The 144,179-nt window shown below is 44.5% G+C and overlaps 1 protein-coding gene and 1 long non-coding RNA gene across 9 annotated transcripts; one reads left to right on the top strand and one right to left on the bottom strand.

Moving 5' to 3' along the window:
- Positions 1-57,115: 57,115 nt before the first annotated feature.
- On the bottom strand, positions 57,116-61,376 carry LOC140910843 (uncharacterized). Its single transcript, XR_012158769.1, has 2 exons — positions 60,878-61,376; positions 57,116-59,488 (listed from the first exon to the last, which is right to left on the bottom strand). It is a non-coding gene; the product is annotated as an uncharacterized lncRNA (long non-coding RNA).
- A 1,803-nt stretch (positions 61,377-63,179) lies between these two features.
- Positions 63,180-132,077, top strand: ST3GAL5 (ST3 beta-galactoside alpha-2,3-sialyltransferase 5). 8 transcript variants are annotated; one of them, XR_012158768.1, is made up of 10 exons: positions 63,301-63,493; positions 75,870-75,966; positions 82,248-82,362; positions 84,102-84,445; positions 91,816-92,002; positions 96,218-96,376; positions 124,262-124,431; positions 126,489-126,622; positions 131,340-131,452; positions 131,880-132,077. XR_012158768.1 is itself a non-coding variant. In XM_073342844.1 (8 exons), the coding sequence occupies exons 3-8, from the start codon at positions 75,872-75,874 to the stop codon at positions 99,020-99,022; spliced, it is 1,164 nt and encodes a 387-aa protein (XP_073198945.1). In that variant the 5' UTR covers positions 63,301-63,493; positions 75,612-75,738; positions 75,870-75,871; the 3' UTR covers positions 99,023-106,454. The 8 variants fall into 8 exon arrangements, 6 of the variants coding, with proteins under 6 accessions (XP_073198950.1, XP_073198946.1, XP_073198945.1 ...); XR_012158767.1 differs by lacking the exon at positions 131,340-131,452; XM_073342844.1 differs by lacking the exons at positions 124,262-124,431; positions 126,489-126,622; positions 131,340-131,452; positions 131,880-132,077 and adding exons at positions 75,612-75,738; positions 98,759-106,454.
- The last annotated feature ends 12,102 nt before the right edge of the window (positions 132,078-144,179 follow it).

Here is a 144,179-nt window from a genome sequence, read left to right as displayed (position 1 = left end):
TCTCGACTAAACATGCCCAGTTTTTTAAATCTTTCCTCAGAGGTCAGGTTTTCTAAACCTTTTCTCATTTTGTTGCTCTCCTCTGAACTCTCCAATTTGTCCACATCTTTCCTAAAGAGCGGTGCTCAGAATTGGACACAGTACTCCACCTGGGGCCTCACCAGAGCCGAGTAGAGAGGGACAATTACCTCCTGTGTTTTACATATGACACTCCTGTTAATAAACCCCAGAATGCTATTAGCCTTTTGAACAGCTGCATCACATTGTTGACTCATATTCAATTTGTGATCTACTATAAACCCCAGCTCCTTTTCAGCAGTACTACTGCCTAGCCAATTATATCCCAATTTGTAGTAGTGCTTTTATGTTTTCCTTCCTAAGTGAAGTACTTTGCACTTGTCTTTACTGAATTTCATCTTGTTGATTTCAGACCAATTCTCCAATTGGTCAAGGTCATTTTGAATTCTAATCCTGTCCTCCAAAGTGCTTGCAACCCCTCCCAGTTTAGTAATCCACAGATTTTATAAGCTTACTCTCCACTACATTATCCACATCATTTAATGAAAATATTGAATAGTACTGGACCCAGGACTGACACCTGCAACACCCCACTAGATATGCCCTCCTAGTTTGACAGCAAGCCATAGATAACTATTACTGGTCTTTCAACCAGTTATACACCCACCTGATAGCAATTCCATCTAGACCACATTTCCTTAGTTTGCTTATAAGAATGTCATCTAGGACTGTAACAAAAGCCTTACTAAAAATCAGGGTGTATCACATTCACTGCCTCCCCCCTATCCCTTAGGCCAGTAACCCGGTTCAAGAAGGAATTTAGGTTGGTTTACATAAGTTGTTCTTGACAAATCCACACTGTCTATTCCTTATAACCCTATTATCCTCCAGAGTGCTTACAAATTTTCCATTTGACAGGTTTCAGAGTAGCAGCCGTGTTCGTCTGTATCCGCAAAAAGAAAAGGAGGACTTGTGGCACCTTAGAGATTAACCAATGTATTTGAGCATGAGCTTTCGTGAGCGACAGCTCACTTCATTGGCTGCCCGCCATTGACGCTTGGGGTGAGTACGTGCAGCACCAATACAAGCATCCAAAAGTGCGTGTGCCCGAGCAATATCCAAACGTTAGTGGCTGCACGCAGACATAATTTGAGCCAACCCAACTTTTGTAGCGGAGACATGGCCTGAGTTCAACCTGGCAGAAGGGCCTTCATTTTGATTCAACATATAGACACGATCCTTTTGTTCAAGGGGGGATCCAACTCTGTTGAAGGGCTGGAAGACCTTCGACGTGCCAGACTTCCCCATGAGGAAGATAGGCAACATCTAGTATGTTTCAAGTGCCTTTAGCTCTTGTATTGTTTCATGTTTTCTCTGTATCCTTTTGTCTTTAAATAAATGCACTCTGCTTTAAAAGAGCTGCTTGGCTATTGGTCAGACACTGGTCAGAGCCTTTGGAGAGAAACCTAAGTGCAGGGGCTGGATGTTAGTCAGACCTGCTGGGGATAATCGCAGCGCAACTGCAGGTAACTGCTGCCTAAACTCCTGATCAGAAGGAGCGGGATGCTAAGGACTGTCTATAGAGAGGTGAACATAAGAACGACCATACTGGGTCAGACCAAAGGTCCATCTAGCCCAGTATCCTGTCTTCTGATAGTGGCCAATGCCAGGTGCCCCAGAGGCAATGAACAGAACAGGTAATCATCAAGTGATCCATCTCCTGTTGCCCATTCCCAGCTTCTGGCAAAAGGTGAGAGCTAGAGGCCTGAGAGGGCATTTTTGGAGCAGATCACAGAGAGGGGTTAAAGGTGCAGTTACCCCCAAAGTGTGACACACATAATAATTACACATACACACTGGCTTATTGACAGAGAAAAACACGTACTGAATTTTGTTCGCTCATTTTCTGGGTTGTACGTAGGTGTGGTGGGACAGGCTGTGGGCAACAGAAAATGAAAAGAAGCATTTGGGGTGTGGCAGTGCCTTTTGCCAGTCCTAGGGGAGACAAGCGCCACTGTGTGTGGGCTCGGGAGACATTAAATGGATTGTCTTAAAATCAGACAACGTGGTCTTGCCTCATTCATTCAGACACCCCGCTGTGACAGTATTTAGAAAGCTCCCCTCAGCACTGTAGTTGAGTGAAGTGTAGCAAATACCCATGCACGAGCTACTACACACCAGTCACTCAGTATTCAGGCTATTGTTGCATGAACAAACACTAAACCTGCATTACATCACATTGCATTGTTTTAGTTCATCTCTTACCCACCACAGATGCAGCAGCAGCCTTTCCATACTCCAAAATATTCCATCTGGGTAAATATACAGCTATGTCCATTCTCATGATTTTAACTCAAAGAGCAGTTTTTTGGCAGACCAGTTTGATTTACTCTGTGTTTGTCAGTCAAAGGAACAATTAGGAGAAAGTGCCTTTTTCCAATCATAGAATATCAGGGTTGGAAGGGACCTCAGGAGATCATCTAGTCCAACCCCCTGCTCAAAGCAGGACTAATCCCCAATTTTTTTTGCTCCAGATCCCTAAATGGCCCCCTCAAGGATTGAACTCCCTACTTTTGTTCTTCCCTCCTCCCTTTACACTCAGTTGAGCATAAAGAGGTGCACAACTCACCCACAAAGAGCTGGAAACAATATATGCACATTTAGGACAGTCTAAAATGAAGACTTACTATCTGTGGAAAAACCATGGAAGAAAGACATGCTGTACAGCTTTGGTCACTAGGCCAGTGATGCTGGAGCAACGAAACAGCTTCCTCTAAGCGTCTCATTTCCCTTTAGCCTTGGGTCAGCCTCCCCTTTCCTATGTGCCAAACATCCTGGCTTTCCTCCTTTAAATCTCTCCTTAAAACCCATGGCTTTCACCCAGCCCTCCTTCATCCGACTCTCTCTGCTCCAGCTCATGGCTCCTTAGTGACGGGATGATCTGGTGATCCCTTCTGGCCTTACACTCTATGACTCATTCGTTCATTCTCGGTATTAGACCCAGCCAAATTAGGGTATAAGTGCCTCGGAACAGGGACCTTGTCTAAATATGCGTTTGTAAAGTTGGATGTAAATAATAAATAAAGCGTGTGTGTGCACATATTGCTCTGTGTGTGTTGTGTGTGTGTGTGCATGTACGTCAATTCCCAGACTTTTCAGAATTGTGCACATGCGGTTGTTCAGACAAAGTGCATGTATATTTACACGTCTAATTTACATACAGAATCATAGCAGCTGTACATGCAAATGACCAAGTAAACTTGTAACTGGTTATTTGCATGAAGGCCACTTTTCCATGGTATTGCATGGATCACCGGGGACACTTCACTGATATCAGTGTGGGCCGGTCAGGGAACGTGCATGACACTTGCATCTTTAGGAACACAGGACTTTTTCAAAAGCTGCAAACTGGGACATTCTTCCCCGTCTGGTACATTCCCACTGGCAATGTTGAAATGCCAGTAGTGATTCTGGGGACCCAGCCTTCCCCTTGCTCACCTGGCTTATGAAGCCGTACTTTGGTCACCTCGACAGCACCAAAGAAATTCAGCTACTGGCTCAGCAGGTGCAGGATGATGGCTGAATGTGCTTTTGGTAGATTGCAGGGACACTGCTGCCTGATGTTTACTGACTAGATTGGATCTCAGCAGCACAGGACACTGATCTGAGGTGGGTTATGTGACTCAGACTGCCAGCCTACTTTCCTTGAATTTATTTTCATTGTCTAACACTTACAAGTGAAGTAAGCAGTCAGAAGTCACTGCCTTTGTTCCGTACACATACAGATGGGATGGGTGCCATTTTTCAGAGAGAAAAGAACGGGGAGGGACGGAGGAAGGGAGAAAAGGTTTCAGGCAACAAAAAGGTAAAAAATGTTTATGAGGAGTAATGCATGTGCACACTTACCTGCGCTCCCTTCCGCTTCATCAGAGGGCTCGTCAGTGCTCGGCTGGTGGGACGGGCTTGACTCCTGCAGACTTTGAACCAGTTCTCGGCTCACCATCCCCCTTCGTGTCCTCTCCCTCTTGTACCCCCTCCCGCCCCCACCGTGGGCCGCAGGGGTCTTTCTGTCATACTCCTGTGAAGTGTCCCCAGCCGGCTGCGGGGTGCTGGTGGGGTCAATGCCAAGGACAGCGCACAGTTTTAGTAGCGGCAGCTCTAAGTTTTAGGCCCAAAGCGGATCCATGCCCGCCCAAACTGTTGTCAGACCTGACTCTCCCCCTTGCTCCCGAACCTGAGTCAGTGCTGCGGCCACCTGCCACCTGTGCAGTCAGCTTCCCTCCTCCTGCCGGTGGGGTGGGCAGGCTTCCGCGTGCCGGCAGCTGCGTGACCCATGCCTGCTGCCGCTCTGCGGCGTGCACTGTGGAGCAAGAGGCACTGCCCCTCCTCAGCACGCTTGCTCCCCACAGCGCGCACACGGCAGCAAGGTGGCGGGAGGGTTGCCACCCTCCAGGATTGTCCTGGAGTCTCCAGGCATTAAAGTTTAATATTTAATTAAAGATTATGTCATGTGAGGACACCTCCAGGGATACGTCCAACCAAATTTGGCAACCCTAGTTGGTGAGGGCGGCCGGCGGGAGCAGGGCATGCAGCCTCCGCCGTGATGATCCCACGGGTAGGCAGAGGAAGCTGACCCGACCTTTGCCTGAGAGGGTTCGGTCATTTTCCCACTCAGCCCAGACCCAACGCTTGCATGGACAATAATTTCACAGGCAAGTGATGTTGGCAGACAGTTCACACCTAAGGGTGACAAAGGCCTAGAGATCCAACTGCCACTGACCTCCCGTAACCCGTCGGGTCCATATGCCGTTAGCCTGTTCACTGCAATGGTGCAGTGCAATGGTGCACTGCAATGGGCCTGCAGTGTGGCACCAGGTTTGTTGCTGGTCTCCTTCACCTGCCAACGGTCCTTTGCTCTCATGCAGCCCTGCTGCTCATCCCTGTCCCTAGAGCCCCGCGCTGATACAAATGTATACCCGCAGATGCGGATATCTGTGGATATAAATCGGCATCCACTGAACGGCAGGGCTTTCCCGGGAACTGCAGCGGCAAAAGGAGCCGAGCATGGGGCCGCTGCTCCCAGGAGCCAGGGCCCTGTGCTGGCAGCTCCTCCAGCATGGCTGTATTGCCCGCAGCCCTGTCCTCCGGCGTGGCTGTACAGACCCCAGACAGGGGATGCAGTCATGCAGGCAGCTGCATGGAAGGGATGGGGGCGGGGCAAGGGGTGGTACAGCCGCACGTGAGGAGCTGCCGGCACGGGGCGCTGGCTCCTGGGAGCAGCGGCCCCATGTTCGGCTCCTTTTGCCGCTGCAGTTCCCAGGAGAGCGCTGTGGTTCAGTGGATACCGATTTATATCCACAAACATCCACATCCACGGGGATAAATCTGTATCCACGCAGGGCTCTACCTGGCATGCCCCAGTTTCAGCATCTTTTATGTACCTTGAGCATAGGTGTCTATTTCTTTGCTGCTCCTGAGCTGGGCTTGCACAGACGTTTCTCCCCACAGACCAAGGAGATCCAAGTCTCCTTTCCTGCTAGTATGCCTAGGCACTTTCTGTCTGAACGGAGCTGTTATGGTTGGATGCTCACCAAGGTGGGCAATCAGGAAAAGGTATTTCCAAAACACGCTGGGGGTAGTGTGGGAGCACGCTTCCAGTCTCTGTGACTCCTGGGTACTGGAATTCAAACTTGTGACCAGAGTGGACACTGCCGCGGTGGCAGGGGCATTGTGGGACAGCTGCTGGAGGACTGTGAGGGTCAACACACATAATGCACTGTCTACACATGCACTGCATCAGCATAAGTATGTCAACCATGCCTCTGCGCTGTTCAGGGAGGTGGTGTTGTTGAGTCACCCTAACGAGGTGCTTACATTGGTGGGTGTTAAATCTAGCATTAGACACATGCACAGCTAGGTTGAAACAAATTAATTTTGTAGTGTAGAGCAGGTCTTAGTCTTGTATACCCAAAGCCCTTTCTTTGCTTCCTTGGTCTCTTGACTCCAGTCTGCATCAATACGTGCAAATCACCCCAGGAGATGGTACCTCTCTGGAGCTGTTTTCAGTCCCAAGGCCTCCAGGAATCACTCCCACAGTTTTTAGTTTCTGGAGGAGCTGCAGTAACCCTCCCCCATTGAGTAGAACATAGTCCTTATCTTAAACCATCCATATACCCTTCATAAATGTAATACAGTAGCCTCCCAAAGACACTGCACGTGGTTGCAATATCTGTCACAATATAGTGATAAGGTTTTCTTTTATTTGTTTCTGCTTCACTGCGAAGGAAAAATGCTCTCAAAAAGGGGAACAAAATAAGGCTTGAGTTCAGTCTGAACGCTAGCAAAGAAAGTTCCGTAAGCAGTGCCTTGCAGCTGAGAACACTCTGGTCTGATCTGCATTCTCCTTGCAACCCTCATCACAGTATTTGAATGTCTTAAAATTACTGGTGGAAACAAAGCAGCAGAATTTCCATTCCTTCTTCTGCCTCTTGGGAGGAACGATCTGTTTCACTTAGAAGACATTTCTTTTTATATTGATGGAATGCCAAGAGGAAGTGTAAAATCCTGTGGTCCACAGTCAATTTATCTCAGCAGCCACAGAATTCTGTTGTCTTGGTCTAGCTTTTAAGGAAGTTCTGTCTTTTTCTGCTGTCATGTGTTACCCTCTGGAGGGCAACAACTTCATGTTTCCAGTGCTCTGTTGCTGCTGTCATGGTGCTGGAGGGAGGTGTGATCTTTTTAGTAGCCTGGCAACCTCCCTCCAATTGGATATCATGAATAAGCCCTTGAAAATTATGCTAATCAAGGTATGTGTGGGCGGTGGGGGAGAGCTAGTGCAGAGAGTGGAGTGCTGGAATGGAGCCCTACTGCTGCATTCTCTGCAAGCTGGAGCCTGCCAAGGTAAATGGTTTTATTCCTCAGTGTAATAAGTTGTAATAATCAAGTCCAGAGGCCACATATATGTGAGTCACTATAGCCAGGTCTGTGCCCAATAGAATGGAGACCAGACTGCTGGCCAGCTGCAGATGGAAAAAGGAATTTTTCACAGCTGTAGCTCTTTGGGCAGTGAGGAGTCCAGAAGGACCACAAAGCTGTGGATTGATTTAACAGTCTGAGGGTGATGTTACAGAGAAGGCAACTTCCTCTAGGTGCTTCCCTTTTCCCACAAGCATCATGTCCATCTTGCCTGAGTTCAGCTTTAAGCTAGAGGTTCTTCATCCTGGTGCTGATTTCAGCATGGTAATGGGAAAGCTGGGAGATGCTGCTGCCTAGCTTTGGTGTGTCATAGGAATTGGAGAACTGAGTGTCATGTTTTCAGTATGTACTATCTCATAGCTCTCATTCCACTTGCCATGGCTTCAGGTAGCTGCTGAATAAGAGAGGGAGAGGCTAGAGGAACTTCACAGGTGAGGGTCTGGAGGTGCAACTGGCCACCATGACTCCCTAGGTGTTTAGTTCTGGAGCCAGGAGTGGAGGCATTGTGAACACTTTGGGAAATGGGCCAAGAGTTTGCCATCCCTGCTATACATTTGCAGCAATAAATCAGAGTAAAAAGTCTAGCAGTTCCTGGCTCCCAGCTGTTTTGGTCAGATTTTCAAAGCACAATTCAGACTTTATTCTTTCATCAAGAGTTTTCTTGTTTAAGAGGGAGCAGAGGAAGTAAACGTCTCTGACAGAATGTCTCATGACTGCAAAATGTGGCTGAACACAAAGGAGCCTGGAGAAAAGAAGCACTGTACACTTTGTGAGCAATATTACAACCATGTGGCAGCCTTGCCGCAAGGTTGTTCTGCCTAAATCCTGTGCTAAACAACAACACTCAAAATGCAAAAGCATGTGGGGCAGTGAATTGGAATTGCCAGCGTAGGAGTGGACGCTAGGAACTCCTGAACTCAAATCCCGTGTATGCCATTGACGCACTAGGCCCAGTTCAGCACAATAAGTGACCGCAATTTCAGTGACTCCAGTGGAGCTGCTCCCACTTACTTCACCTATGAATTTAGTCCTGGGAGGTTATGGGGCTTAGGTCAGATAATGGTGTACAGTAGAAAACATGCACTGATTTAACTAAATTGACTAAATTAATATGTACACTAGATCATTTGCACCTCGGATTCTATACCAAAGACAACACTTGTAGCCAATCCTGTGATAAATTAACTCAAGATTTATTAACTAAGAAAAAGAAATGAGAGGTTAAGGCAGGTAAACTTACACACACATGAGTTACAGTCAGGTTCCAAAAGGTAATAGGAGCTGCTGTAATATGTAAGCTGTATAAATCCTCTAGGGCTAATGCGGCCAAACAGCTGGGGATCTCTTGCTTATGTTCAGAAATCAGAATTCAAGCCGCATAGAGATAATTTCTTCTTGACAAGAATTTTTATTCCCTTCCCCCAGAGTTCAAGCTGATGGGACGAGTGCTTGTGCACAGCTCCTCTTCATGGGTGTTGTGGGAGCAATCAACAATCTTTTGTCCATGGATGTTCCCCAAGGGCGTGTCTGGTGTCTATGGGCCTTCTTGTGTTGGAGAGGAGATGACACCTCTTGTGGTAAACTTGTATTTCATACTGGTAATGCTTCTCTCAGGACTGGATTTACAGTTTCAGAGTAAATACGTTTACAGTTACCATGCAAACACTTAAATATTACCTTATAACATGGGATACAGATTTCATCTGTGAGATCAATGCATGCAGCAACTCACAAGCACGTCATAAAGTCTCTACACATTTTTATAAATCTAATACCTATTTTACCAATACTAACACACAGGTGAGTCAGAGTGGTTTCCAACGATGCATTTGTCAGTGTTCAATGAGGCCTAACGGTCTTGGCATTAGCAGACACTTAGTCTGTCAGCGTCACAGTAGCTAGATGGATTTTAATTAAACTAGTGCAAGTTTTTTAATGTAGACCAGTACCTAGCCAAGATCACACAGTAACACAATTAATATATTCATAAACTCATCGATTTTAAGGTCAGAAGGGCTCATTAGATCATCTAGTCAGACCCCATGTTTTTCAAGGGTGAAATTTAATGACCAGTTACCCCCGTACTGACCACAGTCACTTTTGTGTCTGGCTATAGCATATCTTCCAACCAGCCATCCAGTCTTTGAAGACACTAAGAGATGGGGAATCTACCACTTCTCTTAGTAGTTTGTTCCAATGGTTAGTCACAGTCACTGCTAAAATTGTGCGCATTATTTCTAATTTGAATGTGTCTGATTTCAGCTTCCAGACATTGGTTCTTGTTATGCCTTTCTCCCTTAGAATGGAGAACTTTTTAGTACCGGTATTTTCTCCCTGTGAACGTGGGCAGCGCGTGAACTGCTGGCTCCGGGAGGCTAGCCCCTGGCCCTTCTGCCCAAGGCCCCTCCCCCAAACCTCTGCTGGAGCCCAGAGACCCCCCACAGTTGCCGGCCGCCCAAACACCCCCAGCCTTGGAGCGCTGGGTGGCTGGGGGGCATGGTCCCCAGTGCAGGAGCACCAGCTGGGTGGGTGGTGTGGCCCCCCCAGCACTCCCAGCCCTGAAGTGCTGGTCGGGCAGGGAGCCCAGCCTCCAGCGCCCCCAGCCCCAGAGTACCGGTGGGGCAGGCAGCACGGCCCCAGCCGCTTGGAGTCCCAGGCTGCAAACCAGCCCCTCCAAGTCCCCCAGGCCTGGCCATGGGGGAAGAGTGCTGGTGAGAAGCAGGAGGGAGCTTGGGTGCGGGGCCACGAAGGGCTGTTTGGGGAGGTTTAGCCTTCCACGGCCTGCGATACCCACCATCCATGCCTGTGAAGGTACTTATTATACTTTTCTGCATCATTATTAACAATTTTAGCATCTCCATTTAGTAATTGTTAGGACAATGGTAGCCATAGATAAACTATCTAGGTAGTATACTGGGTGACTGGTAAAATAGGCAGCCTCAAAAGTGGGAAAGCTGGGAGGAGTAGGGATTTGATTACTTTACCGAGACTCTTAATTGTAATAGGCCAGGTGGAAGAGAGAAGACTTGAGATGGAAGTTGAGAAGAGTCAGGTGGCCAATTTGTTACAGAGAATCTGTTTAATTTGATGGACGCAGTGGATGCAATTCAAGGCAGAGGAAAACAGAAGTCTTATCATGTCACCTCCCCTGCCACCAACACTTCCAATCACCAGCAATGAAAAGTCTTCATCAAGCAGTCTCCTCCTTCTCCCAGTACATTTGCACTTTCCCCCATGCTGTCCAGTATGCACTGAATATCCTCCTTGAACTAGCCTGCAAAACCACTGTGATGCTGGCAGATCAGGTGCCAGCTCAGGTCAAAGTCCCTAGTCCGTAAGTGAACACTGTCAAAGGCATACTGGAATCCAGTCTGACTCAGCTCTGTTAGTATTGCTCAAAGAGGTGTTAGACTTGTGTTACGTTATCTGATTAAAATATGACTATTATAGATCATTGTTGCAACCACTGGTATATATTTGCAGCCAATCTTGCACAAAGGTTGTCAAGTGAGGTGTCTATGAAAAGGTTATGATTTGCTGGTTATGATTCTGCTCTCTGTATGCATGTATAATTTTTGTATTTAAAGTTATGAATATTGGCTCTATACCTCGATTTCAAATGTTTGCTCTGGGGGTAACGCCCGTGAAGTAGTTAGCCAGCACATTTTGGAGGGATTATTCAAATTGAGTGGCCCACCAAAAGGACACTTAACTGGCAACAGACCATGAGAGATGCCCATCTACATTGAGTGGACTGTCCTGCAACGTGCTGTCTGGAATACATGTAATGGCTTCCTGCAATGACTGAGTGAAATTGGGCATGAACATGTGACTTGCCCATGTGACTCCAAACATTATCTGGTCACCTGTGATTCTCCACTACCTGTGTTGAGGTCTTTGTTTGAAACAATGGGCTTCCCTCACATGGCAGAGGATATAGATGGCCCTGAAAACCCCTCCATTTTGCCTCTATCCTGCTCAAGCCTCTTTCCTGCCCAAGCCTCTGGACTATAAACTTATATTAATGGGAGCATTCTAACCAAAGGACTGAGGACCTTCCAGTGATTTGGACGCAGCCAGAGACTTATCAAGACAGAAGTTTATTCCATTACTGCTATGAGCCTGAACCAAAAGCTTTTAACCAATTTTAACTTTCTTTCTTTTTCTTTCTTTCTTTCTTTCTTTCTTTCTTTCTTTCTTTCTTTCTTTCTTTCTTTCTTTCTTTCTTTCTTTCTTTCTTTCTTTCTTTCTTTCTTTCTTTCTATGAATAAACCTTTAGATTTTAGATACTAAAGGATTGGCATCAGTGTGATTTTTGGATAAGATCTAAGTTATATATTGACCTGGGTGGGTGGGTGTGGCTGGTCCTTTGGGATCAGAAGAACCTATTATTTGATGAGACTGGTTGTAAAGAACCACTCATCTTTAAATCCAGTGTTTTTGGTGGTGACATAAGAACTGAAATGTCCAAGGAAACTGCTTTTGTGACTTCTTGTTAGCCAGTGTGGTGAAACAGAAGTTTACTTTTGTTGCTGATTTGATATATCCTATGGGGGATTAGCCACCAGTCTTGGGGTATATCTGACCTATTTCTCAGCAGTTCGTCCTGAATTTGGTATCCTCAGTTGTGACCCTCTGAAGCACGGTTAAAACTTGTAACAATATTTTTAGACTTTAAGAAATGCTTGTACATTGCTGCATGCATTATTTCACTTATAATATCTGTAACCCATGCTATAAAGATATCCTTATGTTTGTTCTGTAACTATAAAATATTTGCTTTGAAACTGTAAATCCAGTCATGAAAGAGATATCATCAAATGTGAAATACTGCTTTGTACCCATGAGAACAGGTTAGCTCCAGCTCATCAGGAAGGCCTAGTGACCCTAAACGGGCCATTGTAAACCATCAAACAAGGTACTTTGTTGATTGCTTTCGGCACACCCATGAAGAAGGAACTGTGCAGCCTGGACTCTAGGGATGTGGGGATAAAAATCCCTAACCAGAAGAAAGTAAGGTCTTTTTATGCTGTTGGGACTCTAAGCCCTGGTCTACACTAGGAGTTGAGGTCGAATTTAGAACTGTTAAATCTATTTAACCCTGCACCAATCCACACGACTAAGCCCTTTTTTTCGACTTAAAGGGCTCTTAAAATCGATTTCCTTACTCCACCCCCGACAAGGGGATTAGTGCTGAAATCGGCCTTGCTGGGTCGAATTTGGGGTACTGTGGATGCAATTAGACAGTATTGGCCTCCGGAAGCTATCCCAGAATGCTCCATTGTGACCGCTCTGGACAGCACTCTCAACTCAGATGCACTGGCCAGGTAGACAGGAAAAGGCCCGTGAACTTTTGAATTTAATTTCCTGTTTGGCCAGCGTGGCAAGCTGATCAGCAAGCTCATCAGCAGAGGTGACCATGATGGAGTCCCAGAATCGCCAAAGAGCTCCACCATGGACCGAACAGGAAGTACGGGATCTGATCGCTGTATTGGGAGAGGAATTTGTGCTATCAGAACTCTGTTCCAGCTTTTGAAATGCCAAAACATTTGTCAAAATCTCCCAGGGCATAAAGGACAGAAGCCATAACAGGGACCCCAAGCAGAGCCACGTGAAACTTAAGGAGCTGAGGCAAGCCTACCAGAAAACCAGAGAGGCAAACGGCCGCTCTGGGTCAGAGCCTCAAACATGCTGCTTCTATGATGAGCTGCATGCCATTTTAGGGGGTTCAGCCACCACTACCCCAGCCGTGTTGTTTGACTCCTTCAATGGAGATGGAGGCAACATGGAAGCAGGTTTTGGGGACAAGGAAGATGATGATGAAGTTGTAGCTAGCTCACAGCAAGCAAGCGGAGAAACCGGTTTTCCCAACAGCCAGGAACAGTTTCTCACCCTGGACCTGGAGCCAGTATCCCCCAAACCCACCCAAGGCTGCCTCCCAGACCCGCCAAGCCGAGAAGGGACCTCTGGTGAGTATACTTTTTAAAATAGTATACATGGTTTAAAAGCAAGCATGTTTAATGATTAATTTGCCCTGGCATTTGCAGCTCTTCTGGATGTACTCCCAAAGCCTTTGCAAAAGGTTTATGGGGAGGGCAGCCTTATTCCATCCACCATGGTAGGACTCTTTACCAGTCCAGGCCAGTAGCACGTACTCGGGAATTGTTGTAGAACAAAGCATTGCAGTGTATGTTTGCTGGTGTTCAAACAACATCCGTTCTTTATCTCTCTGTGTTATCCTCAGGAGAGTGATATCATTCATAGTCACCTCGTTGAAATAGGGTGATTTTCTTAAGGGGACATTCAGAGGAGCCCATTCCTGCTGGGATGTTTGCCTGTGGCTGAACAGAAATGTTTCCCACTGTTAGCCATGGGGATGGGGCAGGGAGGAGAAGCTAGCCACGTGGTGTGGGGAGGCAAAATGAGACCTTGGAACAAAAGCACATGTGCTATGTATGTAATTTTAACAGCAAGGTTTACCATGAAAGAGTGTACCCATTGTTCTATAAAATGTGTCTTTTTAAATACCACTGTCCCTTTATTTTTCTCCACCACCTGCATGTGTTTCAAGGATCACAGGATCTTCTCACTTCAGTCCCCGGAAAAATCATGGAGCAGGTCCTCAAAGAATCAATCCTGAAGCACTTACATGAGAGGAAAGTGATCAGGAACAGTCAGCATGGATTCACCAAGGGAAGGTCATGCCTGACTAATCTAATCGCCTTCTATGATGAGATTACTGGTTCTGAGGATGAAGGAAAAGCAGTGGATGTATTGTATCTTGACTTTAGCAAAGCTTTTGACACGGTCTCCCACAGTATTCTTGTCAGCAAGTTAAGGAAGTATGGGCTGGATGAATGCACTATAATGTGGGTAGAAAGTTGGCTAGATTGTCGGGCTCATCGGTTACTGATCAATGGCTCCATGTCTACTTGGCAGCCGGTGTCAAGTGGAGTGCCCCAGGGGTCGGTCCTGGAGCTGGTTTTGTTCAATATCTTCATAAATGATCTGGAGGATGGTGTGGATTGCACTCTCAGCAAATTTGCGGATGATACTAAACTGGGAGGAGTGGTAGATACGCTGGAGGGCAGGGATAGGATACAGAGGGACCTAGACAAATTGGAGGATTGGGCCAAAAGAAATCTGATGAGGTTCAATAAGGATAAGTGCAGGGTCCTGCACTTAGGACGGAAGAACCCAATGCACAGCTACAGACTAGGGACCGAATGGCTAGGCAGCAGTTCTGCGGAAAAGGACCTAGGGGTGACAGTGGACGAGAAGCTGGATATGAGTCAGCAGTGTGCCCTTGTTGCCAAGAAGGCCAATGGCATTTTGGGATGTATAAGTAGGAGCATAGCGAGCAGATCGAGGGACGTGATCGTCCCCCTCTATTCGACATTGGTGAGGCCTCATCTGGAGTACTGTGTCCAGTTTTGGGCCCCACACTACAAGAAGGATGTGGATAAATTGGAAAGAGTCCAGCGAAGGGCAACAAAAATGATTAGGGGTCTGGAACACATGACTTATGAGGAGAGGCTGAGGGAACTGGGATTGTTTAGTCTGCAGAAGAGAAGAATGAGGGGGGATTTGATAGCTGCTTTCAACTACCTGAGAGGTGGTTCCAGAGAGGATGGTTCTAGACTATTCTCAGTGGTGGAAGAGGACAGGACAAGGAGTAATGGTCTCAAGTTGCAGTGGGGGAGGTTTAGGTTGGATATTAGGAAAAACTTTTTCACTAGGAGGGTGGTGAAACACTGGAATGTGTTGCCTAGGGAGGTGGTGGAATCTCCTTCCTTAGAAGTTTTTAAGGTGAGGCTTGACAAAGCCCTGGCTGGGATGATTTAATTGGGGATGGGTCCTGCTTTTGAGCAGGGGGTTGGACTAGATGACCTCCTGAGGTCCCTTCCAACCCTGATATTCTATGATTCTATGATTCTCCTTCCCAGAGGCTAGCGAAGATTAGAAGGTGAAAAAAACGCACTTGCGATGAAATGTTCTCTGAGCTCATGCTGTCCTCCCACACTAACAGAGCACAGACGTACGTGTGGCGGCAGACAATCTCAGAGTGCAAGAAAGCACTAAATGACCAGGAGGATAGGTGGTGGGCTGAAGAGAGTAAGTGGTGGGCTGAAGAGAGGGCTGAAGCTGAAAGGCGGTGCTAGCGTGATGAGAGGAGGCAGGATTCAATGCTGAGGCTGCTGGAGGATCAAACTAATATGCTCCAGCGTATGGTTGAGCTGCAGGAAAGGCAGCAGGAGCACAGACCCCCGCCACAGCCACCGTGTAAACAAACACGCTCCTCCTGAAGTTCCATAGCCTCCTCACCCAGACACCCAAGAATGCGGTGGGGGGGCCTCCGGCCACCCAGCCACTCCACCCCAGAGGATTGCCCGAGCAACAGAAGGCTGGCATTTAATAAGTTTTAAAGTTTTAAACTTTTAAAGTGCTGTGTGGCCTTGTCCTTCCTCCTCCACCATCCCTCCCTGTGCTTCTCTCCTCCACCACCCCTCCGAGGCTACCTTGGCAGTTATCCCCCTATTTGTGTGATGAATTAATAAAGAATGCATGAATGTGAAGCAACAATGACTTTATTGCCTCTGCAAGCGGTGATCGAAGGGAGGAGGGGAGGGTGGTTAGCTTACAGGGAAGTAGAGTGAACCAAGGGGCGGGGGATTTCATCAAGGAGAAACAAACAGAACTTTCACACCATAGCCTGGCCAGTCATGAAACTGGTTGTCAAAGCTTCTCTGATGTGCACCGTGCCCTCCTGTGCTCTTCTAACCTCCCTGGTGTCTGGCTGCGCGTAACCAGTGGCCAGGCAATTTGCCTCAACCTCCCACCCTGCCATAAACGTCTCCCCCTTACTCTCACAGATATTGTGGAGTGCACAGCAAGCAGTAATAACAGTGGGAATATTGGTTTCGCTGAGGTCTAACTGAGTCAGTAAACTGCACCAGCATGCTTTTAAACGTCCAAATGGACATTCTACCACCATTCTGCACTTGCTTACCCTGTAGTTGAACAGCTCCTGACTACTGTCCAGGCTGCCTGTGTATGGCTTCTTGAGCCATGGCATTAAGGGGTAGGCTGGGTCCCCAAGGATAACTATAGGCATTTCAACATCCCCAACAGTTATTTTCTGGTCTGGGAATAAAGTCTTTTCCTGCAGCTTTTGAAACAGACCAGAGTTCCTGAAGATGCGAGCTTCATGTTCCTTTCCCTGCCATCCCACGTTGATGTTGGTGAAACGTCCCTTGTGATCCACCAGTGCTTGCAGCACCATTGAAAAGTATCCCTTGTGGTTTATGTACTCGCCGGCTTGGTGCTCCGGTCCCAAGGTAGGAATATGCATTCCATCTATAGCCCCACCACAGCTAGGGAATCCCATTGCAGCAAAGCCATCTAGTATGACCCGCACATTTCCCAGAGTCACTAACTTTGATAGCAGCAGCTCAATGATTGCGTTGGCTACTTGCATCACAGCAACCCCCACAGTAGATTTTCCCAATCATCCCAAACCTACAACACTATGCGGTCCCACCAGTCTGTGCTTGTTTCCCGAGCCCAGAATTGGCATTCCATGGCAGGAGCCTGCCCCAGTAATACCATGATCTCCAAATATCGGGGGAACGTGGTTTTAGAGAAAAGTGTGTTCATGTCCTAATTACCGCGCTTCTGTCACCTCCTCAACTCGTTTTTCAGGTGCTGGTTCTGCATAAACTGCACGATAATGCGAGAGGTGTTTACAATGGTGATAACTGCTGCTGTGAGCTGAATGGGCTCCATGCTTGCTGTGCTATGGCATCTGCTCCTGCTTGGGCAATCCAGGGAAAAGGGCGCGAAACTATTGTTTTCCATTGCTCTGATGGAGGGAGGGGCGACCGACAACACGGCTTACAAGGTTGGCTTACAGGGAATTAAAATCAACAAAGGGGGTGGCTTTGTGAGAAACGGAATGGCCCCCTCAAGGATAGAACTCAAAACCTCAAGGATAGAACTCAAAACTGGGTTTAGCAGACCATGGATTTCACGGAGGGAGGGAGGAAGGGAGGAGAAAATGAATACAAAACAAATCTGGTCTATTTCTTGTTTTGATCCACTTCACCTGTCTTTTACATCGTGGTGGCAGCAGACTGTGTAGTACGAATGCTAGCCATCGTCATCTCCTGGGTGCTCGGCAGAAGACAGTGCAGTATGACTGCTGGCCATCATCGTCTCCTAGCTGCTCATTGAAAGACAGTGCAGTAGGACTGCTGGTAGGACTGAATCACCATGAGACGAAACTTAAAAGGGTAATGACCTGGCTGAGTCACTCCCATGTTTGCCCTCATCGAGGTTGGTTAAAAGAGCACCCTGGACTACGTCGATGACGGCTACCAGTCATACTGCACTTTCTGAGGCTAAAAGGCAATAAGCTGCTGCTGTGTAGCAATGCAGTACCGCGTCTGCCAGCACCCAGGAGACATAGGGTGATGGTTAGCTGAGCGTGCTCCATGCTTGCCGTGGTATGACGTCTGCACGAGTAACTCAGGAAAAAAGGCACGAAACAATTGTCTGCCGTTGCTTTCACGGAGGGAGGGAGGGAAGGGGAGGCCTGACGATATGTACCCAGAACCACCCGCGACAATGTTTTAGCCCCATCAGGCATTGGGATTTCTACCCAGAATTCCAATGGGTGGCAGAGACTGCGGGAACTGTGGGATAACTACCCACAGTGCACTGCTCCGGAAGTCGACGGTTGCCTTGGTACTGTGGATGCACTCTGCCTACTACATGCACTTAGAGCATTTGTGTGGGGGGACACACAATCGATTGTATAAAAACGCTTTCTACAAAACCGACTTTTATAAATTTAACCTAATTTTGTAATGTAGACAAGGCCTCAGTTAGTTTACTATAGGACTGGCTACAACATTGTCTTTGGAATGAGATTGAAGATGCAGATTGACTTGGGGTAAGTGACTGGTCCTTTGGAATTGGGAGTCACTTGAATATTGTTGTGCTCTTTGGTGTAAAGTGATCATCTATTACAGGTCAAGCTTGCCTGGGTGGCAAGATAGATCACAATGCCCCAGGGGACTGCCTGTGGATCCATGTTAAGGGTGTATAGTGCCTGAGGTGTTTACACTTGTTATGTGTTGGTGAAATCTAAGTATAGAGTGTGCCCTGCTTCTTAACAATCTTCCCTGAGGTTGGTATTCTTACTCATGAGCCACCCAAGGTGGTTGTTTTGGGAAAGATGGTGCTAGGGCAGAGCCGGATTTCCATTTAGGCACAGTAGGTACATGCCTAGGGGCGCTGGCATTCTAGGGGCACCTAAAAGTTAAAAGTGGGTATCAAGGCTGATTCCCCACTCTGGCACTTTGAGTGCAGAAGGTGGGGGCCCGCAAAGATTCTAAACATTAATTCTGGCCACTCCACTCTTGTATTAAAGTCCCAAGATTAAAGCTTCTCTCTGACCTTGGATGGGTAGCTGCTGCCACCACCCAAATGCAACCCCCCCACCCTTTTTGGAACCCAGGAAGGCGAACTTGGGAATTCCTTCCTGTGGGGTACCCTGAAGCCCTTCCACCCCCCCGGGGAAGAGCTGAGAAAGAAAACAAAAGAAAATTAGTTGTTGCCCCCAGCTAATTAAACAACATATGCACAAACCTCTTAGGACACAAAAAACCCAATCCTGTTCTTTAAAAAGGTAAATGTTATTAAAAACAAAAAGAAAGAAAATACATCTGGAACTTAGGCTATTTGCTAGATCTTAAAAATATTACAAAAATTAAGCATCAAGATAGCACTCTTGAGGTTCAGCTTAAAGGTTACAAGCAAAATAAAAGCACCTGGGGTTAGCACAGAGGAGTCCACATGCCTTACAAAATAAAAGAAATAAACCTAATCGCATCTTTCTAGACATTTCTGATCTACTTACATATCTGGGTTTCAGATAAGTAGGTTCAAGGTATGAATTGATGCTTTTTCATACCTGGTTTTAAAACTGCTTACAGCATTGCTGCTCTGTGTCTCCGCTCTCTGGAGAACAACAGACACAAAGGGGAAGTTTCCCCCCCGTTTTAAAAAGTTCTAGCCTTCCGATTGGCTCTTTTGGTCAGGTGCCCACTCCCTTTCCTTTACCTGGGGACTTTTTTTAACGCTTTACAGGTAAAGCAAGCAGAGAACAGCCACCAAGAGGGACTTTATAGCTAGCTGGCTGTCTATAAAAGGGAGTTACCCCTCCGTCCCCCTTTCATTTATCACAGTGGGTTAAAAGTTTAATTTTTTACGGAAAATATGAAGGTCAGGTGTAGGTGGGGGGGCGCTGAAGATGCTGTGCGTAGGGACGCATAAGGTGTAAATCCAGCCCTGTGCTAGGGAGAAGGAAGACTGGAGATGGGGTGGCAGCTGGTGAGGGGAAGTAGATCTAAGGAACGGTGTTTGAAGAAGGGGATATTGCCAGTGGCATAACTGAGAACATAATGGAAGACAGAAGTGGACAGTAATTAGCTAGTTATTGCTTGATATAAGGGTTGGGAGGTAGGACAAGACACTTGAGAAGCAAACTGGCCTGATATATTAGTACCAAAGCAGCTGCTGAAAGCACTAGACTTACAGCAGAATCAAGTGGAGGGGAAAGTAAATGCTTTCTGTCTGACCTATGCTCCGCTTCTGTTCCAAGGCAGGACAAATAAAACAGTATGCAGGCTGACAGGAAGCATGTCCAGAAAACTAATGAAACAGAGGCCAGACTCCCTTGGTGGTCCGTAAACACCAGCTGTAGGGTTCATGCTGGAAGCTATATGCTTAATGCAGAAGACACAAGCCTAGCAACAGTACCATAGCAGCATAGCCAAGCTGTGACAATTACATAAATAAAATGGGCAAGGCGAGATTTCTCATTTAAATTGCACTCTGAGAACAATTTGCACATTCCTTCATCGCTGCCATAGTGAGATGCTTAAATATGGCCTCAAAACCAAGCCAAAAGTAAATAAGTAGGCCGGATCTCCGCATGAGTACAACTTGGCAGGTCTGATCTTTGTATAAATTTACAGTGCTACATAAGTGATTGTTTTTGTCGTATGAGTACTGCCCAAGACCAAAATTAGGGTTTTATTTTTGTACTAACAACACTAGGGGTGGTGGAATCTCTAGTACAGCTGTGCTGGGAGTTTGTGGTAGCAAGAAGCATAAGAAAATCATGACTGTTCTGCTCCTGATGTTTTCAGCAGCATTCTTATGATTTGTAAATCACAGAGCACAATGTTTCCTGTCATGCTTTATGGAAGGATGGTGTGGCAACTTAACCTGCCAAGACAGATGAAGGGTACGTCTACACTACGAAATTAGGTTGATATTATAGAAGTCGATTTTTAGAAATCGATTTTATACAGTCAGTTGTGTATGTCCACACTAAGTGCATTAAGTCGACAGAGTGCATCCTCATTACCGTGGCTAGCATCAACTTACAGAGCGGTGCACTGTGGGTAGCTATCCCACAGTTCCCGCAGTCTCCACTGCCCATTGGAATTCTGGGTTAAGCTCCCAATGCCTGATGGGGCAAAAACATCGTCGCAGGTGGTTTTGGGTACATGTCATCAGTTGCCCCTCCCTCCGTGAAAGCAACGGCAGACAATTGTTTTTCGCCTTTTTTCCGTGTGGACGCCATACTGCTTTCAGCAGACGCTGCAGTAGGACCCCTGCAACTCTGCTCTGCTGCTGTTGTCTCAATAGCGAATTTCTCCATATTGTTTGTCACGGGCTCCCGGGTACGTGTGTTCTTCCTCGGGAAATGTGTGCGGTGCTAGCCGTCATCCTCCACCGCTTCCGCGGCAACTCTGCTCTGTTGCTACTGTCTCAATAGCGAATTTCTCCATGTTGTCTGTCATGGGCTCCTGGGTACATGTATTCTTCCTCGGGAGATGTGTGCGGTGCTAGCCGTCGTCCTCCACCGCTTATGCTGCAACTCTGCTCTCCTGCTCTCCTGAATCCGCCTTGCAGGTCCTCTCATCGTTCTCTATAAATATCTATTCTCGTGGCATCTGTCGTCAGCCACTACTTCCGCTGCAACTCTGCTCTCCTGCAGACACCATACCATGGCAAGCATGGAGCCCGCTCAGATCTCCACGGCAGTTATGAGCATTGTAAACACCTCACGCATTATCCTGCAGTATGTGCAGAACCAGAAACTGCAAAAGCAGGCGAGGAGGCGATGGCAGTGCAGTGATGAGAGTGATGAGGACATGGACATAGACTTCTCCCAAAGTACGGGCCCCGGAAATTTGGACATCCTGGTGGCAATGGGGCAGGCTCATGCCACGGAATGCCGATTCTGGGCCCTGGAAACAAGCACAGACTGGTGGGACCGCATAGTGTTGAGAGTCTGGGATGATTCTCAGTGGCTGTGAAACTTTCGCATGCAAAAGGGCTCTTTCATGGAACTTTGTGACTTGCTTTCCCCTGCCCTGAAGCACAAGAATACCAAGATGAGAGCAGCCCTCACAGTTCACAAGTGAGTGGCGATAGCCCTCTGGAAGCTTGCAACGCCAGACAGCTACCGGTCAGTCGGGAATCAATTTGGAGTGGGCAAATCTACTGTGGGGGCTTCTGTGATCCAAGTAGCCAATGCAATCACTGAGCTGCTGCTATCAAGGGTAATGACTCTGGGAAATGTGCAGGTCATAGTGGATGGCTTTGCTGCAATGGGATTCCCTATGTGTGGTGGGATGATAGACAGAACCCATATTCCTATCTTGGGACCAGACCACCTTGGCAGCCAGTATGTAAACCACAAGGGGTACTTTTCAATGGTGCTGCAAGCACTGGTGGATCACAAGGGATGTTTCACCGACATCAATGTGTGATGGCTGGGAAAGGTGCATGACGCTGACATCTTCAGGAATTCTGGTCTGTTTGAACAGCTGCAGGAAGGGATTTACTTCCCAGACCAGAAAATAACTGTTGGGGATGTTGAAATGCCTATTGTTTGCATATCAGTTTGATCCCCCATTAGTCTCAGCATTGCACCCTGCCTCCTCTCCTCTTGCTCCCGCCACCTCTCCTCTTGCTCGTCCCTCCTATCCTCGCATTCATTTTCTGCTTTCCCGGACTCTGCCTCCACGCATTCTGCTGAGCTCTTTCAGTGCGGGAGGACTGCATGAGCTCAGAGAACATTTCATCGTGAGTGCCATTTTTTTCGCCATCTTATTTGCGTTAGCCTCTGGGACGGAGATGATAGGGGGAGCGTTGAAACATTTGCAGCTGCAGGAGGAAAAAAAGGGAGAGTAGTATTTAAAAAGACACATTTTAGAGAACAATGGGTAGACTCTTTCACGGTGAACCAAGCTGTTAACATTACATAGCACATGTGCTTTTGGTCCAAGGTTGCAGTTTGCCTCTTATATTGAGGGCCTGCTGGTTTGGTGTGAGAGATCACACACGCAGGGCCGGGCAACAGAATTTGGCTTGCAGGCAGCCATAGTAAGCCACAGTCTTTCGGCTTCTTCAACCTTCATAACAGCCCAGCAGGAACGGCCACCTCTGAATGTCCCCTTAATAATGTCCCTGGAGGATTTCCGCTCCATCCCCAGACACGTTAACAGACTTTTCCAGACGCTGTGCTAGCCGCGAATGCATCCCAAGTCTTGAGGGCAAATTAATCATTAAACAAGTATTATAATTACAAAGATTAATTAATTACAAAAACAAATTATAATTACACTCACCAGAGGTGCCTTCTCCGGCTTCATGGTCCAGGAGCCCACCTTGGGAGGGTTGGCAAGGTATTGGCTCCAGGGTGATAAACAGTTCCTGGCTGTCGGGGAGAACGGTTTCTCTGCTTGCCTGTTGTGCGCTATCTTCCTCCTCCTCCTCATCTTCCTCGTCCCCAAAATCCTCATCCCTGTTGCGTGAGACTCTCCCCTTGCAGGAGTCCACAGACAGGGGTGAGATGGTAGGGGCACACCCTAGAATTGCATGCAGCTCATCATAGACACGGCATGTCTGGGGCTCTGACCCGGAGCGGCTGTTTGCCTGTTGGTTTTTTGGTAGGCTTGCTTGAGCTCCTTAAGTTTCACACGGCACTGCTGCGGGTCCCTGTTGTAGCCTCTGTCCATTGTGCCCTTGGAGATTTTTTTCAAATATATTGGCATTTCGTCTTTTGGAATGGAATTCTGATAGCACGGATTCTTCTCCCCATACAGCGATCAGATCCAGTACCTCCCGTTCGGTCCATGCTGGAGCTCTTTTGCGATTCTGGAACTGCATGGTCACCTCTGCTGATAAGCTTGCCATGCTGGCCAAACAGGAAATGAAATTCAAAAGTTCCCGGGGCTTTTCCTTGTGTACCTGGCTAGTGCATCTGAGTTGAAAGTGCTGTCCAGAGCGGTCACAATGGAGCACTCTGGGATAGGTCCCGGAGGCCAATACTGTCAAATTGCATCCACACTACCCCAAATTCGACCAGGCGATGTCTATTTCAGCGCTAATCCCCTCATTGGGCAGGAGTACAGAAATCGATTTTAAGAGGCCTTTAAGTCGACACAAATGGCTTCATTGTGTGGATGGGTGCAGGGTTAAATCAATCTAACGCTGTTAAATTCGACCTAAACTCGTAGTGTAGACCAGGGAAAAAACTCAGCCTTTTGTGGTGTCATAAATATAAAGGGAAGGGTAAACACCTTTAAAATCCCTCCTGGCCAGAGGAAAAACCCTTTCACCTGTAAAGGGTTAAGAAGCTAGGATAACCTCGCTGGCACCTGACCAAAATGACCAATGAGGAGACAAGATACTTTCAAAAGCTGGGGGGAGGGAGAAACAAAGCCTCTCTCTCTCTGTCTGTGTGACACATTTGCTGGGAACAGAACAGGAATGGAGTCTTAGAACTTAGTAAGTAATCTAGCTAGATATGTGTTAGATTCTGATTCCTTTAAATGGCTGAGAAAATAAGCTGTGCTGAATGGAATGTAGATTCCTGTTTTTGTGTCTTTTTGTAACTTAAGGTTTTGCCTAGAGGGATTCTCTAGGTTTTGAATCTGATTACCCTGTAAGGTATTTACCATCCTGATTTTACAGAGGTGATTCTTTTTACTTCTATTAAAATTCTTCTTTTAAGAATCTGAATGCTTTTTCATTGTTCTTAAAATCCAAGGGTTTGGGTCTGTGTTCACCTGTGCAAATTGGTGAGGATTTTATCAAGCCTTCCCCAGGAAAGGGGGTGTAAGGGTTAGGAGGATTGTGGGGGGAAAGACGTTTCCAAACGGACTCTCTCCCAGTAATATACCGGTTAGACGTTTGGTGGTGGCAGTGATAAAGTCCAAGGGCAAAAGGTAAAATAGTTTGTACCTTGGGGAAGTTTTAACCTAAGCTGGTAAAAGAAAGCTTAGGAGGTTTTCATGCAGGTCCCCACATCTGTACCCTAGAGTTCAGAGTGGGGAAGGAACCTTGACAAGTGTTTTACAAGTGTCTGATTTGTTTAAATGAGATTATGTTTGTTTACTAAAATAATGGTTGGAACCATCTGGCCGTATGTGTGTCAGATTATTTTTAAGGGGTGTTGTTATTCTTCAGACCAAAGTCTGTGGGGTACTAAAACAGAGAAGTGTGGCCATAAAAACTAACATCCTTTCTTAATAGTCATATGCAGCATAAAACTATCCGCAATTGGAAGACAAAGGTGTTCAGTACGTTGCAGGTTTGGCCCAGAAAGAGAAGGGCAAACTGTAATTCAGATGGGGGGAAGGTCACTTTATTTTTAGGAATAACTATAGGGACATAAACAGACACAAAAATATTTTGAAGAATCCATCCAGAGATCTATTTGTGGATTCTAGAACAAATGTGAAGTTTCTGGGCAAAAATATTTTAACTTTCCCTTTCCAGTTCCACATAAAAAATGTCAGAACTTGATGTTCCAAAGTACAGTAGAAGCTAAAGATCACTTAAATTATAACTAGATACCATCTTAAAGAAACTTTTCAGGAGGATGCCTTGGTACATTCCAAGCCTAGATTTTACTGGTATCCTTTAAAGAAGTATGTGGTAAGTAAACAAAGTTCTGTCTGAATCCTAGCAATTCAGTTGTAGCATTCAGTGGTTAAAAAGCCAGTCCAAGACAATATATTCCAAGATAACCATCTACATAACTCTGCATAACCTTCACTAGAAGCAAAGAAGCTCTTCACAAACGATTCAAGCATAGTATAAATGGTCAGATATAAGCACGTGAATAAAGTCACTAGAGGAACCAATTATCCATCAAATATATAAATCTTTGTTTCATTTGAATTGAGCAGTCACATCCAAGGCAGGCTGAGGGAGCTGAGGCTGGAAGCCAGGAGAAGAAAAACAGTGTGAGAGGCCGGATGGGAGCTGCATAAAGCCATGGTGACAAGTGTAAGAGAGCCAATGAGCGGGGTGAAGGGGAGGGTCAGTACAGAAAGTGGAAAACCCACCGTGAACAAGGTGAAGGAACCAGCATGGCAGGACCACAAGGAGGGGCATGAACAACACTGGAGATAGAACCGGGGAATCAGAGATGCACTTTAAGAAAACAAGAGACAGTCACAGAGAACCCTGTTAGGAAGAGTAAGTGGAGCAGCCGGAAAGGGGACAAACTGTGGAAGCCCAGTAATCCCTTCCCCTACACTGTACTGCCCTGAGACCAGCCAGGAAAGGAGCCATCACTAGCACCAGCCTGGGGAGTTCTAGCAGCCCCTGCATCCAGGGAGAAGATGGCAAGTCCTGTAGGCAAACTGCAGCTGGTTCTTCAAACTGCAGAAGCTTTTTCAGTCCAGGCCTGAGGCAAGACCTCCATGAACTATGCATAGCCCCAGGCAGAGGCTGCCCCACCTCACAGCAGACAGGGCAGTCCCAACCTCAGAGGATGACATTTTTTATTTTTCTCTTTTACTCTCCATTTCAGTTGAGCCTTGATTGGGGGTGGGGGTTGGGGTTGGGGAGTACTCAGGTAGTGCGTTTACCCGCTTGGGAGGTGGGTCTTCTTCATTCCCCAAAGCCTACTGGGCAGGGCCGGGCTTAGGGGTGGGCCATATGGGTGACCGCACAGGGGTGCCATGGTCAAGGGGGCGCTGTGTGGCAGTGAAGAGGTGTGCACTGCTGGTGTAGAGTCAGAAACTGCTCCTAGCTGGCAAGGGAGCACCACGTGGTGGGGTTAGGGTTGCCAACTAATTGCACAAACCCAAACACCCTTCCCCAAGGCCATGCCCCTGCCCCTTTTCTGAGGCCCCACCCTCGCTCACTCCATTCCCCCTCCCTCCATCACTCACTCTCCCCACCCTCTCTCACTTTCATCAGGCTGGGGCAGGGGGTTGGGATGCGGGATGGGGTGCTGGGTCTAGGTTGGAGCTGAGTTGTTTGGAGTGTGGGAGGGGGCTCTGGGCTGAGCCTGGGGAAAGGGATTGGGGTATAGGAGGGTGTTTGGGGTGCAGGCTCTGGGAAGGAGTTTGGTTGTGGGAGGGGCTCAGGGCTGGCGGTTGGGGTGTAGGAGGGGGGTGTGGGGTGCAGGCTCCAGCTGGGCGGTGCTTACCTTGGGCGGTGCCCGGAAGCAGCAGCATGTTCCTGCAGCTCCTAAGCTCTGTGAGCTGCCCTTGCCTGTAGGCACCTTGCCCGCAGCTCACTGGCTGTGGTTTCTGGCCAGTGGGAACCGCGGACTCGACACTTGGGGTGGGGGCAGCGCGCAGGGAACCCCTGGCCGCCACTGCACCTAGGAGCCGAACATGTTGGCTGCTTCCAGGAGCCATGCAGAGCCAGGGTAGGTAGGGAGCCTGCCGTAGTCACGCTGCGCCACCGACCGGACTTTTGGTCTGTTAAAATCTCCCAGATTGCTTTCAATAGCAACCAGGAGACTGAGGCCAATTCTGGGAGACTCCCAGGCAATTTGGGAGGGTTGGCAACCCCAGGTGGGGTGCCCAGATTTCTCCCTGCTTCCTCCTAGCAGAGGAAGGGGGAGTAGTGATGATGTACAGTTACTGCTCACCCCTCCCTCCCAGTATTCCTCTGTGTCACCCTAAGGGGCTGTGAGGGGGAGTAAGGAGCAACACCAAGCTCTCTGTGCCTCTAGGTCACTTTCTCCACCTGGGCTGTGCTGTGAGTCGAGCATCAGGAGTTGCTGCTCTCCTGCCCTCTGCTTACGTAGCCCAGGTGGGCAAAGCGCCCTGGATGCAGGGAGCCCTGATGCTGTTCCTCCATGCACCCCGAACTCCTCTTTTCCCACTCACAGCCCCCTAATGGTGCATGGAGGAACAGCATTTCAGGGGGAGTGAGCAGCAATGCGCAGTGCTCCCTGCATCCAGGTCAGTTTCCCCACATGGGCACAGGAGGCGGGTGCAGGATTTAGGGGTGCAGGAGGGGAGTGCAGGGGTTAGGGACGAAGAGGGGGTGGGGAGCCTGAGGAGCCCACGGGGACCAGGGGGGCCAAGATACAAGTTTGCCCAGGGTGCCATGTTCCCTAAGGCCGGCCTTTGACCACTTAGTGACCTTTCAAAACAGGGTCTCTGTTGTTGGGGAAGATTTGGGGCTTGCACCAAACAAACAAAGAAACATAAAAGCAGGGTCGGGACACTGCTGTGATAGTTTGAGTGTGTTAGGCAAAAAGATTATTTTCCCCAAGAATCAGGCAAGCACGGACAATACTGAAGGGGGTTTATTCACGGTACTGGGAAGACTGATAAACAGCTTCAAAAATATGGTGCCACCATGGCCAGTTATATACATTCTCTTATCAATTCATTTGCATTTATCTGTACATACAGAGACAGACATTGTTACAAGTCAAGAGAGAACCCTAAACAAAGATAAAAATAGGAATAGTATGTACGTATAGCGGCCATCCTGATTGCATCAAGCATCTGTGGCTACCTTGCAGGGGGAAGTGGCGGGGAATGGGGGTGGTAGGGATGAGTGCTTACAGATATCCGGTGGGCTGTGAAGGGAGGGTTTGTTCTGTTCTAAGAGCTGAGTTACTGGGCGGACATTTGATCATATAAGTCTATCAATGTTTACAGTTGTCAGTGTCTTTGAGCTACTGAAGCATTCCTGCTTGATCTGCGGTTTCTGTCTTAGCTGTTAGCTAAATTTTAACTCTTGTCTGACATATGGAACTCCAAGTGACCCATAACCTAGTGGACATGGCATTATCCTCATGACACCCCTTCTGGAATTATCAAACTGAAGAGCCAAGTTCCACCACCCCACAGCAGAGCCATTGTTTAAAGTGGAGTTTTTTTGTGTGTGTCTATATAGCGTAAATGGTTTAGTATGTCTTTTTAGCTGTCTGTAGGAAGTAGTGTAAGGATTGCTTTAGTGTAATGTAAAACTTCTCAATTGTTTAGTATATTTTGAAACCTGCTAACAAGCTTTGTCTTAGTTTTAGGCTGTTCCTGAGAAAGAAATCAGTTTTACTTGATTTTGTGTTTTGTGTTTGTGCCTTTTTTAAAAACAGTTTAGTGGAAGGTAAAAGCTACTACCCCAGTTAGGGGTATGTTACTTATGGGGAATCTAGCTAGTAACTGGGTGGGAGCAGTTCACCTCACAGGTGGAGCTAATGCTGGTAAGAGGTGCAACTGAGGAGGAGGTACCGTAATTAGAAGGCGATGTGATTTGAAAGCTACTTCACTATAGCCCCCAGTGTTCAGGCTCAGTCCTGGGGTCTCACGCGGAGCTGTGATGTCCCTCAATAAGGAGAGTAATTGGGTTGCAGCCTTAAATCCAATCCTACAGTGTTCTGGAGATCCAGTAAGCAAGGCCTACTGATGTACCCTTGCTAGGTAGATCGGGGGAAGGAAGTCCCCTGGAGTTACCAGTGTTCCATCCCTTCCCACAGGCAGGGAATCAGGCCCAGCCTATTCCTCCAGGGGGTGGCGAGAGACAGGTTGCTTCTTATCCCACTGAGATAACTAAGGCTGTGTCTAAACTAGCACTTTTTCAGCATAACTTACGTTGCTCAGGGGTTTCTTTTTTTCACACCCTGGAGTGACATAAGTTTCACTGACAGAAGCACTGGTGTGAACAGTGCTACACAGCGGCTACACAGTGTTGGGATGTGGAAGGGTTAAGTAAAGAGCTGGGAAACCACTGGTGTGCTGGCATGGTATCAGGGAGTAGAAGCACAGGCAGGCACTGGTTCTGCACTTGGTGGATAAAGTGCCATCCCTCTCCCTTCCCTTCTGCTTGTTAAGGATAGAAAAGCACTGTGGGCGCGTAAGGAATGTTGTTGTCTAAAGGATACCCTTTGTGTAAAGAAGCGTTATCCCCCCCTCCCTTCTTTTCCCAGCTACATAAATGAGCTCGGGGACATGGCCCCTTCCCCCCTCCCCTGTAAACTGCTGATTAAGGGAACTTGTGGCTGCAATTACTGCAAAGAAATTTATCTTCAAGGTAAAAATGTCTGTAGAATATGCTTAATGCTGTAAACAGTAACAGGGCGGGAATAATTATATTCAGTATATGGGCATTCATATTACTAAATAAGGGTTTGGGGAGTGCTGTAGTAAATGTAGGTATTTACATATTAACTTAAATAAAAGAGTGTGATGTGATTACCTCAGTGCTTACTTGACAATTGGGTCGTGGGGAACAAGTACTGCAATAAAGAAGCCCATTTACTCAATCCACCTCTGGGTCCTCCTGCTCAATCTCTAAAACATGGGAGATCTTACAGTGGAGCAGCTGCATCAGTACAGCTATGCCATTGTCTAAACAGACACGAGAACTCTGATGACCTGTTCCTCCTTGCTTCTGTCACCGAGAGAGATGTTGAAAACAGGTACAGTACAAGGAAGATCAGACTATGGGATGGAACAGAGGGAACTTGACCCCGAACTCCCACATTTCCCTCTCAGGAGCACTAGTTCCTCACAATTCTCTACAAATATTTCCCACAAGTTAGTGCACTCAACAGCAGTGCCAGGGACATCGGGATGCCTGCCCCCAGTGCCACACATCTTTTGCCAGTACAACCTGGTGCAGTGAGGACACACTACACCAGCAAAAGCAGCCAAGTGTGAATGGAGTCTGGCAAACTAGCAATGTCAGCAACAGCACGCCGGCAGAAATGCAACTGGTAAAACTTTCTAGCATAGATGTGGGCTTAATCTAAGCCAGTGTTAGGAAAAGGAATAATCAATTAATATTAAGGAAAATACTTTTCTTCTCAGGCTTCTTGTAGAGAGTTCTAGGCAGGCTCATACTTGTGTGTTACTTTAGTAATTCATGTCTAACAACGAACAATAGAAAGTTCTGTAAACAGGGAGGCATTGGCTTATCTCTTAATAACTGGCTTATCATCAGTAGTAATATTTATGTCTCTTATCTTCTAGGAGGATATATTTAAAACATTAAGATGCAGCCAGGAGAGGAATCATAGAATCATAGAATATCAGGGTTGGAAGGGACCCCAGAAGGTCATCTAGTCCAACCCCCAAATGGTTGGTTCGGTGAAGACCCTGGAATGGGACTCAAGAAATCTAGGTCTGTAAACAGGGAGGCATTGGCTTATCTCTTAATAACTGGCTTATCATCAGTAGTAATATTTATGTCTCTTATCTTCTAGGAGGATATATTTAAAACATTAAGATGCAGCCAGGAGAGGAATCATAGAATCATAGAATATCAGGGTTGGAAGGGACCCCAGAAGGTCATCTAGTCCAACCCCCAAATGGAATGGTTCGGTGAAGACCCTGGAATGGGACTCAAGAAATCTAGGTTCCTGTAGGATCTTGGGCAACTCACTTAGGCCCCAATTCCAGGAGTTACTTAATCACATGCCTAACTTTAAGCATGTGAGTAGTCTAATTGGAGACAATTGACCTACTCATACGATTAAAGTTAGGCATGTGATTAAGTACCTTCCTGAAGCAGGGCCCTCATCTCTCCGTGCCTCAGAGCTCTGTTTATAAAATGGGGCTAATGACACTTCCTGACTTCCCAGAGCTGTTGTGGGGATAAAAGTCATTAATGTTTGTGAGGTGCCTAGATACCATGCTGTTGGGGACTGTCAGATGGCGCCTTGGTCGTTACCTGCACTGTGGTCTCAAGGTCACAAACACACACCAGGTTGTTACCTTTTCACCACATGTGTATTTATTTACTCCTTCCTTGCAAAGTATCACAACGCACTGCAGGCTTACAGCAAAAGGAGATTCCCCCCCCAGCCTCCACTCCTCAGCCCAGTCTCACCCTCTGAGCTTTCCTTCTCAGCCTCCCCTTGCTTCCTGTTCCTTACACTTATATCCTCCCAATTAGATCGTTAACCCAGTGAGTACCACCCGGATGCTCGTAATCCCCCAACAGAAAGCGTGTAATTGCTCATAACTGAGCTTGTGGCCTTCTTCATGCTCTAGCAACATCAGTGACTGGGGTCCTACTAATAGTGCCCTGTCACACACCTCCCCCTGCTTATTTCACCTGGGGCCGTCTCTTGCCTCCAGAAGAGGTCTTCTTTGCTGCATGTGCTACTAACAGTGCCCTGTCACACAGGACCCATCTGACTACCTGGATGGCTAATAAGCATATTTACTCCCTCTTGTTGTTCCTATGTTAATTCCAAAATGAAATACCCTGTGCTCTGCCAGCAACTTGTGTGCTTAAGATCTCATCATGGATTCTGCCACCACTTTTTTGTTAGTACCATACCTCTGAAATGTCTTCTCAGAGCCATCTCAAATTTGGTCAAAAGAGAGTCCTCTTGCCAAAACTTTACCTGCCAAATTTCATGGGCAAAAGACCTCCTTCATGAGGAATTTAGAATACAAGCCAAAATCAAGCTTCAAATCGTCATGTGGTTACAACATTAACTCTGGAGAGACTAGCATCTGTCCATAATGAGAATTGAAAGGCCCTGTGTTCTGCGTGGACCTAAATTCTGCAGCAAAGCTCCCTGGTTTCTGAGACATTGGGAACTGCAGAATAGAAACTACAGTTAGTAGTTCTGCAATTTCACATTTGAGTTCCTTCAGAACTCATGGGTGAATGCCATCTGGTCCTGGTGACTTATTACTGTTTAATTTACAAATTTGTTCCAAAACCTCCTCTAATGATACCTCAATTTGGGACAGTTCCTCAGATCCGTCACCTAAAAAGAATGGCTCGGGTTTGGGAATCTCCCTCTCATCCTCAGTCATGAAGACTGTTGCAAAGAATTCATTTAGTTTCTCCGCAATGGCCTTATCATCCTTGAGTGCTCCTTTAGCACCTTGATCTCCAGTAGTCCCACTGCTGTTTAGCAGGCTTCCTGCTTCTGATGTACTTAAAAAAAAAAATTGCTATTTCTTTTTGGGTCTTTGGCTAACTGTTCCTCAAATTCTTTTTTGGCCTTCCTAATTGTAATTTTACACTTCATTTGCCAGTGTTTATGCTCCTTTCTATTTTCCTCACTAGGATTTAACTTCCACTTTTTAAAGGATGCCTTTTTGCCTCTCACTGCTTCTTTTACTTTGTTGTTTAGCCACAGTGGCTCTTTTTTGGTTCTCTTACTATGTTTTTTAATTTGGGGTATACATTTAAGTTGAGCCTCTATTATGGTGTCTTTAAAAAGTTTCCACGCAGCTTGCAGAGATTTCACTTTTGGCACTGTACCCTTTAATTTCTGTTTAACTAACCCCCTCATTTTTGTGTAGTTCTCCTTTCTGAAAATAAATGCTACAGTGTTGGGCCGCTGTGGTGTTTTCCTGCCACAGGGATATTAAATTTAATTATATTATGGTCACTATTATTAAGCGGTCCAGCTATATTCACCTCTGGGACCAGATCCTGTGCTCCACTTAGGACTAAATCAAGAGTTGCCTCTCCTCTGGTGGGTTCCAGGACCAGCTGCTCCAAGAAGCAGTCATTTAAGGTGTCAAGAAACTTTATCTCTGCATCCCATCCTGAGGTGACATGTACCCAGTCAATATGGGGATAATTGAAATCCCCCATTATTATTATTGAGTTTTTTATTTTAGTAGCCTCTCTAATCTCCCTAAAAGAAAAGGAGTACTTGTGGCACCTTAGAGACTAACCAATTTATTTGAGCATGAGCTTTCGTGAGCTACAGCTCACTTCATCAGATGTTTACCGTGGAAACTGCAGCAGACTTTATATACACACAGAAATCATGAAACAATACCTCCTCCCACCCCACTGTCCTGCTGGTAATAGCTTATCTAAAGTGATCAACAGGTGGGACATTTCCAGCACAAATCCAGGTTTTCTCACCCTCCACCCCCCCACACAAATTCACTCTCCTGCTGGTGCTAGCCCATCCAAAGTGACAACTCTTTACATAATCAAGTCGGGCTATTTCCTGCATAGATCAAGGTTTTCTCACATCCCCCCCACCCCCATACACACACAAACTCACTCTCCTGCTGGTAATAGCTCATCTAAACTGACCATTCTCCAGGTTTAAATCCAAGTTAAACCAGAACATCTGGGGGGGGGGGGTAGGAAAAAACAAGAGGAAACAGGCTACCTTGCATAATGACTTAGCCACTCCCAGTCTCTATTTAAGCCTAAATTAATAGTATCCAATTTGCAAATGAATTCCAATTCAGCAGTTTCTCGCTGGAGTCTGGATTTGAAGTTTTTTTGTTTTAAGATAGCGACCTTCATGTCTGTGATTGCGTGACCAGAGTTCCCAGAAGTTACCTACTACAGGACAGGCCTAACAAAGAAAATAACAGAACGCCACTAGCCGTCACCTTCAGCCCCCAACTAAAACCCCTCCAACGCATTATTAAGGATCTACAACCTATCCTAAAGGATGACCCAACACTCTCACAAGTCTTGGGAGACAGGCCAGTCCTTGCCTACAGACAGCCCCGCAACCTGAAGCAAATACTCACCAACAACCACATACCACACAACAGAACCACTAACCCAGGAACTTATCCTTGCAACAAAGCCCGTTGCCAATTGTGCCCACATATCTATTCAGGGGACACCATCACAGGGCCTAATAACATCAGCCACACTATCAGAGGCTCGTTCACCTGCACATCCACCAATGTGATCTATGCCATCATGTGCCAGCAATGCCCCTCTGCCATGTACATTGGTCAAACTGGACAGTCTCTACGTAAAAGAATAAATGGACACAAATCAGATGTCAAGAATTATAACATTCATAAACCAGTCGGAGAACACTTCAGTCTCTCTGGTCACGCAATCACAGACATGAAGGTCGCTATCTTAAAACAAAAAAACTTCAAATCCAGACTCCAGCGAGAAACTGCTGAATTGGAATTCATTTGCAAATTGGATACTATTAATTTAGGCTTAAATAGAGACTGGGAGTGGCTAAGTCATTATGCAAGGTAGCCTGTTTCCTCTTGTTTTTTCCTACCCCCCCCCCCCAGATGTTCTGGTTTAACTTGGATTTAAACCTGGAGAATGGTCAGTTTAGATGAGCTATTACCAGCAGGAGAGTGAGTTTGTGTGTGTATGGGGGTGGGGGGGATGTGAGAAAACCTTGATCTATGCAGGAAATAGCCCGACTTGATTATGTAAAGAGTTGTCACTTTGGATGGGCTAGCACCAGCAGGAGAGTGAATTTGTGTGGGGGGGTGGAGGGTGAGAAAACCTGGATTTGTGCTGGAAATGTCCCACCTGTTGATCACTTTAGATAAGCTATTACCAGCAGGACAGTGGGGTGGGAGGAGGTATTGTTTCATGATTTCTGTGTGTATATAAAGTCTGCTGCAGTTTCCACGGTAAACATCTGATGAAGTGAGCTGTAGCTCACGAAAGCTCATGCTCAAATAAATTGGTTAGTCTCTAAGGTGCCACAAGTACTCCTTTTCTTTTTGCGAATACAGACTAACACGGCTGTTCCTCTGAAACCTGTCTAATCTCCCTGAGCATTTCACAGTCACTATCACCATCCTGGTCAAGTGGTCAGTAAGATGTCCCTACCGCTATATTCTTATTATTAGAGCATGGGATTTCTATCCATAGAGATTCTATGGTACAGTTTGATTCATTTACAATTTTTACTTAATTTGATTCTATGCTTTCTTTCACATATGGTGCCACTCCCCCACCAGCAGGACCTGTTCTGTCCTTCTGATATATTTTGTACCCTGGTATTACTGTATCCCATTGATTATCCTCATTCCACCAAGTTTCTGTAAGTCTATTATATCAATATCCTCATTTAATACGAGGCACTCTAGTTCACCCATTTTATTATTTAGACTTCTAGCATTGATCTCATCTAGCGAGAGATGTTAAGAGTAACAAGAAGGGTTTCTTCAGGTATGTTGGCAACAAGAAGAAAGCCAAGGAAAGTGTGGGCCCCTTAGTGAATGAGGGAGGCAACCTAGTGACAGAGGATGTGGAAAAAGCTAATGTACTCAATGCTTTTTTTGCCTCTGTCTTCACTAACAAGGTCTGCTCCCAGACTGCTGCGCTGGGCATCACAACATGGGGAATAGAAGGCCAGCCCTCTGTGGAGAAAGAGGTGGTTAGGGACTATTTAGAAAAGCTGGATGTGCACAAGTCCATGGGGCCGGACGAGTTGCATCCTAGAGTGCTAAAGGAATTGGCGGCTGTGATTGCAGAGCCATTGGCCATTATCTTTGAAAACTCGTGGCGAACGGGGGAAGTCCCAGATGACTGGAAAAAGGCTAATGTAGTGCCAATCTTTAAAAAAGGGAAGAAGGAGGATCCTGGAAACTACAGGCCAGTCAGCTTCACCTCAGTCCCCGGAAATATCATGGAGCAGGTCCTCAAAGAATCAATCCTGAAGCACTTACATGAGAGGAAAGTGATCAGGAACAGTCAGCATGGATTCACCAAGGGAAGGTCATGCCTGACTAATCTAATCGCCTTTTATGATGAGATTACTGGTTCTGTGGATGAAGGGAAAGCAGTGGATGTATTGTATCTTGACTTTAGCAAAGCTTTTGACACGGTCTCCCACAGTATTCTTGTCAGCAAGTTAAAGAAGTATGGGCTGGATGAATGCACTATAAGGTGGGTAGAAAGTTGGCTAGATTGTCGGGCTCAACGGGTAGTGATCAATGGCTCCATGTCTAGTTGGCAGCCGGTGTCAAGTGGAGTGCCCCAGGGGTCGGTCCTGGGGCCGGTTTTGTTCAATATCTTCATAAATGATCTGGAGGATGGTGTGGATTGCACTCTCAGCAAATTTGCGGATGATACTAAACTGGGAGGAGTGGTAGATACGCTGGAAGGCAGGGATAGGATACAGAGGGACCTAGACAAATTGGAGGATTGGGCCAAAAGAAATCTGATGAGGTTCAATAAGGATAAGTGCAGAGTCCTGCACTTAGGACGGAAGAACCCAATGCACAGCTACAGACTAGGGACCGAATGGCTAGGCAGCAGTTCTGCGGAAAAGGACCTAGGGGTGACAGTGGACGAGAAGCTGGATATGAGCCAGCAGTGTGCCCTTGTTGCCAAGAAGGCCAATGGCATTTTGGGATGTATAAGTAGGGGCATAGCGAGCAGATCGAGGGACGTGATCGTCCCCCTCTATTCGACATTGGTGAGGCCTCATCTGGAGTACTGTGTCCAGTTTTGGGCCCCACACTACAAGAAGGATGTGGATAAATTGGAGAGAGTCCAGCGAAGGGCAACAAAAATGATTAGGGGTCTGGAACACATGAGTTATGAGGAGAGGCTGAGGGAACTGGGATTGTTTAGTCTGCAGAAGAGAAGAATGAGGGGGGATTTGATAGCTGCTTTCAACTACCTCAGAGGTAGTTCCAGAGAGGATGGTTCTAGACTATTCTCAGTGGTGGAAGAGGACAGGACAAGGAGTAATGGTCTCAAGTTGCAGTGGGGGAGGTTTAGGTTGGATATTAGGAAAAACTTTTTCACTAGGAGGGTGGTGAAACACTGGAATGCGTTAGCTAGGGAGGTGGTGGAATCTCCTTCCTTAGAAGTTTTTAAGGTGAGGCTTGACAAAGCCCTGGCTGGGATGATTTAATTGGGGATTGGTCCTGCTTTTGAGCAGGGGGTTGGACTAGATGACCTCCTGAGGTCCCTTCCAATGCTGATATTCTATGATTCTATGATTCTATGATATATAAGCACTTTAAAAACGTGTCTCCTTTTAGCTGTCTGCCATTACACAATGTAATTGAATGGGACTCTTTTTTATTTGATTGTTTCTGATCAGACCCTGCCTGTACCATAGAGATTCTCTATTAATAGATCATCACCTAAGGGATGTCCGAACCATGTGCTCCTCCACACCCATCGGCTTTCCCCCAGCCCTTAGTTTAAAAACTGCTCTACGACCCTTTTAATGTTAAGTGCCAGCAATCTGATTCCATTTTAGTTTAGGTAGAGCCCATCCTTCCTGTATAGGCTCCCCCTTTCCCAAAAGTTTCCCCAGTTCCTAATAAATGTAAACTCCTCCTGCCTACACCATTGTCTCATCCACACATTGAGACTCTGCAGTTCTGCCTGTCTAATTGGCCCTGCGCGTGAAACTGGGATCATCTCAGAGAATGCTACCATGGAGGTCCTGGACTTCAATCTCTTACCTAACACCCTAAATTTGGCCTCCAGGACCTCTCTCCTGTGATTCCCTATGTCAATGGTACCTACATGTACCACGACCACCGGCTCTCCCCCAGCACTACACATAAGTCTATATAGATGTCTCAAGAGATCCGCAACCTTTGCACCAGGGAGGCAAGTCACCATGCGGTTCTCCTGGTCATCGCAAACCCAGCTATCTATGTTTCTAATGATCGAATCGCCCATTACTAATACCTGTCTCTTCCTAATGCCTCTTCCTAATCAGTGCGAGAGGATACCACATCATCATCTGGAAGGAAGGTCCCAACTATGGGATTGTTTCCCTCTGCTGCAGTTAGATACTCTCCTTCTCTACGACTTTCATTCTTCTCAACAGCACAGTGGCTGTCAGACTGTTCTACTGTGTCCCGGAAAGTCTCATTTATGTACCTCTCTGTCTCCCTCAGCTCCTCCAGTTCAGCCACTCTAGTCTCCAAAGCCCGAACACGGTCTCTGAGGGCCAGGAGCTCCTTGCACCAAATGCACACATACTCCACCTGCCCATAGGGCAGGTAATCATACATGCTGCACTGGGTGCAATAAACTGGGTAGCCCCCACTTTGTTGCTGGACTTTTGCCTGCATTTTCTTTTTACTCCTGCAGCTGGTTCCTTTGCTGTTGTTTTGTTTATATCAAGAGGGGTGTTTTTGGCTTTTAAGTTTAATGAATGTTGAATTCTAACCCCTGCTTACACTCTCCCTCTAAACTCCCTCGCCAAACTCCCCTGTTAGCCACTCCTGTTCACTAGCTCCTCTGGTCGCTTAGGAGTGGGCTTTTTAAACCCCTGGTCTCCCTGAGTAGCCCCGCCGCCAGGTTAAGGGTTGATGGGTGCTAAAAGGCTTAGGGATTACAGCCTGGTTAAGAAGCTCTCAGCCTTGCCTAGCAATGTTGATAGTTTTCATTCCCCATTCGGTTTCAAAGTTAATGTCCCACTGAGTTTAATGACATTTACTGAAGTTTTGTTTGAGGCTGTGGGAAGACAAACAGTCCACGAGTTTATCCTCTGTTCTCATCTAGAAATTTATCTTGGCAACTATAGGGACCAGAAATGTATTTGTTTTTTAAAATTAGAGTTTCGATTCTGGAGAACAATGGTGCAGCACAGAGTGGATTCTGCAGCATATTTCAAAAAAATTATACAAATGACCAATGTTATGTACAGTGCTCTCTGTATGCAGTTTGTAACTCATCACAGTAAAAATGTTATTGTTTTAAATTACTGTACCATGTAAAATATAGTCCGACGCCTGTTAGTAGTGTCCCACACTATTCTTAATTATAGCAGCTCTCTGTTGAGTAAATGTGCTTTCTAGAGAATACATTGTAACTTTCTAAGCATTTCTTCACTGGTGCTGAAGCAATCTTGATGCACAGTTCTATATTTCAGTAGTCAGTCAAAATAACCATTAAAGCACAACACAGCTCAATAAAATGGTAAGAGCGGTGCTGCAGAAATAATTAAAAAGATCAGTAACCAGAAACAGCCATTATTTAAGTGCAGACCTACTGCGGTAGGATGACTTGCTTTACCCCAACCATTGAAGTAAGACAGTCAGTATGGGAAAAATAGCTATGTCTGTGGTTCAGACCGTTTTCCTTTTCTAGCATGCAAAATCTAGCATATCTGAGAAGCTTTTTCTCCTGCAATGTTAATTATGCCACAGACCAGAGTTCCCTGTAAAGATATGTAGTAGTACCGTGTTACTATTCACTAATAGTTCCTTCAAGTCAATAAAAGCTGGAGACCTCTGTAAAGGCCTAATTAAGTTACACAAAAATGAACTACTTTACTGAGGTTACAAGACTTCAATTCTTAATAAATAGTGTTGTTCTCCAAACAACAATGATGAAGTGGCGAGAGAGCAATTCTGGAACAATTCCCTTGAGGAAAGAAGCAATAATGCATGTATCTAAAAAGAGATCCAAATAAATAATACATAATTTATAATTCATTGCAAAAGCCCTTCTAGCATTTGGCTCCTCACAGCAGAGAACACTGACTTTACGGGCCAGATTTTTAAAGCTATTTAGACACCTAAAGATTGAGATCGCTGTGGAGTTAGATGTCTAGCCACTTTTGAAAATCCCACCAGGCCTCTATTTGCATCTTTAAGCGCCTAAATACCTTTGAAAATATGGTCCTAAATCCATAACCCTAGGGTTACCATACGTCCGTATTTTCCTGGACATGTCCAGCTTTTTAGTTCTTAAATTGCCGTCTGGGAGGAATTTTAAAATATCTAAAACCCCTGGGATTTTGCCACATTGGTTGGGACGCCCTTTGTCCTGATATTGGGGACTGCTCACCTCACCGCGCGCACCAAAGTCCCGGGGCTGGTGGCACTTCCTGGGGCAGCTCCTGGCGCCCACCTGCTGGCAGGAGCCTGCAGTGTGGGCGGCCCCTAGGCACAGAGGCGGAGGGGGGTCTCCGAGTGCTGCACCGGCTCCCTCTTGCCCAATCAGAACTGAAGGGGCGGGGCTTGCAGGCGCCGGCAGCGGGCAGAGAGCCCTTCGACCTGACCCTAGGAGGAGCCAGAGGGACCTGCCGGATGCTTCCTGGGAGCTGCCCAGGTAAGCACTGCCGGGACTCCCCACCTCGCCCCCGGCAGGTTCCTCTGGCTCTTAGGGTCGGGTGGGGGCAGAGGGCTCTCTATGCGCTGCTGGCACCTGCAAGCCCCACTCCGCGGCTCTGGCAGCTCCCATTGGTGCTTTTTCCGGCTAATAGGAGCACAGAGCTCGCGCTTGTGGTGGGTGCAGCATGTGGAGACCCCTCGGCTGCCCCTGATCCTAGGAGCCAGAGGGACCTGCAGCAGGAGGGGTGAGTAGGCAAGCAGGGTGGGGTGAAGAGGCGAGCGGTGAGCCAGCAGCGGGTGGGGGGTGAGTAGGTGAGCGGGAGGTGGTGAAGAGGCGAGCGGCAAGGGAGCCGCTGGCTGGCTGGCAGGCAGGTGGGCAGGTGAGGGTGAAGAGGCGAGTGGCGAGCCAACAGTGGGCGGTGAAGCGGCGAGCGGTGAGGGAGCCAGCAGCGGGCGGGGTCCAATGGGGCAGGGAGGGGCGGAGTTGGGGCGGGGACTTTGGGGAAGGGGTTGGAATGGGGGTGGGGAAGTGGTGGAGTTGGGGTGGGGCCAGGGGGGCATGAGCAAATACCACCTCCCCTCCGTGGAGTGTCCTCTTTTTTGAATGTTCAAATATGGTACCCCTACATAACCCCCAGCCCAGATTGCAGGAACTATCCAGTTAGGATGCTTAATTTGAATCTAACTATTCTCCATGCCATAGCAAGATAGTTTACGTATTTGAGTAATGCAACTACTTTCGTAAGAACTTCACACTTTCAGCCTGCTTTATTAGACCGCAGACCAATGTCCAGTATTTCCACATTACCTTCAACAGCTCAGCCAAGACAGAGTTGGGGCTCTCAGCAGCACAGTGGTGTCAACCCTACAGCCAGTGCCCATATTGAAATACTTTATAAACATGACAAATTACACAAGTCTGTCAAAGCTGGGGTAACAATGTATTTTGAACGACAAATAGAGCAGCGGTTGAAAAATAGATTTTAATCTCTTTATAGCACATTTTTAATCTGATGGCAAACAGCAACGTATTCTGAAATTGCTGCTGTTTTTCTCATTGCTCTGAAAGACATGGGCAATTTTTCTTCTTCATTGTTTAGATTACAATTTTTTATTGTTTCTGATCATTTGAGACAATATTTCTCAGTAATCTCCTTGCTTTTGTACAATGGGGAATATAATGCTTCTCTGTTTAATTGCCCTTTTTTTTACATTGCTTGCGAAACCTGGCCTGTTTTTGCTTTCCAGTCTCGACTCAGTCCTGCAATTACATACACATGTGAGCAAGCCAACTGACTTTAATGGGACTAGTCATGTGAGTAAAAGTTACACACATGTGTATTTGCAGAATCAAGGTCTTAGATCCAGATCCTCAAAGGTATTTAGGCTGGAAGTCGGGAGCCTAGATACCTTTGAGGATCCAGGTATTAGTTTGTACTGGCCAGCTTGCATGTGTAAGACACTATAATCAGAAAAACGGGATTACTCAGTGAAGTGAAAAGTGAACACATTTAAATCGGACAAGGACACACTTTTTACACTATTTGTTTTCTTTTGATTTATGTAAAAAAGTAAAAGAGGGGGCTTGTCCAAAGTTCTAAGAGGTCCTGCCATAAATTAAAAAAACAAATACATTTAGAGCCAGCAGAACACAAAAACAATGCAATCATCCTGTAGATCTCACTGCCTCAAAATAATAAGAGCCCAGATGTAGGTATAAAAAAGCTGACAATAACAGAGGGCTAAATATTGGGGGAGAAAACGGAAAGTTGCAATAGGGTCATATGAACAATAGAGAAATCAGCGGAGGAATTGATTCAACATCTTAGCTGCCTTTACTTAGTTGTAAGGAGCATGGGGATTAAACAGGAAGAACTGGAAGTATTAGTACACAAGCTAAATTATGATTTAATTGGCATCACAGAGACTTTGTGAAGAAATCTCATGACTGGAATATTAGAATAGAGGGATACTGCTTGTCCAGGAAGGACAAGAAGTGTGTGTGGGGGGGAAGGTGGAGGTGTTGCATTATATGTCAAGAATGTATATGCTAGACCTGAAGTCCAGAAGGAGGGGAGAGACAGACCAGTTGGAAATCTCTGGGTGGATGAGGCATTTCTAAAACAAATAACAGAAATATCCAAAACACAAGATCTGCTAGTAATGGGAAAACCCAGACATCTGTTGGAAAACTAATATAATAAAACACAAAATGTCCAATAAGTTCTTGGAATGTACTGGAGACAACTTTTTGTTTCAGAAGGTGGAGGCAGTAACCGAGGGATAACCATTTTAGACTTGATTCTGAAGAAGAAGGAGGAAGTGGTAGCAAATCTGAAGACTGAAATCAATTTGGGTGACAGTGAATCGTGAAATGATAGATTTCATAATTCTATGGAAAGGAAAGGAGGTGAGAGCCCCAGAATAAGAACAATGGACTTCAAAAAAGTAGACTTTAACAAACTCAGAGAACTGGTAAGGTCCTATGAGAAGAAAATCTTAGGGGAAACTGAATTCAGGAAAGCTTGCAGTTTCTCAAAGAGACACTATTAAAGGTGCAACAGTAAACTATACTAATGTGAAGGAAAGATTGGAAAAATAGGAAGAGGCCCATATGGCTACATCAGGAGTTCTTTAATGACCTGCAAATCAAAAAGGAATCCTACAAAAATTGAAAACACTGAAAAATTGCTGAGGATGAGTACAAAAGAATAGTACAAGTGTAAGCAGAGTCAGGATGAGCTCTACCCTGACATCTGGTGGCGAGTCATGGTGGTTGTGGAAAAGAACTTCAGGGGCTGATCTCATTTGCATAGGCACACCCACCCTGCCTAGGTGGTCACTTTGGCTGCTGTAGGAGCCCCAGTTTCTCTGTTATTGGGGCAGGAGTAAACTGTTATTATCCAGATTATGTGACTCAAGGACAGTGGAACTGTACTTGGCCTTTTGTTATGATGGAGGGACTCACCATCAATTAAGCAGCGCTCGCTAGGCAAGGGTCATGCGTTCCAAAAACCCAGTGAATGGAGAGAGGCTGGGGGCAGGTATTAATACTTGGTGGCATGGGTCCCCTTACATGATAATTGCACTTCCTCCTCTCTTCAATGTGGAATATCAGAGTGAATTTTGATTCTATTAGGAGTCTAGTTACAGGCTGTTGAGCTGAATTCATTTTGGGCTAATAGTGCACCAGCGCTGAGGCTCCCCTACTACCAGCTGAAATCACTGAGTGTTGTGTTAAGTAGTGGGGGAGCCTGAAGATATACGGTGGAGCAGTTTGCGGGACGGCTGGCAGAGCAGAGCGACTGGTGGGGCAGAGCAGTTTGTTGGATGCCTGGAACAGCTCATGGGGGCGGCTGGCAGAGCGGAGCCCCATGGAGAGGTGGGGAAATCAGCTTTGGACCACGTAAGGTGCCCCTTAACCCTCCCCCCATCTCTACCCAGGTCGGGAGGTAAAACTCTGCAGATAAACTTTCAAACTCTGGGGCTCCCCTGACCAGGGACAGAGACTTTTGGGTCTTTGGGTGATTTTGGGTGGCTGGACTCAAGAATCAAAGGGAAAGGACATGCCCCAATTTGCTTGGGGTGGGTTTTTTGCTCATGGGTTGTGTTATGAATCCTGTTGGTGGTGTTTTCCTAACATAATGCCAAATTGTTTCTCAAAGGCTTTTTGCTACACTCAGACTCTGTGCTTGTGAGAGGGGAAGTATTGCCTCTTGGAGGCGCCCAGCGGGAGTGGTATATATTTGTCCCAGGTCACTGGGTGGGAGCTCGAGCCGGTTTTGCATTGTGTTATTGGAATGGAACCTCTAGCTACTGAACCCGGCCCTTGTTGCTGCCCACTCTGATGGGCAGAAGGGTTATACAAGCATGTAGGGACAAAATCAGAAAGACTAAGGCACAAAATGAATTACACCTATCAAAGGGCATAAAAAGCAATAGGAAGTTCTATAAATACCTCAGGAGCAAGAGAAAGACAGAGGAAAGTGTAGGTCCTCTACTTAGCGAGGAAGGCGAGCTAATAACGGACAACATCAAAAAGGCTGAGGTCATGTCTATACTACAAACTCTGGTTGACGCAAGTTATGACGGCAAACAGCCATCAAAGTTTTTGTATTGTTCGTGCGTGTGCGTATTTGGCAGCGTGTGGGAGTGCCGCATATACCTATCAGGAATACTTGTGTCCATGCAAATGGCAGTGCATCACAGATAGGTGTCCCAATGTGCCATGCGGTGCCGCCCAGCTTGATGCCTTTTGGGAATTTTTTGCAATGTCTTGTGGGGACAGGAATCATTTGCCCATGAATCTCTGAGAGCTAGGGGGGTCAACTTCTCAGCATGCAACTTTCTCCATCCCATAATGCCATCCATATTCCTAATCTTTGCACCTCTTTTTTAAATTCTGCAAACCCGCACAGCACTTTTTGGTGTCCACCATTCCTGACAAGCATGGAGCCCACAGAACTCTGCACTATTCTCATGGAAGTTAGGATGCATGATCCTCCTGTATTAGCAGACCTGCAGGAAGTACTGCAGCAATAGAGGACATGACAATTTCTTTGAGGACAGTTTGCTGAGGAACATAGCGGAAAACAATTCAAGCTTGTTGGTGACATCCGCACATGGTTGAGACCATTCTGGGCTTGAGAAATGAGCATTGCCTGTTGGGATTGCATTGTAATGCAGGTTTGGGTTGATGATCAGTGGCTGCAGAACTTTTGGATGTGAAAACCCACATTTCTGGATCTGTGTGCAGAGCTCACCTCAGCCTGGCAGTGGAGGGACACCAGAATGAAAGCAGCACTGACAGTGGAAAAGCAAGTAGCAATCACACTCTGGAAGCTTGCAACACTGGATTGCTACTGGTCAGTGGGAAATCGTTTTGGAGTTGGAAAATCCACAAATGGAGGGAGGGGGCATTGTCATCCAAGTGTGTTGGTGTAACATTCCCTACAGTACAATCTGGACAACTGAACAATTGTGTCCCCTCCAACCCGGGGTATCTTTCACACTTCTTTGCTGTGAAAGCACCCACTCCTGGTCTGTTCATACAGCCTCTAGCATGCAAAATCACTCCTATATGTTTGCTGTTGAAGAAAAAAATCCAGAATACATAACATTGTTGTTTTTAGTTAAATAAAACATTTAAATGTCTGTCTGGTGATGTTCTCCTCTTAATACAACAAGGCAAGAAAATCCTCCAAATATTAATGATTAACCTGTTGAATTGGAGATCGTTCACCTCCCAATGACTTCATAAATATATGCTTTGGTAAATGAAATAACCAACAATCATTCATTTTCTGATATAGCTGTAAAACTAATCTGAAAAGTTTTCAAAATAAATCACTTAAAAATGTATAGTGTGTACTTTTAAAAATGAAACTTACATCTATCTCTGAGTTGTGAAGAATATGTATTAAGGTTATAACAACCAACAAGAATGCACTTTTATGTAGAAATCCATGATTAAATCGAGTCTTCCTGACTAGTGATTTAAATCAAATCCACCCTGGTACATTCAAGGGTTTACACCTTCCTCTGAAGTATCTATTATTGGTCCCTCAGAGACAGGATACCAGACCAAAGAGGTGATTGATCTCACACTCTATCGCTTTTCCTGCATGCTTACCAACCATGTCATGTTAAAACACCATTTTCTGAGACAGTAAAAGCGCGGTTCTGCCTTGTAGATAGGACCTAATAATGTTTGAACCATGCTACTAGCCCTCTTCAGTCCAAGCAACTTTCAAGGAATAATTTGAAATTAGTTAGGTCCCATCTACATTAAAAGACAGAACCATGTTTTAAATATATCTGGGAGGAAGTTTATCCCTTGTCATGACACAAGACAGATCCCTTGTCACGGTTATTATAGCGCATGATGTTCCTTAGTGCTGTTTACAAGTTCTATACTTGGTTAGGAGCTGCCTATGTCTGGAATTATTTTTACTGATTATTTTGCATTAATCAGTTATGATAGAATATGATTTCTGTTTATAAATCAGTGCTTAGCTACCATAGTGATAGGCACTATATAAAAAAAAATTAGCAAGATGTGTAGCAATCTAGTTCGTTTTGTTGTTCAATCTGCTCTCTCCCACAGCTATGTGGGCTCTCCATGGTCTGCTCCCATGTGTTCAGCATGACCTGCTCATGGTTCAAGTTGCTTGTTATTCATGCTCTTTCTCTGTCTCCCAGTGCAATTTACTGATTTGTCCACTGAACTAATTTTCACTGCCTTGCAACTTGCAGTCATTTACACCGGTGCAAAATGCTACCAAATCAGAAGGGTGACATTCTACATCTACTGTGCCAAAGCTGTAAACTCTTGCACATTCTTCTTACAAGTCTACTATTTGGAGTTATTCTTTAAGCCACAGCTGCTGAATTCACAATACTGCATGAGAATCGCTGCTTTCATTAAATTATTACATTTCTAGCTCTCACAGTTGCAAAGAAAAGCTTAGACTCATCGATTTTAGGTCAGAAGGTCATCTAATCTAGTCCTGGGAATCCTGGGGCCCCATCTTCTCAGGTATTGGCACCCTGTCAGCAGGATTGCCTGGCTAGGTGGACTCTCTCCTCAGGCCCTATGCTACCAGCACTCCCAGCTATCTTTGAGACACCACTGACTTCCTGAGGAAACTACAATTCTTCGATGATCTTCCAGAAAACCCTCCTGGCCACCATGGATGTAGAAGCCCTCTACACCAACATTCCACACAAAGATGGACTACAAGCCGTCAGGAACAGTATCCCCGATAATGTCACAGCAAACCTGGTGGCTGACCTTTGTGACTTTGTCCTCACCCACACCTATTTCACATTTGGGGACAATGTATACCTTCAAGTCAGCGGCACTGCTATGGGAACCCACATGGCCCCACAGTATGCTAATATTTTTGTGGCTGAGTTAGAACAACGCTTCCTTAGCTCTCGTCCCCTAACACCCCTACTCTACTTACATTACACAGATGACATCTTCATCATCTGGACCCATGGAAAAGAAGCCCTTGTTGAAATTCTGGTGGAATTCCTCAATTTCCATCCCACCATCAACCTTAGCCTAGACCAATCCACACAAGTGGTCCATTTCCTGGACACTACTGTGCTAATAAGTGATGGTCACATAAACACCACCCTATACTGAAAACCTATACTTATCTACATACCTCCAGCTTCCATCCAGGACACACCACACGATCCATTGTCTACAGCCAAGCTCTACGATACAACCGCATTTGCTCCAATCCCTCAGACAGAGACAAACACCTACAAGATCTTGATCAAGCATTCTTAAAACTACAATACCCACCTGCTGAAGTGAAAAAACAGACTGACAGAGCCAGAAGAGTACCCAGAACTCACCTACTACAGGACAGGCCCAACAAAAAAATTATAGAATGCCACTAGCTGTCACCTTCAGCCCCCAACTAAAACCTCTCCAGCGCATCATCAAAGATTTACAACCTATCCTGAAAAATGATCCCTCACTCTCACAGATCTTGGGAGATAGACCAGTCCTCGCTTACAGACAGCCCCCCAACCTGAAGCAAATACTCACCAGCAACCACACACCAAAAACACTAACCCAGGAACCTATCCTTGCAACAAAGCCCGATGCCAACTCTGTCCACATATTTATTCAAGTGATGCCATCATAGGACCTAATCACATTAGCCACACCATCAGGGGCTTGTTTACCTGCACATCTACCAATGTGATATATGCCATCATGTGCCAGCAATGCCCCTCTGCCATGTACATTGGCCAAACCAGACAGTCTCTACGCAAAAGAATAAATGGACACAAATCTGACATCAGGAATCATAACATTCAAAAACTGGTAGGAGAACACTTCAACCTCTCTGGCCACTCAGTAAAAGATTTAAGGGTGGCAATTTTGCAACAGGAAAGCTTCAGAAACAGACTCCAACGGGAAACTGCTGAGCTTGAATTAATATGCAAACTAGATACCATTAACTTGGGTTTGAATAGAGACTGGGAGTGGCTGGGTCATTACACATATTGAATCTATTTCCTTAAGTTAAGTATCCTCACACCTTCTTGTCAACTGTCTAAATGGGCCATCTTGATTATCACTACAAAAGTTTTTTTCTCCTGCTGATAATAGCTCATCTAAACTAATTAGCCTCTCACAGTTTGTATGGTAATTTCCAACTTATCTGTATGTGTGTGTGTATATATCTATATCTATCTATCTTACCATATGTTCCATTCTATGCATCCGATGAAGTGGGCTGTAGCCCACGAAAGCTTATGCTCTAGTAAATTTGTTAGTCTCTAAGCCTTGGTCTACACTAGGAGTTGAGGTCGAATTTAGCAGCATTAAATCGATTTAACCCTGCACCCGTTCACACGATGAAGCCCTTTTTTTCGACTTAAAGGGCTCTTAAAATCAATTTCCTTACTCCACCCCCAACAAGGGGATTAGCGCTGAAATCAGCCTTGCCAGATCGAATTTGGGGTACTGTGGACACAATTAGACGGTATTGGCCTCCGGGAGCTATCCCAGAGTGCTCCATTGTGACCGCTCTGGACAGCACTCTCAACTCAGATGCACTGACCAGGTAGACAGGAAAAGGCCCGCAAACTTTTGAATTTCAATTTCCTGTTTGGCCAGCTTGGCAAGCTGCAGGTGACCATGCAGAGCTCATCAGCAGAGGTGAGCATGATGAAGTCCCAGAATCGCAAAAGAGCTCCAGCATGGACCGAACGGGAGGTACGGGATCTGATCGCTGTATGGGGAGAGGAATCCGTGCTATCAGAACTACATTTCAGTTTTCGAAATGCCAAAACATTTGTCAAAATCTCCCATGGCATGAAGGACAGAGGCCATAACAGGGACCCGAAGCAGTGCTGCGTGAAACTTAAGGAGCTGAGGGAAGCCTACCAGAAAACCAGAGAGGCGAACAGCCGCTCCGGGTCAGAGCTACAAAAATGCCACTTCTATGATGAGCTGCATGCCATTTTAGGGGGTTCAGTCACCACTATGCCAGCCATGTTGTTTGACTCCTTCAGTAGAGATGGAGGCAACACGGAAGCAGGTTTTGGGGATGAGGATGTTTGGATATAGATATTCAGGCCTGTCTGTAAAGGCCAAACTCTAAGAATTTAGGTGTATTCTTATCACTTAGCTAGTTATAGAGGTATAAAAGAATCAAAATCACTGTCTGGCAGTGTAAGGTCCTTCTTTACTGTGACAGTCTGAGGCCCTGTTCTTAGGCTAAGGCCTTTGGCTAAGCAATAGAGGCAGCCATAAGCTGGGAAGCAAATGGTCACCTCCTCACATTCCAAACTAGTCACATTGAAATAAGGTGCTATTGGGCTGTTAGGCATTATCAGGACAGGATTGTATTCCTATCGCCTCCAGAGAAAGGGAAGTGCCTAGAAAATGTAAAAGGAAACTTAGTTTGATAGCATCCTGTCTGGCAAGAACTCACTTATCAATAGCTGGGATGTGAAATCCTCACTTCTGTATTGTTTTGTCATTATAGTTCCCACTTTGCTCTTGTTTGTCTGTATAATCTCCATCTGGTTCTTTGATTGTTCCTGACTGCTGTATAATTAATTTTGCTGGGTGTAAACTAATTAAGGTGGTGGGATATAATTGGTTACATAATCATGTTACAGTATGTTAGGATTGGTTAGTTAAATTTCAGGAAAATGATTGGTTAAGGTATAGCTAAGCAGAACTCAAGTTTTACTATATAGTCTGCAGTCAATGAGGAAGTGAGTGGGGGTGGGTGTATGGGTGGGGGAGATGGGAACAGGGAATGTGGGTAAGGAAATTGGAATCATGTTTTGCTAAAAGGGGAAATGGGAACAGGGACACAGGTGTAAGGCTCTGTGGTGTCAGAGCTGGGAAGGAGGATACTAAGGAAGGAAACTGGAATCATGCTTGCTGGAAGTTCACCCCAATAAACATCAAATTGTTTGCACCTTTGGACTTCGGGTATTGTTGCTCTCTGTTCATGCGAGAAGGACCAGGGAAGTAAGTGGGTGAAGGAATAAGCCCCCTAACAGGACTCCCCACCTCACCCCCCCCCGCAGGTGCCTCTGGCTCTTAGGCACCCACTACGGTGGCCCGAGAGACCCTCCTGTCCAGTTCTGCCTTAGGTGCCAACTCCACAGGTGCTCCAGTCCTGGAGCACCCAAGGGGAAAATTTGGTGGGTACAGAGCACCTACCGGCAGCTCCCCACCCCACCCACAGCCCCAGCTCACCTCCGCTCCGCCTCCTCCTCTGCTTCTCTGCACCCGCCCCCCCAGAAGGGCGGAGAAGCGGAGCTGGGCGGCGCATTCAGGGGAGGAGGCAGAGGCGGAGCGAAGGTGCGATGGGGCTGGGGGTGGGGTGGGGAGCTGCCGGTAGGTGCTCTGCCCAGTTCTGGGAGCAGTCAGGGGACAGGGAAGGGGGGTGGATGGGGCAGGGGTCCTGGGGGGGGGTGCATCAAGGAACGCGGGGGGGTTGGATGGGCAGGAATCCGGGGGGGGGGGCGGGCAATGACCCCGTCATGGGGTGAGGAGGGAACCCATTGTTAAGATTTTGGCAGCTCATCACTGGGTGGGTGCCGTTTTTTCAACACTCCCTGGCTGATATAACTATGCCTGTGTCCGTTTTTAAGGGTAGACCAGTCTTCAGCATTCATTGGTGGTAATACCATACTTGTCTTCTCCCAGGTGAGAACTGTGATGCACAGGCAGAGCTTGATTCTCCGTAGCCTTTGAACCTTGAGCAGTCATTTATGTCTGTGCACACAGTATTGTCAGCTTCAAGTGTTCAAAAATCGTGGCAGGTTGGGGGAGGGGAACATGAGCCTGGCTTAAAAATCATAAGATTTTTTAGAAATAATACATTTTTCGTTCTTTTCCTTTCCAGCTTTTGAGTCTTTAGTTTATATTTGGTTCATGTTTCCAAGAGACAGGGAACTGTTAGCACCATTATACAAGGCACTGGTGAGACCTCCTCTGGAATACTGTGTGCAATTCTGGTCTCCCATGGTTAAGAAAGATGAAATCAAACTGGAATAGGTGCAGAGAAGGGCTACTAGGATGACCCAAGAAATGGAAAACCTACCTTAAGAGAAGATTCTCAAAGAGCTTGGCTTGTTTAGCCTAACCAAAAGAAGGCTGAGGGGAGATAAGATTGCTCTCTCTAAATACATCAGAGGGATAAATACCAGAGAGGGAGAGGAATTATTTATGTTGAGTGCCAAAGTGGACACAAGAACAAATGGATATAAACTGGCCATCAACAAGTTTAGGCTTGAAATTAGACAAAGGTTTCTAACCATCAGAGGAGTGAAGTTCTGAAACAGCTTTCCAAGGGGAGCAGTGGGGGCAAAAAAACGTAACTGGCTTCAAGACTGACCTTAATAAGTTTATGGATGGGATGGCATGATGAGATTGCCTACAAAGGCATGTAGCCGATCTACGACTTCTAGCAGCCAATATCTCCAATGGCTAACGATGAGGCACTAGATAGGTAGGGCTCTGAGTTATTACAGAAAATTCTTTCCTAGGTGTCTGGCTGGGTGGGTCTTGGCAACATGCTATGGATCTAACTCAGGGGTAGTCAATAGGAGGCCCGCGGGCCAAATTCGGACCCCCAGATAATACATGGGCTTGGTAAGGAATTTTCTCCCAGGTCAGACTGGCAGAGACCCTGCGGGGGGTTTCGCCTTCTTCTTCAGCATGGGGCCTGGGTCACTTGCAGGTTTAAACCAGTGTAAATGGTGGATTCTCTGTAACTTGAAGTCTTTAAATCATGATTTGATGACTTCAGTAACTCAGCCAGAGGTTAGGGGTCTATTACAGGAGTGGGTGGGTTAGGTTCTGTGGTCTGCAATGTGCAGGAGGTCAGACTAGATCAGCAGTTCTCAAACTTCATTGCACTGCAACCTCTTTCTGACGACAAAAATTACGACATGACCCCAGGAGGCGGGACCAAAGCCTCAGCACGCCTGAGCACCGCCACCCTGGGTGGGGAGCCTCAAGCTCAAGCCTCACCACCCCATGCAGAGGCTGGGGGAGACAAGCCGAATCCCAGGGCTTCTGCCCCAGTCAGGGGGCTGAAGCCAGAACCTGAGCCCTGCAGCCCAGGGCTGAAGCCCTTAGTTTGGCTTCGGCCCCAGGTGGTAGGGCTCGGGCTTCAGCCCCAGGCCCCAGCAAGTCTAACACCAGCCCTAGTGACCCCATTAAAACAGGGTCGCAACCCACTTTGTGGTCCTGACCCACAGTTTGAGAACCCCTGGACTACATTAGTTTCAGAGTACAAGCCATGTTAGTCTGTATCCACAAAAAGAACAGGAGTACTTGTGGCACCTTAAGGTATGTCTACACTATGAAATTAGGTTGAATTTATAGAAGTCTGTTTTGTAGAAAGCGTTTTTATACAGTCGATTGTGTGTGTCCCCACACAAATGCTCTAAGTGCATGTAGTCGGTGGACTGTGTCCACAGTGCCGAGGCAACCATCGACTTCCAGAGCATTGCACGATGAGTAGCTATCCCACAGTTCCCACAGTCTCCGCCGCCCATTTGAATTCTGGGTAGAATTCTGGGGCTAAAGCATTGTCACGGGTAGTTCTGGGTACATATCGTCAGGCCCCCTTTCCCTCCCTCCCTCCGTGAAAGCAAGGGCAGACAATCGTTTTGCGCCTTTTTTCTTGAGTTACCTGTGCAGACGCCATACCATGGTAAGCATGGAGCCCGCTCAGCTAACCATCACTGTATGTCTCCTGGGTGCTGGCAGACGTGGTACTGCATTGCTACACAGCAACAGTTTATTGCCTTTTTGCAGCAGAGAGTGCAGTATGACTGGTAGCCGTCGTCGATGTAGTCCAGGGTACTCTTTTAACCGACCTCGATGAGGTCAAGGGCTCCTGGGCAAACATGGGAGTGATTCAGCCAAGTCATTTCCCTTTTAAGTTTCGTTTCGTGGCGATTCAGTCCTACCAGCAGTGCACTGTCTTTTAGTCTGCAGCCAGCAGAAGACGATGGCCAGCAGTCATACTGCACCGTCTTCTGCTGAGCACCCAGGAGATGACGATGGCTAGCAGTTGTACTGCACAGTCTGCTGCCAGCAAGATGTATAAAGATAGATGAAGTGGATCAAAACAAGAAATAGACCAGATTTGTTTTGTATTCATTTTCTCCTCCCTCCCTCCCTCCGTGAAATCAATGGCCTGCTAAACACAGTTTTGAGTTCTATCCTTGAGGTTTTGAGTTCTATCCTTCAGGGGGCCATTCTGTTTCTCGCAAAGCCACCCCCTTTGTTGATTTTAATTCCCTGTAAGCCATGATATCAATCGCCCCTCCCTCTGTCAGAGCAACGGCAGACAATTGTTCCGCGCCTTTTTTCTGTGCAGACGCCATACCACGGCAAGCATGGAGCCCGCTCAGATCACTTTGGCAATTAGGAGCACATTAAACACCACACGCGTTATCCAGCAGTATATGCACAACCAGAACCTGGCAAAGCAAAACCGGGCGAGCAGGCGATGTCAGCGCGGTGACGAGAGTGATGAGGACATGGACACAGACTTCTCTCAAAGCACGGACCCTGGCAATGTGGGCATCATGGTGCTAATGGGGCAGGTTCATGTGGTGGAATGCCGATTCTGGGCTCAGGAAACAAGCACAGACTGGTGGGACCGCATAGTGTTGCAGGGCTGGGACGATTTCCAGTGGCTGTGAAACTTTTGCATTCGTAAGGGCACTTCCATGGAAATTTGTGACTTCCTTTCCCCTTCCGAGAGTGCTAAAGGAACTGGCGGCTGTGATTGCAGAGCCATTGGCCATTATTTTTGAAAACTCGTGGTGAACGGGGGAAGTCCCGGATGACTGGAAAAAGGCTAATGTAGTGCCAATCTTTAAAAAAGGGAAGAAGGAGGATCCTGGGAACTACAGGCCAGTCGGCCTCACTTCAGTCCCCGGAAAAATCATGGAGCAGGTCCTCAAAGAATCAATCCTGAAGCACTTACATGAGAGGAAAGTGATCAGGAACAGTCAGCATGGATTCACCAAGGGAAGGTCATGCCTGACTAATCTAATCGCCTTCTATTATGAGATTACTGGTTCTGTGGATGAAGGGAAAGCAGTGGATGTATTGTATCTTGACTTTAGCAAAGCTTTTGACACGGTCTCCCACAGTATTCTTGTCAGCAAGTTAAAGAAGTATGGGCTGGATGAATGCACTATAAGGTGGGTAGAAAGTTGGCTAGATTGTCAGGCTCAGTGGGTAGTGATCAATGGCTCCATGTCTAGTTGGCAGCCGGTGTCAAGTGGAGTGCCCCAGGGGTCGGTCCTGGGGCCGGTTTTGTTCAATATCTTCATAAATGATCTGGAGGATGGTGTGGATTGCACTCTCAGCAAATTTGCGGATGATACTAAACTGGGAGGAGTGGTAGATACGCTGGAAGGCAGGGATAGGATACAGAGGGACCTAGACAAATTGGAGGATTGGGCCAAAAGAAATCTGATGAGGTTCAATAAGGATAAGTGCAGAGTCCTGCACTTAGGACGGAAGAACCCAATGCACAGCTACAGACTAGGGACCGAATGGCTAGGCAGCAGTTCTGCGGAAAAGGACCTAGGGGTGACAGTGGACGAGAAGCTGGATATGAGCCAGCAGTGTGCCCTTGTTGCCAAGAAGGCCAATGGCATTTTGGGATGTATAAGTAGGGGCATAGCGAGCAGATCGAGGGACGTGATCGTCCCCCTCTATTAGACATTGGTGAGGCCTCATCTGGAGTACTATGTCCAGTTTTGGGCCCCACACTACAAGAAGGATGTGGATAAATTGGAGAGAGTCCAGCGAAGGGCAACAAAAATGATTAGGGGTCTGGAACACATGAGTTATGAGGAGAGGCTGAGGGAACTGAGATTGTTTAGTCTGCAGAAGAGAAGAATGAGGGGGGATTTGATAGCTGCTTTCAACTACCTCAGAGGTAGTTCCAGAGAGGATGGTTCTAGACTATTCTCAGTGGTGGAAGAGGACAGGACAAGGAGTAATGGTCTCAAGTTGCAGTGGGGGAGGTTTAGGTTGGATATTAGGAAAAACTTTTTCACTAGGAGGGTGGTGAAACACTGGAATGCGTTGCCTAGGGAGGTGGTGGAATCTCCTTCCTTAGAAGTTTTTAAGGTGAGGCTTGACAAAGCCCTGGCTGGGATGATTTAATTGGGGATTGGTCCTGCTTTTGAGCAGGGGGTTGGACTAGATGACCTCCTGAGGTCCCTTCCAACCCTGATATTCTATGATTCTATGATTCTCTGAGGCACAAGAATACCAAGATGAGAGCAGCCCCCACAGTTCACAAGCAAGTGGCAATAGCCCTCTGGAAGCTTGTAATGCCAGACAGCTACCGGTCAGTCGGGAATCAATTTGGAGTGGGAAAATCTACTGTGGGGGTTGCTGTGATGCAAGTAGCCAACGCAATCAAAGATCTGCTGATATCAAGGGTAGTGACCCTGGGAAACGTGCAGGTCTTAGTGGATGGCTTTGCTGCAATGGGATTCCCTAAATGTGGTGGGGCCATAGACAGAACTCATATGCCTATCTTGGCACCGGAGCACCAAGCCGGCGAGCACATAAACCGCAAGGGGTACTTTTCAATAGTGCTGCAAGCACTGGTGGATCAGAAGGGACGTTTCACCAACATCAACATGGGATGGCCAGGAAAGGTACATGACGCTCGCATCTTCAGGAACTCTGGTCTGTTTCAAAAGCTGCAGGAAGGGACTTTATTCCCAGACCAGAAAATAACCGTTGGGGATGTTGAAATGCCTATAGTTATCCTTGGGGACCCAGCCTACCCCTTAATGCCATGGCTCATGAAGCCATACACAGGCACCCTGGACAGTAGTCAGGAGCTGTTCAACTACAGGCTGAACAAGTGCAGAATGGTAGTAGAATGTGCATTTGGACGTTTAAAAGTGCACTGGTGCAGTTTACTCCTCGGTTAGACCTCAGCGAAACCAATATTGCCACTGTTATTACTGCTTGCTGTGCACTCCACAATATCTGTGAGAGTAAGGGGGAGATATTTATGGCAGGGTGGGAGGTTGAGGCAACTTGCCTGGCCGCTGGTTACGTGCAGCCAGACACCAGGGCGGTTAGAAGAGCACAGGAGGGAGCGGTGGGCATCAGAGAAGCTTTGACAACCAGTTTCTTGACTGGCCAGGCTATGGTGTGAAAGTTCTGGTTATTTCTCCTTGATGAAACCTCCCGACCCTTGGTTCACTCTACTTCCCTGTAAGCTAACCACCCTCCCCTCCTCCCTTCGAGCACCACTTGCAGAGGCAGTAAAGTCATTGTTGCTTCACATTCATGCATTCTTTATTAATTCATCACACAAACAGGGGGATAACTACCAAGGTAGCCCAGGAGGGGTGATGGAGGAGAGAAGCAGCAGGATGGGTGGTGGTGGAGGGAAGGACAAGGCCACACAGCACTTTAAAAGTTTAAAACTTATTGAATGCCAGCCTTCTGTTGCTTGGGCAATCCTCTGGGGTGGAGTGGCTGGGTGGCCAGAGGCCCCCCCACCACGTTCTTGAGCGTCTGGGTGAGGAGGCTATGGAACTTTGGGAGGAGGGCAGTTGGTTACACAGGGGCTGTAGCTACTGTCTGTGCTCCTGCTGCCTTTCCTGCAGCTCAACTATATGCTGGAGCATATTAGTTTGATCCTCCAGCAGCCTCAGCATTGAATCCTACCTCCTCTCATCACGCTGCCGCCACCTTTCAGCTTCAGCCCTCTCTTCAGCCCACCACCTCTCCTCCTGCTCATTTTGTGCTTTCCTGCACTCTGACATTGTCTGCCTCCACGCATTCGTCTGTGCTCTGTCTGTGTGGGAGGACAGCATAAGCTCAGAGAACATTTCATCGTGAGTGTGTTTTTTTCGCCTTCTGATCTTCACTAGCCTCTGGGAAGCAGAAGATCCTGTGCTCCTTGAAATACATGCAGCTGGTGGAGAAAAAAAAAGGGACAGTGGTATTTAAAGAGACACATTTTATAAAACAATGGGTACACTCTTTCACGGTAAACCTTGCTGTTAACATTACATACATAGCACATGTGCTTTCGTTCCAAGGTCGCATTTTGCCTCCCCCCACCACGTGGCTAGCCCCTCATCCCTCCCTCCTCCCCCTGGCTAACAGTGGGGAACATTTCTGTTCAAGTACAGGCAAACAGCCCAGCAGGAACGGGCACCTCCCAGCTATTGATAAGTGAGTTCTTGCCAGACAGGATGCTATCAAACTAAGTTTCCTTTTACATTTTCTAGGCACTTCCCTTTCTCTGGAGGTGATAGGACAGGATTGTATTCCTAACAGCCCAATAGCACCTTATTTCAATGTGACTAGTTTGGAATGTGAGGATGTGACCCGTTCGCTTCCCAGCTTATGGCTGCCTCTGCTGCTTAGCCAAAGGCCTGAGCCTAAGCACAGGGCCTCAAACTGTCGCAGTAAGAGAAGGCCCTTACACCGGCAGACAGTGATTTTGATTCTCTTTTGTACCTCTATAACTAGCCAAGTGATAAGAATACACCTAAATTCTTAGAGTATAGGCCTTTACAGACAGACCTGAATATCTATATCCTAACACTCCACCCCTTTTCTTCTTTTGGGATCCTCCTGCCCAGGTATCCCTGGAAAAGCATAGGACATATGGCGACACATTTCCTGATAGGGCCAGGCATCAAGGTGGAAGGGTCGATATTCCATTTGTCCCACTGCCCCTTGTGTAGTATAGTGCCCTGCACCTTCTCTCGTACGGGCATACCACGCCTATTCCAGTTAGTGTTCCAGACTTCCCATTATAGTGGGCCCGAGAAGGTTGGGTCTGGGTTGTCTAGTACACTGCAGGGTTTGGAGGGCTTATTACATTACTTATAGGTTATCTCCCTATGCAACGTAACACAAGTACAGTTAACAATACAAAATCCACAGCAACACCGAGTCCTGACCACCGCAGTATGGTCCAACATCCGAGACACCCCCAAAACACTGCCTCTCCTCCTTCAACGGGGTCACGATCTTATGTGTCCAGTTGCTGGCAGTTGCAACAAGCTGCCCCTGCAGGTTTTGCTTGCTATTGTCCATATCATAAGTCCACTGAATGTTCACAGAGAAATGGGATATTGTCCAAACCAGCTTGACCACTTGGTATAGGCCCTGGCTTATTTACAGCAATAAGATTCACAGATCCATTTGTGCACCAAAGTCCATATAGCAGCATGTAGATGGGTGTAGTTTGGTTATGGCCTGGTGTAATTGTGCCCCCAGTAATATGTACATTCCCAGCAAAACACCTTATACACAGTACACCCAATTGTCTACCCCTTGCATAGGCCATTGATCCTGCTCCTCTATAGTCATAGGAGAGGGGCACATCCAAACATCTTCTGCTGATTTACACTATTTTACACACCCCTCCATTGATTCCCAGTGAGCTCCTGCCCTTCTCATTATTTCCATAGGGCTTGTGGGGGCCACCTTAGCTGCCATTCCATTTCCAGGTACCACAGTAGCAGGCCTTCTAGGGGAGCATTTTGCATTCCCATACACATCTTCCCCCCAAGGTCAGCCTTTTGAAGCTATCCCCCACCCATGTCATGAGGTTTTCTGTTCATTAAAACACAACAATGCTAGCAACAAGACAAACACCACAGACAAACACAAAACACAGATCCATGGTATTCTGGGTTATTTTTCCCGCTGGCGCCAGCTTGCTTGTAGAGTATCTGAAAAACAAAAGAAACAATTTCCACCCCCATGGTGGGGACAGACTATTGCTTAATAATACTACTACTTTCTTTTACAAAATTTCCTTGCTAATTGCAGGAAAAACAGAAGAATTACCTCCAGGCTGTCCTTATTTTGTTCTATAGTCAGGCTAGTGAATTACCCCACTCACTGGTCATTTATGAAATTCATGAGGTGGTGTACCTCAGTTTCCCCTCTTGTACAATAGACCAAGTTTGCAATAGTTTCTCTGCTGTACCAAGCTTTAAGTTTATTCTCAGGTAATAGTGGAGACACAGCTTCAGATTTTAGCACTGTACACACACACCCCTTAAAGTTAACCTGTCCCCCTTATTTTCAGGCTTGACTTTTTTCACCTCCCTTTCCTGGAGGGCCATAATCTGAGTCTTCTAGTAGCTTGTTTGCTGATCAGATGTATTCATTATTTGCAGCTCCTCTGTGCCCCTCAGCTAGGTAATTTGCATTTACACAGAGGCTTACTAGCTTGCTTCTGGATCCAAAGCTGTTAGCAGCTCAGACACTGTATTAAAAGGGAAACATTTTACTTCCACCAGAGTTCTGATTGCTTTCCACTTTCATCTCCTGCTTCAAAACACACACAGATCTGAAAAAGAAAGCACAACCTATTATGGCCCCTTTTGGAGCCCTAATAGGATTTTAATTAAGTACCTTGTTTTATTTGTATTTCTTTTACCCCTTCTCCAATATACACTGCACATGTCCTGGGAAAATGCACATTCCTTCCGTATAGTTTAACCTCCATAACATTATATTAGCCATATTAATTTTACACAAGGTGTAACTGCCTCCCCCATGCCCACAGAGTTTTCATGCACACCCACCAAAGCAACAATGTGATCCCCCAGAGCCACCCCAAGGCTCAGTGTTCCCATCATTCCTCCCCTTTTCCTTTTACCACACAAAATTCTCTTTTGCCTAACATTTCTTGCACTGTGATTACTCTTTTTTACACAACTGTACCCCAATTACACTTCCATCTTGTGCAACTAGACACAACCAGGGGCAGCCAAGTTAAGTTCCAATAGAAACCCCTTCCATCCTTTAGTGATTTTGATTACATTTCCCAAAAGTCAAATAATTTTGATCAGATTCTCTCTCCGCCTGCTGCCTGCAGCAGTCCCTTATAGACCATTTCTGTGGGAAAAGGGCCCATTTTCCCCTCAGAATAGCTGTAAAGGCTTCTGGGGACAGAAGCATAGTGGTGGTAGTAGCCACTCGACCTGACCCCCTTGGATAATTTAATTACCAAGCTTCCATCCAATGTGACTGCACAGACTTGCACATACAGTTACATTTATAGAACTGGGTTTTATCATTAAACAAAAACTTCCTTCTTGACATCTCACATAAGTATCCAAAGTACCCTCCATTAAAACTTCAGAAAAACAAAACTGTGGAAAGGCAGGTTGCACTTTGAAATTTTTTTTTTTTTCCTCTCCTCTCCCCCAGGACCAAGTCCCAGCTCCAGTCTCTAAAGGTCATCTGTTAACTCTGCTTTTGACTTTAAACTCTATTGTGCCAAATCATCTTTCACTACCCCTAACTAATTTACAACCCTTCAGCAGCCCTTGCTGAAGCAGCACCAAACTTGAAAGATTACTGGCAGCTTCCCATAAAGCTGCCCTTACTTCAAACCTCTCACAAGCGGACTGAAGTGCCTCCTTTCCCTGGAAGGCATTCAGTCCCCATGGGCAGGGACCTTCTTCCACTACCCATATACCAAGGAGGGTGGGCTCCTCAGCCACCCCCCTTACCTCTGGGTCCCCTAACACTTCCTCCATTTCCTTTTTAATCTCATCCCAGGTTGACCCCTGCACATGGTATGGGCCCTGGTTCTTCCTTATCCATTTATCCAAAAAATCCTTTACCCTGGCTTTCCAGAACCCACAACTACCATCACGAGAGTTCGCGATACCCCCTCCAAGCAGCTGCGCGGACTGTTGGGAAGGGGGACTTACAGGCTGCCACTCACCTATCCAATGCGATGCACCCAGGTCACCGGCACCAAGATGTTAGGGGGCTTATTCCTTCACCCACTTACTTCCCTGGTCCTTCTCGCATGAACAGAAAGCAACAATACCCAAAGTCCAAAGGCGCAAACAATTCAATGTTTATTGGGGTGAACTTCCAGCAAGCATGATTCCAGTTTCCTTCCTTAGTATCCTCCGTAAATTACACCTGTGTCCTTGTTCCCATTCCAGCCCTTAGCCAAACATGATTCCAGTTTCCTTATCCCCATTCCCTGTTCCCATTTCCCCTTTTAACAAAACATGATTCCAATTTCCTTACCCACATTCCCATACACCCACCCCCACTCACTTTCTTATTGACTGCAGACTATATAGTAAAACTTGAGTTCTGCTTAGCTATACCTTAACCAATCATTTTCCTGAAATTTAACTAACCAATCCTAACATTTCAGAGTAACAGCCGTGTTAGTCTGTATTCACAAAAAGAAAAGGAGGACTTGTGGCACCTTAGAGACTAACCAATTTATTAGAGCATGAGCTTTCGTGAGCTACAGCTCACTTCCTCAGATGCATATCGTGGAAACTGCAGCAGGCTTTATATATACACAGAGAATATGAAACAATACCTATTCCCACCCCACTGTCCTGCTGGTAATAATACCAGTAATACCAGCTGGTAATAATACCAGCAGGACAGTGGGGTGGGAATAGGTATTGTTTCATATTCTCTGTGTATATATAAAGCCTGCTGCAGTTTCCACGATATGCATCTGAGGAAGTGAGCTGTAGCTCACGAAAGCTCATGCTCTAATAAATTGGTTAGTCTCTAAGGTGCCACAAGTCCTCCTTTTCTTTTTGCAATCCTAACATTGTAACATGATTATGTAACCAATTATATCCCACCACCTTAATTAGTTTAAACCCAGCAAAATTAATTATACAGCAGACAGGAACAATCACAGAACCAGACAGAGATTATACAGACAAACAAGAGCAAAGTGGGAACTATAATGACAAAACAATACAGAAGTGAGGATTTCACATCCCAGCTATTGATAAGTGAGTTCTTGCCAGACAGGATGCTATCAAACTAAGTTTCCTTTTATATTTTCTAGGCACTTCCCTTTCTCTGGAGGTGACAGGCATTATCAGGACAGGATTGTATTTCTAACAGCCCAATAGCACCTTATTTCAATGTGACTAAGTTGGAATGTGAGGATGTGACCGGTCGCTTCCCAGCTTATGGCTGCCTCTGCTGCTTAGCCAAAGGCCTTAGCCTAAGCACAGGGCCTCAGACTGTCACAGTAAGAGAAGGCCCTTACACCAGCAGACAGTGATTTTGATTCTTTCTTTTGTACCTCTGTAACTAGCCAAGAGATAAGAATACACCTAAATTCTTAGAATATAGGCCTTTACAGACAGACCTGAATATCTATATCCTAACAAGTCCCGGCAGTGCTTACCTAGGGCAGCTCCCAGGAAGCATCTGGCAGGTCCCTCTGGCTCCTAGGGGTGGGGGAACGTAGCTGGGGGGGGAGCAGGGAGAGCAGCCGCTCCCCCCACTGATCACATCAAAAGTGGCGCCTTAGGTGCCGACTCTCTGGGTGCTCCGGGGCTGGAACACCCACGGGGAAAATTGGTGGGTGCAGAGCCCCTACCGGGAGCTCCCCGCCCCACGCCCGGCCCCAGCTCACCTCCGCTCTGCCTCCTCCCCTGAAAGCACCGCCCAGCTCTGCTTCTCTGCACCCCCCAACCCCCCAGAAGGACGGAGAAGCGGAGCTCGGCCCCGCGTTCAGGGGAGGAGGCGGAGGGGAGGTGAGCTGGGGCCGGGGGTGGGGAGGGGAGCTGCCGGTGGGTGCTCTGCACCCACCAAATTTTCCCCTTGGGTGCTCCAGCCCTGGAGCACCCGTAGAGTCGGCGCCTAAGGCAGAACTGGGCAGGAGGGTCTCGCGGGCCACTGTAGTGGGTGCCCACCCCACCCGTAAGAGCCAGAGGCACCTGCGGGGCGGGGCAAGGTGGGAGTCCCGGCGGTGCTTACCTAGGGCAGCTCCCAGGAAGCATCTGGCAGGTCCCTCTGGCTCCTAGGGGTGGGGGAACGTAGCTGGGGGGGAGCGGGGGGAGCGGCCGCTCCCCCCACTGATACATCAAAAGTGGCACCTTAGGCGCCGACTCCGTGGGTGCTCTGGGGCTGGAGCACCCATGGGGAAAATTGGTGGGTGCAGAGCCCCCACCAGGAGCTCCCCGCCCCACGCCCGGCCCCAGCTCACCCCCGCTCTGCCCCCTCCCCTGAATGCACCGCCCAGCTCTGCTTCTCTGCACCCCCCACCCCTCAGAAGGGCGGAGAAGCGGAGCTCGGCTGCGCGTTCAGGGGAGGAGGCGGAGGCGGAGCGGAGGTGAGCTGGGGCCGGGGGGTGGGGCGGGGAGCTGCCGGTGGGTGCTCTGCACCCACCAAATTTTCCCCTTGGGTGCTCCAGGGCTGGAGCACCCGTGGAGTCGGCGCCTAGGCCGCGGAGCCTAGCGCAACGGCGGGCGGGGGCTGCCTGGCGCTCCGCTCCCCTTCCTCCCCCAGCCCCCCATGTGGAGGAAACGCCACGGGGTCGGCGCGGAGCCCGGCGCAGGTAGGGGCTGGGAAGGGGGCCCCGGGGGCGCAGCGGCGGGGCCTGCAGGGGCGGGATGAGCTGGAGGGGGTGGGGGGTTGGGGGGGTGTATTGGTTGCCAGCGGGGGGCTATGGGGAGAGGCTTTTGTAGGGAATGCTATGGGGGGGGGTGTAAGGAGCTGGGGGGGTTTGGTGGTGCGGGGGCTGTGGGGCATGGGTGGTGGGGCTGTGTTGTGGGGCTGTATTGGTTGCCAGCGGGGGGCTATGGGGAGAGGCTTTTGTAGGGAATGCTATGGGGGGGGGTGTAAGGAGCTGGGGGGGTTTGGTGGTGCGGGGGCTGTGGGGCATGGGTGGTGGGGCTGTGTTGTGGGGCTGTTGGGGGGCTGGGAGGGTGTATTGGTTGCCGGGGGGGGGCTATGGGGAGAGGTTTTTGTAGGGAATGCTATGGGGGGGGTGTAAGGGGCTGAGGGGGGGGTTGGTGGTGCGAGGGCTGTGGGGCATGGGTGGTGGTGCTGTGTTGTGAGGCTGTTGGGGGGCTGGGAGGGTGTATTGGTTGCCGGGGGGGGGGGCTATGGGGAGAGGTTTTTGTAGGGAATGCTATGGGGGGGTGTAAGGGGCTGAGGGGGGGTTTGGAGGTGCGAGGGCTGTGGGGCATGGGTGGTGGTGCTGTGTTGTGAGGCTGTTGGGGGGCTGGGAGGGTGTATTGGTTGCCGGGGGGGGAGGGGCTATGGGGAGAGGTTTTTGTAGGGAATGCTATTGTGGGGGGTGTAAGGGGCTGGGGGGGGGTTGGTGGTGGGATGGTGTTTTGAGGGTATGTTGGGGGGCCTGTAGGTGGTTATGTGGGGGTTGGGTATTGGTTATTTTAGGGTTATGGAGTGGTCATGTAGGGGATATTTTGGGGTGTGAAGGGAGTTATGGGGGGTTGTTGGTGGTATTTTGAGGGTTCTGTAAGAGGTTACAGGAGAGCTGGGGAGGGAGTATTAGTTGCCTGTAGAAGGCTGTGGGCATGTTGGTTCTGGGGTGGTAGTAGGTTTGTAGGGGATGTTATGGGGGCTGGAGGGGGTTATTGGGCAGGTTTGGGTGTGAGGGCAGTGTTCAGAAACTTGTAAGGGAATGTTATCGGCAGAACTTGCCTAGTGATGGATTTTTCAGTTCTCTGGCAATTCTGAAAAAATCGTAAATCTTGTTTGGGGTTGAACTGAAAACAAATTGTTTAGAATTTTTTTGGCATATAAAAAAACAGGAAACATTTCTAGTTGGGTCGAATTAAACATTTTTTTCAAGCCAACTCATATTTTTTTGTTTTGATTTTAGGCATTTTGTTAAAAGGATGACTATTCACAAAACAGGGGAGGGGGAGATTGAGGAGGTGGTGGTGGCTGGTGGTGCTCTCCTTATAAATTACTTGGGATGTGGGAGACCCAAGTTCTATTCCGCCCTCTCTCTGATGTGGAGAAGTGATTTGAATTTGGGTTGGCTACATTGTAGAGAGTGCCCTAACCACTGGGCTGGATGTTCTGGTGTGGGTCTCTCTCCTGTTAAAGCTGTTTCACTCTGTTTAAATAAACAGTCCTTAAATTAGGGATTGAACTAGGATCTCCCATATCCTGTGTGAGTGCCCTAGACTCCCGGGCTATAGAGGCATTCTCATTCTCTTTCCCTGGGCCAATTGTTCATTGTCATTCATAATGACAGTGGGCCAGGGAAGTGGAATGACGCTCTGGCTCCAGGGGGGTTAGGGCATTCACCCAGGATGTGGGAGACCCAAATTCAATCACTGCTCCAATGATTGATTATCTAGATTGAGACCCCCCCGCCCCCCGAATATCCAGCACAGTAGGTAGGGCACTCTGCTACAGTCCCAAGTGAGTACACTAACCATTGGACTAAACTTTATAAAAGAGGCACCCCCCACCCCTTCCTTCAACTGTTTTGTGACTCCAACCTGCAAAAAATGACGTTTTGGTAATGTCAAAACAGTTTTGACCAAACCAAAAAAAAAAAAAAAGAAAATATTTGGTGAATTTGACACGAATTCACTAATCGTTTTGGGTCAGCTGAAATATTTTCCTCCAACTGCTCTAGTTACAGTTTGTTGGGAAGGTTTTGGTGCTGTGAGGTGGTGGGAGAGTTTGTAGGGGATGTTATTGGGTTTATATGGGGTTATGGAAGTGTTGTGTGGGGTCTGTTGGGTTAGGGAAGGACTATAGAGGGTTACTGAAGAAGTTTTGATGTTGGTGACTAATAATGAAGGTTTGGAGATTTCAGAAATGGGGTAGTGTTGGGGTACTTGGTAAGGCGGGGAGAAGAGGAGCGTTCTTAGAAGGGATGGGTTGCGGGGGATTTGGTTTTTGAGAGGGCAGTTTGTGAGAAGTGGTTTATTTGGTTCAGAGGAAGGGAAAATCCTGTTTATGGGGTAAATTTACCTCTTTAAATGGATCAAGTTCTCGGCGGTACCAGGGATGGTACCTGCTATATTCAATCACACAAACTGGAACTAGCTGTGGGGTCTTCTAACCCCCATGTTTGCTATTGTAAGTGACCAAGGTGCATAGCTGGAACATGTGCAGTTGAATGGGTGATGGCGCAGTAGAGGGCTGCCTTAGGTGGCCACAAAACCCCAAAGTACCAGTACTGTGGGCATATTGTACTGAATAAGAGCTTCTCATTTAAATTGTGGAAGCTGCAGCAAGCTTGATTTGGGGTTCTATTGCCAGCCAGGAGTGAGTGGGTGGAACAAGTAGACTATATAATTGCCTCTGCTGCATGCTTTCCCATTAAAATAAATAAAATCCTATTCTGTTGCATCATTTCTCTCTCTGTCATGTGGTCTGATGCTTTAAATTGGGTTGAGGATCTACTAGATTCACAGCTGTCAAATTGAAAGAGATTAAATGGATTTCAAAATGAAAGAGAAATTTGCAAAACCGTTTTCCGTAAAAGATAGCAAAACTTTAAAAACTGCCTTTAATCTAGAGTGAGGAAGGCTTTCTCCAAATGATAGACTTGCTAAGATTGTGGAGGTGAGTCTGTAACGGATGTGAGTCTTTCTCAGCACTATTTTTGAGGTGAGAAATTTTTTTTGGCTTATGTTGTTTTGGGTTTCCCCTGAAATATGTATGTTTGCATTTGAGTGTATGGTTGGTGTGTATTTTTGCTGCTGTAATTTGAAGCAGTAAAGAGGCAAAGTGGAAAGAAATAGCTTCTTCTGCTATTAAAACACATTTCCCTGACTCTGCCCCTCTTTAATAGTCAGGGCCAGCCTTACAAAGCCTCGTGATGTGGGGAGCCACTCAGGGTGCTGTAGTCAGGTGAGTGCTGTCTGAGTGCTGCAAGCTGGTGGGCCTAGGCTGCTGGAGCAGGGTGAGTGTGGGTGAACCCGGGGCTGGAGCCCCTGGGCAGGCGGTGGGCAATGCTGCCCTGAGCTGCCAGCCTGGTGGGGAGGCACAGGCAGCAGGGCTCACCCCTGCAGAGCCAGTGGGCTAGCCCCTGGGTCCCCCCTTCCTGTGGGTATGGATGGTGTTCATGCACCCGCTCTCCTGCTAGGTGTTCAGGGGGTGCATAGCCAGGGGAGCCCCGGACTCCTTCCTGTTCAGCCCGGCCGGGCTCTGCGGCCAGGAGCTGGCCCTTTTGCTTGGAGCCCCACGCTGCTGTTCTCAAACTCAAAGAAAGGGCACCAAAATACAAGTTTGCCCGGGGCTCCATTTTCCCTAAGGCTGGCCCTGTTAAAAGTACTCCAGGAAGATAGTAATTCTGCTTATCTTCTGCATTTTGCCATTCTACCTTATAATTGTAAAATGCTACTTTAGACCTCTAAATATGTGAGGGGAAAAATGTTTAAGAATTTCTTTTGGGAAAACAACCTTTTCCTTCCTGGATGATTATTTCTGTTGTTTGAACTCAGAAGTTGTAAGGGTGATCAAAATGTGTGTGTGCTTCTTTATTTTGCCACATTTAAAGAGATATTGTAAAGATTAGAAATCTATTTGTGTGTTGCAAATGGAAATTTAGGTTAATAAAAATGAACATTTAAAACATCTAATTTGCTTAACTATTCATTTGGGTTTTTAATTTATATTTCTCTCTGGACAGTGAACATAGACTATGACTTCAATTTCAGGCTCTTACATGCTGAGACTTAGTGTTTGGGTTGCAGATATTACAAGGGAATATTTTTGTTTAAAATGCTTTCTGTTGGACTTAAAAAAGAGAGATAACGGAAATGTTTCTCTTGGTCTTAGCTTTTGTAAAAACTTATTTTATGTACTATGAGCTAAATTCTGATGATGACACTCTAAACTTAAACTAGCCCTGGACGTAGGTCTCCAATTATATGTGGTGTCTTTGACATAGTTGAATAAATTTGGTTCACAAATAAACTGTCCACAATGTTAACATCTCCAATGTTAACTCAAGCACAGCATTCACACCAACCTAAGATTCTTTAAGTAAAGTCTGTTGGTAAAATATTTATCTTAAGGAAGGTTGTGTCTCCCATGGGAGTTCGAAGAACTGAGTGTGGGTTTTGGTAGTGGTTGTAGGTTGGAAGTGAAAGCAGGTTTGTCTTGGCTTTTACGCTAGAAATAACAGATGTCTGGAGAATATTGTTTAGCTGAAAGTTGAGTTGAGGACACATGTTCAGTACTGTTTCAGCAATCAGAAATGGTACCGAACCTCTTCTACAATTTTGTGAAGCCCTTATTTCGTGTAATGTGGTAGAAACGATTTTAAAAAAGCATTCCTTTTCTTAGGTGTCATCTATGCATGTTTTATTAAACAGATAAGGTGAGCATCCCAACATGTGGTTCATGTGCACAGGTATCTGTAACCAGGAGTCCTAGGGTCTTGACTACACAGAAGTAGTTTTTTGGTATAACCCAAGGTATGGTGGTGGTAATTAAAAATACACTCATAATTTTACAAAATAGAACACGTTAATTTTCTTCCTTTTTAACTTTATGCGAAAAGCCCTGCAGATTCAACACCTCCTGTTGCTTAAACTTCTACACCAGAATTTCATCATCCCTAATCATGAGCAAAGGTGGCGTTTCCATTTTCTAGAAAATTTTGACATCTTTTCTGCAAATTATTTTTATTTTTTATTGATTTGATTTTTTCCAAATACAACAAATACACCAACATACTATTTTCTTTTATAAAATGATTGTTTCTTGCCTCTGAAAAAGGAAGTGGACCAGTGCATTTGGAAAAAGGGAGGACTTTACACTGAGTGTTCTCTTTCCTGTATTATTGACTTAGGCTCTGTGGTGTTATATTCATATGTTTCTTTTAATAAAGTCTGATAGTGGCATATAGAAAACTTTCTGGGAAATGGAGATGCTCATACACCAAAAAGAATGGGTAGTAAGTGAGAAATGGAGGAAGAAAAAAGAATTGTCCTTCGCCTCTCTGAGTAACTTCCAGGGTTGGGATTCCAACCAAGCTGCTGCCCTTGAACTGCATTGCTTCCCCTCCAACTTTCATTCTGACTACTTGGCGTCTTGGAACTTTTCAAGACTTGTGGCCGCATATAATGAAAATAGGCTTGGCACAGTTTGATTTTTTGTTTTGTAATTTTGATTGATATTATCAATGTTTATTTTTAAGCATTTTTTATTTTTATCCGTTTAAATGTTCACAATTGTGCAAAATTATGGGTTTTAAGCATTTTCTTCAATTTTTATCAAATTAAATTTTCACAGTTGCGGAGAATTATGTGGGGTGTCAGACAATAGTTATTTAATGACTAGATGTTGAGATTCAGAAAGTTAAAGCTTTATAACTGTTAAATCAAAAATTGTCAACATCACATGTCAAAATATACAAAGTAACTATCTTTAAATCAAACTCTAGTTCTTCAGCAGCATTTTTCTTTCTTTGCCTATCTGTAAATCTGGATGATCATCTATGGAAATATTTTTAATTGGCTTGTGTGCGTACAGTGAAGGCAACATTTACCAACTATTGGAAATAATTTCTTTAATAAGTTTATTAAGGTTTACCATGACTCAGTTTCCACACAAGCATTCATTTATTTGTCCAGAGGTCAGTTGGTGTTGGTTACATCCAAAATTACAAATACAAGCATATATGCACTTCTATACCACTTTCTAGCAACAATACAGTTATAAACATTGGCCAGCTACTCTTAACAGGATCAGGCCCAGGAGATGCCTTTCCATCATGGCATGACTCCAGAGGGGTAAGGAAAAGCTCTGTCAAAGAGACCCCTAGAAAACTTTGCTTCTTACACACTATAATAAACAAGTGGTGTCACTGCTTGTTATTGGACCTTTGCAGAAGCCAGATGAGGGAGTTTTAAGACTGAACACTGTACCTGATATCCAGTTAACCATGTTTTCTGTGTTTCCATTACCTCAGCTCAACCTTAAATAAGATAATGCTGGTATTTCAAGGATCACTACAAGTTTAACACAAACAACTCTTCTTTCTCATGATTTCATTATATGTGGTCACATGCTTTTGGTTTTATCACCTGTGCTAATATTCAAACTCAATTTAAAACCATAGTTTACGCAGTTCTAATGTGGGCCTATATTCCTACACTAACAGTTTCCAGTAAAAATCTAATTCTTCCAAGCCTAATGTTAAAGAACAAAGAGATACCTGCACTTAAAACAAAAATAGATCTGCAACTAGGATCCTTGATTTCAAAAGGCCAAACTTTAAAAAATTAAGGGAATTAGTTAGGGAAGTAGACTGGACCACAACTATCTGAAGCCTGCATCCCAAGCAAGGAGAAAAAAGTCATAGGGAAGAGTTGTAGGCCAAACTGGATGAGCGAGCATCTCAAAAGAGGTTATTAAGAGAAAGCAGAAAGCCTATAAGGAATGGAAGATGGGAAGGAAGGAAAGCTAGTTCTTGGAAATCAGAAAGAGTAGAGAAAAGTGAGAACTGCCAAAAGCCAAGCAGAGTTGGACCTTGCAAAGAAAATTAAAACAAATAGTTAAAGGTTCTATAGCCATTTAAATAAAAAGAAACCAAGGAAAGAAGAAGTGGGACCACTAAGCACTGAGGATAGGGTGAGATTAAGGATAATCTAGGCATGACCGAACACCTAAATGAATACCTTGCCTCAATTTTTAATAAGGCTAGTGTAGAATTTAGGGGTAGCGACAGGGTGGCTATTGGAATGAAGATATGGAAGTAGAAATTACCACATCTGAGGTGGAAGTCAAACTCAAACATCTTAATGGGACTAAATTGGGGGCCCCAGATAATCTCCATCCAAGAATATTAGAGGAACTGGCACATGAAACTACAAGCCGAATAGCAAGGATTTTTAAAGAATCTGTAAACTTGGCGGACATACCCTATGACGAGAGAATTGCTAATACAGTTCCTATTTTCAAGAAAGGGGAAGAAAGTGATCTGGGAAACTACAGGCCTGCAAGTAATTTGTTCCAAGACCTCAGCTGTATGGAAGGTCTTGAAGCAAATTTTGAAAGAGAATGTAGTTAAGGATATAGAGATAAACGGGAATTTGGATGAAATACAACATAGTTTTACAATAGGTAGTGTGTCCAACTCTACAATAGATGAACGTGATCTGCTTCTTTGAGAAGATAGCTGATTTTTTTTAGACAAAGGAAATGCAGTAGATCTCATGGACCTGGATTTCAGTAAGGCATTTGATACAGTTCCACATGGCAAATTTAGTTAAATTGGAGAAGATGGGGATTAATATGAGAATTGAAAGGTGGGTAAGGGACTGGATAAAGGGGAGACTACAGTGCGTCATGCTGAAAGGAGTTTAAGAAAGATTAATTCAAACTGGAACAGGTGCAGAGAAGGGCTATTAGGATGATCTGATAAATGGAAAACCTACCTTATGAAAGGAGACACTAAGAGCTTGGCTTGTTTAGCCTAACCAAAAGAAGGCTGAAGGGAGATATGATTGCTCTCTATAAATACATCAGAGGGATAAATACCAGAGCGGGAGAGGAGTTATTTAAGTTGGGTGCCAAAGTGGACAGAAGAACAAATGGATATAAACTGGCTATCAACAAGTTTAGGCTTGAAATAGACAAAGGTTTCTAACCATCAGAGGAGTGAAGTTCTGGAACAGCCTTCCAAGGAAGGGGAGCAGTGGGGCAAAAAAACCTAACCGGCTTCAAGACCTATAGTTAAAGTTACCTACTTTTTCCAGTATAGACCTTGTTTTCAGTTGCTTATATGTTTGCCAAACTTAAACCATTGAGGATGAATTTTTCCATGCTGGATGTTTGCCTCAGGTGGATTTTTTTAAAAATAATCAGTAAAAAAGGCTCTGCCATTGCTCAGAATGAGGTTAGGGGAAAATATGTTGTTTTTCACTGTCAAGGTTCTTTCCCCACTCCGAACTCTAGGGTACAGATGTGGGGACCTGCATGAAAGACCCCCCTAAGCTTATTCTTACCAGCTTAGATTAAAAACTTCCCCAAGGTACAAACTTTGCCTTGTCCTTGAACCGTATGCTGCCACCACCAAGCATTTTAAACAAAGAACAGGGAAAGAGGCCACTTGGAGACGTCTTCCCCCAAAATATCCCCCCAAGCCCTATACCCGCTTTCCTGGGGAAGGCTTGATAAGAATCCTCACCAATTGGTACAGGTGAACACAGACCCAAACCCCTGGATCTTAAGAACAGTGAAAAATCAAGCAGGTTTGTTAGGGGGCTTATTCCTTCACCCACTTACTTCCCTGGTCCTTCTCGCATGAATAGAGAGCAACAATACCAGAAGTCCAAAGGTGCAAACAATTCGATGTTTATTGGGGTGAACTTCTAGCAAGCATGATTCCAGTTTCCTTCCTTAGTATCCTCCTTCCCAGCTCTGACACCACAGAGCCTTACACCTGTGTCCCTGTTCCCATTCCTACCCTTAGCCAAACATGATTCCAACTTCCTTACTCCCATTCCCTGTTCCCATTTCCCCCTTTAGCAAAACATGATTCCAATTTTCTTACCCCCATTCCCTGTTCCCATATCCCCCACCCACCCCCTCCCACCCACACCCACTCACTTCCTCATTGACTACAGATTATATAGTAAAACTTGAGTTCTGCTTAGCTATACCTTAACCAATCATTTTCCTGAAATTTAACTAACCAATCCTAACATATTGTAACATGATTATGTAACCAATTATATCCCACCACCTTAATTAGTTTACACCCAGCAAAATTAATTATACAGCAGACAGGAACAATCACAGAACCAGACAGAGATTATACAGACAAACAAGAGCAAAGTGGGAACTATAATGACAAAACAATACAGAAGTGAGGATTTCACATCCCAGCTATTGATAAGTGAGTTCTTGCCAGACAGGATGCTATCAAACTAAGTTTCCTTTTACATTTTCTAGGCACTTCCCTTTCTCTGGAGGTGATAGGAATACAATCCTGTCCTGATAGTGCCTGACAGCCCAATAGCACCTTATTTCAATGTGACTAGTTTGGAATGTGAGGATGTGACTGTTCACTTCCTAGTTTATGGCTGCCTCTGCTGCTCAGCCAAAGGCCTTAGCCTAAGCACAGGGCCTCAGACTGTCACAGTAAGAGAAGGCCCTTACACCAGCAAACAGTGATTTTGATTCTTTCTTTTATACCTCTAGAACTAGCCAAGTGATAAGAATACACCTAAATTCTTAAAGTACAGGCCTTTGCAGACAGGCCTGAATATCTATATCCTAACAAGGTTCTTAAAAGAAGAATTTTAATTAAAGAAAAGGTAAAAGAATCACCTCTATAAAATCAGGATGGTAAATGCTTTACAGGATAATCAGATTCACAACATAGAGAATCCCTCTAGGCAAAACCTTAAGTTACAAAAAGACACAAAAACAGGAGTATACATTCCATTCAGCACAGCTATTTTACCAGCCATTAAACAAAAGAAAATCTAACGCATTTCTAGCTAGATTGCTTACTAACTTAAGGAGTTATGAAGAGCATTCCTGATCTGTTCCCGGCAAAAGCATCCCACAGAAAGACAGACCCTTTGTTCCCCCCCCCCCCCAGCTTTGAAAGTATCTTGTCTCCTCATTGGTCATTTTGGGTCAGGTGCCAACGAGGTTTTCTGAGCTTCTTAACCCTTTACAGGTGAAAGGGTTTTGCCTCTGGCCAGGAGGGATTTTATAGTTCTGTATACAGAAAGGTGGTTACCCTTCCCTTTATATTTACGACAACATAAAGAAGAGTGCTCAAACTGGCTGGTATTCTTACAAAGCACATGAGGAAAGAGCTCTGAATCGGTTTACCTCCTCCCACAGCCATTTCAAACTGCATAAGTAAATCACTGTTGTACAGTCAGTATAGTCAGCAGATATTTGAGGAGCAAAGTAAAAACATTTCTAGCTGAGGATGCTTCAATTTGCTGAGTACTCTTGTCTTCCCACTGAGTTATGTGAGAATATTTTTTGTTTAAATGTGAAATAGATCCAAGAGCCATGTGTGAAGATATTTTGTGAGGAAGGATGGTCCAGTGGTTAGGACACTAGTCTATAATCTGGGAGGCATAGGTTCAATTTTCTGCTCTGCCACAGATTTCCAGTGTGACCTTGGGCAAGTCATTTACCTTCTCTGTGCCTCAGTTCTCCATCAGTAAAACGGGGATAATAGCACTCCCCCCAGCTCACTGTGGTAGTGTGAAGATTAATATATTAAATAATGTGAAGTGCTCTGGAGTCTGTTCATGAAAAATGTTATATAAGACCATGGCATAATTATTATCATCATTTGTTATCATGGGCGGCAGGTATAATAGACCAGAGAAGGCTCTGCCTTTCCTGGCTGCAGCCGCTGCTGTGGGATGCTGGGCTGGGGCGTCTGTGGCAGAGCAGACTGGGGCTGCTTGGGTTGGTCGGCTGGCTTGAGCCGCCCCGGGGCTCCTGTGGTGGGGGTAGGTGGCTAGGGGTTCTGGCAGCCAGGGGCTTCTCTCTTCTTTTTAAGAGACTGATGATAGTAAGTATATTTCTTAACATAAAACATCAATACCAGAATCAGAAACTGCACAAGATTCTGTAATAGAATTTTCATCCATGGAAAATCAGTTTGTAAAAACCCACAAATTAAGAAAGATTTATCTTGAAGACAGTTTTTAAATATTTTCAGTCTCTTAATACTCAAATTGGCTAAACAGGGGAGACTGAGCACTTCACCAGCATACAGACGTGTTGCAAAATGATACCTGCAGTGTGTAAATGCAGTTAAACAGCACAGCGTTTTCACATCCAAGCAAAATAGCAGCAGAATCTTTGAGAAATAACGTAGAATAGGGAAAATTACACTTGTGTAGGAGACACAATTTATCTTTAAGAAACAGAAAACACTAAGCCACTCCAGAGGAGGAGGTCAATTTTTATTAATAGTTTTTGAGGTCAGAAAGCACCATTATGACTATCCAGGCTGACTTTCTGCATCAATCCTGTAATTTTCTGGTTGAGCTAGAGTGTTCCTTGGAAAGGCATCCATTCTTGATTTTAAAGAGTTCAAGTGACTGAGTTGCTCCAGTGGTCTGTTATTCTCATTGTTAAAAAATTGCACCTTGTTTCTAGTCTGAATTTGTCTGGCCTCAGCCTCCGGTTTTTGGATCTTATTATGCCCTTTTCTACTAGATTTAAGGAGTCCTTAACTATCACAGATATTCTCCCCATATAGGTTCCTATAGACTGTGATCAAGTTACCTGTTAAGCTGCTCTTGGATAAACTAAAATATTTATCTGTATTTTAGATAACACTGCTTTCTTATAAATCCATTGAAACCTACTCTTCGGTTTACCCTCCGTTTAGACATTCTTTTCGAAACTTGGTCATTTAATACATCACACCTGCCCTGTCTCTACAGGGGCTCCCTACTTTAAATATTTTATTACTTTCTTGTATGTTGTCATTGATGTATGTAATGCTGAATAGAATTTAGAGATACAATAATTGCCTTGGATAGGAGATCGGGCTTGTGTGTGTGTGTGTAATATATAAAGTGTAAATGTAGACTATAGTCAGTTATTCTGTTCTATGATAGCTTTATACAACTTCTGTGTAATGTAATTCATATAGTTCAAAATGTTGCATTTCCTATTATTTAAACTCGCATGAAATCTATGCTTTGTAAATAGTAACACTTGTATATTTTTAGAATTGCTTCCTAGCAATACAGTTGAGAGTTGATTGGGATGAATTCATACATTCATTGCAACCCACTGGGATGAAGTGATTCTCAACAATACAGAAATTTAAAACTGCGATTCACCATTGACAACAGGGTAAACAAAACCACGGATCTATTCCAGGAAACTTTCCACTTTAATTGCTCATAGTAATTGAATGCCTTCAGAAGCTTTTTGAATGCATAGCAACAGGATTCTTATTTAAAGTGGTGTGTTTTTCTTTACAGCAATGCTGAGTGATGAAGATAATTGTGTGAAGTTGAAAAGTGATCAACCAAAGCTGGTCACACATGAAGATGAAAAGACCAAGCTGGTTTTTAAAAGGTACTCTCAAGTAAGTGTGTCTCTGTCATGATAAATTAGATTTAAATTGCTGTTTAATCAAACATGCTGCAGGGTGTAAGCACTGAAGATACCTCAGTGATGTGTGGTATAAAAGCCTAGGGAATGGGATCATCACATCTGCCAAAGGGAGTTAAGCACCCAATCACATTGAGATCCAATGGAAGTTGGGTGCCTGTGTCATTTTTTTCAAGATGCCATCCTCTGTCTCTCTTTGTATATATAATATACACAGCCCATTTCCCCACCTCCCAATAAGAATTTAGTAGCAAGCCCTGGAATATCAATTTTATTTTGTGTCCAATAAATCATCTTGCCAAGACGCTTCCATAGTGTCATACTTGATGAAAATAGAGTACAGTGGAAATGCATTGTAGATCACTGAATTTTCCCATTGTTCATTTACTTGCTAAACACAATTGTTTTAAAAAATATTGCACCAAAAATGTTTGTCCCTTGTAGTTAGTTCTAATTTGATAATACTTCATAGCTAGTAGTATATTAGTATAAATGCTAAATTATATAAAAAAATAAAGATATATATTTGTATTAAGGCACATCATCACAGTGTGGGCCATTAAATCTTTGTGAAGTGTGGAGAACCTGCCAGTGTTTTTATAGCTTACTAGCATGTGGATTAGCAAACTTCGCTTTTCACATAGAACTTATTAAAATAGCTGTCTGGCTGGCATATACTGAATAGGTTTATGTCAAAGACAGTCAAATGGGAGCTGCTGGGTGCTCAGCACTTCTAACAATCTAGGTATTATTTAGGATGCCTAATATAGACTTCAGAGCTTAACTTTAGTCACTCATTTGTGAAAATTTTGGCTTTACTGTATATTTACTTCTGACATGCAGAAACCAAATATACAGTCATTAATTTATTAAAAATTATCTACGCTACTGTAAGTGACTGACAACTAATATTTATTTATTGTGTATAAAAATCCATAAATTGTAATGGTTGGCTTTTGTTCCATAGGAATAAATGAACAACTAAACCTCAAAAATCAATAACCAGATTTCCTAATAACAAGAAATTATTCAAATTAACTAACAAGAACGATATGCATTTGTAACGGTCAATTTAAAAATATTTTGATTCTTTATCGTATAAGTGTTTCTAAGATATCAATGACCAAATAGCATTTTTTGGTTTTGTGTTTTAACATGACAAAACAGGCTATTGACATTGTAACATTACTGTTATACAATAGTCTTTGTCAGAAAGTACTTAATTAACATTATTTATTCTGTTCTGGGTAAAAATATATGAAAAAATCATGAGTTCTTAGGAAAATGCACTTTTTATAGCTGAGTATTGGCAAGGACTCCATCAGTCTAAAACACCTTGGCTGTGCCTTCTCAGAAGCAATAGCAGGTGAATTGAAACTTTTTTGCAGCAATAATGATATAAAATCAATTTTTTGTCTCCGTAGAACTTCTGTGGTGGGTTGTAAAATTCTGTGCAATTTTTGATTGACCTACATATGTCTAATTATTAAAAAAAACAAAAAACCTCACGCAACACACTGCGTGTGCGTATAAGCAAAACTGACTAAATGTGTGACCTTGTTACTGTAGCCTTTGTTTTTCTCATCCCTTCTTCTCTATTGTGTATTACTCTATCTTGGCAGAATCTTGATTGTAAGCACTTTAATGAAGGGACATTGCTTGCTGCTTTGTATTTTTGTGTATTTTTTTTTTAATTGTAAAGCATCTGGCACACTCCAGGATTCTGTAGCTTTAAAATAAAAGACAAATGCAATACATACACTTATGGTACATTTGAATAAGCTGAGTTTGCAAAAAAAAGGATGCTGTTAAGTAGTGTAAAAGTGCTGGATGTTGCATTCACCTTGGAGGCTTAGTCCTCCATTAGCTGCATTTCATGTGAACTAACGCTTAAGTCAAGGTTGTTCTTTGAGTAATGGTCCCTATCTGGATTCCAGACGCAGGTGCACATGCGTGCCATGTGCTGGTGCCGGAACTGATCAGAGTAGTGTCCATTGACCCACACGTGCTTTGTGTGTCAACTGTGTGGTATGTCTGAGGCGGTAAGAGGCTGTGCGGGTTGACGCCACTACAGTTCCCTCTTACTGCCGCCTGGCCAGAGTTGGAACCCCTGCCAAGAGAACTGCTCTTTGAGTGAGTTTTTAGTGAGTATATGGTGAGTTTTTAGTAGTTAGTTAATTTTCCTTGGACTTCTCCCCTTCAGGGGTTTCTTTCTCCCTGGCCTGGGGACTATGCCCCAACAAAGCAGCTTCAAGAACTGTGACTTGTGCCCTCGCTACTTTTTCAGTGAGAGGCGAGCACATTCGTTGCCTTTACTGCCTTGTACTGTTTCTCATTGCCCGGACTCGAGCAGCTTGTGAACCTTACCTCTGCAAATATCTGATGGAGGAGCAATGCATCCACGTGCATAACCGGACATGGCTCCACCAGATCTGCTGGAACAGTGCTCGACACCGGTGGTGAGCACTTCACTGGGCCCCTCCCGTGCAGCACTGCTGCACCTGCCGAAACCCCACTGCATGCACAAGAAGCATGAGCATAAGAGCGGTTACCCGATGGGGACAGCTTCTAAATGCAGTGTTGCCTCCCCGAGCCGTGCTAGGTCAGGCAAGAAGTCTTGTGCAGCTGTAGATGCTCCTGTTCCAAAAGCCGTTGTACGCCACTGGCACTGTCTTCTGCTTCGGCACCTGGGCCACCTCCTTCGCCCTCGGCGCGGTCGACACCGCCAGGACCTTCTGGCCTGTCCCACCCAGTCCTGCGCACTCTGGCATGCTTATCACCCCTGATGCCGTCAGATGAGCTCATGCTGCCTTTCGTTGGCTCTCCGCTGCGCTCTGGATCCCTGCCTGTTCCGAGATTCCTCTCTCCAGCGGACGAGCCCCTCCTGCTCCAATCCGAGCCCTTTCCACCTCACGGCCTGGTATTTGGATGGGGCTCGCATGTAGACCAGGCTTGTTCTGACCCCATCTAAGACATCCTCACTGAAATGGCTAAGTGGCACCGCTTCAGCTCATGGGCACGCTGCCATCACATCTTTCCAGGCTCTGTCTCCATTCCTGTTCTTCTGGACTACCTCTGTCATCTCTGCCAGTCAGGCCTCGCTCACTTCTCAGTCTGCATCCACCTGGAGGCACTCAGTACCTTTCTTCCTCCTGTGGATGGCTTCTCCGTTTTCACCAATCCGATAACCTCCCGCTTCCTCTGCAGCCTTCTCAATGCTTTTCCCCTAGTACGAAGGCCTATCCCCTCTTGGGTTCAGAATCTGGTTCTCTCTGTCCTCACCAAGCCTCCCTTTGAACCCCTCATCACTTGCTCTTTCTCCCATCTTTCCATGAAGGTGATCTTCTTAGTGGCTATCACCTCCGCATGATGCGTCAGCAAACTGGCCGCCATGATGGCGGATCTGCCATTTACCATCTTCCACAAAGACAGGGTCTCCTTACGTCTTTACCCTGAGTTCCTGCCCACGGTGACTTCCTCCTTCCCCCTCAACCAGAGTACACACCTTCTGGTCTTCTACCCTAAGCCATGCGCCTCCCCCGTGGAGTGCATATTCCACTCCCTTGATGTCTGCCGAGCATTAGCCTTTTATCTCTACCACATCCGTGACTTCCGAGTGGCCCACTGGCTCCTCATCGCCATCACAGAGTGCTGTCGGAGTTGCACCCTTTCTTCCCAGTGCCTCTCCAAATGGATCTCCCGTTGCGTCATAACCACTCCACATGGGCGTGTGCAACCCTGTTGGCTTTCCTTGCGGATGTTCCGTGGCAATAGATATGTCAGGCAACTCCTTGGTCCTCTGTCCACACCTTTTCCTCTCACTATGCCATTGCCCCCTCAACGATGATGGATGCAGCAGCTGGTCATGCTGTCCTGCAGACTTGGTCTTCTCGAGAGCCCTCATGCCTGCTTCCCTACTGACCGCTGCTCGCTATTCTCCTGCGTTTGGAATCCTGACATAGGGACCATCACTCGAAGAAGAAAAGGTTATTTACTGTAACTGGAGGTTCTTCAAGAGGTGTGGTCCCTATCTGGATTCCAATCCCGCCCTTCTTCTCCTATGCTCCGGGCTCCATTTGCTTCCTGGTCCGAGGGAACTGGAGGGGTGTCAGCCTCTTAAACCCTTGGATGCGCCACATGGTTGAGGCATGTGCAGGTCAACAGAGACTACTATGAACAGTTCTGGCTCCAGTGCATGGCATGCATGCGCACCTGTGTTTGGAATCCAGGTAGGGACCACACATCTCGAAGAACCTCCAGTTACAGGAAGTAACCTTCTCTCATTCTTTAATCCCATGCTTTGTGAGGTTAGAGGCCGGACAATCACATGCCATCATATGTTCGCAGCACAAAAGACATCTGTTCTTTATAGTTTATTTTAATCCCTTTCGGAACAAGGGAATAAATATTAATAAACATAGTCTATTAACATTCTTAGGGAGTAGCTCCCATTAGGGGAACTAGCACGCGGGACAGGGGGGAGCATAAAGTCATAACTGTTTAATAGTAACAATTTATAATTACTCTCTCTGACGTCCCAAATTAAAGGTACAGTTTTGGCTTGTGTCATAGAATCGTAGAATCACAGAATATCAGGGTTGGAAGGGACCTCAGGAGGTCATCTAGTCCAACCCCCTGCTCAAAGCAGGACCAATCCCCAATTAAATCATCCCAGCCAGTGTCTGTGGGGAAGGGATGGTAGTGGAACAAGAGGACAGAAACTATTGTTTAAAATACTTTCAAATAAATATTTAAAGTGTACTATAGCTAGGGCCCTACCAAATTCATGGCCATGAAAAATGCGTCCGAGACCGTGAAATCTGGTCTTTAGTGTGCTTTTACCTTGTACTATACGGATTTCACAGGGAAGATCAGCATTTCTCAAATTGAGGGGCCTGACCCACAAGGGAGTTGCAGGGAGTGTCAAGGTTATTTTAGGGGGGGTCACCAAAAATATTGCCACCCTTACTTCTGCACTGTCTTCAGTTCTGGGCAGCAGGAGAGCGGTGGCTGTTAGCCAGGCAGCCGGCTCTGAAGGTTGCGCCCTGCCAGCAGCAGCACAGAAGTAAGGGTACCATACCATGCCATCCTTTATTCGGCGCTGCTCTGGCGGTGGCTCTGCCTTCAGAGCTGGGCGCCCAGCCAGCAGCTGCTGCTCTCCCGCTGCCCAGCTCTGAAGCAGTGCCGCTGCCAGCAGCAGCACAGAAGTAAGGGTAGCAGGACCGCAACCCCCCCTACAATAACCTTGCAAGCCCCCCACAACTCCTTTATGGGTCAGGACCCCTAAAATTACAACCCTGTGAAATTTCAGATTTTAATAGCTGAAATCATGGAATTGACTATTTTTTTAAATCTTGTGACTGAATTTGGTAGGGCCCTAACTATAACGCTCCATCTAAGGTAACAGCGCTCAGCTGACCGGTAGTTCTTATTACTTATGTTGTTCAGATAGTAGTTCCCAGTAATAATACTCAACATTCACGTAGCCCATTACCATGCTCAAACCACTGAGGAAAACCTGGATTAAAATGATTCTAGGAATGCTGGCTTTTTAGTATAGGGCGGAAAGTTGGGTGTCTGGGTGTCTTTTTAAATTTATAAATCCTGCATTCTGGCCTTCCAAGTAACCTAAAATAGATCTGGTGGCCCCTAGGTGGTGGTTTGAACACCCAGGTGTGGGATTTTAGCCTCTGAAGTTTTCAGATTGGGTTTTCAGCACCAAAAACATTTTAAGTATTTTTGACACTGAAAACCCAGTTTGCAACTGCACTCTTTACATGAGTAGTGTTTGTTTTGGCCATTTTTAAGAATGAAGCAAAACTATTCTTTTTAAAGAAAACAAAAAGTACTTTAGTGTTGTCCCAAAATTTACAGAGAGCAGCCTGTTGATATAGTCCAATTTGATGCAGGACACATCAAGGTCATTTAGTTTAAAGTAACCGCTACCAGTGCAGAACCACGCTACAAAGCCAAAGCATCCTTGAGCACCAGTCTCCATATTACAGTATTTATCCAAGTTAGTGCAAAAAGCTTTGAAGGGGCGAGGAAGAATGTGGCTTACAGCATTAGGACTGTGGAGTGTCTCAGTATGGGTTGCATTTAAGCATGCTTTTTTATAGGTTTTTTTTATTTTTTTGAACTTGCTCACATTTTATCAGCTTCACAAAGGAGTAGTTCAGAAATAACTGCACTGTTGGCAGTGGCCCACTGCTCTAAAAGTAATCACTGGCTCTTGTTCGTTTTAGACCTGTTATACTGCTTGCAGTCGTGGTGTACTTCCTTTATATCCTCAAGTTACGTTTTGGCCCTGAAGAATGTGACATGAAGAAAATGCACTATGTGGACCCTGAACGTGTAAAGGTTTGCTAGTCTTTATCTGTATCTAGCAAATGTTACTGATGTATTGTGTAGAGTTGGAAAGTTCACCGCAGGACCTGAAATGATGGAGTTGTAGGCTGAAGTCCTGCAATGCAGGCAGATGAATTTACTTTTCTATATGCTCCATTACCTGGACTGAGAGGCTGTTTTCAATTCTTATGCTTATGTAGGCAGTGAGACTTACACAGAGAAAATTATAGAGTTTTAGGAATAGAATTAACGAGGAAGAAAACAATGGTTTATGAAAGAGTAATGTTTGCCATCACAGATATGATACATAGTTTGAAAAAGTTTATGGAAGGTTGCAAGAAAAGAAAAGGACTTAGATATGTATACAGAATTCTGTGGCCTGATTATCTTGCCAGTTGCATGCACAGAATGCCTTTGACCTTGCTGCAAGTTGCAGAATGGATGGGATGATTAGTCAGACTTAAAAACCAGCTTCTGTAGTGCCACACTGGAGAGTGTGAAGGCTTGGGAGTTGTTCTAAAAACTGAAACATTATGCTTGCTATTACACTGTAACACAAAGGTGCTGACTCTCACCCTGCATTGGGAAGAAGGAAGAATTTGGTATTCTGAACATCTGATTAGAAGTCTAAAACACCCTGGGCCTGCTTAAAATTTTTTGGTACCTGTAGGGTCTGTTCTGCACATCTGTGGAGTTCTTCTAATTGCAATTTTAAAAAACCTCCCCTTTTTCCATTTTTCTTTGTTCCCCTTTTTCTATAATCTTAACATCAGGCTTTCATTTTTGACTCTCCCACATATATCACACAAACATCTCTTTGTTTTCTACTTGCCTCTGTTCCTCCCCCCTTTCCATTTTGTTCTTGTTTTTATGATAAATCTTCTCATTTGTTGAGCAATGATAAAATGGCATCTTTGCCTTTGAACTGTATTAAAGCTTCCCCCTCGTACCAGACCCCAATTTGCAGGTTCTACTCTCTAAAAATGTGCAGGAGGATCTTGTTTCAAAGAGACAGATTATCATTTATTTGGCAGGGGAAGATTCAGCTGAAAGCTGGTACTGTAGGTTTTTATATTGGTACTTCATCTTCATTTTAAGGAGAACTTTAGACCCTTCACTTCCAGGTGAACATTTTAAGCGTGGTTATAGTGGGATTTTTTAAATGACCATAAACATCTAGATTAAAATCAGTTCACAAGTCAAAATGCTGCAAGTCCTGTCTTGGATGTGACGGAGTTTTTCTTTCCAGCTTACGTGTCTCTGGTAGTACAGTTTCTGCAATCAAAATTTAGCTGAAAAATTTGTTACTGATGGATAAGGCAGAGCAAAAACCATCTTCCTTTCCCATAGCTCTATTGGCCATGAACAAAAATAACCAGTCATTGCTTGAAAACGTTCAGGAAGCAGACAAGCTTTGTAAAAAGGTACCATTTTACATAGTAATTTTTCTGACTGCACCTGCACTCTAACTTACTCCTAAAGAAATCTTCCACCTGAAAGAGGTAAGTTATACTCTGAAACCTGCACTCTTGATAACCCCACAAACAGGAAGCTCCTTGTTTTAACTGACTAGTTTTAAATTTCCCACAGTTGGTGGTTCAGTTTGGTTTGTCTTTCTAAAACCTACATCTGCTAATTTACGGATGTCTATTGACCTCGTGGGAGGTTGCTTCAGACAGGAGATGCTATATTTATAATACTGAAATGTACTAGCTTGTATGACTTAAATTTTATATACCGTCTTGTTTCAGAGAGCACAAAAATATGCCAAACTCATACAGCAAGGAGAATGTCGACCTTCTTTTGTGAAGAAGGAGATGGACAGATTATTTGCTGAGAAGTACAGCGTGAACATATTTCCCTTTGTAAGAGAAGATATAAACAGACATGAAGCTGTGTTTAAATACAAACCCCCGTTTGGATTTCACAAGAACTCTGATAAACTTCAGAACCTCTTAAAACTCTTACCTGAGTATGACTTGCCCGAGAACTTGAAGTCAAAACACTGTAAGCGTTGTGTTGTTGTAGGAAGTGGTGGAATACTTCGTGGATTGGAGCTAGGCCATGTGCTGAATGAGTTTGATATTGTTATAAGGTGCATATTTCTCTTCTGTCTAAAGTTACAAAGTAATTTAACATTTGTGTTGTTTTCAAACAGCCTCTCTTTTTGAGAGGGGAAAGGGGAGTCTCAGACTCCATTTATTACTTAGTTTATGAAACTGAAAGTATTTTATTAATATTACTTGTCTTTACAATATTCACAATATGGTGAATCAGATAAACTTACTCAAATTCAGACTGCAGGGACCAGGAATATATCATTATTTCAGTGTGCTCCAGACCAGTGGTTTTCAACCTTTTTTGGACCAGGTCCCATTTGTAAACATTGATGGCCAGTCTCAATCCAGTAAATAGAAAGTAGAAAATGCACGTATTTTGGCCCCAAAATACTTATTACCCACTGTATGTAACAACAACACCAATAATAACAATAACAGTAATAAAAAGTTAAAGCAGCTCAATATCCAGAAAGTTAAAGGCAGAAATCAACATTAACAGGAACACATTAACAGTATAATAAATTCTAGGTTCCACTTAATGAGAAACTTGAGCTTGCTTCTCTTTGACAAGTTTATCAAAGTTTGGTGTAATTTTAGTCAGCATAATCTGAAGGTTGTGTTCAACATCCAGTCTATTCCTGCTTTTATTCTTCAGTTGAGTCAAGGCAGAGAATCCAGCTTTGCACAAGTATGTTGTACTGAAAGGCAAAAGGACTGGCAAGCAGGACGTTCTCCAACAGCAGCACTGCACCAAAACTGGGGAATGCTCATTTCAGTATATTTTCTCTATAGATTGCGAATGCAAGATAACTTGACCAGCTGAGATTCTTTCTTCTTAGGTAGATTCATGTTTTCCAACACAACTCCAAACGGATCCTGTATCCATTCTTTGCCCTTAGGTTGTTTGGAAAGTAATTGCAGAATCTTGTGTGCAATTTAGTTAAATGACTACTGATCGTTTTCTTCAGTACTTCCTGGCTAGTGGAATCTTTCAAATTTTTTTTTCTGAATATGCGTTACGAAACATGTCCATCCTATCATTTGAAATATGTTTGTTCACAGAGAGGGTTTTTTTTAAATTCAGCAATTTTGTCAGTTAGCTGCAAGCGATTGTGCTCTCTGCCCTGTAAAGACAGATTCAAATAATTCAGATGATCAAATATATGTGCCAGATATGCAGCACAAACAAACCATGTGTTGCTACTGAAGCGTTCTGCCAGGTGAGCCTTTTTTTCTTCAAGAAAAGCTGCCAACTCATTTTTAAATTTGAGACACTTTGCCATGGGACAGCCAGCAAACTTCAGCATGGTAAAGCAGATGTACGTGAGTACTGCCCATTTTCTGACAGAAAACTTGAAAGCATCATGATTTCTTGGTATTTTGTTTGATGTAAGTGACTATTTTGACAGCATTTTTAAGAGTTTCTTGAAGCTCAGGTGCCTTGTCTTTAGCTGCTAATGCCTCCCTGTGCAGGAAACAATAGTTCCATGTTGCATTGGATGCTTTCAAAGGGATACTTTGAGCAACTACTGAATGTTTCTCTCTCATCATATGTGACACCAACACACTTCGACCAGCTTAATCCCACCAACTCCAAGTAATTATCCAGTGCAAGAAACATATTAGCAGTAGTAACAGAAATAGGCAAATCTGCACTAAACAAGTACTGTTCTGGCAAATCAGTTTTCTGTGCATTCCTCACATAAACCAGCAATATAGTGTGGTTTGATACATCAGTAGATTCATCTAGTTGTAAAGCAAAACAGTTGCTTACTGAAAGATGATCAGTTGTTTGCAGTTTGGTGTGTTCTGAGCTATATCACAGATTCTTCTCCATATTGTATTGTTGGAGAAAGAGATTGCTTTTAATTTTTTTGCCACTGACTCGCCCAACAATTTAGTGTGTGTGTCAATAGCAGAAGGTAAAATTAACTCCTCAGCGACAGTGTGAGCTTTTTTGCAATGCGGTGTGCAACAAGGGTAAGAGGCATGCAGTGTTTGCTCACTGACAGTAAATACATGTTCAGATGCTTTTTTTGACATTTCCAAATCTGCTTTTTCATTTGAAAAAATGAAGAGGCTTGTCTTTATAGCTAGAGTGCTTTGTCTCCAAATGTCTACATAAATTTGATGGTTTTAGGCTTTAATTTGCTAACAGTTCACTGCAGATGGCACACAGTGGCCTGTATTCACCATTTCAGTCCTCGGTAAATGAAAACCCAAACTTTAAGTAAGCAGGGTTGTACCTATGATTACGTTTCTTCCCAGGTTGTGATGAATTCCTACTATCATTGGTACTTGCAGTTGCAACAGCACAGTTGAAAAAATTAATCCATTTCACTAACTAAAGACCCATTTTGTGATTAAAACACACTCTTCACTTGAAACTCTACACAGCACTCTTTTCCCATAACTCTTCCCGCCTTGCATTCGATTGGCTAATCGGTAAGGCTAGGTCATGGAGGTCACTGATTCCGTGATTTTATGTGACTTCCATGACTTCAGCCCTTGGTGGCGGGGCTCAGGGTTGGGGTGGCTGTGAACCTTTTGTACATTCATGCGACCCACTTTTAGGTAGTGACCTGTGGGTTGAGAAACTGCTCTAGACACCAGATACCACACAACATGGATAATAAAAATAGTGAGTTGGAAATTACTGCAGTCACGGACAAAGCACAATGTACACATGAAGTTGGTACTATATAAATTCCTAAAGTAAATAGATGTCTGATCATTCTAATGTAGGCTTTTGAAATAACCTGTTACACCTTCTGGTTATCAGGGGGAGTTGATCAGTTATCTTGCTTTTCTAGTATTAAGTGTTTCATGTGAAAGGGTAAGTGGATCTGCTAGTGTTAGAAAGCATTCTGTTTCAGAGTTGTGATACATAGCTTTATTTTCAATGCACCTGCCTTGTTGACACACTCTGGAAGACACATAGTATAACAGAAGCATAATAAGCAGTCAATAACAATGAAATAAACCACTGTCTTCTTTAAATGAAAACCAATTCTGAGGTTCCTATTAAAAAAAAGAAAAAGAAAAAAGGTTTGGGAGTGATGACATGGGCAAAGAATAATATGGGCTCGCTAGAGGTCATCTTAAATACTCATTGAAATTAAAAGATGACAAGTGCAATGTAAAATATAGACTGCTTGCTCATTTTAGTGACAAAAGTAAGTCTTGACTGCTTTTTACTCTCGTTAGCCCTGCAGAGATACTACTTTTCTTGTCACCAATAGAATTGTGAGATACTAAAAATTATGGACTGAATAGAGACACTGGATTTATGGCTTATTACAGCCATCTATAACCCACTAATAGCCCCTCTTCTCAGCTGCTTTCCCTGCCTTTTCCTCCCTCTGACTGGAAAGATGTTAACCTTTGCCTTGATTAGTCCCTTGAAATATGTGTTAACTTCTTTTGCTAAACAACCTGTTCCGTCATGCATTTAGCAGTAACACTTTGAGGTTAAGGTTTTGTCTAACACTGCACTTTCGTTCAGAGGTGTGAAAAACACACACACACACACACCCCTGAATGACAAAAGTGTTACTGACGAAAAGTGCTCTCTCCTTCCTCTTGTTGGGAGTGGATTTATTTTGTCGGCGGGAAAGCTCTCTCCTGCCGACAAAGAGCGGCTACACTTTGCACCTTTTAGTGGTCTGGCTGTAGCGGCACAGCTGTGTCACTAGAAGGCACGTGGTATAGACATAGCCTTAGGCTATGCTATAGAGTTAGGTCAACATATGGCAGCTTAAGTTAAAGTAACTATAGAAATGCCTACACTTCAGTTTCGCTCCTGTCATAGAATCATAGAATATCAGGGTTGGAAGGGACCTCAGGAGGTCATCTAGTCCAACCCCCTGCTCAAAGCAGGACCAATCCCCAATTAAATCATCCCAGCCAGGGCTTTGTCAAGCCTCACCTTAAAAAATCTCTAAGGAAGGAGATTCCACCACCTCCCTAGGTAAAACATTCCAGTGTTTCACCACCCTCCTAGTGAAAAAGTTTTTCCTAATATCCAACCTAAACCTGCCCCACTGCAACTGGAGACCATTACTCCTTGTCCTATCATCTTCTAGAACTGAGAATAGTCTAGAACCATCCTCTTTGGAACCACCTCTCAGGTTGTTGAAAGCAGCTATCAAATCCCCCCTCATTCTTCTCTTCCGCAGACTAAACAATCCCAGTTCCCTCAGCCTCTCCTCATAAGTCATGTGTTCCAGACCCCTAATCATTTTTGTTGCCCTTCGCTGGACTCTCTCCAATTTTTCCACATCCTTGTAGTGTGGGGCCCAAAACTGGACACAGTACTCCAGATGAGGCCTCACCAATGTCGAATAGAGGGGGACGATCATGTCCCTCGATCAGCTGGCCATGCCCCTACTTATACATCCCAAAATGCCATTGGCCTTCTTGGCAACAAGGGCACACTGTTGACTCATATCCAGCTTCTCGTCCACTGTCACCCCTAGGTCCTTTTCTGCAGAACTGCTGCCTAGCCATTCGGTCCCTAGTTTGTAGCGGTGCATTGGATTCTTCCGTCCTAAGTGCAGGAATCATAGAATCATAGAATATCAGGGTTGGAAGGGACCCCAGAAGGTCATCTAGTCCAACCCCCTGCTCAAAGCAGGACCAATTCCCAGTTAAATCATCCCAGCCAGGGCTTTGTCAAGCCTGACCTTTGTCAAGCTTGACCTTAAAAACCTCTAAGGAAGGAGATTCTACCACCTCCCTAAGTAACGCATTCCAGTGTTTCACCACCCTCTTAGTGAAAAAGTTTTTCCTAATATCCAATCTAAACCTCCCCCACTGCAACTTGAGACCATTACTCCTCGTTCTGTCATCTGCTACCATTGACAACAGTCTAGAGCCATCCTCTTTGGAACCCCCTTTCAGGTAGTTGAAAGCAGCTATCAAATCCCCCCTCATTCTTCTCTTCTGCAGGCTAAACAAGCCCAGCTCCCTCAGCCTCTCTGCACTTATCCTTATTGAACCTCATCAGATTTCTTTAGGCCCAATCCTCCAATTTGTCTAGGTCCCTCTGTATCCTATCCCTACCTGCCACCGTATCTACCACTCCTCCTAGTTTAGTATCATCCGCAAATTTGCTGAGAGTGCAATCCACACCATCCAGATCATTTATGAAGATATTGAACAAAACCGGCCTCAGGACCGACCCTTGGGGCACTCCACTTGATACCGGCTGCCATCTAGACATGGAGCCATTGATCACTACCCGTTGAGCCCGACAATCTAGCCAACTTTCTACCCACCTTATAGTGCATTCATGCAGCCCATACTTCTTTAACTTGCTGACAAGAAAACTGTGGGAGACCGTGTCAAAAGCTTTGCTAAAGTCAAGAAACAATACATCCACTGCTTTCCCTTCATCCACAGAACCAGTAATCTCATCATAGAAGGCGATTAGATTAGTCAGGCATGACCTTCCCTTGGTGAATCCATGCTGACTGTTCCTGATCACTTTCCTCTCTTGTAAGTGCTTCAGGATAGATTCCTTGAGGACCTGCTCCATGATTTTTCTGGGGACTGAGGTGAGGCTGACTGGCCTGTAGTTCCCAGGATCCTCCTCCTTCCCTTTTTTAAAGATGGGCACTACATTAGCCTTTTTCCAGTCGTCCGGGACTTCCCCCGATCGCCATGAGTTTTCAAAGATAATGGCCAATGGCTCTGCAATCACAGCCGCCAACTCCTTTAGCACTCTCGGATGCAACGCATCCGGCCCCATGGACTTGTGCACGTCCAGCGTTTCTAAATAGTCCCAAACCACTTCTTTCTCCACAGAGGGCTGGCCACCTACTCCCCATGCTGTGTTGCCCAGCGCAGCAGTCTGGGAGCTGACCTTGTTTGTGAAGACAGAGGCAAAAAAAGCCTTGAGTACATTAGCTTTTTCCACATCCTCTGTCACTAGGTTGCCTCCCTCATTCAGTAAGGGGCCCACGCTTTCCTTGACTTCCTTCTTGTTGCCAACTTACCTGAAGAAACCCTTCTTGTTACTCTTAACATCTCTCGCTAGCTGCAGCTCCAGGTGCGATTTGGCCCTCCTGATTTCATTCCTACATGCCCGAGCAACATTTTTATACTCTTCCCTGGTCATTTGTCCAATCTTCCACTTCTTGTAAGATTCTTTTTTATGTTTAAGATCCGCAAGGATTTCACTGTTATGCCAAGCTGGTCGCCTGCCATATTTACTGTTCTTTCGACACATCGGGATGGTTTGTCCCTGTAACCTCAATGGGGATTCTTTGAAATACAGCCAGCTCTCCTGGACTCCTTTCCCCCTCATGTTATTCCCCCAGGGGATCCTACCCATCAGTTCCCTGAGGGAGTTGAAGTCTGCTTTCCTGAAGTCCAGGGTCCGTATTCTGCTGCTTACCTTTCTTCCCTGTGTCAGGATCCTGAACTTGACCAACTCATGGTCACTGCCTCCCAGATTCCCATCCACTTTTGCTTCCCCTACTAATTCTTCCCAGTTTGTGAGCAGCAGGTCAAGAAAAGCTCTCCCCCTAGTTGGCTCCTCCAGCACTTGCACCAGGAAATTGTCCCCTACATTTTCCAAAAACTTCCTGGATTGTCACTGTAACTGTAACTGCCCTGCTACGCTGACTTAACTCCACCTCCAGAGTGGCGTAGAGTCAAGGTCAGTGTAGTTAGGTCGAAGCAGTGTCAGTGTAGACACTGTTTGCATATGTTGACTGTTCCTGGCTTTCAGGAGCCATCCCACAATGTCCCACACTGACAGTACAATCGGTACAAGCACGCCTCGTGAGGAGGCACGCTGCTGACACAAGGAGCAAAATATAGATATGCACAAGCAGTGTAATTATTATGGCAGCTGTATGCCAACGTAAGCTAGGTCAATTTAATTTTGTAGTGTACAGGTGGCTTGAGTTAATTTCCCAGACCTGAAGAAAAGCTCTGTTTAAGCTTGAAAACTTCTCTCTCACCAACAGAAGTTGGTCCAATAAACAATAATACCTCATCCACCTTGTCTCCTAAATTCCAGTCTGTTAGAATTGTGCAAACCCATTGAGGACATTGGGATTCCTGAGATGTCATTGTAATTTTGACTTAAAGAGCCTTTTATTACAGGGGTGATATGCAGTAAGCTTGCTGTTTGCCCCTCAGAGCCCTAGTTGAACTATGGGGCAACAAGAAACACGAACACTGCAATAGTATTTGTATGGTTGCTTTTCAGAGCGAGGCCACCCATTGAGGTTTGTTCTTGTTACCAGGGGAGTAATTTATTGATGTATTATGTTCAAATAAAATTTGGTGAGCCAACTAAAACTTGTTACTTAGGTATTTAAAGTCACTTGTGTGGTATTTTAATGACATCAGATACCATGTTTACTTAATGTGTTTTATTTCACTTTTTTAGATTAAATGATGCACCAATTCAGGGCTACACAGATCATGTTGGTAACAAAACTACCATAAGGATGACCTATCCAGAGGGAGCCCCACTTTCTGAAAATGAATATAACCCTCAGAGCTTGTTTGTTGTTGTCTTATTTAAAAGTGTCGATTTCAATTGGCTTCAAGCAATGGTAAAAAATGAAGCATTGGTAGGTATAAACAGTCGACTTATCACATGCATATCTTGGTTTTCTGATGCACAGAAAACAGACTTTCCAGTCCAGTCACTATTTTACTGTATTGAATTCTTCACTAGCAGTCAGGGTGGATTGTTTTAAATCAGCAAGCAGGAAACTTTGGTTTAAATATTCAGTTTTAATCCTGTTTTGCATTTGTACTTCTGAATGATTTTTCGAAAGAAAGGTTGATTCTCATTGGTTGGTACAATGTGGTACTACTTTTTGCTAACCAGGAGGGTACACAATATTTAATGGCACAGAGAGTACACTTATAAAGTTTGCGGATGATACCAAACTGGGAGGGTTGTGAGTGCTTTGGAGGATAGGATTAAAATTCAAAATGATCTGGACAAACTGGAGAAATGGTCAGAGGTAAATAGGATGAAATTCAATAAGGACAAATGCAAAGTACTCCACTTAAGAAGGAACAATCAGTTGCACACATGGAAAATGACGGCCTAGGAAGGAGTATTGCAGAAAGGGATTGGGGGATCATAATAGATCACAAGCTAAATATGAGTCCACAGTGGAACACTGTTGCAAAAAAAACAATAATTCTGGGATGTATTAGCAGGCATGTTGTAAGCAAGATACGAGAAATAATTCTTCCCCTCTACTCCACGCTGAGCTGAGTAGGTCTCAACTGGAGTATTGTGTCCAGTCTGGGCATCACATTTCAGGAAGGATGTGGACAAATTGGAGAAAGTCTAGAGGAGAGCAACAAAACTGATTAAAGGTCTAGAAAACATGACCTGTGAGGGAAGATTGAAGAAATGGAGTTTGTTTAGTCTGGAAAAGAGAAGACTGAGGGGGGGATATGATAACGGTTTTCAAGTACGTAAAAGGTTGTTATAAGGAGGAGGATGAAAAATTGTACTCCTTAACTTCTGAGGATAGGACAAGAAGCAATGGGCTTAAATTGCAGTAAGGGTAGTTTAGTTCGGACATTAGGAAAACCTTCCAAACTGTTGGTGGTTAAACACTGGAATAAATTGCCCAGGGAAGTTGTGGAATCTCCATCATTGGAGATTTTTAAGAGCAGGTTAGACAAACACCTATCAAGGATGGGCTAGACAATACTTAGTTCTGCCATGAGTGCAGGGGATTGGACTAGATGACCTCTTGAGATCCTTTCCAGTCCTATGTTTCTGAGACTTACATGCATTTAAGCAGTATGTGGCTTAACATAGATTTAGTCAGATTCTTAATTTTTATATTTTTGTTAGAAAATGCTGAATGACACATTTATATACTAGGTTGATTTTTATTTTTTTTTAGCAGTGACTTATCTAGCTGCGTTACATAGGAGATAGTATAGCTTAGTGGCTAGAGAACTGAACTGGGACTTAGGAGATGTGGGTTTAATTCCTGGCTCTTCCACTGGCCTGTTTGCCCTTGGGCAGGTCACTTCTCCATGTCGCTTAATTTTCTCATTTATAAAATAGGGATAGTGATACTGTGACCTCTTTTGTAAAGTGTTTTGAGATATAAAAGATGAGAAGTGCTATATAAGGACTAAGTAATTGTCATATTATTATTGGTATTATTTGGATGGAAATTGGAATCTAATTAAAAATGCACAAAAAATAACATTTTAAAATTGTTTTTTGTTAAAACTACCTTAAATATGCTGGATACATAAGAAAAAAAGTATATCAACATTTTTTGTATTTAAAACCAATTGATTTATTAAACAATGACAGCATTATCTGTAGTTAATTGAAGTGATTTCTTTCTGGTTATCATGTCCATCAAGATTTTATAATGGTAGATCTCGTCCTGTCCCCTCATGTTTATTGATTAGATTAAAAGAGTGAAACAAGTTTTCTACTTTTTAAGATTCCAGCTGGTTTCACAACTTTGAATGAATTAATCATTGTACTGAACTACTTGAATAAACTGAAATGAAGAAAATATTTTCTTTGGAGCCGCAGAAGGGGCTAGGTCTGTCAAAAGCTGGGTAACACTTCAACAAACCCGGGTTCTAGGTGCATAGCCGATGACTTCAATTAGTTCAGTAGTTTAGCTTTTCTGGCAGCAAGCATATTCTGTTTGAATATTATTTTGATATTTAAATTGTAATATATTTTAATTTAGGCCTTAACGTAGCATAATTTCAAATTTAATTTTAAATATATCTTTTTAAAAAAAGTTGAATTAAAATAAAATTTTGTGTGTTTTTTTTTTATCCACCTTGCAAGCAATCTATTTGTTGCAGTACTTCTAGTTATTGTTCATGTCAGTACATAGATGTAATACTGTATGCTCACACTGGTGCCTTTCATCCAAGTATCTTGATCCTTTACACACAGTAAACATCAAAATGCCTTATGTGCTCAGTAAATTCATTTTGAATTTGGGTTAAGTGACTTGGTTAAGGTTGCAGAGCCAGGAACAGAAACCAGATGTTCGGACTGCCAGTCCCCTTCCTTACTCGCTAAACCACATCATGCTCATTTAGGAGTGTTTGTGTTATGTGTAATAGATGTAAGATATTACTGGTGTTGGTTACTGCCCTTCAAATTCTGTATGAAGATTCATTCGTTGCTTAATATATGTTTAAAGAAATAGATCTATATGCAAGAGACCCCTGAAGTATTGTATTTTATTGATTAGAGTGTTTATGCAAACATGAAATGCCATAAATTATTCATTAGCAATATATTTGGTAGAAAATCTGTCAAGATATTTAGCAGTTTGTGCACATAATATTATAGATAATGCAAAGGAAGGTTAAATTCTATGGTTTTGCAACCTGGACGGGTTTATGGAATGCTTTTAGACTTGCAGAATTGACCAATTACTTTGCACATGCATTTAGGTAGAACATACTGTTTTATTACAGTGCTCGGCATTGTATGTTCTGCTTTTTAAAAAAAAATGCTTTAAATATAATACAAGTGATATTAATGAAGAAATTATCCTTAAATTATCGTTTGAATTTAAATAATGGTAATAACTCTAACAATCAATAATCATTCAGTGTGATAATAGGCAAACGTATTACATTTGTGGATCTTTGAGGAATTATCACTGTGTGATCCATTGGGCCCAAGCAATGTGTAATTTTATAGAACACCAGCACACCTTTCAGAAAAAATGGCACAATTTCTCATAGCAGCATTATGTTAACAACTATCGAATGCACCCTCTGATCTGAACTGGATATCTGAGTGACTTTGGTGGCTCTAATGTCATTTTATGTGCTTAAAGCTGCATATAGTATATTCTAAAAATGAAAAGTCCCTGTATTTTTGTAATATCAGAAGAGTAGTCACATTACAACAATAGATATAACAAATGTTTTTCATAGGGATTTGTTGGGAAAGAATGTGCCAATGTACAGAAAAGGTACCCTCTTCTTGAATTACTTTTCTCATTTGCTCACCATGACGCAATTTATGGAGAGAAACATAAAATGAGCCTGATTCTGATCTTTCACCAGTTTAGCACCAGTGCATCTCTATTGACTTCTTTAGCATTCTGACGTATTCTGGCATGAGATCAGCATCGGGCATGCTAAGTCTCATTGCTCTTCTCTCCTTTCATTCTACTACACTTGTCTTTAAATGTACACTGTCTGCTAGAAATACAGTTAATTTGAAAATGTGAGTAAAATAGTTTCAGGTAGGGTGACCAGATGTCCTGATTTTATAGGGACAGTCCTGATTTTTGGGTCTTTTTCTTTTATAGGCTCCTATTACCCCCCACCCCGTCTCGATTTTTCACACTTGCTGTCTGGTCACCCTGGTTTCATGTCCTACACCTGTTTGCAAGTCACTCAGCCAACTGTTGTGGAATTTTGTTCATGTTTTTCCTCTCTTTTCAAATGCTTTCTCTAGCGTGTTGCTGTCGGAAAGCCCAAATAGAGGCAATAGGGATGGGTGAGTGACTGTCCTCGGAAATGCAGTCACACGTTCAAAGTAAATGACCTAAACAGATAAAGAATTGCTCGCGCTCGCTCTCTCTCTCTCTCAACTTAAGTATTATTTGTTTAAAAGAATTCAGGCATTTGGGAATTATACATCAATGTCCTAGTAAGTCTTTTTCATAAATCATTTGTGATGAGATGTGGACAATCTCATGTTTTAATAGTATGGAGTTACATGCTATGCCCCAGTACCAATTTGTCATGCCAAGTATTTGTTTCCCTAGTTTTAACTGATTTTTTTTTTTTCTCTTTAGCCACTATGGGTGCGACTATTTTTTTGGAAGCAGGTGGCTGAGAAAATTCCTGTAACACCAAAACAGTTTCGCATTTTAAATCCGATCATCGTTAAAGAGACTGCCTTAGATATACTACAGTACCCTGAGCCTCGATCTAAATTTTGGGGCTGGGATAAGGTAAGATACCTTTTTTGGGGGGGAGGTGCTGTATAGATACATTTAGCTCCTTAGAAATCTAATATGACAAGATCAAATAAAAAAGAGTTTGGCCTTGTAGTCTCTTTGTGCAATTTCTCAGTCATTGTACAACATCAAAGTCTTCTCTTCTCAAACACTATTTGTATTTTCTTTAACATTCTCTGTTAAATATTTGTAGAGTAGTGGGGTTCAGCATTCTCGTTAATTATAGAAAAAGTAAAAATCTAGTTTTAAAGTTAGGGGTTAGGCTTGTTTATGTTCACATAAGGTGACCTGCTTGTGATTTTTTTTTTAAATAAATACCCCAAAGTTTTAAAAAGAAAGTACTTCTGTGAAATGCATTAAGGATGCAGGTCTTCTCAATACCATGTACAGTGGTAGGCCATGCACTGCATTTAAGCATTCAGAACTTAAGGCTTTTTGAATCATTTGTGTGTCCCTTTTTTGCTGAGGAGGATTTTGCCTACGAATATGTTTACACTACACTGTAAAAATAGGTGAGTTCTTCACTTGGGGTAGCTCACTTGGGTGAAAATAGCAGTTATTACAGCAATCAGTATGTAAGCACCTGGAGGATAGTAAGGTAATAAGAATGGATTTATCAAGAATACATCATGCCAAACCCTAATCTAATATCCTTCCTTTGCAGGATAACTTGCTTTGTGGATGTGGGGGAAGTTGTAGATGTGAGATGCCTTGATTTTTATCAAGGCTTTTGAAACATGACATTCTCATAAGCAAACTAGGAAAATGTGGGCTAGATGAAATTACTATAGGATGGGTGCACAGCTCGTTGAAAGACTGTCCTCAGAGTAGCTATCAATGGTCAGCTGTAAAGCTGGAGTGGGAGCTATAGAACATAAGAATGGCCATACTGGGTCAGACCAAAGGTCCATCTAGCCCAATATCCTGTTTTCCGACAGTGGCAAATGCCAGGTACCCCAGAGGGAACGAACAGAACAGGTTATCATCAAGTGATCCATCCCCTGTTGCCCATTCCCAGCTTCTGGCAAGCAGAAGCTATGGACACCATTCCTGCCTATCCTGGCTAATAGCCATTGATGGACCCTATCCTCCATGAATTTATCTAGTTCTTTTTTGAACCCTGTTATAGTCTTGGCCTTCACAACATCCTCTGGCAAAGAGTTCGGCAGGTGGACTGTGCGTTGTGTGAAGAAATACCTCCTTTTTTTTTTTGTTTTAAACCTGCTGCCTATTAATTTCATTTGGTAACCCCTACTTCATAGACTCATAGAATATCAGGGTTGGAAGGGCCCGCAGCTGTGGATTCATGCTTCATTCATTAACTTCTGTTTCCTTTCATTGTTGATGCAGACAGGACCTAGTACTGTTCAATATTTTCACTGATGACTTGGATAATGGGGTGAAGAATGTGCTTCTAAAATTTGTGGGTGACACCATGATGGGAAGAGGTTGCTAGCACTTCAGAAGACAGGATTAGAATTCAGAAAGACCTTGACAAATTGGAAAAGCGGTCTAAGATCAATAAGATGAGATTCAATAAGACAAGTGCAAATTACTACTCCTAGGATGCAAAAAAAAAAAAAATCTAATGCACAACTACAAAATGGGGAATAACTGGGTAGGTGGTAGAACTGCCTAAAAAGATCTGAGGATTATCGTACAGTAGTTCTCAAATTGAGTATGACTCAACAGTCTGCAAATGTGATGCAGTGCTAAAAAGGCTAATATCATTCTGGGATGTCTTATATATGGATTGTAGTATGTCAGGTAATTGTCCCACTCTATTTAGCATTGGTGAGTACTCAACTCGAGTACTATTGGTGAGTACTCAACTCGAGTACTATGTTCAGTTCTGGTCACCGCACTGTAAGAAAGAGGTGGACAAATGGGTGAGAGTTCAGAATGGAGCAACAAAAATGATACAAAGTTTGGAAAATCTGATCTATGAGGAAAGGTTAAAAAGGGAGGGGGGGCATGTATAGTCTTGAGAAAAGAAGTCTTCAAACATGTTGTAAAGAGCTGTTTTAAAGAGGACCATGATCTGTTGTTTTCCGTGTCCATACAAAAAGTAGTTGACTTAAGCGGAAGCAAGGAAGATTTAGGTTAGATGTTAAAAAAAAAATTTCTAACTATAAGGATAAATAAGTAGTAGAAGAGGCTTCCAAGGATGGTTTTGGTATCCCTGTCATTGGAGGTTTTTAAGAATAGGTTAGACAAACACAGCAGGGATGGTCTAGCTATACTTGGTCTTGCCTCAGTGCAGGGTAGTGGTCTACGTGACCTCTAGAGGTCTCTTCCACCCCTAGTTTCTAAGACTCTGTGAAAACTGATCAAGGAGAGAGATGTTGTATTGTAAATGTTTATTTTTCTTTCTAGAATGTTCCCACTATTGGGGTCACTGCAGTTGTTCTGGCCACACATTTATGTGATGAAGTGAGTTTAGCAGGATTTGGATATGACCTCCATCAACCCAACACACCTTTGCACTACTATGACAATCTCTGCATGGCTGCAATGGAAGGACAAACTATGCATAATGTGACAACTGAAACAAAATTCCTACAAAAACTGATCAAAGAAGGGATTGTGAAAGACCTCAGTGGAGGAATAGAGTGTGAATTCTGCAAAAAACCAAGCTAATGACTGGAACTGAGAGCACAGACTGGATTAGAGGTTCCTGCAGCCTTGCTAGCAATGACCCTTTCAGTGCTCTCATCCCACAAAGACTTGGAAGAATCTCTGTTCTTTGTATTTCTGTTGCTTTTTAGTGTCCAGTTGAATTCGTTGTATTTTTTAATTTATTTTGAGTCCAGGTTTTTACCTTGCATACTTTAGTGGGTAATTATCAATACAGTTTTGAGTTTAGAGAGATTCATTTAAAATATGTCATATTTTAAGCTGTCTGAAGGAAAACAGAAAATTTAAGGGTTTTATATGTGAAGGGCACTCACGAACCTAGGTGTGTTTTGCCTAATCTGGGGAGAGGAGAATTGTTCCCACTGAAGTGATGTTGCCTTTGTGGGTCCATTTGTCAGTAAATGAATCTTCTGTGCATACAAAGAAAAGAAAAGGTGTGTGTTTTCTAAGTGAATTTGCTTTGTTGCTTGCAGGTTCACTATTCTTTGTGGTAGATCATCCACTTGTGTAACCTTCAACAAATATTTAAACTAGTCCCTTTCTGTGCTGATACTTATTTTGGGGGTGGGGTGGGCAGGGAGCAGGAAAGGGCAAAACTGATGTGGCAGCGGAGCTGAACAGTAAGTTCATTCATGCCACATCTAGTCATGCCTGGTATTTAAATCATTGACGGATGTGAGTGCTTTAGGATTAGAATGCTGGCTACTTAACCACTTGACACATTTGGACCTGACCATGTTATAACCAGATTTAGGCTACAGTAGATATCTACCTGAGCCTAAACTCTTCTCTTTCCCATTCCTGGCTCCCAAACACCTGGTCATAATATGGCTGGGTCACAAAGTTTAAACATCACTGTTACAGGAACAGCATCAACACGAATTCCAGTCCTTTTTGGGGAGGGAGGTAAAAAGTAGTGTTTAGGGGTACACCTGCCCTTTTGCTATTTTATAAAAATGTTTTATTCCTTGCTGCTGTGTGAAAAACCCACAAAGGAAATGGAAACTTACTGTGTAGTAGTCAGTGAAACTGACTACAAACAAATTGAAAGGATGGAAGTATTTGATTTAATCTCCTTAGTGGTACAATAGGTGTTAACTTGCAACAGTATTATGTAAAATAACAATTCAGACTCAAATATAGTTTAAGTTGATAGTGGCCCTTTTATGTTGTGAATATGGTGTATGCTTCTTAATTGGGAGGGAGAGAGTGGAATTGTTTGCTTTGCAGACCACCAAATAAACTGGCAATTCTGTGTGCACAAATAACTTACGAAGAAGAAATTGCCTTGGAGGAAGTAGTATGATCTACTAGCACTGTACAATGTCTGCTAAGTGCAGATTGCTTTTAGAAATTTCTGTATAAATGTACTTTCTAATGATCGGAAATCAATGCAATTGAAAGAAAGCAGGACTGCATTTTTGTGAGCAAGTCTAAACTGTTTTGCAAATAACAGTTGTGGTTATTGGACTGCTTGCTTTTGCAAATAACACAGTTGTGGTTATTGGACTGCTTGCTTTTGAGTGCTGTCTGTTACTCAGAGCGAGTGAAAAATACTTTATTTGAACATGAAATCTTATCAGAAAGTTAATAGAAGTGAACAGGTGAAACATAATTATATGAATTACAGGAATCACTTTTGACTTTCCAGATGATAAACGTTCCTGTTAGTTCCTTATCATATGGTAAGATACACTAGGCATATTTTTAAAATTAGCATCAGGTTAAATTGCATCAAGAAAATAGGATGTGGGCATGGAATATAGTATTCATACTTGGCGTGAAGAGTAGGTCTAATGGATGATCGTGTATGAACGCAGAAGTTGCACTGGCTATGGTTGTAGAGAGACAATAAAACAATGCCAGTTCACAAAGTGTAACACAAGATAGTGGCTATGAGCCTCATCTTTCCTAAGCACCCACACATCCCCTAAAGTGAATGATTAGAAATCACACTCTGTGTGTTCAGGGCTCCATTTGTGCAACAGCAATAATATTAACCTAACTTCCTCCTTGTAACAAACTAATTTTTGTAACAGCAATAAATTTCTAGTCCATGTTTTGTATGCTTTTAAGTATAGATAAAACTGTTTACTTGAAAATTACTGATATGTAAAGAGTTTTTACAGATAGTGTTTTGTTTAATATAACAGGTTGATTATTATCCCCTTATAGTTAAGATGAAAGCAAGCTACCTTAACTCCATTCAATATTACTGAAATATGAAAGGGTTTGGGAAAGTTCAAAATGTGCATATGGACAGTAATACACTGAAGTCTTTCAAAGTGCTGTTACCCAAAAGTTTTGTTGTACATTAACTGTTAGTTCACCAGGACTTCACACTGTTATGACTTAAGAATTTGAAAATGTGAACTTAATAGAATGAAAGTATTATTAAAGCAATCAGTAGTGTCCTTTGAGGTTTTCCATTTATCATCAGCTCTACAGATGCTTTAATGTGGGCTTAAACTGTAGTCCAGCCAACTTTGTCAGCTGTGATCAAACTTTTTTCTCTGTAGTAGTAAGTATTATGTAGAATACTCCTATGTGGACTTGACCATTCCTGAAACAGCAATGGAATTCAGGCTGTGAAAAGCAATAAAGAGATGGAACCACTTTCTATTTATGTAGTTTCACAGGTCACAACATAGTCTGTCTTTTTCATTAAGAATTATATATAGCTAGAGAGTTCACTGATCCAGTTTAATAGTCGACATGAGATCGCAGGCAATCTAGAAAGAGGAGACCTTATGGAATAGTGCCTCATTTCTTTTCACTTACGCCTGATTAAGATTAATTTCATGAGAGTTATTCTTGGATCTCCCTGGTGTATGTGAGAATTGGTCCCCTACTCACAGCCAATGTGCTCTCCAGCTTCTTGAGGCTAATGTAGATGAGAATATATTTGTCTTTATTGGAGCACTGTCCTTAGTGTTCTAAATGTGTTTACATGTGTTTCACGTGTATTGAAATTTAAAGAATTTGTGAGTGAAGATAAAGTAAACTCACATTAGAATTTACCTTTTATAATAGCATTATAGGTGGGAGGAGGCACAGATGCATATTCAGAATCAGTGCAGTCTGTATGCTTTTTTCATTGTAACTGGATATGTCTTTACTTTGGTGTCTAGAACTTTGTTAATTTTTCAACTTTGAATGGTGGTGGGTTGTTACCTTGCAGCATCTGTCATCTGAAAAAGGCAAAACATGATATACATGATGATCTGTTCAATCTTAAAGTATTTGGACCCGTAATCTACTCTAAACTACTTTTTTAAAGAGGGCACTAGCTTGTCCATTTAAAAATATATTTTATTAAAAAAGTCTTTAATTCTAAGTTTAGTTCATATTTGGGGGGTTATTTAGCAGATAGCAAAAGAGACAAACCTAGGAGCAGCTCAATTATTTTGGCTTGCAAGAGGTTGCTCATTCCAATTTGCTTTCAAAGGTTTTCACAATTTTGTGTATGCAGAGTATGGATCTCATTGCTGTGTGTATGTACAGGAATCCTGCATGTAACCTGATTGCTTTCATCTGGAGGCAAGCCAATGTCAGCTTGGGATTTTTGTATGGTAGTGCAACTTATGATTAGTTTGTACAGTGCTATGAACATGTAAAATGCTAATGTATGTAAAATACAGGCAAATGGAGTAGTGTAAATACAGAGTGAGAATACTCTACAAAGCATTTAGTCTCCATGAAAGATCTGTAACCCAATGGTATTCAAATGGGATTGTGACCCACTCTTGAGGTACTTGGAGATGTATATAGACTGAATGTAGACCAATCTCATCTGCCAGTGGGTGCCGGGTGGTAACTTAGACTTTAGTGCGACAGCCTGCTCTTGAGTAAGAGGTAACCAACTGACATAGAAAGGAGAGACCTGCACAGAAAAGAAGCATGAGGTGGCTTTTGTCACCAGGCCTTGTGTCTTTCAGCCAGGTGAGGCAGGGAGGTTGCTTGAAACCTATGCTTCTTTCAGAGGTGACAACAGAGACCACACAGAGGTGGTCGGTAGCATCCTTTCTCTCTCCCACCAGTAGCAGGGATTTTTGCATGCACCTCTGGTTCCATAAGCAGTGGGATCTCTTCCTAAAGGCAGACTTTCCAGAACCTTACCCTTTTGCTCTCCTTTTACCAGAGAGTGACTCTCACTATCTTGGAGAGCATAAGCCTTGTTTTCTATGTAACTAAGGCTGTGCCTACGCAATGAAGTTTGATTGGCACAAGTAACATCTGTGAACAGCCACCAGGGTTCGTATGTGCACACTTGGCTGTGCATACGTACCGGGAGTGTTTGTGTTGATGTAAAGTTAGGAGCAACACAGGTAGCCCAGCATGCCTCATGCCACTGTCTGGCAAAATACCTTTTGTGATATTTTTGCATGCTTTGTGGAATAGCCGTGACTTGTCTCAGGATTTCTTAAAGATAGGGGTCAAGTTCATACCATGCCACTTTCTTCATCCCATAATACTTTCCACATCTCATAATTTTTGCATTTTTTTTTTTTGAAAACTCCCTCAGTTCCATGCAGTGCTTTGCCATCATTTCTCTGACAGAAGCTTGGACCCTCTTGAGCTCAACAGAATTCTCACGTGCTGATTGAATGCTGATGTGTATATAGTGGTGGTGGGGGAACGCCAGGTTGCTGCTGACATCGATGGAGCAGCACCACACGTAGCCAGACAAGCCAAAGAAGGGAAATTGAGCATTCAGAGAAAGGAAAAGCGAATGCTGACTCTACCTTTGTTTGATTACCTCTGGCTGAGCACAGGACTGTTCTGATGTGGGTTGTGTAACTGGATTGCCATACAACCCTTTTTAGAACTTGTTCCCTAACCTGTTATTTTCTAACACTGTACCGCTAAAGCAAAGAAGAGTTAATACCTTGCTCTTAACTTGCAGGTGGGCCAGGTGCCATTTTTAAATGGGAAACAAAGGTGGCTTGGTGGCGGGGAGGGAGGTGAGGTTTGAGGGAGAGGAAAAGCAAAACACACATTTCAAGGAATAATGGATGTATGCACTTACCCAAGCTCCCTCACCCTTCACGAGCAGCCTCATCTCTGCTTTTTTAGAAGGGGAGCAGTTTTAGCCTATTTCTTTACTGCATTATATTCCAGATAGAGGATCAAATTCAGCCCTGTTCTAATTTTCTGGACTGTAATGGAGATAAACCCGTGGTATAACTGGTCTGTAGCGTTAATGCATTGTTCCAAAGCCCAGGGCTGTTACGTTTCTTGCAGGCATGCTCAAAAGACATAGGACTGGAAGAGCGCTGCAAGGGTCATCAAGTCCATTGCCCTGCTACCACAGGTAACCCCATTTTATAATTGTGTTCCAGACTTCCACTCCTGATGGCTAAAAACCTAATTTCCAGCCTAAATTTAATAATTGTTACTTTATATCCATTGTGCCAACATTGCCCTTTAGCTTAAATAGCTTTTCTCCCTTGCTGCTGTTTACCTCCGATCTATTTACAGAGCGTACTCATATCCCCTGTTAGCCTATGTTTTTTGCTAGTCTGAACAAGCCAAGTTTTTAGTCTCCACTGATAGATATATTCTCCTTTATCTTGATCTTCCAAGTAGCACTTTCTTTACCTGTTCTGGTGTGAATTCATCATTCTTCAATGTGGGTGACCAGCATTGTAAATAGTATTCCAGATGAGGTCTTACCAGTGCTTTGTACAATGTCAAAGGGGAGAAAATCAAGTGGTCAAGAAAACAAACTTGAAGAAACTCTGGAGAGTTCACACTCTGTGTAACTGGGAAGACCATGGTTTTTCTCGCAGCTGAGACCCAGTCTGAGTGGAGGATGTGCTTCACAACTGCAGGATTTATTGGGAATCAAAAGTGAGTTCAAAGTACCACCTACTACCTGCACTGAATACTGCTGTTAAGAATTTTGTAATGTGGGCAGGGCTAATACCAATATCTCCATATAATGTAACTTGTCATTGTTATTTAAGTAGGGCTGGGGGCAAGAGAGGAAGTGGGCTACAGATCGGCATTGCAAAAACGGGATCAACAAATTCTTTCCTCACTTGCATAAAAGGCATGTGGCTATTACCTGCTGCTTTGGCCACTGTGCCCTGAAAAGTTCTATGAATGAACTGTTTGTACTTGTGCATTGCACTAGGAGACTCAAAGTGGAGAAAATGCAGTGCCAAGACTATGACATTGTTTGGATTCATAGAGTTTAAGACCAGAAGGGACTATTTTGTAATCTTGTCTGATCTTCTGCGTGTTATAGGCCATTAAATTTCAACCAGTCACCCCTGTAACTGAACGCAGTAACTTGTTTGACTAAAGGATATCTTCAGAAAGGCATCCAGTCTTGATGTGCAGACATCGAGATGGAGAATCTACCACTTTCCTTGGCAATTTTTGTTCCAATTGCTAATCACGGTAGTTTAGAAATTTGTGCTTAATTTCTTATTTGAATATGTCTGGCTTCAGCGTCCAGCCATTGGTTCTTGTTATGCCTTTTGTCTGGTAGATTAAAGAGCACTTCAGCACCTGGTATTTTCTCTGTGTGAAGGTACCTATATACTGTAATCAAGTCACCTCTGTCTTTTTGATCAACTAAAGAGATTGAGCTTTTTAAGTCTGTCACTGTAAGACATTTTCTCCAGCCCTTGAATAATTTTTGTGGCTCTTTTCTGCACCCTTTCCAATTTTTCAGTATTCTTTTTAAAACAACACCAGAACTTCATGCAGTATTCAAGGATTGGTCTCACTGATAGCATATAAAATCCCCTCCTTATTCCTGCTCGCTACTTCCCTGTTTATACATTGTTTATGCTACAGCATTGCACTGGGAACTCATGTCCAGTTGCTTCTCCACTGTGACCCCCTATATCCTTTTCAGAGTCATGGATTTCAAGATTGCAGTTCCCTGTTCTGTAGATAGGTCCTGCATTCCTTGTTCCTAGACGTTTCATTTGCATTTGGCTGTATTAAAACCAACTTTCTTTGAATGGACCAAGCTTACTATGCGATCAAGATTGCTATGCATGACTGCCCTGCCCTCATCATTTACCATTCCAGAAATCTTGGTCATCCCCAAATACTATCAGCGGTGATTTTATATTTACTTCCAGATCATTGATGAAAATGTTTAATAGTGTCAAGCCTAGTATCAATGCATTCGGAACTCCATTAGAAATGTCCTCCTTCAGTGAAGATTCCTCGTTGATAACTACTTTTTGAGATCTATCAGTGAGCCAGCTCTTAATCCATTTAACATGTGCTTTGTAGTTATTGTTTAGTGCCACTTTTTAAATCTGAATGTGGCATGGTACAAAGTCAAAGGCCTGACATAAATCGAAGTATGTTATCTCTGTGCAGGTACCTTAATCAAATTTGTAATCTCATCAGAGTAAAACCAGGTTTGTTTGACAAGGTCTGTTTTCAATAAAATGTTGAATTGACATTAACTGTATTTCTATGCTTTAATTATTTTATCAGTTGAAGCACGTGTATGTGGGTGTGTAATCTTATATTACTGGTTGGGACTGTCTTTTGTTTGCTCATATTGAATGTTATCAGGCCATGTGAAGGCCAAAAAAGTATAAGAAGGTTCAAAAAAGATTTAGATAAGTCCCTGGAGGATAGGTCCATCAATGGCTATTAGCCAAGATGGTCAGGGCTTCAAGCCCATGCTCTGGGTATGCCTAAACTTCTGACTGCCAGAAACTGGGACTGAACAAGAAGGGATGGATCACTTGAAAATTGGCCTGTTCTGCCCATTCCGTCTGAAGCATCAGGCACTGGCCACTGTTGGAAGACAGCATATTGAGCTAGATGAACCATTAGTCTGTCCCAGTATGGCCATTCTTATATTCTTTAAATCATTGGTCCCTAGGCAATCAACATCTTCATGTGCAGTGACCAATTCATAAGGTCCAAAATAGTTACATCATCTTGGTTGCAATACCATTTGTGTTAGAAAATTATCTATAATTTTTTAGAAACTTTAATGAACGTGTCCACCATATATGCATAATATCTCCTCTTTCACTACAATTTCTCCAACACTTATTCCCATTCAATCCATCCATCCATACCAAATATGAGGTGCCACAGAAACAGTATCTTAAAGAAATTTTCTTTTATTGTAGTAGAGATTGAGGTTTCTGGTCCTCTTTTTCCAGATCAAAGTCTATTCCTCTGTAGTAATTTGTCTATCCAAATTCCTTTACACCTGTCACATATGTGTACCACTTTATTAGAAAAGTATCTGCAAAGATTGTTTCCTAATTGACAAGAAGCCATCACTTCGATTAAAAGTTAGCTTTCTGAATAAAAAAACTTTCTTAGAAAAGTTGAGAAACCTAGTGCCTAACTTGAAGGGACCATGGGAGAGTGGGGCCATTGAAATTAGTTTTGATTTTTAAAATAAGTTAGAAAAGTTTCTTTGGTGAACAGTTGGCCAGCCATATGTATTCCGTGGCTATCCCAGTCTTTAAAAACTCTCTGATTTGTGACTTGGGTATTATTTGTAATGGGTGTCATTGATGAAGGAAAAGAACTAAAGAGCTGCTTTCCCCTGTCCTCCCCCCCAAGTTCTATCCTGAAGCCTTTGCTAAGTGATGTGTGTAAATTTCCAGAGGGCATGTTTTTTAGTAGTCCATGGTAACCTAGTAATTGTGACGATTTGGGGCCCTTTTGGGTGTCACCTGATGTGCTGAGATACCATCGAGTCGGCCTGTTATGCCAGACTGGCTCCTTTTTACCTGGCTTTGCTGGGTTAGGCTCACAAGCCTCTTCCAGTCAAGCACACAGGCAGGGCCACACCCAGCTCCACAGAGAGACAGAGATCCACTCAGGAAAGATTCAGCCTTAACGGCTTGCCCCAACACTCTGGTGCCCACTCCCTCTAGAGGGGTACAAACCCAAAGGTTTTATGAAATTCGCCCCCTCCCTCAACATGGAGATATGCACAACTTCTCTTACCGCCCAGTTAGAAATTACAGAAACTGGGTTTAATTAATAAACAAAACAAATGGTATTAACTACAAAAGGTTAATTTTAGGTGAATATAAGAGATTCTTGCTTCCAGGTCTTTTTCAGTGTCTCTTAGGGTGGGGAGGCTGAAGAGCACCTTGATGATGTCACTCCCCTGCCTTATATAGCTCTTGTGTAAGGCAGGAACTCTTTGTCTCCTCATGGAAAACCACTAGCATTCCAAAAGGGGATGGGGGTATCCAGTACCAGGTGACTCTGATCCTGGTCTCTGCATGGCTGTGGCAGCCATTGCTCCAGTACCAGGTGACTCAGACCCCGGTCTTTGCATGGCTGTGGCAGCCATTGCTCGTAGGCTGTCTCCAGCAGCCTCAGGAAGACTAAGCTCTTTCACAGTCCATTGTCTCTGCTAACGGCCCATTAGTCCTGTCTGGCTTTTCCATTGTTGTACCTGAAGGGCTGGCTGGGGTTGACACCCAAAGTAACACATTTGAAATACAGACACAGTTATTTTTCCTAACTTCAGATACAGAAATGATACAGGCATACAAACTGGATAATCACATTGAGTAAATCATAACCTTTCCAATGATACTTTTACAAGACCCATTTTGCATAAAGTACATCTCAGTTATGTCATATTGATGTCATAAGCATATTTTCATAAAGAATATGGAGTGAAACGTCACAATATTTACATTGCAACAGTTTTCTTGTTCAATAATGACTCAGTATATGGCGAGATTAGAGCACCCCCACTCTGCCGGCCGGCTTGCTAGTACCATATAGTATTTGGAAAAGCTAGACTACCCAGGTTTAATGCACTCTTATTCCATATAAATTTCAACAACATTCTCTGTATTCCTGCTAGAGTTTTATGTGGGATAATTAGAGGAATATTTTAAAACAAAAAAAAATGTCCTTGGTAAAATGTTAATTTGATTGTGGCTGTTCTTCCGTACCAAGAAATTGCATACTTCCCTCAGCACTCCGAATCTTGTTTTGTTTGCTGAAGTAGTGGTTTAATACTTAAATCATACAACTTTTCTAGGTTGTTTTGAGACCTGAATTGGCTGCCCATTAGTAACTAAATGTTTTCTATAAGTATGACTTCTCAGAGTCTGGTAAATGTATAGCTACCATTTTAGTTTTGGCATAATTTATTTTAAAGCCAGATGCTTTTGTGAAATAATGGATTTCTTTAGATACTAATTTCAGGGAAATATTCATATTAGCTAAAAATATTACATAATGTACACATATAAAGCTATTTTTAATGTATTCCTGCAACTTTTATTCCTGCGATGCTGTGCTGTGAAGATCATATCCACAGTTCCATGACTTGTTCAGAAACCACTCTGTGACTCCGGTAAAATTTCTTCTGACAGGGGTAGAAGGTGGGTTGCAAGGATCCGCGCCAGCACTTTGCCTGCAATGGCTAGGAGGGAGATACCACGATAATTTCCACAATCCACTTTATCCCCTTTCTTGGGTGACAATCAGGGCATCCCTCAATTCACTGGGTATCTCCTCCTTTATCCAGCTTTTAAAGATAAGCAGGTAAAGCTGCTGAATTAGCTCTGGTCCACTGTCTTTAAAGATTTCAGCGGGGATCCCATCTAGACCTGCTGCCTTGTTCTTCATCTGCTTGGTGGCATTGTGTACCTCATACAAATTGGAGGGTCTCCGAGCTTGTCCCTAAATGGTTGTTGAGGGATTTGCTCAAGGACTTCATCTGCAACCACAGAATTATGGTTAAGGAGACCTTCAAAATGTTCTTTCCAGCAAGAATTGATAGCTTTGTTGTCCTTCAGAAGTGTAGTTCCGTCCTTAGAGTGAAGAGGATTCATACCATGACAAATTGGCCCATAAATAGCCTTGGTGGCACTAAAGAAACCACATGTATTGTGGATGTCCTCGAGATGTTGGAGTTCTTGCACTTGCTCAGTCCACCATTTGTTCTTGAGTTCTCTGGTTTTACGTTGGACTTCTGCCCTCACCTTGGCATGGGTTTCTCTCTTTATATTACAATTTATGTTGTTCTGCCAAGCACGGAATGACATTCTCTTCTCACTGGTGAGTTGCTCAATTTCAGCATCATTCTTGTCAAATCAGTCCTGATGTTTTCTGGTTTGGTAGCCTATGGTTTCCTCACAGGCATTGACAATTACTGCTTTCAACTGGCTCCAGTGTTCCTCAATTTCTTCCAGAAACTCTGATGGGAGCTTTTGTTCTAAGACTGCTTGCCTCATTCCATTGCAGGGAAGATTTCGGCATGTGTCTTGCACAATACACTCTCCACCACAACCAGTAACATTTTCTCAGAGTATCACTACAGCTTCCGCCCAGGGTGCGGATCCGCGGATATGATTTTTGCTGCTTGTCAAATACAAGCTAAGTGCCAGGAACAAAACTGTGACCTCTGTATGGTGTTTGTAGATCTGACAAAGGCCTTCGACATTGTTAGTCAAGAGGGTCTCTGGTGGATCTTGCACAAAGTTGGGTGCTTGCACAAATTCATCACCATTGTACCCTTATTCCCTGTCAGCAGGCTGGCTACAGTGCTTGGAAATGGTGCTTCATCAGAGCCTTTCTTTGTCACAAATGGCCATGAAGCTGTGCTGTATGCTTGCATCTACATCATGTGCCATTCTTTCTGGTGCTATGCTGCGAGATCCTTGAAGACTGCGACCGGAGTGTTTACAAGCAATGCAACACAGATGGCAGCATCTTCAATCTCCGTGCCTATGTGTGTCACTAAAGTGATTGACTCTCTTGTCAGAGAGTTCCTCTTCACTGATTGTGCAATTGTAGCACATACTCTTGAAGACATGTGGCTCTAATCGACTGCTTTTCCAGATCTGCAAAGCGATTTGGGCTCTCTATCAGCCTCAGGGAAACTGAGGTGCTTTACAAGCCTGCTCCAGGAACAATGTATTCTGCCACCGAAATTGCAGTCAATGAGATGCTGCTTAATGCAGTAGAAAAAGTTTGCTATCCTGGCAGCACTTGATCTAATAATGCCATGATCAATGATGAAATCACACAGCACATTTCTAAAGCCAGTTCTGCTGGGCAACCAAGGTTAATATTAATCATGCAATTGTGTTAAGCACTCTTCTCTATGGTGTGAAACATGGACACTCTGTAATAGGAACTTGAAGCAACTTTCCTAGAGCATTTTCACATGCACTGTCTGCATCTCATCTGTAACATCCAGTAGTCAGACACGATACCAAACATAAAGTCTTAGACCAGTGCTGCACGACTAGGATTGAACACTAATCATACAGGTGCAACTTCGCTGGGCTAGTCGTCTCGTATGTATGTTTGATACCCTACTCCCGGGGGCAACGGAAATGATATAAGGACACTCTCAATACTCATCTAAAAGCTGGCCAAGTCGACCCGAACACATGGGAAATTGCTGCTGCTGGAGGATTAGGATAGCAGCACACCTGTTGGTCAGCAGTTAAAGCCATCAAGAATAGCAGAGCAGAAAAAGCCAAAGAGAAGACTCAGCAAAGAAAGCAGGATCTGGCAAAAACGTGGTCACGTCTGCCAGATGTGTGGATGCATTTGTAGATCCCTCATTGGGTTACATTCACAAATTGCCTTTTTGGGTTTGTTTTTGGTTGGCCTTCTTCCTATGCCAAGATAGAGGGGAGGGGGCAAAGAGGAGTCGGGATCTGGGGACCAAAAGGGCCTCTATCAGAGAGCTCCAGACCAGGGCCAATGGGAAGTAGCCAGCGTGCCAAATCAGTCTGATTGACCAAGGAGCCCCTTCTCAGGTCTCAGCTTCTGTGGGTATGTCTACACAGCAACTAGACACCCGCAGCTGTCCCATGCCAGCTGACTTAGGCTTGCCAGGCTTGGGCTGCAGGGCTATTGCATTGCTGTATAGACTTCTGGGTTCGGGCTGCAGCCTGGTCTCTGGGACCCTGTGAGGGTCCCAGATCTCCAGCTGCAACCCGAACCACAATGTCTACATTGCAATTAAAGAGCCCCTTAGCCCAAGCCCCATAAGCCCAAGTCAATGTGTGTCTAACTGCGGTGTAGACTTACCTTTAGTGACCTTTTGAACCAGGGTCTCTGTTATAGGGGAAGATTTGGGGCTTGTGCAAAAGGGGGGTCTAGATACTGCTGCGACAAATTGTCAAATTCTGAGTGACAGACAAGGTGCTGGGGCGGGGCATTGTCCTCATCACACACCTCTTTTGGAATTATCAATTCAAAGAGCCAAGTTTTACCATTGCACAGATGAGACTGTTACCTTTCAATGTGGGTTTTTTTTGTTTTTGGGCTTTTTTGGTATGAATACATATAGAGTAAGTATTTCAGTATGTTTTTTCATCTGGGTGTAGGAAGTAGTATAAAGATTCCTTTCATATATTTTGAAACCTGCTAACAGGTTCTCTCCCATTTTTAAGCTGTTCCTGGGAAAGATAATTCTTTGGTTTGATTTGGTGTTTTTGTACGTGCCCTTTTTTAGCAGTTTAGTTCAGGATAAAAGCTACTACCCCAGTTAAGCGTATGTTAACTATTGGGAATGTAGCTAGAAACTGGGTGAGAGCAGTCCACCTCTCAAGTGGATCTGACATGGATAAAAGGAGCAACTGGGGAGGAGAAACCATGATGACAGGGTGAGGCGATTTGGAAACTTCTTTGCCATAGTTTCCAGTGTTCAGATTCAGTCCTGAGGTCTCATGAGCAGCTGTGACATCCCTCAATAGGGAGGGTAATTGGATTGCAGCCTAAACTCAATCTCAGAGTGTCGTGAGGATCCAGTAGGCAAGACCCAAATCCATGTTAACTGTTACTTATCAGCCTATTATCTTCCAAGTGCTTACAAACTGATTGTTTAGTAATTTGTTTCAGTGCTCTTCCAGTTATAGGCAGACTGGTCTATAATTCCCTGGGTCCCCTTTGTTTCCCTTTTTAAAGTTAGGTACTATGTTTGACTTTCTCCAGCCATCTGGGACCTCACCCATCCTACATAAATTCTCAACAATAATCACTGATGGTTCTGAGTTTGCTTCACCTAGTTCCTTAAGTACCCTATGGTGAATTTCGTCAGGCCCTGCCAACTGGAATACATCTAACTTATCTCAATATTCTTTAACCTGTTCTTTCCCTATCCTGGCTTGTATTCCTTCTCCCTTGTTGTTAATATTAATCGTGTTAAGTATCTAATTGCCATTAACCTTTTTAGTGAAGACTGAAGCAAAATAGCCATTAAACACCTCAGCCTTCTTGATATCTGCCTACACTTTCCTTCATCTTTCTCTTGCTTTTAATATATTTATAAAATCTCTTTTTATTGCCTTTTATGTCCCTTGATAGGTGTTAACTCCTTTTGTGCCTTAGCCTTTCTAATTTTGTCCTGAACATGTTTCAACATGAAAAAGATTTTCAGAAATGTACCATCTATTAAACAAACCCAAAACCTCATGACAAAAAAGACAGGTCTGAACGTGTTGAAACATGTTTGGGCTTTTCTGGACGTGCCTGCCTGTTTTAGGAGGTAAATTTCTGAAATGAAGCAACACAACAATTTTGTGGAGCACGTAAGCATTACTACTGCCTTTACAGACTATATTTTCCTATACTGGTTTGCTTGGTGGGGGCTGTGCTTTGAAAGGCTTTGCCCAAGAAGGGGTTGTATAGCTGTTTATTGATCTGTTTGTATGATACTGGGGGACTCCATCAAAACACACTACCTACAATCATTTGCAACTGACATTTATTTAAACCACGCGCTTTTATTTTATTTTTTCAACATAACCCATTCTGTTCCCAAACCACTTCTAACTTAGGATTTTAGCTCAACAGGATTTTGTAATTTTCTGAATGAAGAAGCATTCAACATTCCCCATTTATCTGTTAGTTTGATTATTTCATCTCATGTTTTATCTGGGTCCTCTGCCTCTGCCCCTTGAGTTGAATGCTCCTGGGTTAAACGGAGGCACTGCAGGGCATATCCCAATATGATCATATTTAAAACGCTCTTGATGCACAAATTACCACTAATTTCTTTTTTTTTACACTTCACTTAATTTACGGTCTAGTTCACACAGTCTTGACTTCTCTGCCTGGGGGCATGAAGGATGCACCTTGGGAAGTCCTCAAATTGTTTCTCTCTCAGGTAAGGCTTGATGATTCCACTCATATCAGCCGCGGACGGCAAAAAGGAGGAGCTGCCGCCGAATTGCTGGCGGGACAGAGGAGCTGCTGCCGAATTGCCGCCGTGGCAGAAAAACTGCCACCCCTTTCTAACTGCCGCCCCAGGCACCTGCTTGGAACGCTGGTGCCTGGAGCCAGCCCTGGTGCCACACCATTACAGCATCATAAAAATCATCATATTATAATGGCCCTGTAGTGAGGCGGTGTGGCTCCTTGCTGCCCCGGAGAGGGACGAGCCCATCCGGAGGCTGGGGTGGGCGGAGCTAGGGAGCTCTGAGCCCGCCCCTCAGAAGGTCAGGGGGCGACCCGGAAGTATAAAGGCTCACTCTCAGAGCTCACTGGAGGGCCAGACGCTGGGGAAGCCAGATGCCTACAGCCTAGCCCGCGACTGGGAAGCCCCTGCAGCCCAAGGTGCACGCCAGGACTGGCCCGATCTGCCCTGTGCCCACTACCCGGCGAAGTTGCCGGACCTGCCCTGTGCCCGCTACCCCAAGGAACCCATGGTGCTGGACCCCCCGGAGGACACCACTGGGACTCAGGAACCACAAGAGGGGGAGTCAGGAAGTAGCCTGGGGGCAGCCGACCCTAGTCTGGCTGTAGCATTGCCAGAGCCCATGTCAGTGTGTTGCAGCCAGGATCCCCACTGACACAGCAGCGGATCGTTTGCCACTGCTAGGGCCCCGGGCTGGGACTCAGTGGAGTGGGAGAGCCTGCGTCCCCCTGCCACCCAATTGGCGGGTGGCAGTCTCCCCCTCTCCCAGACCGTTTGGAGGCCTGGGCTCACTATTGTTTGTACTGTCACTGCTTAGCCCGGCCTGAGCTCCTGACGCATTATTGCCCCACCCTGACCTAGGGCCCCGGCATAACTGTACTTATTTTCTGCTTCCACAAGAGCCGCCAGGGAAGACTCCCATGGCTGAACTAATTCCCCAAACCTCAGCTGGGTGTAGTGAGCTGATGTGGCTCCCCGCTGCCCCAGAGAAGGTCGAGCCCTGGCTAGCCCCTTTTCAGGCCCTCATCATCTTTGTTCTGGAATTGAGCTGAAACTCTAAGAATTTGAGGCATAAACACATCTGATATTCATACGACACTTTCTCATTCCTTCCTTTTCTCAAACTCGGAACAAAAAATGACCAAACAAAATGGTTTTCAGTTGAAATGTAAAATTGCACAGCAGGCATTGCTCTACAACCCAGCCTGGGGCAGAAGCTGCTACCCCTTGCAGGTTAAGTGATCTCCTCTCATCTGACTCTTATTCTCCATCCTTCCCGACCTCTGTGCTGCTTTTCATGCTGTCAACCATGACAGCCATCCCAATGTCCTGTGACCATTTGCTGGCATCTTAGAGAACTGGCCGCCTTGGTTTTGCTCCCATCTGTCAGAGTCTGCTATCCGAGAGAGAGAGGCTGGTCTGCTGGATAGGGAGCTAGCCCCGAGAGACCTGGGTTCTACTCCCCACCATGGATTTCCTGTATGACCTGAGGCCAGTGCCTTAAGGACAGAGTTTCAAAACCTTTTAGGCACCCAAAGATGCAGCTAGGCATCTAGTGGGCTTTACAAAGCACCTAAACTTCTAAGCGCTTTAGAAAATCCTTTCTAACCAAACAAAACGCGAATACCCTTGCCCTGCCCTGCTCACTTCATTCCCCCTCCCTCTGTCGCTCACTCACTCACTCACTCATTTTCAACAGGCTGGGGAGGGGCCCTTTTCAACAAGGTGTTCCGGTTGAAAACTGGACACCTGGCAACCCCAGGTGCCTAAATACCTTTGAAAATTTGGCTGTTAGTCTCTCTGTGCCTCAGTGCCCCATCTGTACAATGAGGATAACAGCACTGCTCTACCTCACTGAGGGGCTGTGAGAAGAAATAGGTTGGACCTTGTGAGAGGATCAGCTACCATGGTGATGGGGCCACAAGAGTACCACAGGTAGAGTGGGATCTTCTCTATACCACGGCTAGTCCTTCCCTTGGTTTTTGTCCCCTTCTTTTCACCTTCACCCCCAAATCTCCCTGTTTTCGGAATGTAACCTTGGCTCAGAGGTCTGAGCTGTATTTTTTCTGAGTTCCCGGTGTTCTCTCTAAAACAACCCTTGCTTCCTCCCTCCCAGGAATCTTTGTTTTACAGGCTAGACTTCCAGATCCAATGCAGTGCAACCCTTTCTTATCTTAATCACCCTGCCTTTGTCTGTAAACAAAATACTGACTCCCTGCCCCAGGGGCACCTGTCCTCTTCAGAACTTACATTTCACACTAATGCTGTAGTTAAGACCTTCATTTGGGAGCTTGCACACCTCCTATATGAAACTCAGGGGGAGGCTTCTGCCCTCCCTAAATGGCACCCTTGGGAACTGAGGCACAGGGTACAGTAAGTGACTTACTCAAGGTTACACGGAAGTCTGTGGCTAAGCAAGGAATTGAACCCAGGTCCCTTGAGTCCTATTTTAGTGTGCTATCCACCAGCCCATTCTCCCTACTCTACTTTGAGAATATAAATATTCGCAATGTTAATCCAATGTTGCTCACAAAAATATGTACATGAATTCAACATACTGGGCAAAACAGGAAGGCCAATGCAGTGCAGCAAGTGACTAGACGAGGTATTCATGAGACTTTTGACTCTGAAACATAGGTTTTTAGGCTTTCATTGGATGAACTGCTGCTGAAATTGATGCAAACTGCCAAGGATGCACTCAGAAAGAACACAGGATGCAGTCAAAGAACTGGACCTATAGGAGTAAGTAATATTTCCATTAGGATTATTTACATAATATACAGAAAAAAAAGGGCTACGTTTTCTGGATCAAATTGAAAACTCAGTGTGCCTGCAGGGGCGGGGGGAGAGATACCAGTGAAAGGAGGACACTCAGGCCTAAGAATAGCAAACTATGCTTTATTGAAGGAAGGAAGAACTTACTCTCCGATCTGCGCGGGGAGCCCCTAGGATGCACGGAGGGGCTGCAGGGGACTCTGGCCATTCAGGACAGCTGACCAGGCAGGACTCTGCCGGGGGCGGGGGAGTCCTCTGCAACGTTATATTCTCCATGCTTATCTCGGGGTTACATGGGGTCAACAGCTGGTTACAATCTTATATATATGATTTATGCTTATTACATAAACTGACTTGTTTACAGGCAAAAATATGCTGAGCTATGCTACAATATCTTTTGGCAGGGTCTGTCGGACAAAGTTAGTTGAAACTGCCTGCATCCTCTGCTTACATCCAGTCACATACTCAGTCCACCACTTAGCTCCTCGCCAATCTTCTGCAACCTTGACCCTACACTCAGATTAAACTTCCCTGTTTTATAGCACAGCAACTCTTTTTCTCTCACCATATCTGTGATTATTGAACAACTTTTGTTGGCAATAGAGCAGAAATTCAATTCTTTTTCACTTGAAGGTGGGGAAAATTTAGGGTTTTGACAGCATGGGTTTTTACCACATTCTCCCCCTTCCCCCATTTTCACCTTTCCATCTTTTACCATGCTCACTCGCTCCTCCTTTTAAGAGACTGGTGATCATAAACACATTTCTTATTGTAACACATCAGTTCTAGAATCCATGCAGGGGATGCTGTAATGGAAAATTCTCCGTAAATTTGTCAAAGCCCACAAATTAAGGAAGATTATTCTTCAAGACAGCTCAAATATTTTCAAGTATCAGGGGGTTGCCGTGTTAGTCTGTATCCACAGAAACAACAAGGAGTCCGGTGGCACCTTAAAGGCTAACAGATTTATTTGGACATAAGCTTTCGTGGGTAAAAAACCCACTTCTTCAGATGCATGCAAATATTTTCAGTCTCTAATACACAAATGGTCTAAATAGGGGAGACTGATCCCTTCACCATTAGACAAGCCTGCTGCAAAATGATTCCTGCAGTACATAAGTGCAAGCAGAGAGTATATAGCGCTTTTCACAAGCGCTTCCATCATACAGACAACAGCAAAGCCTTTAAGAAATGCCGGAGAATGGGAAAGCTTACACTCGTAAAGAGGCACAATTTATCTTTGTGTATGCCTACCTAGCAGCTTGGAGGGTGCTTCCAAGAACAGGAGAGATAGAAATACACTAGCTCTGCTTGTTGGATCATATGAAAGAAGTTCTGTATTAAAATCACAAATGAGTTTGATTCCCCATAGTTTAAATTCCAGGGTATTACTAATTAAGAGGTCTCTTGGTTTTTGGTACTGTTTCTCTCCCGCTATGTGTGAAACTTGCAAGCTGCTAATTGCGTTAGTACATTCTAAGACAGAGTCTGTTCTCAAAGCAATTCACACAGAGAGACTCAAAGCAATACTCTGTAACAACAGAAACAGCACCCAGAGACTCCCTGCCCTTTTATTGTATTAACAATTGTGATTAAAATAGAGATAGAGGATGGATGTGGATGGATGCTTGGTGGGGATAATAACGGAATGATCAGGGAGGTGCCAGCCTAAGAATCCAGTGTCCATCGGCTGAAGAAGGCGTCAAGTGGAAATAACCAGAGGACCCCCGGAGGGCAGACTGGAATCCACCCAACAGCCTCAAGAATGGGAGAACCAAAGAACAAGATAACATCTGGCAGCACGGAGCCGTCAGGAATGTGCCATCTGCTGATTGATTCAGCAACAGCATGATGAAGCAATTCCCATAGACTGGCATAGGAAGAAATTCCTATAAAAATGGACTCTAGAAAGTGAGAACTTTGGGGTCTGATTCTGCAAATCAACTTCCAGGAGCATCAGATGAGCATCTGACAAGGCCCTGCACCCTCCTCATGTCCAGGCCACCTGGCCAGTGGCTTGGCATGAGCAACTCTAAGGCTGGTAACTATGATAACAACTGTGCAGAACCTGTGTGTGTGTATGAATGAATGTGTGAATAAATATGAAATTGAATGGAATGTTATAGCTATAACTAACTGCTTACTAGGATTCTTTCTGTATTCACAATAAATGTGGTATTTTGCCTTTTCCCTTTAATGAGATCCTGCTGGTTTTTAATTTATTGGTATAACATGCTCAAGCGAGCACGCTAAAAATATCGAAGTGGCTGAGGTGCCATAAATGTCTATCTACCTGAGCTGAGAATTGCACCTCCCATAAAGGGTATGCTGGGTAGATATACCCTTTAACAAGCAGAAAACAATAAGCCATTGCAGTTTTGAAGGTCAATTTTTATTAATAGTTTTTAAGACCAGAAAGCACCAGTATGATGATCTAGTTTGACTCTCTGCAGAACATAAACCATAGAATTTCATCCAATAATTCTTGCATCAAGCCTATACCTTCTGGTTGAGCTACCCTACAGCATATCTTTTAGAGAGACATTCCTCCTTGATTTTAAAAACCACAAGTAGAGACTTTGCCATTATCACTTGAAGTTGTTCCAGCGGTCTATTACCCTAATTGTTAAAAATTTGCACCTTATGTCCAATGTTAATTCAACCTTACTTCTAATCTAGCTTCAGCCTCCAGTCTTTTTATCTGCTAGATTAATCAGCCCTCCTCTATTAGAAATATTCTCTCCCAATGGGTACTTATAGACTGTGATCAAGTGACCTCTTAACCTTCTCTTGGATAAAATAAGTATTTTAGAGAACTGTGCTCCTTAATAAACCGTTGAACCCTACTTCTTATCCTCTGTTTAAAAACTCTTTTTGGAACTTGGTCATTTTAAATTTCGTGCCAGTCCGGTCTTTACTATCTACTTGATAGATTTATTATTATTTCCTTATATGTTGCCATAGATGTATGTGATACTGAAGAGAGATGAAAGATTTCAATGATTTGGAAAGTTAATGATGTAATGTTGGGATAGACACCATGGGGCACCTATAGAACAAGTTTATATAGTATATATCTAGCTGTGTGTACACTATAATCAGTTATTGTGTTCTGTGACACAAAACACAACTGAATAAAGGCAGTTCATATACTTCAGAATATCGCATCTCATGATTCAACTTCATGTGAGAGTTTAAGCCTGGAAGATACCCTGGTATAAAAACAAGGGTTGGGATCTTCACAGGGGCCAAAGGGAGTTAGACTGCCCAACTCCCATTGAGATTTAATGGGAGTTGTATGACTGAATTACTTAGGTCCTTTGAAGATCCCAGTCTATCCCTCATATAATATCACCTGTTTCCCTCTCAAAATGAGATCTTGTCAGCAAGTCCTGGAATGTCACAACTTTGTTTTGTGTCCAGGTAATAATGCCAAGATTTCTGACGAGTCTGATACTTGATGGTACTTCTGTACAGTTGGTACTCAGTCCACCCTTAGCTCCATTTTGTGTGAGCTAACACTTTAAATCAAGGACATGCTTGAGTCCACCCTTGTGAGTTGAGAGGCCAGTCGCATGCCATCACACATTGACAGCACAAAAGACACCTGGTCTATACGGTTCCTTTTAATCTCTTTCAGGAACAAGGGAATAAATGATAATAAACACTGTCTATAATACCCGTAGAGAGAAGTTCCTGTGGTGGGAGCTAGCATTAGGGTTAGAGGGGCTATGGGCTGGTTTTTAAAAGGTTTAAGATAATTATTTGTAGTAACTGTTTAATAGTAACTAGAAATTGTTACTCTTTCCCACATCCCGCATTAAAGGTACTGCTTTAGCTGGTGTCTGTGAGGAATGGAGGATAGAGGAACAAGAAGACAAAATACTGTTTAAAATACTTTCAAATGAATATAGGACAGTTGCATTATTTAAAATTATTTACAGTATAATATGCCACTCCACCTAAGTAAGGTAACAGTGCTCAGCTGACTGGTATCTCTTATCAGTTATGCTATTCAGATAGTCGTTTCCAGTAATAATACCCAACATTCACATAGCCCTTTACCATGCTCAAACCATGGAGGAAACATTGATTAAAATGATTCTACGAATGCTGGCTCTTTAATCTGTGGCAGAAAGTTGGCTGTCTGGGTGGGTGTTTTCTTTAAATTTGGGATTATAAATCCTGCATTCTGGCCTTCAAGTAACCTAAAATAGATTTCAGGGCACCTAGCGGAGGTCTGAACAGCCAGTTATGGGATTTTAGGTGCTAAAGTTTGCAAACGGGACCCTCAACACCAAAAAATACTTTACAAATATTTTTAAACACGCTCTTTACATGAGTAATGTTTGTTTCGGCCAGTTTTAAGAGTGAAGTAAAACTGTTCGTTTTAAAGAAATCAAAAAGGCACGTTAGTAGAATCCATAAGATTATAGAGAGCAGTGATGTTTGATCCTGGGCACATTAAGGCCATGTAGTTTAAAATAACTGATACCAGCACAGAACCTGCTATGAAGCCAAAGCCTCTTTGAGCACCAGTCTCCATATTACAGCATTGAACCACTTTAGGACTACATTGCAAATAGCTTTAATGCGGGGGGAGTGGGGGGGGGAGGGGATGTGGCTCACAACAGTAGGACTGTGCCGTTGCTCACTTTGGGTTGCATATAAAGCATTTGTTAAACTAGGTCATTTCTTGTCAGCTCCATGAAGAAATAGTTCAGAAATAACTCATCTGGTGGCTGTGGCTGGCAGCTTTAAAGATAATCAGTGGCTCTTGTTCATTGTAGATATCTTTTCTTGTTTGCGGTTGGAGTGTGCATCCTTTATACCCAAAGTTAAGTTTTGGCCCTGAATAATGTGATGCAAAGAAAATGTCTACATGGGCCTTGAACAGATAAAGCGTTGCTGTTCTTTACCTGTAGCTAACAAATATTACTGATATATTAAGTGGAGAGTTGGAAAAGTCACTGTAGGACTTGAAGTGAGGAGGGTGCACGACGTGCAATGATTTTTGCATTGCTCCGTGCTCTGTTTTATACTGAGAGCTTGAGGTTTTTGCTTCCTGGTTTTTGTGGATCTAAAGAAACTCTAGAGTTTTAGGGGTAAAATACGGAAGGATGTAAATAATGGTTTGCGAAAGGTAACATTTGCAAACTCCGACATGATACTTGGCTTGAAAAAGGAGCAGTGTTAGAAGCAGCCAAAGCAGAGATAGTTGGAGGATTTCTACAGTTTTAATTGGACTTTCGTAGCCCTGTGCTGATTGGTTATTTGCTCCAAACCACCCCACCATCCCTTGCACTCTCTTCACCTCACTGTCACTCCACACCTGTCCCCCCTATGCTGTTCTCCCCTGCCCGGCCCCCAGTGTCCCTTCCCTTCAATGTCCCTTCTCCTGTCACTTTTCTTTCCATTTAGCTGATCTTCTCCTAACTGACCCCTGCCAGTCAAAGCAAAATGGTCACACTAATATTGCTACAATCCCATTGTTTACTCTGTTTGCATGTTATCAACCTTTTCCTAACCCTTGTCTGTCTTGTCTATTTAGGTTGCAAGCTCTTGAGGGGAGGAACTGTCTGCTACTCTGTATTTGTCCAGCACCTAGCACAGTGGGGCCCCATTCTTGGTTGGTCCTGAGGCAGTACCTTAACAAACATTATTGATAATTATGGGATTGCCCATTTGTACAATACAGCAAGTAAGTTGAGCAGGATATGGGCTTCCTCAGTGAAACACCACATCAGAAACCAAATGGATGGAAATCGGATGAGAGATGTATAGAAGGAGGGAGAACCAGCAGATAATACCATAGATGCCAGCTTCCTCTGGGTCCCTGGGGTGCTCATTCCCCCCAATCCACCCCAGACCCCACTCCCACCCCACGCCTTCTCTCAAGCCCCCTCCCCTGCCTTTCCTCTTCCCGCCCAGTTCCAGCCCCTCCCCTGAGCATGCCCCCCCCCAGCACTTCCTGCATGCTGAGGAACAGCTGATGGCAGCAGGTGGGAGGCACTGGGAGGGTAGGAGTTGATTGGTGGGGCTGCCAGCGGGCAGGAGGTGAGAGGGAGAAGGAAGGTGTCTGCCAGTGGGTGCTAAGCACCCACTAATTTTTTTCCATGGTTGTTCCAGGGCTGGAGCACCCACGGAGTCAGCACCTATGGAAAATACTTAGTCCTGCCCCAGTGCAGGGGACTGGACTAGATGACCTATCAAGGCCCCTTCCAGTCCTACATTTCTATGATAGCTAAGAGCAGAGGTGGGTATTAGTTTTCACTGGGAGGCTATGTATTGGCTATGAGTTGACCAACCTCAAAGAGAGGCTGCTTCAGTGCCATCTGGGAGACGGCTAAGTTTTTAAAGTTGTTCTAAAAACTAAAACACAGTGCTTCCAATTAGAGAGTAACACAGAGATGCTGGCTCTCACCCTGGGAAAGAAAGAAGAGCGCAATTTTATGCAAAAGCATCTGTGCCTACTTAGAATTTGTGGTGCTTGTAGAGCAGTGGTTCTCATTGTGTAACCTGGGTTGCAGGGGCCAGGTGGCAGGGCAGCGGCAGCCCGGGGCTGACCCTGGACCCAACCCCCGTGGCGCGGAGCCAGCTGGCTGCTGGCCCAGGACTCCTGCCCTGCGGCTGCTGCGGCCTGGACCCTGGGGCCCCGGCCACATGGGGTGGGCCGGCTGCCCCAGACCCCGCAGGGTGGGCCGGCGGCTTGTCCCGGTCCACCACCACATGGCTGCCCCGGAGCTCACAGGGCCAGGCAGCTTCCCTGGACCCTGCGGGGCCGGCTGCCTGTCCTGACCCCAGACCTCTGCCCCGGTCCCCCACTGCATGGCTGCCCCAGCCCCCAGAGCTCACGGGGCCAGGCAGCTGCCCTGGGCCCCCCGACCCCACAGTGCTGGGCAATGGGGCAGCCCGGACCTCTCAGCACCAGGCAGCCAGGAACCTGGGACTCCAGCGTGGGCTGACACACTTTACCTCAGAATAACACCCTGTACCCCATGTTCACCATTTTTATGTGGTTATGAAATATATTTTGTACAAAGCATGCCTTGTGAGGTATAATTTGAAAACTCATGAGCTACTGAACATCATTATCTTGTTAATGTGCATCTCATCATTGTCTATGGAGTTATGAGATTTTGCTATATGTTTATTACTCAAGCACGTTGTGAGTCTGGGGAACGGCCACGGACTAGTTCCTCAGAAATAAAAAAGGCCAATAACAAAGGTCACATACACAGAAGGTGCTAGCAAGAAATTTACAGTTCACCCGAGAGATGCTTCCAATCTCATGTACACAGGAGACTGCTTTGTCTATACCCCAGCAGGAGGGTGTTCCTGAAGGAGAGGAGGAGAGTATAAAATAAGAAACGATGGCTCCTTAAGCCCCTCCCCCCACTTCCCATCTTGACACCTGGAAGCAAGAGCATTTGGAAGACAAAGAGTAGCACCACTGAACTGCAGTAAGAGATGGTCCTAACTGCAAGGCTTTCTGGTCAGTATGAACTGTGAACTGCCCACAGCATCTGGTGGGGTGAGAAACAAAGTTTACTTAGCTTGGCAAAGTTTAGCATTTAGACTGTGATTTTATCATTTTATTTCTTTTTGTAACCAGTTCTAACCTTTTATGCCTGTATCACTTTATAATCACTTAAAATCTATCTTTCAATAGTTAATAAGCTTGTTTTATTCTTTTATGTAAACCAGTGTGTTTTGATTGACCTGTTTGGGGAAATCTCTGCTCAGGTTAACGAGGGCTGTGCATATTCATTTTCTTTGATAAAATGACCGACTTATGAGCTTGCACTGTCCAAGGGGATCTTAAGCAATGTAAGATGCACAGTTCTGAGGTGCAAGGCTGGGGCATTTGTGGGTGTCTCCCCATGTATAGTTCATGAGTGGCCGGGAGAGTATTCATATAACTTTGTTGGGTGCTAATTGCTGTGAAAGCAAAGCCTCGAGGGGCTGCCTTTCACTAGCAGAGCCAGGTGAGAGGTATCCTGAGCTACAGAGTGAAGGAGGCACAGTGGTTGCACAGCCCAGATTGTACCCCGGGTGATGTCACACCTTCTCTTTCTCCATTATCCTTGTTGCTCTTCTCTGATAACTTTTTTTCACATCAGACTTGCATTTTTGACTCTCTCATATACTGCACAAATGTCTGTTGGTTTTCTAGTCTCCTCTGTTCCACTCCTCTTCTCCACCACCCTCCCCTTCTACTTTGTTCTTATTTTTATGAGCAGGGAACCGCCCTGTAAATCTCCTAATTTTTGAACAGTGATAAAATGGCACCTTTGCCATTACACTATACCAAATCTTCATTCTTCCCCCAGACCTTAGTTTGCAGGTAGCATTCTCTAAAAATGTGCGGGAGGAGCTTCTTTCAATGAGACAGATTGAAGTTGGTCCAATAAACTATATTACCTCCCCCACCTTCTGGCTCTAGTATCCTGGGACCAACGCGGCTACCACACTGCATGCAATGAGACAAATTAGCATTTAGTTGGCAAAGGCAGATTTGGCTAAAAGCTAGTATGGCAGGGTTTTATACTAGTAGGACGTCTTCATTTTAAAGAGAATTTGAGACTCCGGGCCAAACACCTTTTTAAAATATGGTTATAATGGGGCTTTTCATGACCGTGTAAACATAATGGTTCTAGATTAAGTTTAGTTCAAAGATAAAATGTTGTAAATCCTGTCTCGGCACTGGTGGCCAGGCTTTGTCTTTCCGGCTCATGTATTGCTGGCAGTAGTAGGTTTCTGCAATCGGAATTTAGGTGAGGAGTTTGTTACTGATGTGTGGAGTGGAGCAAAATGTCCCATCGTTGTACCGGTTGGGCACAGATAGCTTGCTTTTTAAAATAAAAGAACCATTCTGTCACAGACTGTAGCGAGCACCCTCTTCTAGCTACCCACAGGGCTGCTGTTAGGGGAATCCACGCCGCAGGACCAGATTGACCCCTGAGATATCCCAGTTACATAAACACACCTCTCTGCCAGAACTTTACCAAAAAAGAATGTAGCTTCTGGTTTACAGTGTTACACTCTCAGGGGCACTCAGTAACTGGACAGCAGTCAACACACACACACTTTGCACAGTCTAACACCTTTATGCTCTGTTATACTTAACCACGTAAAGCGTGGGAGAGTACAGATCATATATGGGCTGGGGTCCATGTCTCTTGGGTTGTCCAGAGTCCTTGAGGCCATCTGGGTTCAGGAATGTGGTCAGGGTCCCACCCCCCTCCATGAGGCTCCCACATGCTAGGTGACCTCTCCCTCCTAGAGCCCCTTACCCTGCTTCTGTGATCTTGCTTTCTCCTGCCCCATTCTGCTTCTTCCTCCTGGCTCCTGTTCCTATGTGTTTCTTTATTGAAACATCTCCTGGCAAATTTCCGCTCCTCCTACCTTCCCTCCTCCATCCAGAGGAATCAGCTAAATTGTTTTTTCTAAGACTGCAGCATCTATTTTGCATAACCTTTGTGAGGTCTAAATACCATCATTAACCTTAAGTATTTCCCTGTGTTTCTGTCTCTGGTGTACATGCTACAGGCTGTGTCCAGCAGTTTTTCATAAGACGACTTCACAACATCAATCAGAATTCTTAAGTTGTACAGGCGTAGCCCCATTCATCACACCAGATATGACTTGAAAGTATTCAGCAAGCAGACGACCGTTGTAAAAAGGTACCATTGTACACAGTAACTTGTCTGACTCCATCAGCACTCTAATTTATTCTTAAAGGAAACTTTCACCTACAGGACGTAAAAGTTATTGCAAATACAGTGACACCTGTACTGTTCTGTTCTATAAAGGATTTTTAGAACACACTTGTCGGGGTTCCTTCCCCACTCTGAACTCTAGGGTAGAGATGTGGGGACCCGCATGAAAGACCCCCTAAGCTTATTCTTACCAGCTTAGGTTAAAAACTTCCCCAAGGTACAAACTTTGCCTTGTCCTTGAACAGTATGTTGCCACCACTAAGTGTTTTAAACAAAGAACAGGGAAAGAGACAACTTGGAGATGTCTTCCCCCAAAATATCCCCCGCAAGCCCTACACACCCCCTTTCCTGGGGAGGCTTGAGAATAATATCCTAACCAATTTGTTACAAAATCATCAAGGACCCAACCCCCTGGATCTTGGAACAATGGAAAAATCAGTCAGGTTCTTAAAAGAAGGATTTTATTAGGTAAAAATCATCTCTGTAAAATCAGGATGGAAAATACTTTACAGGGTATTCAGATTCAAAACACAGAGGATCCCGCTCTGGGCAAAACCTTAAAGTTATGGAAAACAGGAATAAATCTCCCTCTTAACACAAGGAAAATTCACATAAAACAAAAGATAAACTAATCTGCCTTGCCTGGCTTACCTATACTGGTTGAAATATTGGAGACTTGGATTAGGATGGGTTGGAGAAGATGAATTTCTGCCTGGCTTCTCTCAGTCCCAAGAGAGAACAACCACGTAAACAAAGAGCATAAAAAAAAGTCTTCCCCTTCCCCCTCCATCCCAAGATTTGAAAGTATCTTGTCCCCTCATTGGTCCTTTGGGTCAGGTGCCAGGCTGAGCTTCTTAACCCTTTACAGGTAACAGGATGTTGCCTCTGGCCAGGAGGGATTTTATAGCACTGTATACAGAAAGGTGGTTACCCTTCCCTTTATATTTATGACAACACTCATCACTCTAGTATTAGAGCGCCTTCCAGTAGCGTGTTAAATAATGTGACTTCACAGCTGTCATATGGTGTTAGTTCTCTCAGCCTCTCCCCAGAGGGAGAAGTGGGTGCAGTGGTGTGTGTCTTGTCTTGAGGGGTTCTTTTTTATTTATCTGTTAAAATATACCTGTTGCTATGTGTTTATATGAGAAGAAGCAAGGTCACAGAAATGTGCCTTGCACTGAAATGCAAGGTGGTGAGGTTTGTGATAGACCTTAATTCCTGGGGGAGTTTATTCCACAGGCTGGGACCAGACCTCTGTCATAAATATAAAGGGAAGGGTAAACACCTTTAAAATCCCTCCTGGCTGGAGGAAAAATCCTTTCACCTGTAAAGGGTTAAGAAGCTAGGATAACCTCGCTGGCACCTGACCAAAATGACCAATGAGGAGACAAGATACTTTCAAAAGCTGGGAGGAGGGAGAAAAACAAAGGGTCTGGTCTGTCTGTGTGATGCTTTTGCCGGAGACAGAACAGGAATGGAGTTTTAGAATTTAGTAAGTAATCTAGTTGGATATGCATTAGATTATGATTTCTTTAAATGGCTGACAGGTTTCAGAGTAACAGCCGTGTTAGTCTGTATTCGCAAAAAGAAAAGGAGTACTTGTGGCACCTTAGAGACTAACCAATTTATTTGAGCATGAGCTTTCGTGAGCTACAGCTCACTTCATCGGATGCATACCGTGGAAACTGCAGCAGACTTTATATACACACAGCGAATATGAAACAATACCTCCTCCTACCCCACTGTCCTGCTGGTAATAGCTTATCTAAAGTGATCATCAAGTTGGGCCATTTCCAGCACAAATCCAGGTTTTCTCGCCCTCCACCCCCCCCACACAAATTCACTCTCCTGCTGGTGATAGCCCATCCAAAGTGACAACTCTCCACACAATGTGCATGACAATCAAGTTGGGCCATTTCCTGCACAAATCCAGGTTCTCTCACCCCCCCACCCCCCTCCCAAAAACCACACACACAAACTCACTATCCCGCTGGCAATAGCTCATCCAAAGTGACCACGGTGGTCACTTTGGATGAGCTATTGCCAGCGGGATAGTGAGTTTGTGTGTGTGGTTTTTGGGAGGGGGGTGGGGGGGTGAGAGAACCTGGATTTGTGCAGGAAATGGCCCAACTTGATTGTCATGCACATTGTGTGGAGAGTTGTCACTTTGGATGGGCTATCACCAGCAGGAGAGTGAATTTGTGTGGGGGGGGTGGAGGGCGAGAAAACCTGGATTTGTGCTGGAAATGGCCCAACTTGATGATCACTTTAGATAAGCTATTACCAGCAGGACAGTGGGGTAGGAGGAGGTATTGTTTCATATTCGCTGTGTGTATATAAAGTCTGCTGCAGTTTCCACGGTATGCATCCGATGAAGTGAGCTGTAGCTCACGAAAGCTCATGCTCAAATAAATTGGTTAGTCTCTAAGGTGCCACAAGTACTCCTTTTTTTTTAAATGGCTGAGAAATTAAGCTGTGCTGAATAGAATGGATATTCCTGTCTGTGTGTCTTTTTGTAACTTAAGATTTTGTCTGGAGGGATTCTCTATGTTTTGAATCTAATTACCCTGTAAGGTATTTACCATCCTGATTTTACAGAGGTGATTCTTTTTTACTTTTTACTTCTATTAAAATCCTTCTTTTCAGAAACGGAATGCTTTTTCATTGTTCATTGATCCAAGGGTTTGGGTCTGTGGTCACCTATGCAAATTGGTGAGGATTTTTACCAGACCTTCCCCAGGAAGTGGGGTGCAAGGGTTGGGAGGATTTGGGCGGGAAAGACATTTCCAAACAACGCTTTCCTAATAAATAAACCCAGATAAACGTTTGGTGGTGGCAGTGGAAGTCCAAGGGGAAAGGGTAAAATAGTTTGTACCTTGGGGAAGTTTTAACCTAAGCTGCTAAAAGTAAGCTTAGGAGGTTTTCATGCAGGTCTCCACATCTGTACCCTAGAGTTCAGAGTGGGGAAAGAACCTTGACAACCTCAAAACACACTCAGGACTACTCCTCAATCAGACAGCTCCCTGTTTTAAGTGACCACTTTAAAATTTCCCATAGGTCAACATGACTGGTCTTCTTAAAAGCTACATCTTCTATTTTACCGATTTCTGGAGGTTTCCTGGGAAGTTGCTTCACACAGGATTTGCTGTATTTGTAATACTGAAAGCCACTAGCAGGTGTGACTGAAATTCTATATATTTTGGTGTTTCAGAGAGGACAAAAGTATGCCAAAAATACGTTGTAAAGAGAATGTCAACCTTCTTTGGTGAAAAAGATGGACAGATTATTTCCTGAGAAGTACAGCATGAACATATATCCCTTTGTAAAAGAAGACATAAGGAGGCATGAAACTGTGTTTATATACAGTCTCCCATTTGGATTTTGCACATACTCTGATAAACGTAAATTCAGGATCTCTTGGCACTCTTACCTGAGCATGATTTGCCAGAGAGTTTGGAGATGAAACACTATAAACATTGTGGTGTTTCAGGAAGTGGTGGAACACTTCATGGATTCGAGCTAGACCATGTGCTGAATCAGTTTGTTACTGTTATTAGATATGCGTTTCTCTTCTGTCTGTTACAAGCTAGTTTAACATTTACATTGTTTGCAGGCAATGCTCCCTTTTTCTTTTGGGGAGTAATTAATTCATTAATTTATGAAGCTACATTTGAAAGTACTTATATCAAAATCACTTATGTGGCTTTACATAGTTAAAGTATGATGAATCAGAAAGCAAACTACTTATTTCAGTGAACCTTAGACACCAAATTCCATAGAACTTGGATAATAACAATAATGAGTTGCAAATTGCTGCAATGACAGATAGTGCTCAAAATACACATGAAATTGGTTCTGTACAAATACCTAAGGTAAATAGATTTTTGACCAGTCTAATCTAGGCTCTTGAAATAACCTGTTCCACCTCCTTGTTATCAGGGGGAGTTTATCAATAAAATTTGCTTTTCTAGTAGCAAGGATTTCAGGTGAAAAGATAAGTAGATATTTAGTGTTAAGGTATGTCCACACTTGCAGAGTTTTTGCGCTGTAAGTTTCACTGGTGATAGGGAACCAGCGAAAGTAAAACGCTAGTTCGTGTACTCACTTAATACCTCAGGTTTCAGAGTAGCAGCCATGTTAGTCTGTATCCGCAAAAAGAAAAGGAGGACTTGTGGCACCTTCAAGACTAACCAATTTATTTGAGCATAAGCTTTCGTGAGCTACAGCTCACTTCATCGGATGCATGCTGTTGAAAATACAGCGGGGAGATTTTATATACACAGAGAACATGGAACAATGGGTGTTACCATACACACTGTAACGAGAGTGATCAGGTAAAGTGAGCTATTACCAGCAGTGTTTTTCAAACCATGAGTCGCGACCCACTACTGGATCGCCTTGATCTGGTCAGCACTGCTGACCAGGATGTTAAAAGTCCCATTGGCGGTGCTGCCCAGCTAAGGCAGGCTAGTGCCTACCTTTTCTGACACCGCGCTGTGCCCTGGAAGCAGCCAGCAGGAGGTGCAGCATCTAGGCAGGGGGGCCACGGGGCTTCGCTTGCTGCCCCTGCCCCAAGCACTGGCTCTGCACTCCCATTGGCCAGGAACTGGCCAATGGGAACTGGGGGCGGTGGTGCCTGTGGGAAAGAGTTGTGCAAAGCCACTTGTGCACCTCCACCTAGGAGCTGGACCTGTTCCTGGCTGCTTCCAGGGCGCAGCACAGTCTGCAGTGCCACAACAGGTGGGAAGCCTGCCTCCGCATCCCGACTGCACCGCTGATGGGGAGCCGCCGGAGGTAAGTCCATGCCTCAACCCTGCACCCCAATCCCCTGCCCCAGCCCTGAGCCCCCCACCAAACCTGGAAACCCTTCCTTCACCCCAAACCTCCCATCCCTGGCCTCTCCCACGAGCCTGCACTCCCAGCCCAGAGCCCTGACCCCCTCCTGCACCCCTGCCCCAGCCCAGAGCCCCCTCCTACACCCTGAACCCCTCATTCCAGCCCCACCCTGCAGCCCTCACCCCCGCACCCGAACCCTCTGCCCCAGCTCCGTTGGGTCATGGGCATCAACAATTTTCTTCAACTGGGTCCCCAGAAAAAGAGTTTGATGCTTCTAGGGTCTTTCGTTCCATAATCTCATAGGAATACTCTGGAAGGCAACGTGCTGCCCTATATGTGTACAAAACAGCTTTGAGTAAATTGGATTTTTTTTTTTTTTTTACAGGGTCGAGGGAGAAAGGAGGAGAGGGCATGCGTACACTCCAATAACGGGCAAATACCAGAAATGTGGTTTGGATTACTCCCTGCCCTGTCTGGATGCTCATCTGAAGCTCTGCATTTTCCCTCCCACTCCGATCCTCTCTCTTGCATTCCTCTTAGTGACTTGGGAAAACATCAATAAATGATTCTTCTCTTTCCCATCCGCCATGCCCATTACTGAGGTTCTTGTTGTAATTGAGATTAAATGTGCTGCGTTTGGATGCATGGCCTTGTCTATCCAATACTTGTTTCTTGTGATCAAAGGGTCAGAGGGAAGCCTTCCCAGCTTTTGTGGGTTTTCAGTAACTTCTTAAATTGAGGAGGCAGCGGCCTATTGTGCTTTAAGGGCTTGAAGGTGAAGATGAGCCTAAACTTGGTGAAAGAAGAGGAGCCAGTGCAGGGTTTCATTACTGGAAGAATATGATTTTGTTGCGGATTGTGAGACATTCGCATGAATTCCAGAGATGCTGAAGCCAAAGAACATAAGAATGGTCATACTGGGCAGACCAATGGTCCATCTAGTCTAGTGTCCTGTCTTCGGACACTGGCCAGTGCCAGATGCTTCAGAGGGGATGAACAGAACAGGGCAATTACTGAGTGATCAATCCCCTGTCATCCAGTCCAACTTCTGGCCGTCGGAGGTTTAGGGATGCCCAGAGTGTGGGGTTGCATCCCTGACCATCTAGGCTACTTGTCATTGATGGACCTATCCCCCATGAACTTATTCAATTCTTTTTTTGAATCCAGTTATACTTTTGGCCTTCATAACGTGCCTTGGCAATGAGTTCCACAAGTTGACCGTGCATTGTGTGAAGAAGGACTTCCTTTTGTTTGTTTTAAACTTGCTGTCTGTTAATTTCATTGGGTGACCCCTGGTTCTTGTGTTATGTGAAGGGGTAAATAACACTTCCCTATTCACTTTCTCCACACCAGTCATGATTTTATAGACCTCTAGCATGTCCCTCCTTAGTCATCTCTTTTCTAAGATGAACAGTCCCAGTCTTCTTAATCCCTCCTCGTACTGAAGCTGTTCCATACCCCTAATAATTTTTGTTGTCCTTCTCTGTACCTTTTCCAATTCTAATGTATCTTTTTTGAGATGGGGTGACCAGAACTGCAGGCAGTATTCAAGGTGTGGGTGTATCATGGATTTATATAGTGTCAAGATTTTAGTGATGAGCATAGATACAGGTCAGGAAGTCGAAGAGAATGGTGGCAAGGTTACCAGTCCAAGGGATGGGAAATATAAATGCCTTTTAAAAACATTAGGCACCATGTTAGCTCAACAGCAGTAAGTTGCAAAGCCACGTTCTACTGGGAGATGGCCTTGACATGTCTAATATTCATAGCACAACAGGGTTGCAGTCTAATGGAAGCCTCTAGGTGATACCATAATGATACTAATAAAATCTGAGCTAGCAGAAGCTGTTGGATTGCACTTGGTCTCAAAAAAGGAGAACGGGGTATATGCCATTGCTCTTTATTTTTTCTCTCCCCTAGAAAAAAAGCGCTTGTGAAAAGCATTCGCATGGTGGCCTGGTGGTGAGAGAACAGGTACCGAATGGCCAGTAGCTGTGCAAGCTTCCTCCTGCAGCTCCACTAATGTGTATCAACCCTGTAATAGAGGAGGACTTGTGGCACCTTAGAGACTAACCAATTTATTTGAGCATGAGCTTTCGTGAGCTACAGCTCACTTCATCAGATGTTTACCGTGGAAACTGCAGCAGACTTTATATACACACAGAAATCATGAAACAATACCTCCTCCCACCCCACTGTCCTGCTGGTAATAGCTTATCTAAAGTGATCAACAGGTGGGCCATTTCCAGCACAAATCCAGGTTTTCTCACCCTCCACCCCCCCACACAAATTCACTCTCCTGCTGGTGCTAGCCCATCCAAAGTGACAACTCTTTACATAATCAAGTCGGGCTATTTCCTGCATAGATCAAGGTTTTCTCACATCCCCCCCACCCCCATACACACACAAACTCACTCTCCTGCTGGTAATAGCTCATCTAAACTGACCATTCTCCAGGTTTAAATCCAAGTTAAACCAGAACATCTGGGGGGGGGGGGGGGGTAGGAAAAAACAAGAGGAAACAGGCTACCTTGCATAATGACTTAGCCACTCCCAGTCTCTATTTAAGCCTAAATTAATAGTATCCAATTTGCAAATGAATTCCAATTCAGCAGTTTCTCGCTGGAGTCTGGATTTGAAGTTTTTTTGTTTTAAGATAGCGACCTTCATGTCTGTGATTGCGTGACCAGAGAGATTGAAGTGTTCTCCGACTGGTTTATGAATGTTATAATTCTTGACATCTGATTTGTGTCCATTTATTCTTTTACGTAGAGACTGTCCAGTTTGACCAATGTACATGGCAGAGGGGCATTGCTGGCACATGATGGCATAGATCACATTGGTGGATGTGCAGGTGAACGAGCCTCTGATAGTGTGGCTGATGTTATTAGGCCCTGTGATGGTGTCCCCTGAATAGATATGTGGGCACAATTGGCAACGGGCTTTGTTGCAAGGATCACCGATCTGGTCAATGACTAGCTCAGTCTTCAGGCCCATTCAGTCACACGCATCTCCAACAAGAGTAAAGAGATTCCTAGTCTCTAGGGCCTAGATATATTTTAGACTTTTTTTTTTAAGTGGATTGTTCCAAGGTGGCATTTAAAACCTTGTCAGTTCTTATACAAGACCCTGGGAGATGACCGTCCCCTCTGGGCTGCAAGGAGATGGAGAAGAGCTATTAGATCATCCCGTGCAGGCTTAGATGCTATGATCCTATGAAAAGAAAAGCGAAAGGAACTCCCAGATTTGTTTCGTGACACATTTTTCGAGCAGTTTCCCCCACCCCTCTTGTTTTCAAGATTGGCTGAAGGGGAGCAATTCGCCTATTTCTTTACTACTTTATAATGCAACAGGTGTGCCATTTAGTGGGGGCAGGCGTGGGCTCCTGCTTCCCTCCCCTCCCCCCGAGTTTCCGTACAGGAGGCCTGGGCCGGGCACAAGTCCTAGACCCAGGCCGATCTTAATCTGCAGCGCAGCCCGTGTGTGGAATGTGAGTTCTGCAGAGGAGGGGTGCTGCTCCCAGCTTGTGCTCCTGGGGCAGGAAGTCAGCATTTTGTTGATAAACAGAGGCAGGGTGATTAAGATAAGATAAAAAGAAAAGGAGTACTTGTGGCACCTTAGAGACTAACCAATTTATTTGAGTATGAGCTTTAGCTCAAGTGAGCTGTAGCTCACGAAAGCTCATGCTCAAATAAATTGGTTAGTCTCTAAGGTGCCACAAGTACTCCTTTTCTTTTTGCAAAGACAGACTAACACGCTGTTACTCTGAAACCTAAGATAAGATAAAGGGCTGGTAATTAAATTAAGGATCAGGAAGTGGTTAGATGAGCCTGTAAAACAGGAATCAATCTCTTCAATCAATCAATCAAACACTTCAATCTCTCTGGTCACGCAATCACAGACATGAAGGTCGCTTTCTTAAAACAAAAAAACTTCAAATCCAGACTCCAGCGAGAAACTGCTGAATTGGAATTCATTTGCAAATTGGATACTATTAATTTAGGCTTAAATAGAGACTGGGAGTGGCTAAGTCATTATGCAAGGTAGCCTATTTCCTCTTATTTTTTCCTACCCCCCCCCCCCCCCGATGTTCTGGTTTAACTTGGATTTAAACTTGGAGAGTGGTCAGTTTGGATGAGCTATTACCAGCAGGAGAGTGAGTTTGTGTGTGTATGGGGGTGGGGGGATGTGAGAAAATCTGGATTTGTGCTGGAAATGGCCCACCTTAATTATGCACATTGTAGGGAGAATGGTCACTTTGGATGAGCTATTACCAGCAGGATAGTGAGTTTGTGTGTGTGGTTTTTGGGAGGGGGGTGAGGGGGTGAGAGAACCTGGATTTGTGCAGGAAATGGCCCAACTTTATTATCATGCACATTGTGTAAAGAGTTGTCACTTTGGATGGGCTATCACCAGCAGGAGAGTGAATTTGTGTGTGGGGGGTGGAGGGTGAGAAAACCTGGATTTGTGTTGGAAATGGCCCACCTGATGATCACTTTAGATAAGCTATTAGCAGCAGGACAGTGGGGTGGGAGGAGGTATTTTTTCATATTCTCTGTGTATAAATAAAGTCTGCTGCAGTTTCCACGGCATGCATCCGATGAAGTGAGCTGTAGCTCACGAAAGCTCATGCTCAAATAAATTGGTTAGTCTCTAAGGTGCCACAAGTACTCCTTTTCTTTTTTAGGAATCCCTCTGTGGGCAGTGGGGTGTTGATGACAGAACGCAGGGGACTCAGAAGAAATACAGCCAAGGTTACATTCAGGCTTTGTGTCAACCTATGTCACTCAGGGCTGTGAATAAACCACTCACTTGAGCGACATAAGTTACACCGACCGAAGCGCTCATGTGCACAGCTTCTCCCACTGCCATAGCTTTTGCCGCTTGTAGAGGTGGTTTCATCTATCTGCTTTGGCAGAGAGTGTCTTCACCAGATGTGCTGCGGCCATGCCCCCGTATCGGTACGGCTGTGCTACGGAAAAGAGGCAAGAAAAGAGGGAGATGTGAGGCGGGTAGGTGAAGAGAAGGGGCCAAAACCCAGGGAAGGGAGGGCAGTGGTACAGAGAAGTTCCCACTCTACCTGTGGTGCTTACGTGTGATATCTGAGCGCCTCACAATGTCTAACCGATTTCTCCTCACAGCCCTCGCTGAGGTAGAGCAGTGCTGTTGTCCCCATTGTTCAGATGGGGCACTGAGGCACAGAGAGACTAACAGCCAAATTTTCAAAGGTATTTAGGCACCTAGTGGGATTTTCGAAAGCCCTTAGACGGTTAGGTGCTTTGTAAACCCCACTAGGTTCCCAGCTGCATCTTTGAGTGCCAAAAAAACCTTTGAAACTCTGTCCCTAAGGCACTGGCCTGAGGTCATACAGGAAGTCCGTGGGGGAAGTAGAACCCAGATCTCTGAGGGCTAGCTCCCTATCCACTGAACCAGCCTCTCTCTCTGCTACATGCTGCCAAAAAGGGGACTCTGTTAGTTGGGAGCAAAACCAAGAAGGCCAGTTCTCTTGAGACTCCAATAAACGGTCCAAGGAGGCTGGGAAGGAGGTCATGGTTGACAGCATGAAAAGCAGCACAAAGGTCAGGAAGGACGAAGAAAGAGAGAGAGAATGAGAGTCAGATGAGAGGAGATCACTAAACCCCCCGAAGGGGTGGCAGGTTCTTCCCCATGAGGGGCTGTAGAGCAATGCCTGCTGTGCAATTTTACCTTTTAACTGAAAACTATTTTGTTTTGTCATTTTTTGTTCTGAGTTCCAGAAAAGGAAGGAATGAGAAAGTGTCGTATGACTATCAGATGTGTTTATGCCTCAAATTCTTAGGGTTTCCGCTGTAGTCAGGCCAATTCCAGAACAAAGAACAGAAATTGTCTCCACAGAGCCCATAAAGTTAACAATTATTGTCATGATTTGTATTATTCACTGGGCACCATCTGTGTGCTCAGCACTGTTCAGAATATATCAGAAAATCTAGTCCCTGAGCCAATGTGCATAAAATGTGTAGCCCTGGATAAGATGGCTCAGACATTTAAGTATGAAGCATATTGTTCATGAGCACATGTTAATATCTATGAGTGGAGGCACTGACAGCTATAGAAGTTTTACCTGACTACACACTGGAAGACTTGACTCCCCAAATTTCTTTCAAGGGGAAGAGCTGCCCAGAGCTCCTGTGCCTGTTTGTTTTCCTTTCCTGTCTTCAGTGGCCCTGATATACATCAGAAGTCTCAATTTTTTTCTCAGTTTTCACATGTGGAGTTTTTTTAGTGTTTGGTTTTAAATATTCTTCTGTGAGAACTGCAACTCAATCACTGTAGTATTGTGTTTAACAGCCTTCTGAGTCTCATGATAATTGGTTTTCTTAAGGCCCCAGCTCCTGGAGTCAAGTGGATATGTGATGATTTCAGCCTTCGTTCTTAAAGAAAAAATAAGTTCCTCGCCCTCATGGCTGTAGAGAAAGCTTCAAAATGTGGTCCCAGTGCACCCTAAAGGCTCAAAAAGCAGCAGGGAAATAAAACTAACACAAATCTATTATTTTTAAATAATCTCAGGATTTTTAAGCAAATTTCTTTTTTGATGAGCCTGATTCATTATTTTTGAACATTTGGGGTAGGCAACATTGTGAAAGTGACTTGAAAGTGTCAGTTTCACTCTTGTTTAAAGTCAGTTTCTAGTCTATTGTTTGTAGTGATGTAACACCCATAGAGCCCCAGGCAGGTGCAGTATAAACTCATGGGACCTTGCCCTAGCAGGATGGTTCCAAGAGTTAATGATTTAGTCCAAGCTTGTTGACTGCAAAAAGTAAGTAGCCTAAATGATAGAAAGTAATCTAGATTTGTTTTGGGGGGCAATTATTGTATTCAAGAGTTAGTAACAAAGTAAGAATATACTTTAAAATTTTAAACCTAACCAATGTCCTTTAAGAAGTGACTTGCCAAAAGATGTCAGAACATGTTAGTATTGGAGCTGAGTGGGTCTAATATTTATTTAATTTTCTTTCTATATATAGGAATTAGATACAGTGCTCCTGACAGATAATTTCTAAGTTATCTTAAAAAAAACCCCAACACCTAGAGTTTTCAGGTGCCTAAGTAGCCCCTGGAATCATTGTTAAAGTTGCCCCCCGTGAAAATCTGAAAATCTGCCATTCCTCCTGCAGGGAACTCCCAACCCAAGTTCCTCAGTAAAGCAACTACAATGTTGTTCAAATCCCACATCTGAACATTTCACTGTTCAAATTTCCTGGGCTGTAATGGAGATAAATCTGCTATATAACAGGACTGAAGACTCAATGCCTCATTTCAAAGCCCAGGGCTGTTATGTTTCTTGCAGTCCTGTCAAAGTGGAGAGTGTCAAGTGGTTCAGAGAACAAATTCCAAGTAGAACTCTGGAGAGTTAAGGCTCTTTAACTGGGCAGACCATGTTTTCCTCCTAACTGAGCCTCAGGCAAAGTAAAGGCATGTAATTCACAATTACGGGATTTAATGGTAATCGAAAGTGAATGCAGAGCACCACCCACTGCCTGACCTGAATACTGCTAAGAATTTTGTAACATGGGCGCAATATCTTCTTATACTGTCACTCACAATGTTAGTGAAGTAGGGCTGAGAAAAAGGAAATATGCTACAGATCAGGGGTTCAAAAACTAGATCAACAAATCCTTTTCTTACTCTTGCAAAATAGGCATGTGGCTATTACTTGCCACTTTGGCCACTGTCCTACTAGAAATTAGTCCTGAAGAGCTCTGTGAATCAACTGTTTGCACTTGTGTGAAGCCCAAAGTAGTGACAATCCAGCCCCAAGACTGACCGTGTATAGAATTAGTTCTAGCCCCATGCAGTACTCGGCAACCAACTCTTAACAGGAAAAACAAGGACAGGACCCAGGTTTGTAAATAACTTTCCATAGCCCACGTCTTGCACTTACCAACATGGGCCAAAGCATTTTTTTTTATCATGCTAGGGCCTTGCTTCATCTGTGTGAGTAAATATGGCTCACCGGGTGGCTCTGATTCCATCCTCCAGGGTCCACTCTCAGTTTAACACAATCTTTGTAATCAATACTGGAAAAAAGGGCAAAGAATCTTCTAAATGCTCTTGTAAAAGAAGCCATGCCTAGGTAGTTCAGTGCTCTGTGCGTGGGGATTCAGCCTCACAGCTGCCTTTATTAACAGTCAAGCTTATTAGTAACTAAGATTTCAATAGTGCCTTTCATCAACAGATATCAAAGTTTTCAACACCCTTCTGAAAGTTAGTTAGACAAAGGCTAAGATTTCCAAAAGCAAATAGTAATTTTGGGGGCCCCACTTAAGACACATTAAAGGGGGTTGGTATTTAGAAAGTGCTGAATATCCACCCTCTGAAAATCAGCCACCTTCAAGGTGTCTCAGGTTGGGTGTCCAAAAATCACTAGTTACTTTGGAAATGTTGGTCAAGAATCACTTCCCCCACCACTGACATGCAGCCTCCTCGGGGGTGGAAGACAAGACAAAGATAAAGCTGCTGAACAGAGGTTCTCAGATCTTTTTAGTGTAGCCCATCTTTAATTGGCAGCGTGGCTTGTAGACCCCTCCCTCATTTGTCATCAAACATGAACCTCCCTCCATCCCATGGGGTTCATCTACCTTCTCTGTGGCAACTGCTTACATGGAGAAAAGACACTAGGAAAGTATTTAATGTAGCATCTGGAAATGAAGAGGTGGACACTAGTACCCTTTGACCAGCCCGCTCTGCACAGCCAACATGCTTGTGTTCCCCAGACAATAAATAGTCAATGGGCCACACTATGGGAACCACTAAACTAGAAAATGTCCTTTAGGGACTAATCCTACACTGACTAGAAGATTGCCTGCCTACTCCTATCAAGTCTTTTGCCATCTCCAATTTCTGGGAGGACAGCAGTTTAGGATGGGATGTGCAGAAGATACTGTATCCAAGGGCCAGCAGGTTAGTGAGAGGTTTGCCACTGTATCCCTGAAAACAGCAGACTTGCGCTTGCTTCTCCACGTCTCCCACCAGCATCATGGTCCTTCATCCCATGCCATTCCTCCTGCAGGGAACTCCCAACCCAAGTTCCTCAGTAAAGCAACTACAATGTTGTTCAAATCCCACATCTGCTGATAAGTTGCCAGTCATTAATGGGTAGGCAGGTGGCTGGTAGAAATGACTGACTCCTAGTTTATTTAGACTTTTAAAAAAACAAAACCCTTTGATGTGAGCAGTGCTCATTGTCCCTTAGCTAGGATGTGTTCCTGTCATGGCTACCCCCTTCCTGGCAGTTGTCCCTTTCACACTCTTGAGTCTGGTCTGTAACTTCTCTGGGCCAGGGACTGTCTTTTTATTTTGGAAGTTTTAACAGGTTTACAAATCATTGCCATGTCAATATCAGAGCCAAAATGATAGGCAGTGAGCTTGTGTTAGCGAGAATGTAATAATCAGATCTCGCTAGGTCACAGTTTAAAAGAGTGAGCCTCTTTCCACTATCCGGGGCGTGTTGTTTCTGGTCATTTTATTAACCTGAGTGCAACTTCCGATTACACGTTGAGTAAACTGGGCATTTCTACCAAATGTTACTATTTAAAAAAATTGACACGTGTAGTGGGTTTTTTTTGCAGGTGAATGGACTTTGTCTGAGTATGAATAAATGTTAATCAAATATCTAAGTAACTATTTGTCCTCTGGGGCTGCCTTTTAATGTGTATTTATACAGCTCCTAGCACAATAGGGGCTGTAATCCTGATTGGGGTGCCTAGATGAAACTACGAATGAAACCATAGTGTCTATTACAAGCATGCTGTAATACTGACTAGATCTGAAGACTTGTAGTGTGTAAAATAAGCCAGACTTTGCCAATTCATCCTGTGTGAGCTATCAGGCAGACCGGTACCTGAAACCCTGATGCACAGAGATGTGATCTGAGCACAGGATCATCATTGCCTTTTCCCCAGATGGCATTCCCCCCCCCCATCACTTTCCAATGTACTGTGCCTATTACATTCAATGCCTATGCTTAGAAAACAAAATCCTCAGCCTGCATCCTTGCATGTAGCTGTACGAGGAGACCGCATAGGCACTGACTCTGGAAAAAATAGTGGATGCTCAGCACCTACTGGCAGCCCCGCGGATCAGCTCCTTCCCTTCCCCCAGTGCATCCTGCCTGCCAGCAGCCTCACTGATCAGCTCCTACCCTTCCCTCCCAGTGCCTCCCATCCATTGCAATCAGTTGTTCAGCAGTGTGCAGGAGATGCTGGGAGGGGGAGGGAGAGGAGCCAGGACAGGAAGAGGCAGTGTAAAGGCGTAATGGGGCTGGGTTAGGAAGAAATGGGCAGAGGTGGGGGCTTGAGGGAAGGGGTGGAGTGGGGGTAGGGCCTGGGGCGGAGCCAAGGTTGAGCACCCCCTGGCAACTGGGGAAGTTGGTACCTTTGGGAGACAGGATTCCTGGGTTCTATCCCTGGCTCTGGGAAGGGAGTGAGGGTTTGGGAGTCATGATTCCTGAGTTCTGTCCCAGCTCTGGAAGGAGAGGAGGTTCTGGGAGCCAGGTAAGAGATGATTGTCCCCATAGTTAAACTCCCAAGAGAAGTGAGGGATTCTCCATCTCTTGATGTCTTCAAACTGAGACTGGATTCCTTTCTGGTCTAGTCCAGCACAAATCACTAGGTTTGGTTCAGGGGGAACTGGGTGAAATTCTCTGGCCTGTGGTATGCAGAAAGTCAGACTACATGATTTATTGGTCCCCTCTAGCCTTAAACTCCATGAAGCGCCCATATCTGGGCGCACAGTTAGGTAGCTAGTTGGTGTTTTGTCTGACAATGTACATGCAGGCACATTGTCAACACGTAACAAACACACTAATTTGCTGTGATTATACAAGGAGTCAGGGTAAAAGTGCACACCCAGACAGCTGGATGCAGACAGCTATGGCATTTCCACATACAAATTAGGCTCACAAGCACATTTACCTCCTTTCACACACACAGCTGCACATGTATAGCTAGGAAGATCAGTCCCTTCATGTTCTTCATTTAACTTCTTGCTCAGTTTGGACTTTGTTTTATTATTTTTGCCAACTAGATGACTCGGTTTGCCACAAGGATCAGTAATAGAGCCCAGCAACCAAAAAGCAGGAGAGGTAATGCACTCCAGCTGAAGCCCCACCATTGCTGAGTAGAATGGGACAGTTACCTCCTGTGTCTTACATATGGCAGTCCTCCTAATCCCAGAATATTAGTCTTTTTTTGCAACTGCATTGCATTGTTGACTCATATTCCATTTGTGATCCACTATAACCCCCCGCTCCTTTTCAGCATACTCCTAGCCAGTTATTCCCCCATTTTGTAGTTGTACATTTGATTTTTTTCCCTAAGTGTAACACTTTGCATTTGTCTTCATTGAATTTCTTCTTGTTGATTTCAGAACAATTCTCCAATTTGTTAAGGTCACTTTGAATTCTAACTCTGTCTTCCAAAGTGCTAGTGACCTCTCCAAACTTGGTGTCATCTGTAAATTTGATAAGCATACTCTCCACTCCATTATCCAAGTCATTAATGAAAATATTGAATAGATTAAAAACTGAAATCTAACCAGCATCATTGCATGTTTTGAGATGAACAATCTGAGCCTGTTAAAAAGAGATCCCAGGAGCTAAGGATCTCTTGTTCTCTCCCTGATACCTTTGCTCCAACATACTGCGACATTCCCCAAAGTACAGCCTGGACTGCTGAACAGCTGTGTTCCCTCAATTCTCCAGACTGGGGTGCCCTTTAAACTGCTTTGCTGTGAGAACAACCACTCCTTGTCTTGCTCACACACATGTAGCATATACATTACTCCTGGCTGAGCTTTACTCTGAGGTTCTACTGTAACCACTCTCTAATTTACTCTCCTCTGGGAGCTCAAAAGTGAAGTAAAGGATTGATGGGCCATGGAAATGGAACTTCACTTCCATCCCAAGAAGTGGTCTCTCCAACACAGGTGCACATTGGTGGGGCGGAGATGTTGAAGCTTGCAATGGCACTGCTCATGATAAAGAAACCAGACGCCAGCCCCAAGGCCTGCCAAGCCATCCCCTTCATCAGTCCTAAATTCCATTAGAAAAGCAATCAACCACCACAACCGTAAAGGCCCCCTGCCCCCATATTCTTAGGAACCTCATCCTTTTTCCATTTACTCATTTGCCAGTAGCTGGTCCCTTATGCCAAATGCCCCTGGCTGGCTTTTTTGAAATCTGTGCACCTCGGTGAGTTTTTATGGCATTTGGAGACAGCTATGACAGCTGCCACTTACGTAGTTTACAGTGTGTGTTCTCAGGGCTTTACTGCTAGGCTGGTGCCACTATCCCTGCCAAGCCTGTGTGTGCGGTTAATCAGCACTCCCAGAACTAGGCTAGAAGGCCCAACTAATTTAAATCAGTGGAAATTAGGAGACTGAATACCTTGGTGGACCTGGGCAGAAGAATTTGGGCTGGATCCTGCAATCTGTTTCTTGTGAGAATCATCCTAATGTGAGAATCATCCTTTTTTCAATCCCATTCAGCTCAATTAGGGTTGCAGGATGAGGCCTAGAGTTTGTCCTAGTCCCTCCTTACAGTTCTGTGCCTCATGGGGGAAGGAGCTGGGTTGTGACCTGAGACCCTTAGATGGCAGATGCAGTGGGATTGCAAAGAATTATTAGGAACCAGTAAAGCCAAAGTCAA

This window comes from Lepidochelys kempii, chromosome 4, assembly GCF_965140265.1.
Source record: "Lepidochelys kempii isolate rLepKem1 chromosome 4, rLepKem1.hap2, whole genome shotgun sequence".
In the NCBI taxonomy this organism is placed as follows: domain Eukaryota; kingdom Metazoa; phylum Chordata; order Testudines; family Cheloniidae; genus Lepidochelys; species Lepidochelys kempii.
The sequence above is the reverse complement of the archived record's forward strand: the minus strand, read 5'-3'. Positions and strand labels throughout refer to the sequence as shown.

What these genes read in the sequence shown, in the direction of transcription:
- ST3GAL5 (XM_073342843.1), top strand. Translation starts at nt 63,451, where the DNA reads ATGTGGAGGAAACGCCACGGGGTCGGCGCGGAGCCCGGCGCAG. An exon ending in TGGACCCTGAACGTGTAAAG is followed by an intron (nt 82,363 to 84,101) that starts GTTTGCTAGTCT and finishes GTCTTGTTTCAG; the next exon opens with AGAGCACAAAAATATGCCAA. An exon ending in GAGTTTGATATTGTTATAAG is followed by an intron (nt 84,446 to 91,815) that starts GTGCATATTTCT and finishes TCACTTTTTTAG; the next exon opens with ATTAAATGATGCACCAATTC.